The sequence below is a fragment of the Tauraco erythrolophus genome, chromosome 28 (assembly GCF_009769465.1).
Source record: "Tauraco erythrolophus isolate bTauEry1 chromosome 28, bTauEry1.pri, whole genome shotgun sequence".
Classification (NCBI taxonomy): Eukaryota; Metazoa; Chordata; class Aves; order Musophagiformes; family Musophagidae; genus Tauraco; species Tauraco erythrolophus.
In genome coordinates this window covers 5,861,611-5,995,046 of record NC_141492.1, presented here as the reverse complement: position 1 = coordinate 5,995,046, position 133,436 = coordinate 5,861,611, and the positions used below count along the sequence as shown (strand labels likewise).

Below are 133,436 nucleotides of genomic sequence, written 5' to 3'. Positions count from 1 at the left end.
CCGGGAGACGGACACAGAAGTTCACGGGGCTGGAGAAGGGCCCTGGGCTGCAGCAGCAGGAGCGGGGACAGGCAGAGACCCCGTGTCCCCAGCACTCTGCCCAGGGAGCGGGGTGACAGACCAGGGGCCCCAACTGAGCCCTGACCCCCCTTGCAGATGGGTGGGTGATCTCTGTGCGGTGGCACCGAGCAGGGAGTGAGGCCGGGCGATGCTGGGGAGCCAGACCTCGCCTTGCCCTGGGCTCCCCACAGCCCCCTGCCCGCCCTCGTCCTGCTGGGAACCCCCCAAAGCCAGCCTGGCAGCCTGGCACAGCCCCATCTGCCCAGCCCAGGCTGGGCCATGCAGGGTCCGGCACACATTTGGAAGCCGGGACAGGCAGCCCCAGCCGCCATGGGGACATGCAGGAGGACAGTGACAGTGTGTGCCATGGGGGTACATCCCCCCAGCTCTTCTCCCTCTCCGCACCTTGCAGGGCTCACCCAGCCAAGGGCTCACGCGGCTCGAGGCAGCAGGAGGACAGCGATGCCTCAGTTTCCCCACCGGCACAGCGTGGGTGATGCTGGGCTGCCGGCGGAGCTGCGCTGGTGTTTGGGGAGCAAAGATGAAAGGAGCCACATGACACAGACCTTCCCGTAACCGTGCTGCCAGACCGGGCTGCTGCGGGGAGGAGGAGGAGGGCGGGAGGAGGCAGACAGAGGGTTCATGCGAGGATGGGTGGGTGGGGAAGGAGCGGCGTGCGGGAGGGACAGGGTCGGGCCCGGGGGGGGCTGCTCTGGGCAGCACCCAGGCGCCCGCCGTCCCCTACGTCCCAGAGGCTCCCGGGACACGTCGCTGCTCCCTCTGCCCGGCGCTTCCTCCGCTGCTGAGCTCCGCCACCTCCGCCCCCGAGCACGGGGGTCACCCCCAAACCCTCCCCTCCCCAGCTCCATCCCGGCGCGGTCCGGCCGGGGGTGCTGGCCCCCTGCTCGGTCCGGAGAACACCCGGACACATCCCCGCCCCGACACCCCACCCTCGCCCACCGGGCACCCGCAGGCGGTGGCGCGCAGACCCTCGCTGCCACCCCACCCCCGCATCCCCCACTTGCACCCCAATTTCCACCCTCACCCCCTGCTCCCTCCACTTGCACCCCAACTCAGCCCCATCCCCTCGCCCCCCGCACTTACTCGCCCCCCCCCATCCTTGCCCCCCAACTTCCACCCCCGCCCCACTGCCCCCGCCCCCGCTGCGGCCCCCCCCGCCGCCGCCCCGCCCGGTGATTCACGCCGCCCCGCCGCTTTATAGCGCCGCCGGCCCCGCCGCCGCCGCACAGGCAACAGGTCGCCGGAGCGTCCCGGCCCCGTCCCGTCCCGGCCCGTCCCGCCGCCCCGGCCCGGCCCGGCCATGCCGCTGCGGCTGGCGCTCTGCCTGCTCGCGCTCTGCAGCCCCGCCGCCGCGCACGGTAAGTGCCGCCCCGGGGCGACGAGGGGTCCTGGCGGGGTGGGGGCGCGCCGGGGGCACCGGGGCAGCCGCTCCCGCCGGGGCCGCCCGCCGCCCCGGGCCGTCGGTGTCGCCGCGCCCCGTCCCGGCGCCGCCGGCAGGTGCTTAGGGAGGCCCGGCCCGGCCCCCCGGCGCCGTTACCGGGCTGCGCCCCCCCACCCCCCTTCCGGGCCCCGCTATCTCCCCCCGTCTCTCCCGGCAGCCGCCTCCCCGCCGGGTGGGTGCGGGCAGCGGGACTGGGCTCTCGGCGGCAGAAGCCCGTTTTACTGGGAGGCGCTCGGGTGCCCGACGGTGGCGGAGCGGTGCCCGGTGCCCGGCGGTGCTGCTCAGGTGGCCTCCGTCCCCCACGGTCCTTCCCCGGACAGGCTCGGTCTCGGGGCTGCTGCAGCCGGAGCGAGCGCCCGGGGTCCCACACGGCCCCGCTCCCGTGGCCGCGCTGGTGCCCAACCCTGGCATCCCGCACCCCCGTGTGCCCCGGGACGGGGGTGACGGGTGCAAGAGCGTGGCCGGCCCTGCCAGGCCCCTGCGGAGCTCCGGGATGGCTGCCCGGGCGGGGGTCCCTGTCCCCGGGCGGGGGGTGGGTGAGCCGTGCTCCGGGGCTTTGTGAGCCGGGTAGGAAGGACGGGAACGGCGGCCGGTCCGTGATCTGGGTGTGGAGTTGGAGCTCGAACCCCTCCCGGTTCAGCTGACCGTGCTGGCAGCTCTCACGGTGCTTGGGAGGTGTCTGGGCTCTTCAGTAGCTGTTTCCTCGCACGGGATCCGTGCCGGTGCCCGGGCGGTCCAGGACCCCGGGCCGGGGTTCCGGCAGCCCTTGCCCACACTGCAGAGCCATGGCTGCTGCTGCTGGTACCAGCTGTCCCACAGCCACGCTGGAGTTTCCATCTCCCCCCTACACGATGCCATACGTCTCCATCACTCCATGCCCGTGTGGGCAGGCACTGGGCTCTCTGGATAGCGGCAGGTCAGGATGCTCCGAAGGACGAGGGAGGCTCCCACGAGGCCTCTTGTGCTGCTGCGGCCCCTGGGATCCCGTTTGCTGTCTCTGCGCCGGATTTCCGCTTGCTGCTTCACAGGGTTGGGTGCACGTGCTGGAAGGCCCTGGGCACGTGCTGGAAGGACCCTGTCCGGGTCCTCCGGCCACACTGCGTCCCCCAGCCAGAGCCCAGGTCCTCTGGCCACGCTGAGTGCAGGAGCGTGGCACCCTCGCAACTGCAGTGCTGGGGAAACCCCAAGGATGGGGTGCCCCCAAGAGCCCCGCGTTGGCCTCTCTGGCCTGTGGCCACTGTTGCAGAATAGGCGAGCTCCATCCTCCCGTCTGGGACGTGTCCCTTGTTGACATCTCCGCATCCCAGCGCAGCTTGGGAGGTGGCGGGTGCCCCGCTACTACTGGCCTGGGGTGCGTCTCAGAGACCGGGCGCGTGGGCACGGGATGTGTGGATCCGTCTCGTTGTGAGTGGGATTGCTCTGCGTGTGGCTGTCCCTGTGGGCAGCAGTTGTGGGGGTGGCAAGCACGGTCCAAAGGCAGGACATGGCTCCCAGGGAGCTTGGTGCTGTGGGGGAACTGGGGCCACAGAGTGTTGTAAAGGAAAAATGAGCTTGAAAGAGCATTTAGACAAATCTGTGGAGGATAAACCCACCGGTGGCAGAGGTGTGTTGGCCCGGCTGATGCTTCCAGAGGTGTCTGGGCCACTGGTTCCCACAGCCCCAGGGTTTACTGCATCCATGGCTGTCACTGGCTGCAGCCGGGCTGACAGCCCCACGTGCTTTTGGCTGAACCAGAACGGGGGGCACGGGAGGGATGGGGGGCACACCCGGGGTCTGAGGCAGGTGCTGACTCCGCTTTGGGGCAGGGCGAATCCCTGCTTTGAAGGGGAGCGACTCCAGCCTGGTACCGGCAGGATCCGTCCCTTCCCCCATCCCTCCCTCCCATCTTCAGCCGTTTAACAAACCTCAAGCGCAGCTAACGAGAGCACGAACCCAAATACGCGTCAGAAGGGGCTGGTTTGCAGAGGCGGAAATTGCAAAGGAATCACTCACAAAAAAAAATACAACTGATTCGCTCGTGGGGTGAAGGAACAAACAGGCTTTTGACTCAGAGGGATCCGATGCCGCTGGGCTGGCCCGGTCCCAAGGGCTCCGTCAAGTGCCCCGTTCTCCAGCCAGTGGCTCGGCCGCTCCTCACAGAGGCTGTGGGTGTCGGGCCCCCGCGCCGCGGGGACGGTCCCCGTCCCTCCGTGGGGCCGCCGGCACGTACAGGGGGCTGCAGCCCTCGCAGCACGGGCGCCCACCGGCCCCGCTCTGCCTGAGCTCCCTGGGCTGGGACCCCTCACCCAGGCAGGAGTTGGGCAGCAATGCAGGCAGGGAGGGAGGGCGAGGGGGTGAGCTGCCAGCCTAGATGCTGGCCCGCTGGCTGGGCATCTCCTAGGACATCACCTGTGAGTGCAGAGATAACAGCAGTGTCCCTGCAGTCCAGGTGCTGGGTTTGGAGCCTGTTGGCCAGAGGAGCTGGGCTGCCAGCAGCCCAGGGCATTAGGGTGGCAGCATGGGCACAGAGCTACCATGCTGTGCCAGGGACATGTGCTCTGGGACAGTCCTTGAGCCACAGGAGAGGTGGGAGCCATCATGGAGCCTCTTGTGGTTCCCCAACTTGTCCTATGCTGACCCTCCCCAGGCACTGGCGCGGTCCCCGTGGCTCTGCCCCATGGGTGGCCCAGCTGGCATCTTGCTGAACTTCATGCGGTGGCCCGGCACAGCGGAGACCCCTCACCCTCTGCCCTCTCTGCAGGTGGGATCTGCTGGCTGCAGCAGGGCAAGGAGGCCAAGTGCACCATGATCCTGAAGACAGGCGTGACATGGGAGGAATGCTGTGCCAACGGCAACGTGGACGTGGCCTGGTCTAATTACACCTACCCTGGCAACAAGATCAGCCTGCTGGGCTTCCTGGGGCTGGTGACCTGCCACCCCTGCAAAGGTGAGCGCGGCCACGGGGCGAGCGGGCTGCGGCAGGGCCAAGCTCTGTGCGTGCAGGATGCTCGGAGCCCGCAGCTCCGGGCGAAGCGGCAGCGATGGGGCTGGGCTCTCCTCTCCCTCCTGGGCTCCGGGGCAGTGCCGAGACCCCGGGGACCGCTGACCCCGTGCTCCTGCGGCTGCGGGACGGGTACTGCCGTGGGCCAGGGCTCGTGGGACAGCCTCCATGCCCCGCAGCCCTCACTTTGTGTGTATTTTTGTTGTTCCCCTGCAGGGCGGGATGCACGACCTGGGTCTTGGCTGGGCAGCTTGAGTGCAGGGAGCAGAGCTGGGGGTCCCCATTCCTGGGTTAATGCTGCTGTGGCTGGGACCCCCCGCCCCTGCCCTCGCCAGGCTGCTCAGAGGGCAACTTCTTAAGGTTGGGTGTTTTTTAAAGGAAAAAAAGATCTGTTTCTTCCCCTCTGCTCCCCCTTCCCCCTCCCAGCGTGTGTGTGAAATGGCTTTATGTAACGGGCAGTTCCAGAAGTGGAAACTCTCCAGCTGTGAGTTCCAGCCCCGCCAGATGTTTTGGCGTGCGCCGGAGGCGCGGATCCCCCAGTTGCACTTGCGTGGCCTTGTGAGAACACGCTTGAGGACCTGCTGACCGCAGTAGGCAGGAGCAGGTCTTCGGAAGGTCACACTGTTATTTGCTTAAAGAGGGGAAAAAAGGTTCTTCCAGCCCCTCTGCCCCCCTGGCGCTGCTGCCCCGGCTGCTCCTCGACCCCGTCCTGGCACAGCTTGGAGTCACACCCCGCACCAGCCGAAGGCTGAGTGAGATCCCGGCCCTGGCACTCTGCCCCATCTCCCACCATGGGCTTGGCCCCACGGCAGCTGGGCAGACTGGCCCCACTCAGCGGGTGCCGGGAGCACTGGGACCCTCTCCAGGGGCTGGCCGGGGAGCACGGCTTCCCCAGTGCCCAGGGCAGAGCACGGTGGGGACGGGCAGCCCTCGTCCCAGGGGTCTGCCCCCCTTGTCCCAGGGGTCTGCCCTCTCCTCTGCGGGGAGGTGGGGGGACATGGGGGGCTGCCAGACCACAATGGGGGCTGCGGCTTCTGGGGATCATGGGGGTCTGGGAGCAGGACCTCTGCTGAAACTGCTGGAGAGCCCGGCCGGCACATACACCACAGCTCCCCACCTTTCAGAAAGCCCCTGCGTGCCCCATCTAGATGGAGCTGGTGCTGCTCCCCGCTGGGGTCCAGCGAGCCAGAGGCCTTGGAAAAGGGTGGACGAGCCGAGCGGCGCTACCGCTCCCCCGGCTCGTGGGGCCGGGAGAGATTACTCCCGGATAAAGTGGCTGTAGCCACCAGCCCTGCGCCAGCAGCCAGGGCGACCGAGCCCCATGGGAAGGTGCTGGCCAGACCCTGGGGGCTCCACAACGGGTCTCCGGTGGGGAGGTGAAATTCCTGGCTCTGGCTGCTGGGGACACGGCATCCCTCCCGGGGCTCGGTGCAGAGGGGAGAGCTGGGCTGTGGGGTTGGGACCGCGGGCGGATGGTCCCACCACCTCCCTGTCTTGCTGAGACAGTCCGGATGGCCAGACCCCGCCGTGCCGGCGGCAGTGTCCCAGAGCGGAGGGCAACAAAGGTCCCACTTGCCCTGGCAGCCCTGGGTGCGGGTCATGCCCCTCTGTCCCAGGGTCTCGTCCCTGCAGCTTTCCACAGGGATGGTGCCAGGGCTCAGCCGGCAGCTCTGCTCTTCCCTGGGACAGGCCCCAGCTGTGGAGATCAGGGAGCAAACTGGGAAACTGTCTCCCACTAGGGAATTTCCCCTGGGGAGAGCTGGGCCAAGCAGACAGGGAATTTCCCCTTCCTCCTCCCCCCTTCCCCAGTGACCCGTCTCCAGTGGGGAAATCCCCCTCCGTACCTCCCAGCAGCTCCGGGCACACCCTGTCTGTGGGGATCCCTCCTGCTCGGGGCTCAGTCCCTGTCTCGGGAAGTTTCTCGGTGCCATCCAGCCTTCCTCCCGGCCGGTGCCAACGGAGCCGTGTCCCTGCAAACAGAGGCAGCCCCACTCCCCCAGTTTCCGGCATCGCCCGCATCCCGGAGGGCAAAGGGTCCCTTTGGGGTGTGGGCTGTGTGTGTGCTTTGCGATGTGGCAAAGGGGGCTTCAAGTGGGGCAGGGGGCTTCCAGCCCTGCCGTGGTGCGGGGTGCTGACCCCTTCACCTCTCCCTGTGGAGGCACCGGCACCCGGGACGGGCTCCTGCTCGGAGCTGGCAGCCCCTCTCCATCTGCGCTGGCGTGGGCACAGCCCCAGGGCAGCGCCGGGCGCTGGTGGGACCCCCCGAATCCAGCCCCCGTGCTGGCCAGGGGCGACCCGGGGGACAAAGCGGCCGCCTGTCTGGGGATCGGCGCTCGCTGCCGCGTCCCGCTCTCGTGTGCAAGTCACGGAGGCCCGGAGCAAAACAGGGCTGGGCATTGTCTGCTGGGAGCGGCGTTCTTGATCGCCCAGACAACTCGCGGAGCCCAGTTCCTTCTGGAGGAGCGGGGGCCTTGCGGAGAGAGATTTTTCCATTGCACAAGAAAAAGAAACGTCTCCTTCCAAAAAATGAATACATAGAAACGAGCGAGCTGGTGCTGAGCGCGGGGCCGGGGCTCTGGCTGGATGATGGCGCGTGGCTCCGGCCAGCGGCTCGCTCCGCGGCGGAGCTGAGCAGATCCAGATGCCGCTCGGGGCGGCTCAGTGGCGGCACGTTGTGACCCCGGGAGGGGTTTGGGACCCCGAGGGCCGGTGCTCGCCGCGTCCCAGTGCCCGGCGTGGCCGTGGGGCTGGGGCGCTGGCCGGGACGGACCCTTCCCTCGCCAACAGTTCCTTCTGACGCGCGGCTCCCGCTCTGTCCCCAGAGAGCTGCGAGGGGGTGGTGTGCGGCCCCGACAAGGTCTGCAAGATGAAGCACGGGCGTCCCCAGTGCGCCTGTGCCCCCGACTGCTCCAGCCTGCCCCGCAAGCTGCAGGTCTGCGGCTCCGACGGCTACACCTACCGCGACGAGTGCGACCTGCTGACGGCCAAGTGCAGAGACCACCCCGACCTCGAAGTGATGTACCAGGGCAAATGCAAAAGTAGGTCTGGCCGTGCCCCCGCCCTGCTCCTGTCCCCGTCCTGTCCCCGGTGGCTCTCGTGTCCCAGCTCCGCGTGGGACCTGTCCGAGCTGTGCCCGCGCGGAGGGACAATGGGCACCGCAGGTCCCTAGGTGCTCCTGCTCGCTGGCTCTCCTGGCGCACCGTGAGCTGCTCTGGTGCAGGGAGGGAGGGTCACTGTGCCCTGCCGTGCTGGCACGTCCGGGCACATCCTCCCTTTTCCCACCCGGGTGTCCCCATTCATCCCTCTCTGTGGGCAGTGTGTCCTGGGGGGCCGTTCCCATTGCCCCTGGGGCTGGCAGCTCCACTGGCACCGCAGGGAGGGTTTGTAACCGGTACCTGGCCCTGGCCATGGCAGGGAGGGAAGGTCTGCCCAGGCACGGGGCTTCGGCTGCAGCACATGGGGCCTGTGTGCCTGGTGAGGGGCTGGTGCTCTGCGGCCAGCCCGGTGCTGACGGGCACGGCGGCTCCCGGCCCGTGGGGGAGTCACATCCCTTGGCGTCACCCTTGCGCTGCCCAGAGCTGGATGGAGCAGCTCTGAGCTGGCACCCACTGGCTGCCCGGGGTCCCAGCCCGGCCACCCTGGCAGGGACGTGGCAGCAGAGCCGCCCGTGACGCCGGTGCAGCCAGTCGGTGCGATGGGGCTTTGGCCTCGCCGCGGGCTGAGGAAGAGCAGTCCGTAAGATGTCGCTGACGAACATGGAGCCCCTTTTTTGTTGTTTTGCTGAAGGCAGCAGCGATCCGCCCGGCCCTGCCAAGAGCTGTCAGCGTTATTACGGTTATTTTGCCAGCCCTCCCCTCTGGGACGCTTTTGCCGGTCGAGCTCTGGACCGCGCAGGGAAACGTGGGGCACGAAACGCGAGTTGGGAGCTGGGAGCTGCGGATGCCAGATCTCCCAGTCGGGGGGAGGGTGTTGCGAAGTGTTTACGGCGTCGGGACGCGCTGCTGGTGCTGCCGCGGGGTCGTGCTGCGGGGGGAGGCTGCAGGGCTGGCGGGTCACACAGACCCCAGGGTTTTGCTGTGGGATGGGGATGCACATCCCAGGGGAGATGCTCCGCACCGAGGGGGGGGCTGATCCTGCCCACGCGGGCTCCTGCCACCCCCCGCACGTGCTCGCTCGCAGGGCTGGGCAGTGTCCAGGGTGACCCTGCCCTTCCCCTTGGCCGGGGCGCTTGGCGGCGGCTGCCAGCCGGGCCGGAGCGGCCGCCGCTCCCCGGCCAAGGCACCTGCGTGGGGCCGCTCGCCGCCTGCCCCAGCCAGGTCCCAGCGCGCCAAACCGGGCTCAGCGCCACGTGCTCGGGCTCTGCGGCTGGACATCAGCTCCCCCCGTGTGGCGAGGCTCCAGCCGGGGACGTCGGCCCCCGCCAGCTCCTGTCCTCAGGAGCGGCAGCCACGGTGGAGCTTGGGACCCTCCAGCCCCCTGCTCCGCTCTGTCCTCAGTAGCTAAAGGCGGAGGGGCCCGAGCTGCCCGGGTTTCCCTGGGACGATGCCCGCCTGGTTGGAGGAGCCGTGGGAGGAGGGCGGCTGTCCCTGGCTCACCTCGGCCAGGGAGGCTCAGCCGCGGCCGCGTGTGCTTCCCTGCAGAGTCCTGCTCCAGCGTGGTGTGCCCCGGCACCCACACCTGCGTGGTGGACCAGACGGGCAGTGCCCACTGCGTGATGTGCCGGACGGCCCCCTGCCCCGAGCCCACCAGCCTGGACCATGCCCTCTGCGGCAACAACAACGTCACCTACCCCTCGGCGTGCCACCTCCGGCGGGCCACCTGCCACCGCGGCCGCTCCATCGGCGTGCGCCACTATGGGAGCTGTGCGGGTGAGTGGGGGGCTCTGGGGTCGGGGGGTGTGGGGGGGAGCAGGCTCGGACCCCCTGCGCCCGGCCGCCCCTCATGCCCCCCTCACCGCTTCTCCCCCCCTCCCACTCCGTTTCCAGCTGCGGCCAAATTCTCCCCGGAGACAGACAACGCGGAGGAGAACTACGTGTGAACCCTCCCTCGGCGCGAGCCGGACCCGGGAGACAGGGGCATTATGTGTATATTGTACAAACCATATACCTGATATTTATTAAGATAAAAAGATCGTTATTTATACCCGTGTATGTTATGCAGTCGCGGGGGGCCCGGCTCTCGCTCCTGCTGCCCCGGGAGCCGGGGAGGGCATTCCCAGCCCACTCGGCCAGAGCGATGCCAAGCCACCCGGGGGATGCTCCGGTGCGCGCCCGGTGCCCGGCAGAGCTCTCCGGCACCCACTCCCGGCACTCGTGCAGCCCTTCTGTGCAGCCGGCGCGGCGCCGAGGGGCGTCTGTGCTGCCGCGTTGGGGCCCCCCCCGTGTCCTTGGCCGGCAGCCCCGCGCCTATTTATTTCTGGGATGGATTCTCGGTGCTCTGCTGACGTTTCTGGCCGGGACCTCAGTCTACAGGGAATCTGCGCTTTGGCCTTCCCCGGAGGGGCACGGCCCCGGCTGCCAGCGGCAGGGCAGGCAGCGTGGCGCTGCATCGGGTGGGAGGCAGAGATCTATATTTACATATAGATACAGATCTATATAAAAATATATGTCTGTTATTGTCTCCTGAAGTTTTAGCATGTGTATGTTAAAACAGTTTTTAGGTTTTCCCGGGCTCCCACCCATCTTCAGAGGCGATGCTGGTGCGATGGCGACAGGGCAGTGCTGCCCACCGTGGGCTGTGGCAGCCCTGACTGAGGGGCATGACCGGCCCCCCCAGCCCGCCGAGCCCACGGCTGCTGCAGGTGCCCCTGCCCGAAGCCCCCCGCCCAGGGGAGCCTGTCCAGAGCTCTCAGCATCCCTCCCTGCCAAAACTGCTTGGAAAGCGGCTCGGGCTGCCAGGGCAGAGGGGGGGTCCATGGTCCCTGGAGGCATTTCCAGGGCCGGTGCTGGGCGAAGCAGCTGCGCGGTGCCTGGGGACGGCGCTCAGCTCCTGGCCCCACTGCGGAGCTGCTGGGGGGCTGGGGCGGCCGCGGGGAGCATGGCGCGGTGGAGGGGGACAGGGAGGGCAATGGCCCTGCCCGCCCCCCCGGGGACCCCCAGCCCTGCGCAGCCCTGGCCCCACCGCCCACCCCCGGGCTCTGTCGACACCCTCTGTATTTATTTTAACTACTTCTCTCGTTTTGTGTGTTGTCACCTGTGTAAATACCATCTCGTCTCTGACACCGAGAAGCTACTGCCTTTATATAAATATCATATATATATTATATATATAAAAAAATACCCTATTTTCTATTTTTGTATGATTGCGTTCTGATTCCCGAGGCAGACGCTATGGGAACATACACATTTCCTATCCGATACCGTTAGGGGCATTTTACAGCTGTGTTACCATTTGGATTGTAATTAAAAAATAAAAGGAATAAACGGTGCTGCAGGTCCAGTTTTGTCCAGCAGGTTCTGGGGCTGCAGGAGGTGGGGGCAGCCCTGGGGGCTTTTCCCATGGGGCTGCACCACCCCGAGGGGTTGAGGCAGGTTTGGGCAGAGGGATGTGGGGGCACCAGGGGCAGGAACCCCCAGCAGCTGGTGAGGAGCCCGGCCCCGTTCCCGGGCGGCACCTGCTTCAGCTCGGTGGTTTCTCCAGCCTGGGGCACCGCAGTGGCATCTCAACCCAGGGCAGGTGCAGCGGGGGTCTCCTGCAGCCCCTCTGCCCAGCCAGCCCAGCGATGCCCCCCTGCCCTCCGCCCCGCTTTTGGGCATGGGGTATAAAGGATTTGCCAAAACGCTGCCCAGGACTTTCCCTGGCACCAGTGTGTGCTGCACATGGTGGTACGTGGCCTGCGTTTCTCTACACCTGCCCGCAGCGCCTTCCTCCCCGAGGCGGCTCACCATCCTCGCCTACCCAGGCCGGAGGGTTTGGCCCCCGCAGAGCCTGGCATGTCACCCTTGGCCGAGCCCACGGGCACGAGTTGTGGCAGCGACGTCAGCTCCTGCTGATGAGCGGGAGATTTCGGCTTCCAGAACGCAGCCGTGAGTCAGGCGCCTCCTTCCCGCTGGGTTTCGGGTGGTCTGGGACAAGCCGGGGCAGGCGCTGGCTCTCCAGGCTTCCTGGCAGCGCACGGAAGCCCCGGGGCTGGCAGCCCTTCCCCGGCATCCTGGGGGGGGTCTGCCCTTTGCCACCACTGCCAGGACCCCGTGGGGAGCTGGGGCTTCCTTGGAGGCTGGCAGCCTGGCAGGGATCTGTCCCCTGCCCGGTGTCCCCTGCTCTCCCCAAGGCCACCGACGGCTGCGGCTGTGTCCCGCTGACCCCACGCAGAGCACAACAGCGGTGAGCCAGTGACCAGAGGGGACGGGGCAGCCAGAGCCCCTGGGGTGCCCAGTGCGGGCACCACGGGAGCCGCAGAGGTGCCGTCCGGGCGCCGCTGGGCACGCTGGCAGAGCCCTGGCCTTCATCCTCCCTGGCAGAGCCCCCAAGGGCGGCGAGGTGGCCCATGCCGGATGCTGCGGTTGGTTCCAGCCTCCTGCGGGACCCCCGGGCAGGGAGGGCAGCTGCACCCCGTGGCCGCGGCGTGCCAGCGATTTCCAGATAAAACAAACAACCAGGAGCAGGGAACGTCTGGGTCTGTCCCCAGAGACAGCCTCGATGCCAGGCAAAGCCACATGCCATGTGTATGTCTCAGCTGAGACCCGGCAGCAGCTCAGCACACGTCCCCCTGACTGGCACGGGCAGCTCCCGGCCCCTGTGCCCGCGGCCACTGAGTTCCCTCCGGGACCAGCGCCCGTCTGCGCGCCCAAGCGCGCTGGGGAGGCGGGTGAGGCTCTCGACGATCCCTGCGGGCGCAGCCGGGCAGCTGGGAGCCCATCTGCCCCCGGGGGTGTCTGTGGTTCCCCCGTTTGGGGGGTCCCGCAGCGCGGTGGGGAGGGTGCGGTGCGGGACGGGATGGAACAAGACGAGCCGGGATGGGGTGAGACGGGTGGGACGGGGCAGGACGGGACGGGGAGCCGCACCCCGGCGCAAAGGCAGCTCCAGCTGCCAGGGATGCTCCGTGGGGTGGCAGCGCCTGGATGCAGATCCTGGCTCCTCTGGGGCACGGCCTGGGCCTGAGTGGGGGCTGGTGTTGACCCCCTTCCCCTGCACCCCCCCTGCTCCATCCACCCCAGGACGGGACGGGAGTGTGCAGCAGAGCAGTGGGCCCTGGAGAGGGGTCGTGGTGGGGCTGGGGAAGGGCAGGAGAGAGGCAGCTGGGAAAAAACAGCCCCCGTTGAGCCGGGCAGCAGAGGGGCAAGGACAGCTCCGGGCTCAGCTGCCCACCAAGAGATCAAAGGGGCCAAACCCCCACCCCGGCTCTGCTGCCTCCCAGGGCAGGCGGGTCTCGGTCTCGTTTTTGTCTCCCCATTGTGTCCTTGGGGCAGGATCAGGGTGGGCAGGGGCTGGTGGCAGGGTGAGGGTCCCTGGAGCTCCTGCCTGCCCCAGAGCCAGGGGCTGTGTCCCCCCCGGAAGGGGGGAGCAGGGTGGGTGGAGGGAAGGCGGATGGACAGAGGTCTGGGACGGAGGTTTTATTGAGGAAGACCAACGCTGTGGGTGCCAGAGGCTGAGCGAGGTGCTGGGGCTGCCCGGACAGCCTGGGGGGACGCAGCTCCCCTCGCCAATGGGCAGAGCCAGTCTCCTGCCCTGCCCTGGCTCGGGAAGCCCTGAGCATCGGCGCCCAGAACCCCTGGCGCTGGGAGGACCTGGGGGGACTCCTGGCCCTTTTCTCCCCTCCTGGGAGCTGCCAGGCAGCCAAGATGCCTCAGCCCCTCTCTCCCCACAGCCCCTCTGCCCCTCGGGACCCCCTCCCACCCCCCAGCCCTGCCTAGGGCTTCGGCTGCCCCTTCCGATGGCGGTGCCGTTGCACGGTGCGATGCACCCAGTCGATGTAGTTGGAGATCTTGGTGTAGATGTCGGGGTACCGGCGGTCCCCACATCTCTTCCCAGAGAAGGAGACGATGCCGTAAACCTTTTCCTTGAAGATCAGGGGTCCCCCGGAGTCACCCTGCAAAGCGAAGGGGTGGGAGGGAGAGTAGCGGGTCTCCTGGCGGGGATGGCCAGGGGGCACGGGGCCGGGAGCCCACTGACCGCGCAGACGCCCTGCAGCGTGGTGTTGCGGCTGGCCCCGCACAGCATGTTGGGCGAGACCTTGCCCCTCCACAGCGCTCGGCACAAGCTCCGCTTGACGATGGTGGTGCCAGTCTCCATCAGCTCGGTGGGCCGGTCGCCGTAGTTGGAGGTGTCCCCCCAGCCCACCACGTAGCAGACGGTGCCGGGTTTCAGGTCGATGCGTGGCGAGGGCAGGCGGATCCGCTTCACGTACTCGTTCAGCACGGCCGACCTGTTCAGCTGGCCGGGGAGCCAGGGGGTGTGGGTGGCTTTGCTGCTGGGGCGCAGCCCCCCAGCCGCTCCTGCCTGGGGACCCTGACTCCCCCCACCCCATCACGCCGACACCCCCCATCCCTGCCCTTCCCTCTTCAGAGGCTGAGCCCCCCCTGCAATGGTCCCACTGGCGACTGGATTGCCCAGGAGCAGATGGAGCTGCTGGGGTTGGTGCGTCCTCGGCCGCTTCATCGCACCCCACGGCACGATCCTGCTTCTCCGGAGAAGCACTGACATCTAGTGTCGGCTGAGCCCACGTGGGCATCTCCTGCGCCACGTGGGGCATGGGGCACCCCATCTCCCTCCTCCCATGTCTCATGAGCCACGGGGCAACCCCACTTCCCGGCACAGGACTCACCCTGAGCAAGCGGATGTCGTTGTTCATGGAGCTGGGGTCGTAGAGTGGGTGGGCAATGGACTCCACGACGCTGAAGACCTGCTGGGATTTCTCAGGCTCCTTCAGCCTGTGGGCCCCCAGCACCACGCGCACCAAGGGGTTGCGCCTGCGGCAGAGGGGCCATGAGTTGGCGCTGCCACGGATGGGGGCAAGGGGGGAGGGCAAGAAGGGGGCCAGCGAGACAGGTGGTTGCTCCAGGATTGTGTAACCCCCTGGGACAGGAGTATCTATTTGAAGGGGGCAGCGCTGTGTCCTGGGGTGCGTGTCCTGGGTGGGGGCATGGCTCACCTGGGAACAAGGCAGTGAGCTGCTGTCATCACCCACGTGGGCCACACCAGGAAGCCCCCGCAGACGTGCTCCTCATCCATCTGGATGGAGGCAATGAAGGGCCGGGAATGGGGTGCCACCGCCTTTCCCCCGATGATCCGGCTCCCTTGGGTGCCTGGTGAGTGGGTGCAGGTGATGACCGGCTGCCGGAGTGTCCGGGCACGGCTCTTGCTTGTGTCTGTCCTGCTCCTGGCTGCGTGTCCCGAGCACCGAAGCAGTATCCGCGGGTGCCGGGGAGCGGCTGAGGAGGACTGAGCATGGGCCGTGCAAAGCCTCCACTGCACTGCGCTGCTCCAGCCCCTGGGTCTCCATCTCCCGCCCTGCAGCCCCCCTCAGCCCCCGCTCTCCCGTTACCTGCTGGGGCCAGCGCCGGGAGCAGCACGGAGCCTCCCAGGCTGAGGATGAACAGCCCAGCTGTGACCATGCTGGCGCAGAGCGAGCCACTGCCACCTCTTCTGGGGCCGCTCGGAGTGGGGGTGCTTAAATAATCCTGGGGGCCGAGCCTTTGCCTGGGGGCCAGCAGGTCTCTCCCCCCTGCTTCCCTCTCTCGGGGTGTTGCTGCCTTGTGCAATTGCCACAGGGTGGGGGGCACTGGCAGCGCAATGCAGCGCTGGGGGAGCGGGTTGGGGAAGGAAGAGAGAAGGCAGAGCGGTTTCCCAACCTTGTCCCGACTCCTCTTGTGCCTCGAGCTAATCGGGATGAAGCCTCTCTCCCCTTGGCAGAGAGGTGGGAGCAGCTGGGCCCCCCTCGCACCCCAGGACACCTCCCCGGCCGCAGCAGTGTCCGGGGCTGGCCAGGGGCCTGGCTGCCATGGGTCACACAGGGACTGCACTGTGCTTGGATCCAACACGTCTTTCGGCCCCCCCAGAGCCCCCCGGCTCTGGGACAGTGCCGCGGGCAGAGGGGCACTTTGCTCCCCCTGCTCTGCATCCCTGGGGTGCGAGAAGGGCCGCAGGGCGTACAGGGTGTGGGTGCACCGAGGTGGCGGACGGGGCCCCACGGCCGAGGCGACGCTCGCTGCAGCGCCGGGCCGGCTCCGGGGCCGAGCGCGGAGCCCCGGCCGAGGCAGCGGGCAGGTTTCCCAACGGCGCCGGGGCCGGAGGTTTGGCCCGGGGCTTCCTGTGTCAGTTTGCCGGGGTTTGCCCAACGCGACCGCTGCGTTGGGAAACGGAGGAGCCGCGAGGGGGGATGCGCAGCCCCGGCTCCCCCCGGCTCCCCCCGGCTCCCCCCTCTCCCCGGCCGCCCTTGTGCCGTCAGGGCTGCGAGCGGGGCCCCGGGGGCTGTGGGGCTGCGGGAGCGGGGAGCAGAGCGGGGGCGAGGAGCGCGGCCTCTGCCCGCGGCAGTGCCCGGGCTGGCGGGGCCCGTCGTGCCCGGAGCACGGAGCCCGCAGCCCCTCCCGCCTGCCCCGCTCCGGGCGCCGCGCGGCCGGGACCCGCTTTGGGGCCACCCCTCCGCACCCCAGAAGCAGCCGCAGCCCCGGGGGCGCCGGCAGCGGCGGGCGGGGAGCGCCGCGCCCCGAGGCTGGGTGAGGGGCGGCGGCAGTGGCGGGCCGCGCCCGGCAGACGGAGCTGTGCGGGCGGCGCGGGAGGCGGGAGCACCGGCGCGGCCCCGACATCCCTGCGCATCCCGCAGCCCCGCCGGGGATGCCGTCGCCCGCCGGGCCCTGAGCGCCGGGACGCCGGCGGCCGCCGGCCCCGCTCTGCCGCGCCTCGCCCGGCCCGACCGCGCCGGAGCCGCCGCCGCCCGCTTGGAAAATGGAGTAAGTACCGGATCCGGCCGCGCCGCCGCCGCGGGGCGCGGGACCCCGGCACCGGGCCGCGGCCCCCCCCGCCGTGCCGCCGGCTGAGCACCGCAGTACCGGGGACGTGGCCCCCGGGGGCCGGGACTCGGGATCCCCGCGCCGGGGCTGTGGGAACCCCACACCGCGGGCTCACGGAGCCCGTGCTGGGGGCTCATATCTCCCCCCCGATGCCGGGGCTTGAGACCCCAAAACCGGGGAGTCGCATCCCCCGGATCCTGGGGACTCAGAACCGCAATACCGGGGGTTTGCATCCCCCCGATGCTGAAGCTTGGGGCCCCAAAACCGAGGGCTCGCTTCCCCCCGATGCCAGGGCTCGCGGCCCCAAAACCGGGGGCTCACATCCCCCCAGATGCTGGGACTCAGGACCCCAATACTGGGGGCTTGCATCACCTCAGTGCTGGGTCTCGGGACCCCCATACCGGGCCCTCACGTCCCCCTGATGCCGCTCAGCAGGTGCTGCCCCCCGGCTCCCTCCCCAGCTGCGGGTGCCGAGGCGCCAGCTCGGGGTGCAGCAGCGGCAGCCCCAGAGCGGGTGCGGGAGCTGCGGGGGGCGAGTCCCCACGGGCAGCGGTGCGGGAAGCGGGGCGGGGGGGTGGGAAGGGCGTTTATTTTTGTGTTTTGAACCTGTTGTTGCTGCTGCGTGTGGCTGGGCAAGTGGGTGGCTGCGAGCCACGGACCCCTCCCTGCACGCACTCCCAGGCCTCTGCCGAGGGGGATCCTCGTGCGCGGGGTCCGGCGGAGGGACACGCTCCGGCCCCGGCCTTATCCTTTGTGTGCCGCGGTGGGGCCCTGGCCCCTCGGTCGGTGCCCGCAGACTGGCTTGGAGCCGGGCGTGGGGCTTTGTGGGCGGATGGGGAAGGAGGGAGCAGGTGGAGGCCGGTGGCTGGGGACCATCCTGCCCATGCACTGGCTGTGCCCCTCGGGGACACTGGCTGCTCCTGCGTGCCGGTGCTGGGAGGGCACGGGGCTGCTCGGCTGCTCAACGAGCCGGATACCAGCGGTAGCGGCCGCCCGGGCTGGCCCTGTCTCACCCAGGCCTTCCCTTCCCTCCCATGGCTCCGGTCCCCACCGTGGCAAACGAGGGTCCCCCCAGCAACTCCTGGGTTTGGCACTGGGGGCTTCCTGGGGGCACCCAGCCAGCCCAGGGTCAGCTGCCCACCGCCCCTTGCAGGCACCTCGCCTCGCGCCAATTAACTGGCACCTGTGAGTGAGACGCTGGGTGCTCAACAGGTCCCGCTCACCGCCGTCTGCCTCCCACCTGGGGAGCCCCGTGGAGGTGTGGGGCTGGGGAGGGACGGGGTGGGCTCCCCCCGGCTTAGGGCTGAAAGCAGCGTGGGAGGCACCAGCGGGGGCCTGGGGATGTTTCGGAGGCTGGGCAGCTCCTCGGAGCATCGGTCCCTTCGGAAAAGTGCCTCTTGGGGGAGGAAAATGTGTGTGTGATTTGCCGAAAGGCAGCGAGGGAAAGGGCGAACTGAGGGGCACGATGTGCCCCGGGCGGAGGAGCTGCAGGGACGGGCGCGGGGTCCCCGGGGTGGAGGCGTCGAGGGCTGGGGCTGAAGTGGGAGATGGCGCTGGGCAGGATGGCGGCTCTTGCCCTGGGCTCCACGTGCCGCCTCTCACCCCGCTCCACTCTCCGCGAGCTCCTCCGGCAGCCGACGCTCCGGTTGGACCCTCCTGGCGAGGGCTGAGGAGCCCGCGGAGGGGCACGGGGGCTTCCTTCCCGCCAGCTCCGTACTTTGAGCCTGCCAATGGCTCTTCCTCGGGACTGAAATCCCAGGAGTGACCTGCGGCGGGGGCTCGCCCCACCGAGCTGTGGGAGCGGCGTCTGCCCTGTGGTCCTGTCTGCGGGCACGGGGCTCAGCCGAAATGCAAAACAGGGGCACGCGTGGCTTCTGCGTGGGCAGTGCCAGCGCAGCCCCTCCGGCCGCTCAGCCAGCTGCGGTTCTTTGGGAGGAGGCTCCTGAGCTTTCGGGCTGGAATAAACGTGCAAAAGTGATTGGTGGTTAAAATGCCCAAATGTGCTCCCCTGGGTGGGTCTGGGCTTACAGGGGGACCTGCAGCTCCAGCACCCCTGCTCCGGGGCTCACCGGGTCAGTCCTGCTCCCTCAAATCCAGAGCCTGGTTGTGGAGCCAGAGGTTTAGGAGAGTGCCGGGGCGGGTGGGGACACGGCGGGCACTGCCCTGCTGTCGGCCTGGCTCTGCGGCAGGGAACAGGCGCTGGGCCGTGCTTTGGCTCCCGTTCTGCCTTGGCCCTGGCAGTGGCTGGAGGAGGGTCCTGGCTGCCACGAGCTACTGGTGCCCGGGGAGGTCTGGCTGACTCTTCCAGCTCCTGTAAAGGCTGTGCCGGTCCCGCCGGCGCTGCTCGTCTGTCCCTGCTCCCGCTGCCATTGATGCTCTCGAGCAGCTGGAGGTTTTGCATCTCCGCGTCTGGCTGCTCTGGCGGTTTGTCTCAGCAGGTTGCTGCTCTCCTCTCCGAGTCCGGGGTCTCCTCCCGACCCTCCCGTCCCTGATCCGAAGCCGACAGCTGCACTCCGGGGAAGGAGGGAGATTTCTGCCTGAGAAATAACATGGGAGCCCTTTGGGAAGGGACTCGGGGCCCTGCTCTGCGCCGGCCTCTGGGGCGACGCCAAACGCAGCTGATGCTCCCCAGGCCGAACTGTCGCTGCCTCCCGGCCGCGGGGAGCCGGAGGGGGTCGGGTCCGTCCCTGTCCCTGTGCGCAGCCGAGGGGACGGCACCGCGTCCCTTCCCAGTTCTCCTGGAAGATGCCATAAAGCTCGGCCGTGGATGGCTGCACAGCGGCCCCCAGCCCCGCTCATCGCCGGCGGATCTCAAGGTTCAGAGTTTGGCCACCGCTGTGGGACGGGGTGTCCCGGCCGGACCCGCGCGGCTGGGCAGGAACCGAAGCAGGTTTCCTGGGAAGCTGCTGGTGTTGGCGTTCCCGCTTCCTGAGCAGAAGCAGCCCCTTTTCCCACGCAGGGTCGGTGGTTCACGTGGTCTGTGCCGTGCCGAGAGCCGTGCCGGGGCTCGGCTGGGCTGTGGCGTGGGCCATGCGCCGCGGCGGAGGTGGCGGCAGCGAGGAAGGGCCGGAGGGCAGTCGGGGGGGACGTGCGCCGGGGCAGGGTCGGGCGGAGGCACGGAGCTTGGGGCTGGAGGCAGAGGCGTGCGCCGGAGCCCGCGTCCCCGAGTCTGTCTTTACTCAGTTGGAGACGAGCGAGGCCCCGGGGCCCAGACAGGAGCCGCTCTCGGGGATGAGGATGAGCCCGGCAGCAGCCCTGGAGGAGAGAGAGGAGCCGGGGCGGATCCTGCCCCAGCCAGGTGTTTCCTGGTGGAGCACGGCTGGACGTGGGCTGAGCCCAGCCCCATGGCTCGGCGCAGAGGACGGAGCTCCCTGTGGGTGCCCGGGGCTCTTGGAGGTGCCTCTGCCGGGAGTCTGGGCAGGAATCGCGTTCTTGCCGGCTCGGAGCCTCACACCTGCCTGTGTTCATGGCGTTGGTGTGGGAGAGCCGCACTGCCCCGTGTGATCGGGAACCCGGGGTCCAAGTGACGTGGCCAGGGCCACCCCGCGGTGGTGGGGAGCCGGGCACCATGTCCGGCGCCAGCGCTGGAGCTGCCTGTCCCAGCCGGTCGGTGCTCCCAGGTGTGGGGAGAGGCCAGCTCCACTCTCATTCATAAATCGTGGGGGAGTTTCCTGGTGGAGCCTTGCTCCTCTAACTGGAAGGGAGCTGGAAACCCAAGTGTTTGGAGGGCACTCGAACCATTGTTTGAAAGATCTGTAATTTTCCAATCAAACTCCCTCCCCAAGCCTCCGTTCATCAAATATTCATGGGATCCATTTTCTCCTGGCACTCCCAGCCCACGTCTCAGCCCGAAGAATCAATCAGGCAGCTCTGCTTGCTCTAATGCATCCTGCGTTTTCGGGAGCCTGGGGCTGCCATCTCCTCCTCCTGCCTCCCCCCATCTCCCCCGTGTCCCCTCCCAGGGCAGCAGCGCTGGCCGGGGCCGCGCGGGCAGTGGAGCGTGGGGAAGGCACGGCTCACGGAGGGGGAAGGAGCAGGACTGGGCACTGGGGCTGCAGAGTGGGGGCACCAGCACTGTGGGACAGGGAGGGAGCAGCCCCTGTGTCACCAGGGCCGGAGCAGGGGGGTCAGAGCCAGTGCCCACTGCCCCGGCACTCGGCTCCTCGGCAGCACAGCTTTCTGGCCGCTCTTGCCCGAGCCGCTGGCCGATGATTTACGAGCCTTTGCGGTCGATGAGTGCTGGCCTCTGGGCTGCTGCGCCCCCTCCCCTCCGCGCCCGCCGCCAACAAGGGCGTTCGATAGCGGCCCCGCTGCTAATGGCTTCGTGACAGAGGCTGTGCCAGTGCTCCGCAGGCTCCCATGGCAGCGTCGCTCTGGGCCCGGCCAAGGGGCCCGGCTCTTGGCACGGGAGAGGAGGTGTAAATCAGTGCTGGTCCCTCGTTGCTGCCTGTGCTGCTTGACACAGGCTCTGGGCCCCGCGCCGGGGCGGTGGCTGGCCGGTGTCGGTGCGGGGGCCTGGGCAGTGGTGCCCCGGTGCAGGGCTCTCCCCCGCCATCCCCCGGCACGGGGCCGAGCGGGTGGAAAGGGAGCGGAGGTCAGGGGAGCGGAGGAGCAGCTTGAAATGGCTCTTCGCACATTTGGATGAGCTAATGGGAAAAAACAGAGGAAGGCAAATAAACATTATTGTTTCATGTCAGGCGGGGAGGAGACAAAAGGTCACGGGCTTCCCTTGTGATGGCAGGAAACGGCGGCATCAGCAGGGCTGGAAAGAGCCGGAGAGCCAAGGCAGAGCCGGGTGCGCGCACGGGGCACGTGCGTGCGCACACGTGTGTGTGGATCCGTCTGAGGGTCCGGGGCTGCTGCCTCTGGGGGTGAGAGCTCCCGGGTCATCACCTCCCAGTGCCACCTGCGTCCCTGGTCCCATCCACCGCATCTCCTGGGCTGCGGCCCGTGGCGCTCTCTGCCACGTGGCGCCTGTGGAAGTGGCTCGAGGACTGCCCTGTGCCTGGCAGGGCTGGGATACACACGGTGGGCACCGGGTGGAAAAGCACAAGCCCGTTGACCGGAGCTCATGAGACTGGGAGAAATGAGGGGGCACGAGGGGGTCCTTGCGGGTCTCTCTCCTGGGCCCCTGGCTCCTGAGGGGTCGGTGGCTCTGGGGTCCCCTCTCCAGGGGCGCCCGGATGCACCCGGAGCTCGTGCTGGCGCGGCCAAAACCTCCGGGGAGGCTCTGGCAACGCCGCGGCCTCGGCCCGCCGGGGGCACCGGCCCCGGGGGGGCCTCTGGATCCCCCCGCCCGCGCCGCGCATCCCTCCTCTCGGCGGCTCGCGCCGTTGCCATGGCGCCGTTGCCATGGCGCTGTTGCCAGGGAACAGCCTCCCGGCTCGGCGGAGCCATCGGTCACCGGGGCCGGGGGCCCCGCTCGGCACCGGCCCGGCCCGGGGCTGCCGGTCCCGCCGCGGTCCCGCCCCCGCGGTGAACGGCGGAGGGAGCGGAGCGGCCGCTCTGGTTTGAGCCGCGGCGCGGGGGGGTCCGGGGCATCCCGGGGCGGGGGCCTCCCGCACCCCGGATCCGGCCCCGGGGCTCTGCTTCCCCGCCGCCAGCCACGGGCTCCTGCGAAGCATGCTGACCCCCGGGACGGGCACGGTGGGACCTGGGGGCTGGTGGGGGGCATGGGACCCCCCACCCGCCCCTCCACCGCATCACCCTGTGCCAGGGCTCAGGGGGCACCGGGGCTGCCCCCGCTCTGCCCCCGCCTCACCAGGGTCTGGCGGCGATGGATGAGTCCCCCTGGGGCGGCAGCTTGGGCCGGGCCCCCCGGCAGGGCTGGGATGGGGGGTCCGGGGCCGGGAGGGCGCAGCGAGGGGCATCCAGCCTGTTTTGCGTCTCTCCCTGGGCCAGGAAGATTCCTGGCGTTCAACCCGGGAATGCGGAGAGTGTAGCAAATAATGGAAAATAAAGAGGATGGAGGAGGGAGGAGAAGCAGAACAGAACGTTTCAGGAATGCTGGAAAAGTTTGGATCCATCGAACGGGGCAAGATCCAGGAGAGAAACAGGCCCTGGCCCAAAGCCTCCGGAGCTTGGGGTGCCGAGGGCTGGTGCCCGCGGCCGCGGTGAGGCCGGGTGGGACCGGGCTTCTGGCACTCACTCCTTCCTAATGGCTTTTCCCGCTGTGCTGGGGACGCGGCGCTGCCGCCCGCCCCTGTCCTCCCACCAGCTGCTGGTGGCCCCGCGGCTGCTCCTCTGCCTCCCTCCAGACTGGCTCTCGTGCTCCGATAGCGCCCGGCCGGGCGAGCGGGAGGGAGCCAGGTGCAGGGGTGTCCCACCGGCCCCCCCACATCAGCCATCCCGCTCCACGCGCTCAGCTGGAGCAGGAGCTCCTGGGAGCTGCAAAAATGCACGTGGCACTTAAGCACCGGCGTGAATTAACTCCAAGAGCTCTCCCCTCCGCCGCCTCGGCCCTGGCAGGATGGGCTCGGCCGCAGCACCCGGAGCACAGCCCGTTGCCTCCGCACCGGTGTCTCCGCCAGAGCGGCTGCCCCCTTGCAGGCTCTGCCATCCCTCACCCTGGGAAGCGAGTGGCAATGATCCATCCATTGCTGGTACCTCTGCGCCTCCCACCCTAATTACTGTCACAGCTAAACACGTCGTTAGCATCGCCTGGCACGCAGCCAGCCGGCTCCCGCCAGTGCCAGAGCATCCCCAGTCACAGCCGGGCCCCGGGCAACCGCCCTTGGCCCCTCTCCGCGGCTCCCAGCTGCTGAACCTGCACCTGATGCTCCATGGCACGGCGGCTCTTGCCGGGCCCCGTGGGGCTGCGCTGCCAGTCGGGCTGGTCCTGGGCACTCACGCTGACAGGGCACAGGAAGGCGAGTGCGTGGCTGCGGGACGTCGGGGCACCCCCTTATCACAGCACCCCGGGGCCTGGCTGCACCCCGGAGAGCTGCGTCACAGCAAGTGAGGTGGCTGCCACCAGCGGCACCCCCGGGCACGGCTGCAGCGGTTCGTGTTGTGGAGGCGGGTGCAGAGCGGAGCCTGTTGCAGTGTGTGTGCCTGTGCACATGTGTCCGTGTGCCTGTGCACATGTGTCTGTGCACATGTGTCCGTGTGTCTGTGCACATGTGTCTGTGTGCCCGTGCACGTGTGTCCGTGTGCCTGTGCACATGGGTGTGTGCGTGCGTGTGCGCGCAGCCCGGAAAGGTCGCTGTCCGGGAAAGGTGTCAGCAGCCAAGAAACGGGCTCGGAATGGAAAGCTTGAGCCAAGCTGAGCCGCAGGGGTGGCCAGAGCTGCCCTGCGCCAGCACCTCCGTGGTCACCGTTTCCATCTGTGCCGCGGCAGGAGCGGGTCCAGCCACACCGGGTCACCTGCAGGTGCCGCTCCCGGGGACTGGGCTGGGCAGGGGGCCGAGGGGTGCCTGGAGGGGCTGTGCGGGTGGGGGGTACCTGGCACCAGGGGCGCAAGCGGAAGGGAAGAGCTCAGCCTTTGTCCATGTGTGGTGTCCAGTTCACTGGTGGCACAACGTCCCCATCCCCGTGCCACCCGCCCCTTCACCGCCCCTCTCCGCTCTCTTGCAGGGCCGTGGAGGCCAGTGCCCTTCAGCAGGAGCGTCTGCAGGCCATCGCGGTGAGTGCCCACGCGCCGCGAGCGGCCGCACCTTCGGCCAGTGTCACCACAGCCCTGCCCGCTGTGGGCACTGGGAGCAGGCGGGGGCCGCTGGGCAGCCCCTGCCTGGCGCAGAGCCGGGCTCTGGCACTGGGCTGGTTCTGGACCCCGGCGCTGTGCCATGGCACCTCCCCTGTGTGCCGCGGGCTGCTGGCTGCTGCGGCCCGGCCGCTATCGGCCGATCTCCGCTGCACAAAGGGCAAATTGTTCTGGGCCAGAGGAGAGGGAACGCGGGTGCCACTTCCCGGGCTGGGACTGACTGCCGAAACCGTCCGGACGTGCAGTGGGGGGGGCGGGGGAGAGGCCAGGGGCTGGTGTTTTGGCCGGGGGTGATGTTTCGAGATGGTGAGCGGAATCCAGGCTCTGCCCCGATTCCTCTGCACCCTCTGTGCCTCAGTTTCCCCCAGTGAGGACGGGGACGCGACGCAGGGCTGGGGAGCTGCTGGTCTCCAAGTCCGCCCTCACAGCCCCGGGCACGGCTTGGTCCCAGTGTCAGACCCCGTGGAGCCCCTCACCCCCTGCTCCCTGCTCCCCCCTCTCCGGGAACGCTGCCCGGCCGGGAGGGAGGTGCCCCCCCCCGGCAGTGCCCGGTGCCGACCCGCTCCCCGTGCTGAGCCCGGCTCTGCCGCTCCGGTCCCTCCAGGAGAAGCGGAAACGTCAGACAGAGATCGAGAACAAAAGGCGGCAGCTCGAGGACGACCGGCGGCAGCTGCAGCACCTCAAGGTGAGGATCCCCCGGGACCCCCGGGCTGCCTCTGCGCCACGGGCGCATCGGGGACCCCTGGCCGTGGGGGTGGCGGCACCATGACCCCCTTCTGCTCCCCAGTCCAAGGCCCTGCGGGAGAGATGGCTGCTGGAGGGGGCCCCCGCCTCGGGCTCCGAGGAGGACGAGGCCATGAAGAAGCAGATGCAGGAGGATGAGGTGAAGACGAAGGAGCTGGAGGAAGCCATCCAGAGGTAACGGGGGTGGCGTGGGGACGGGGTGTTGGGGTGCACTCGGATGGCACCCAAGTCCCTCCGGAGACCCCCCGACCTTCTCTCCCTCTGGGCAGATGGGAGGCTGAGACGCAGCTTGGTACCGTCTACGGGGCACTTGGCACAGGGCACTTGGTGTGGGGCATGGGGCACCTAGCATGGGGTGCAGGACACTTGGCACAGGGCATGGGGCACAAGGCGCAGCACATGGGGCACGAGGCACAGCGCACGGGGCACAGGGCACGCCGCTGTGCCACCACGCTCGCTCGGGTTCAGCTGCAGCCATGCTCGAGGAGGGCACCTGCTCTGGATCTCGGAGCTGCCAGGAGCGGAGGTGCCTCATGGTGCTGCCCGGCCTCCGCCGTGTGTGCCATGAACCTCCGGTTGGGTTCTTGCTGGCATTTGTCCGGGGTCTGCAGCAGGTCCTGGAGCCCACCCGGCCCCACGGCCCCTCTGAGCATGGGCACCCCCAGCCATGCTCCTGCCCGGGGCTGCCCCTCACCTGCCCCCATGGCTGGAGCTGGGTGGGGTGTCGGTGGGAGCTGCGGGGCTGGGGGCTCCAAGGGGCTGCCCAGTGCCCAGCACCCGTGGTGGCGGAGGCAGGGAAACGGGGGGCTGGTTCCCCACGGATGTCGGTCGCCGTTGCGGTGGTTCAGCCCCTGGGGAAGGGGTTGTGGGGGCAGAAGCCTCAGCCCCTCCCGGCTCCCTCATGCCAGGGCTGCTGAAGGCGGGGGGGGCCGGAGCCCTGGCACGGAGGTGTCCCGGCAGCCCGGCTGCGCTGCAAGAATGCCATCAGTCACGGCTCTGCCGCTAATTGCCCAGCACCGGTGCAGAGAGGGGTCAGGCACGAAGGGGCCTTTGTGTCCGTCTAATGGTGCGGTGCATTCCTGCGCCGGCGCCTCGCGGGGACACCGGAGTTACGGGGGGGCTCTGCCGGGGGGGTGCTGCCACCGCACCGACAGACGGGCCCAAATTTGTGGGGACGTGAATCCGTGGGGATTGCCCTGACCTCCGCCGCGTCCCGGTGGGGCCCCGCTGCCCGCGCGGCTCTTGGCCGGGCTCAGTGGCTGGAACGGCCATCGCCCTCGTGGGGTGCTCAGATGGGCTCCGGGTGACGTGTGGGAGCAGAGTGGTGACGGAGCGGCACTGCTCCGCGCCGCCGAGCGCGGGCACTAGCAAGCACGTGGCGGGCTCAGCTGTCGCTGTGCGGGGACGGCGAGAGCCGGGGGGTCACCTCGTGGGGTCTGCCCCGCAGAGCTCAGCGGCTGTGGGACCATGGCTGCCGTCCTGCGCACCGCTCGCCCGCGGAGACGGCGGGAGGAGCGCCAGCGGGCGCCCGCGTTAAGGGTGGTGCCCGCGCTGGGGCTGCCTGCCCCACGGCCGCCTGCCCCATGGCTCCCCATGGCCTCTCAGCCCTGGCTCTCCCCGCAGGCTGGAGAAGGAGCTGGAGACGCTGGAGAACAGCAGCTCGGCGGCTTCCACCAAGGAGAACCTGGCGGAGGCGGCGGCGCCAGCCAAGGAGGAGAAGGCTGAGGCCATCCCCAACGCGCAGAAGGTGGGCACAGCCACACTGTGTGGGCAGGGCTGCCTGCTGCGGGGGGGCGAGGGGAGCTGCTGCTGACCGGCTGCAGGGCTGCGCCGGGGCACTGGCGTGGTGGCAGTGGGCCCCGGGCCCGACCAAGCTGGGTGGATTGGCCACCCGACGTGTCCCTGCCACCCTCGGAGCCCCTGCCCTGCCAGTCCTGTGCCAGTGGGGCTGGGCCAGGGGTCCCTTGCCCCGGTGGGGATGGGTGCATGGGCGGTGGGTGCATGGGTGGCTCACGGCAGCTCCTGACCTCTCCCTTCTGTTTTGCAGAGTCCCCTGGGCACAGTCAAGGGTAGGTGATCCCCACCTCGGCCGCGGTTCCCACTCTCGGGAGGCAGCACCCGCCACCCCCTCGTGCCACCCCGGCACTGGGGCCAGATGAGTGGGGGGAGCCAGGGCAGCCCCATCCCCACGTCCCTGTCTCCTCCTGGGCAGCAGTGCCCTGCGGTGGGGGAGCCCATCCCAGGTGCCAGCCGTGGGGGACACGCTGCCCTCCCCGGGGCGCATGGACGACTGGGCAATGGGTTTGGCTCAGGCGGCCGCGTCTCTTTGTCTCCAGCTGAGAAGAAGGTCTCCAGCAGCCCCATGAAGGCGGTGGAGGGCACCGACATGATGAAGGCAGGTGGGTGCCCACTCCCCAGGGAGCAGCGCTCCTGCCCGCTCGCTTTCCCTGTCCCGTCCCGCACCACCTCGGCTCTGCCCGCCGCGCTGCCGCCGCTCGATCGCTCGGGGCAGGGAGCGCCGGTTGTTTGCAGTCAGAGCGTTTGATTTCACTTCCACCCGGCGGCTGGTTGGTGGTTCCGGGCCCCCCCTCACCCCCTGTTCTGCGTCTCTGCTCCAGTTTCATCCTTCGCCTCCCGCTCTGTTCGCGGCTCCTCGGAGCGCGGGAGGGAGCGGAGCGTCGGCTGCCACCACGGCTGACCCCGCGCCAGGGCTCACGGCTGCCGGCAGGGAGCTCGCAGGGGCGCGCGGGGTTGTTGCCGGTGCTGGGGGGCTGCAGCCAGCTCCGCTGCTGGGATGGCTCGGACCAGGCTGTGGCACCGGCACTGGGCAGAGCCCGTCTTGGGATCTGCGGAGCAAAGCGCCGCGAGGCCGAGGCGACCCCGGTGCTGGCAGGGACTGGCCAGGAGCCGATGGAGAGATGCAGAGGATCGCGTGTCCCATGGGGGCAGAGGGGCTGCCCCGACACCAGCACCCTCCACGGGGGATGCCAGGCTCCCAGCCCAGACCCCGCGGCTGGCACCGCTCACCGGCTGGACGGACAGACCTGGCACCGCCTGCCACGGTGCCGCAGCCTGAGGGACGCAGAAGCCGTGGAGGTAAGGTGATGCCGTCAGCGCCAGGACAGCGATGGCCCTGCAGACGGTAGGAGGCTTCGCCCGGGATGTCGCACCCGCCTCTGCCATTCACCGCTCCTCGCTAACGCCCGCTGCCTCGCTAATGCCGCTGAGCACCGCACCGCACCGCTGCCGCCACGCGCCTGCCCACCGCTGGTCGCTGAGCAGGGGCTGGGGAGGGCCGGGCCGCCGTAACGCGCTGTCCTTTGTGTCCCAGCCATGTACTCGGTGGAGATCACGGTGGAGAAGGACAGAGTGACTGGGGAGACCAAGGTCCTGTCCAGCACCACCCTGCTCCCCCAGAACCACTGTCTGCAGGGGGTCAAAGTGTACGAGGATGAGCTGAAAGGTACGGCACAGCACGGCCCGCGCCACTCGCCAGCATCAGGAGCAAAGCGCAGGGCACGAGGGAGCAGCTGCCCTGGCGTCGTGGCGAGTGCCAGCACTGGGAAGTGCTGGGCCGCTCCTGGCCAACCTCACCAGCTCTGCGGGGGAACCTGCCGAGGGCAGCCCTTCACCCGCCCCGGTCCTGCGACGCCGTGGCATGGCGTGGACAGTCCCGGCGGGCTGGCCCTGGTTTGCACATCGTGACCCTGCGCCACTGGAGAGCGGAGAAGAGGATCTGCTGTGCTTGGGGCTCAGGAGCCCGTCCCGCAGGCGGGATTGTGGCACTGGCACTGCGTTGGTGCAGTGCCACGGGGGAGCGTGGCTGCGGGCACAGGGGAGGTGCAGTGATGGGGATCGGTCCCTGCCTGCTGCCGCTGCTTTTGGGAACCTCTGGGAACCCCTTCGAAGGGCCTGGTGACACCCGAGGGGTGGCCGTGTCGATGGCAAGGACTGGCCACAGAGCTGCGGCGCGTTACTGGGGACTGTGGTGGTTGAGCGGAGACCACCTCTCCGAGGAAACCGCACTGCACCGGCAGCCGGTCCCGTTCAACACCGTCCCTGTGGCCGCAGCCATGCCGGGCCACGCTGGCTGTCACCTCCACCAGCTGCCTGCTCACCCCCTGGCTGCTCCAGGACCCCCGGCTCCAAGGATGGGCTGAGGAGCCACCTTGGCACCAGCTGGCACTGGGCGGCTGTGCATTGGTCCCGGCCAAGCTGGCCCTGCCCGGGCCGGTTGTGGTCCGTGGCTCCGTCGGCTGCCGCGGCTGCTGCTCTGATCGTTGCGTGACGCCCCATGTCAGGTGGAAAATGCGATGAGCCGGCGGCCGCTCTCGCTGTGACGCGTGTCTCCTGCCTCCGGCGTGGCAAGCAGCCCTGCGAAGTGACTGGCCACGGAAGAGCCCCGTCCCCTCCCAGCACGGCGGGACGTGGCGGGATACGGCCGGGATGCGGCGGGTCGCGGTGGGGCAGCACCTGTCGAGCACTCGCTGGGGTCTGGCAGGCGGCAGCAGCGATGTGCCGCAGAGCACCGCGCTGGCCCCGGGCGCCAGCCAGACACCATGTGCCACGGCGAGCGCGGGCAGCTTGGCAGCCTGTCGGCAGCCTGGCAGATAGCCGCGGTGCTCGCGGGGCTCGTCGGGGCTGAGGCTTCGGAGGTGCCGAACGCCAAGAGCGGCTCCTCGCGTTGTGCTTTTGTTGCCACGTCTCCATCTGCTGTCGGACGGGTCAGGCGCTGCGGGGGGCTCCGGCTGGGGGGGGTCGCGGTGCTGCCGGGGAGTCCCAGCCTCAGAGCCAGACCCTTCGGGGAGGGGAAGGTGCTCCCAGTGGCACGGGAGCCCGGTCCGAGTGGGTTGCGCGAGCAGGAGCTTTCCCGGGTCGCCTCGTGCCCCTGGGCCGAGCCCCCCACGCCGGCCAAGCTGCCTCACGCTCCCTCCTCTTGTCCCCGCAGTGGTGCACGCGGTGAGCGCCGAGGACGGGGCCCTGCAGAATGGGGCCCACCCGCTCAGCTCCTCCGAGGTGGACGAGCTCCTGCACAAGGCGGACGAGGCCACCCTGAGCGAAGGCGCCGGGCGGGAGACCCCGGCCAGGGCTGGCGAGGAGCCTGGTGGCACCGCGGCCAGCCAGAAGCCGACGCCGCGGCGGGAGATCACGGGGCTGCAAGCCAAGGTGCGGGAAAGCACCCCGGCACTGCTGCCGGGAGAGGGGACGGAGCCGAGCCAGGAGCAGCCCGTCACCATGATCTTCATGGGCTACCAGAACGTGGAGGACGAGGACGAGACCAAGAAGATGCTGGGGCTGGAGGGCACCATCAAGGCCGAGCTGGTGGTGATCGAGGACGCCGAGAGCAAGCCGGAGCCGGCGCGCAAGGACCACGCGCCACCCAACGGCACCGCACTGGAGCCGGCGGCTGCCCAGCCGCTGGCGGAGGAGGCCCCGGGCGGGCAGAAGCCGGGTGCCAACGCCACGGAGGCCACGGAGGCCGAGCAGGAGACGGACGCGAAGAAGCAGCGCTGCAAGTGCTGCACGGTGATGTGAGCCCCGCCGGCGCCGTGCCCCCGCCGAGCCCCCTCCGCCCCGGCCCCCGCTAGCCAGGCCCGCCGCCCCGGCACGCCGGGCTCCCCTCCCCGCCGGACACGGCCCCTCTTCCCGCAGAGCCGGGGTGACCCAACACGGCGCCCGCGAAGCCGCGGCGGGCGGTGGCGAACCGTGGCCGCAGCACCACTCGCCCCATCCACCCGACGCTCGCCCCGTGCCACCCCCCACCAGCGCTGCCCGTGGTATTTATTAGAGACCCCCTCTCCCTGCCCCACGCCGGCGCCCTCCTGCCGGAGCCTTCCCTCCTCTCACCAACAACTTCCCACCCGCCATCGGAGGACGGAGCCGGCCGGGCTGGGGGATCGGAGGACGATGCCGCATCCGTAGATGACTCCCGGGGAGCCGGTGGCAGTGGGACCCGCTCATGGCCCAGCCCGCGGCGGGCATGGAGCCAGCCCCATGCCAGCCCCATGCCAGCCCCTCTCTTCGTGCCTCCATCATCTGTTTCTCCGGCGGGGAAAGGCCCTGGGCCATCCCTCCTCACTGCCCACAGTTGTCCCCGCTCCATCCCACAGTCCCGGCCCTGCGTCACCGGCTCCCCGAGCCATGAGCCCCGCCGGGACGGAGCGTGTCCGGGCGAGGGAAGGGCGATGAGGGTGATGTCCCCTCCATGACGCTCAGCCGCGGAACACGCGCGGCTCCCGCTGGCATGTCCCAGGGCTGCGGGCGGGGGACCCCGCTCTGCTCGCCAGGGCTCGGCTCCCCGTGCCACAGCTCCTGCACGGCTGCCACCTGCCACGTGCTGATGCCGCAGGCTCCGGTGGGGCCATTCCTCCGTCTCAGCTGCCGCCGACGTCGCTGGGCTCTCCTCGCGGCGAGGGCTGAGCGGTGATGGGGCCAGTGCCCACATCCTCCTGGGGCACCATGGGTGGCAATGGCAGCGAGGGAGGAGGGCTGGGTGGGAGCTGCCGTGGCTCCTCGTGGCAGCAGGAGGGGGTCTGGCACCACAGCCCCTCCTGGCTCTGCTGCCTGGCGGCAGCTTCGCAGAGCCACTTTCCAGGGCACCGGGCGAATGGGGCAGCCCGGTTCACCCCAGGCACTGGGGCTGGGGGCTGCGGGGGTCCGGTGTCCTCCAGTAGGCATCCCCAGGGTGGCGCATCCGTGCCGGGACCGCAAGCAGCCTTCCACGCCCCCCCTGCTCTCCAGCCTGTCGGTGGGGATTTCACCACCAGCACCAGCGTTTCCTCCCCACTGAGACCCGCTGGGGCAGGCGGGGAGGGTGGGGGGCCCATGGCAGCCCCCGGGCTCGGAGCCCTGCCCAGGCCCTGGGCTCTCCTGCCACAGCAGCTGCTGTGTGTCGCGGGCGAGTGGCTCCCGATGACCTCATGGTGAGCCACCACGGCCCATCCTGCTCCGGCACCACGGCTGCCACCGAGGGGGTCCCACCTCCTGCCAGCCCTGTCCCAAACACGCTGGGGCTCGGCGCCCCATGTGCCAGCCCTGGCCTCGGGTTCCTTTCAGCGCCTGGTGCCCCACGACGGCTGCCGCTGAGCTGGGCTGGCAGTGCCGGGTCCCTGTGCCAAGGGGCACAGGCAGGGTGCAGCCGGTGGGAGCCGGCACCGGGGTCCTTGTCCGAGCGTGAGCGGGTCCCTGCTGCCGAGCGCAGCCGGGGGGGTCCCCAGGGATCCCCAAGCCCCTGACGAAGCTGCGCAGAGCCCTCACGCCACCGAGCCCACCATGACGTGGGTCAGCGGGCAGCCAGGGATGGGGCTCGGCTCCACAAGGTCTTCTCTCCCTCCCACCCCCTTGTGTGAGCGGTGACCCCCCCCCCCATAACATCCCAGTTGCCCCCCAGTTACCACCCAGGCTGCAGTTTTCCCCTCAGTGGAGTGACTGCAGGGACTGGGGGGGAGTCCAGGGCTGTGGGGGGTTCGCGGTGCCGTGCCGGTGCACCCATGAGGAACGCGGCCCTGCACCCCAGCCGGGCACCAAAAGCCTCTAGGAGAGGCAGAGGTGGGGAGGGGGCCGGGGCTGGCACCCCCTGGGGTGAGGGGGACCCTCTCCTGCCGACGGGCATCACTGGAGCCCCCCCATTGCTGGGGGGGGCCGGGGCCAGATGCACGGGGCATCTGCTCCACTGCTGTGGGGGTGGGTTTGGGGTAGGGACACATCACCTCCTGCCACCCCCTCACTGGGGGCTGGCGCCACGCGCCCCATCCCACCCCGGCTCCTGCAATCCCCCCGTGACCCCAACCCAGGGCCCCCTTCCGCCCTTGGCACCCTCCACCCCTCAGTTGGATCCAGGACCAGCACCGGCCCCATCCCCCCCGCGGCGGCAGGGAGCAGGATCGGGCCCCGCGGGCCAGGGCAGGGGGGGCCGAGCAGCAGCAGCGCAGGAGCCCGACCCCGCGCCCCCCACCCCGTCCGGCCCCCGCGCCCCCACCCCGCTCCGCTGAAGTGCACTTCCCGCGCCCCCGAGCTTCTCACCTGTGCCGAAGCCGTTTGAAGTTCCCCCCCCCCCCGACCCCCCCCCGTTGTTTGTAAAACACCCGAACTGAGCAAATAAACTGTGTGAACAGCCAGCCTGGCACCTGCGCCCCCCGCACCGCCACCGGCGGCACCCAACACGCGGCACCCGGCGGGTGGGAGGGGGTCGCAGTGGGCACGGGGCTGCTGAGGATGGGGGTGCTGGGGATGGGGGCGATGGGGGTGGTGGGGATGGGGATGCCCAGGATGGGCTCCGCTGCCCCTTCGCTGCCCAGGGCTCCTCTCGTCCCTGCCCAGAGGTTTCCCACAGCCTCTCCCCTCCGGCTGTTTCATGGGAGCCCTTCCTCTTCCCAGCAGCTTTCCGGTGCTGCCCAGTGCTCCCGCCTCAGCTCCATCACCCAGTCACCTGCAAGCCCCAGCAAAGCCGGTGCCAGCCCAGTGGCACAGCAGGTGGCACATGGGGGATCCTCACTGCCTCCCCGCACTGCCCGCACTCGTCCGTCGCTGCTGGCACAGAGCGACCATTCTCCCCAGCAGCACCAGAGCCACCGGCAAGGGGCAGAGGCAGGAGGTGCCCAGGAACCAGCCCCGGGAACGTCTCTCCCAGCAGAATAAATCCCGTCGGTTTCTCCCTCCTGCAGCTACCGGGGCCTGGCAACGGCGACAGCCAGCCGGGCAGGACACGGGCACGGCGCTCACACACCCCTGCGTGTCTCCAGTCCCCGGAGCTGCTCCAGAGGCGTCTGTCCCCAAACCGATGGTGACACCAGGGAAGGGAGATGTTCAGGTGCACCGCGCTGGGGCAGGTCCTCTGTGCCACCCTGGAGCCCAGGGCACAGGTGAGGGCAGCACGGTTGGGACGCTGTCCCAGCACCGCCGTGTTGCAGCCCCAGCGCAGGGGTGAGGGACACGTGGCGACGCCAGAGGAGTGGGGAGGGAGAGGCGGATGCAGGATGCTGGGAGGAAAGGGATACAGGTGAGATGCTGGTGGATGTGCCCGGGTGAAGAGGACGTGGCAGCAGGTTTCCTGCTTGTCCCAAGGGGCAGCGCTGAGATCAGGGCCCCCCAGGTCCCGTCACCACGTGGCCACGGGCCTCTGCCCACCCTGGGCTGGTGAAGGTCCTGATTCTGCCTGGGCCGAGATGCCAAGGCTCCATCACGGGGTGGCGGGGCCCTGGCTCTGCCCGGTGCCAGCCCAGGGAGCCGCGCACACACCCTGCCGCGGGCGTGGTGCTCCCCGGCCATTGCCCGTGGACTTTGTCTCAACCCCACGGTAAAACAGACTCGGCTCTGCCGCCCAGAACCGCAGAGCTGCCCGGCAGCTGCACCGGAGCCGCGTCCCAGGGCCAGCCAGGGCGGGAGCCGGCAACCCCGAGAGCGGGGCCGGGGGCACCAAGGGGCCGGGCAGGGGGTAAGTGGGACCCCCCGGGCACCCCGCAGCCAGGCAGAGGCCACCGGGGCGAGTGGGATGTGACCAGATCGCCCTGCTCGGGCCATGGCGGGCGGCAGCGGGGCCGGGAGGGGCTTCCCGGCAGGAGAAGGCGCCGGTGGGGAGCAGAGCTGGGTGGGGGCACAGAGAGGAAGAGGACGGGGACCTCCCGCCCCAGACGCAGGTGCAGCAGAGTGCCAAGCATCCTGGCACAGCATCGCCCGCTCGGCTGCGGGTGAGCGTAGGCAGCGCGCGGAGGCGGTGGGGATCCGCCATGTGCTGCCCGCCGTGCCGCGGTCCTGCCCCTGGCCTGGCAGGCACGGGGTGCCCCAGGTTTCCAGACTAAGCACGGGGGCTTGTCCCTGCTGGAGGGGGCTGCCCCGCTGCGAGGGGCCCGTGGGGAGTGGGGGGTCAGGGGGGTCAGTGCCAGGAGGGTGCCCACCGCTGCCGGGGTGGTGGGGCCGGCAGAGCCGGGGCTGCCATGGCAGCGAGGATGCCCGCCCCAGCCCTGCCTGCGCCAGCACAGGGTTATCGGGCGGCTGGGCTGGGAGCGGCCCTTCGGTGTAAACAGGAGAGCGCCGGCTCCCGGCACCGCTGCTGCCGGCACGGCGGCCGCCGCCATGTTCGCTCAGGGCCGCGGCTCCTCCGCACGCTCCCCGCCAGAGACCACTGTGGGGTGACGGGCCGGGGGGGCCAGGGCCCTGCCCTGCCCCGCGTGGGCACAGGGGAGACGCACCGGCACGTCGGTGTGCCGGTGCACGGGCACACCGGTGTATTGGCACACTGGCCCATTGCTGCGGTGGAACGCCAGCGTATGGGCGCGTGCTGCGGGCCGGGGGCCAAGGGCACCCCTCCAGGCGCGGGAGCCGGCCGCAGCGGGGGCGACGGTGGCGCGGGGGGGTCGGGAACGAGTCATTGAACCGCGGCCAGCGCTGAGCCCAGCGCGGTTCTTGGAATTCCCCGCGGGCTCGGGCTGAGCTTATCAGGGCACTGCAGCCCTTCGGCCCCCGCACCCCCGCACCGCCACCGCCCGCCCCTGCCGCTCCCTGGCAGACGCGGCTCAGCTGGGTGCCCTGCGCGGCCTCCCCGGGGCATGGGGACCCCCGCCCCGACCGCTGCCCCCGACCGTAAGTGCAGCACATTCGGGGTGGGGGCGAGCGCAGCGCCAGGGCGCTTGGGGTGTGCACGCGCCGGCTCTCCTGCGGCGGGCAGGCGGAGGGGCTGCTGGCGGGACACCAGCACGATGGTGCACGTCTTGCACGTCGGCATGTCTGGGAGCGCACGCGGCCGTTTGCTCGGGGCAGTGGGTGCGCTGCGGGTCCGCACCCCACTGCAGGACCCCCGGGGAGGGGGAGCCCTGGAGAACTCCCCAGATGCCCCTTTAGGGTGGGGGGCTCAGGCCAAGCTGGCGGGTGCTCCAACGCCGCCGGCTCTGCCCGGTGTCTCCCTGTGGCGCTTGGCTGGGCCAAGGCGAGCCTGGCACAGGGGGCACAAGGCTGGGATCCCCGCAGCACCACGCAGCCGGGACCGAGCCGAGGCAGCTGGATGGTTTTGGGAAGGGCTGAGCCGCTGGTGCCAGCTGGAGCCCCAATAACAGCCCTGCGCCAGCGCGCCCGGGTGCGAGTCCCCTCCCCGCAGGGACTGTGACCCCCACCCGTGATGAGGGTGTGGGCCGGGCGCGTTGCCCGCTCAGCTCATCAGGGCTGTAAAAAGGCAACGGTAAATTACAGGCAGGAACACGATGAGGTTCCGGGAATTCAGCTGGGCACAGCGCACCGGGAATGGCACTCAGCGGCCCCGGTCCCAGCCCCGGTCCTGCTGCAGGCTGAGCCGCCTGGTCCTGCCGCGGGACTGGGCAGCAGCGCAGCGGTGCCTGGGCATGGCCCTGGGGCTGCCCCGCTCGGACCCAGCCGCTCCCGCCCCAGGAAGGCAGCACCGGGGCCCCGGGCTGCCCCGTCACCACCGTAGCCACCACCGCAGCCCCGCTCCCAGCTTCCCCATGCCCGCGGGAGCCTGCGGGCACCTGGGGAGCGGAGCCGGCGCTGTCGCTGCGCCCTGATGTGCTCAGGCCCACGCGGGCCAGGCTGTGGCTCCACCTGGGCAAACAGTGGGCACGATGTGCCGCTCGCCCCCGGGCACACCCGGCTCGCCTGGGGTGATGAACCGCGGGTCCCGCCGGGGCCGGGGGCCCCACCTGTGCCACCCCTCCCTGTGCCATCCAGCTCCGGCATGGCGCAGCGGCATCGCCACCACGGTCACGGCGGTTTCCTCCCGCTTTGCATGACACGGGTTAAAGTCCCTCCTTTTTATGAGCCCCGAAACCATTTTTATGGTCCCCGCCGTTTCGATAGCGCGGCGGTGTGGAGCCTCCTTCGCGCACACACACGCGAGGAGAAATTCCAGGCTGAGGCGGATCCGGCGCCGCCGGCACCTCTCCCTGCTGCGAGCGGGTGCTCCCAGAGCCACCCGGGGCCGGTGGCCCTGCCTGCCCGGTGCGCACGGTGAGACCCGCGGGTGGCCGCGCCGGAGTCGCCAAGAGCTGCCGCAGCGGGGGCGCAGCCGGCACAGCTGAGCCGGGCACGGCGTCGCCCGAGGCCTCGTGGCCGTGGTCTCGCAGCACGTGGCACCGCCACCTCTCTGCCAGTCCGCCATCCGTGGCACGTTTGGCTTTGCTCACAGCTTGGCTCCGCTCGGGACGCGGCCGGGCTGCGGGACGGAGGCAGGAGGGGGATGGTTCCCGTGGGGAACGGTGCTTCGCGCTCAGTCTGTCCGAGACCCGGTGCCGGTGGGTAAACGGAGCAAATGGCTGGAGGGACGCGACGTTTCGCGCTGGTGGTGTCTGTGCCCCGGGCACACGTGTCGGCTGCGGCTGGGTGGGGAGGGAGCCGCGCGCCCCTGACCTCTGCTCCTTCTGCTCCTAACGGCCGCTCTCCCCTCCCGCTCGCAGGACGTGCCAGCTGTGCCCCTCGTCCTCGGCTGAGCCCGGAGCCCGAGCGTGACCTCGCAGCTGAGCAGTGTGCCCGGCCCGGGGCGAGGTTGGCAGCAGGCTGAACGCTGACTGTGCCCAGGAGATGGACAGAGTCACCAGGCACTTGGTCTTCCAGTTCCCGCAGACCTCGCCAAAGCTCGACGCTGACGATGCTCACCCGGGCGGCTCGTTTGCGGAGCAGAGGGCCAGCAGTGACGACGACGTGTTCGGCTCCGCTCGACACAGCAGCCAGAGGGTGGAAAACGGCTATGGCTGGAAAACGAGGTCAAATTTCCCAGATGGTGGAAAAGATGTCTGGACCCCGTCGCCAGACAGGGAGTCCAAGCTGGAGGTGGTGAGGTCGGGGAGCTTGTACGACCTCAGGGTTTACAGAGGCGAGAGGAAGCCCTCGAAGCTTTATGATGACGACGAGCAGGAACAGAACAGGGTCCGTCCACCGAGCATCTCGCCTGAGAAAGCCAGGGAGCTTGCAGACGAGAGGAGGGAGATCATCCAGAGCCAGGTGATGAGGAAGAGCTCTACCATGGCTGAGAGGTGGAGCTCCCTGGATGAGCTGAGCTCCATCAATGCTGGTGTGGACAACCAGGGCGAAGGTGGGCACGCGGGCAGCTTCACCACCAGCTTCGCTATTTCCTTTGACAAGCCTTCCTCGGGGAGGGCAGCAACGCCGGTCAACCCTGAAAATGTCAACACGGAGCAGATCAACTTCTCCGCAGCTCGGCAGCAGTTCCTGATGCTGGAGAAGACCAACCCGGGCTCCTTCTTCAGCCCAGGGCAACAGGCCATGTCTCCAAAGCCGGAGTCAATGACAAGAGTCTCTAGGCAAGAGTGGCCCAGTCCTGAGGTGGCCACGAACGCTGCGAGAGGTTACAGCAATGCCGGTGAACCCAGTCAGAGCAGGACGGACAAGACCATTTATCAGGTTTATAGTGTGTCCCACAAGACACCTGTGACGGAGGAGGATCATGCCTCCAGAAGGGCTGATACTGAAAGATCATATCCCACCAGGAAAATATCCAGCTTGGCTAAAGCATCTTCCAGAGAGGACCTGGACTCTGGCTTGGGTGAGCTGTATAACGCAGGCAACACAGGCTACGCCAACAACGGAAGCACGTCCAACTTTGTCTTCGACGGCCTTGTGGAACTGAGGACCAGCAGCAACAGCCAGGACAAGGAGACGAAGTTCAGTAACGAGACGCCCATTGAGCGGGAGATCCGCATGGCCATGGAGAGGGAGGAGAACCTCTGGAAGGAGAGAGGGATCCAGCGGCTGACCTCCAGCAGCGAGCTGGTGGAGATCCAGACCAAGCCTCTCCTCTCCATGCACACCTCTCCCGGTCCAGGCAGGAAAGGGAATGACAAAGGCCGTGCTTCCCTTTACGTCCAGAAGGAAATCGAGCAGGAAACCAAGCGCGAGGAAGATCTGAAGAGGCAAGGGAGGCTGCTGGGGACGTACGACCGGGGGCCGCAGCAGGAGCTGGAGGAGCGCAGGCGGGTGTTCGAGCAGGAGGAAGCCCCCCCGCAGAAGCCCACCGCCACCACAAGGGCAGACGAGCAGAGGAGCTCGGGTGATGAGTTTGCGGTGGAGCAGCCCACGAGCCACGGCCCCCGCCCCACAGAAGACACCAGGGGTGGGGGAAGCCTGCCCAGCTACGCGGTCAGCGTCACGCGCGTCCAGGCGCCCCAGCTGCGCTTCACCACCACCGCCAGCGAGAAGAGCTGGGACCAGCCCCTGGTGTCCCAGCATGTTTCCGCCAGCACCAGCAAATGGGGGAGCGAGGATTCCCAGGGAGGAAGGCTTCCCGGCTCCACCCCGAGCCCCGCCGGCACGGCTGTCCTGCCCAGAGAGTACTTCTCCTTCTCCTTCTGGAAGCCCAAGGGCTCCTTCGTGGACGACATGGGGACGCAGAGCCCGCTGCGGAGGGAGGACGGCCGCGAGGAGCAGTACAAGGTGAGGACCTGGAAGCCGCAGACGTCGGTGCTGATCGAGGAGGAGATCCGGAGCGACTTGCAGAGGGAAGAGGAGCTGCAGGAGCAGCGGCGGCGGCGGCGGCAGCTGGTAGACGGCTACTCCGTGGTCAGCGGCGATGGCTTTCCCCAGGAGGGCTCCCACTCCCGGCACAGCTCCGGTAAGGGCAGGAGAGGAATGGTGGGCTGGGACAGGGCAGGGGTCAGGCCTGGGGGCAGAGCTACCGTGGGCATCGCTCCCGCCTGCCCGTTCCTTGTGGCTCTGAGCGTCAGCAGGAGCTGTCAGAGGGGACAGGAGTGGCACCGCAGAGCCCCTGTCCCAGGGGCCCTGCCCGGCACGGGCAGCCGTTAGGCAGCAAATGCCAACGGTGTCGCGGTCTGGATGAGGTGCCCGTGGTGGGCGGCAGCCGGCGGTGACCGGAGCTCCCTGGGAGAGCAGGAGCGGCCACAGAGGGACGAAGGGGGACAGAGTTATGGGGGCAAAGCGTCACATCCCGGCCTGGGAGAGTCTGGCTGCAGGTGAGGGGTCCGAGTTCCCCCCCACAAGGATTTGCCGAAATGCCCGTAAGGACCCCTGTGTGTTGGCAGCAAGTTGTCCCAGGAGAAATAACTCTCCTTGCACAGGGATTCTGTGGGCAGGAGGCAGAAGTGCTCGATGTGACGTGCCTGGAGCCAGCTGGGCCAGCCCAGCCCAGCCTGCCCAGGGGAGCAGAAGTAGGGAACTGATGATGAGGATGAGGCATGGGGTCCGCGAGAGCAGCACAGCTTTTGATTCCAGAGCTGCTCAGATTTTGATGACTTTGTGTCATGTCACCGCAGAAAGCAGCGCTGGACGGGCCCAGCAGTGCCCAGTGCGTGTGTTTCCCTTCCCTTGCTCCTGACAATCCCCAGCTGGCACCCAGACATGGGGTCCCAGCCATGACCAAACCTGCTGGACCAGCTGAGGAGGTCGGTGTGGGGCAGGAGCTTTGCTCTCCTGTGGGCACCCCGGCCCCTGGCACCGTCCGCGTGTCCCTCACCCCCGGAACGGCTCTTTCTCTTGAAGCTGCCTCCGGTGTCAGCGACAGCTACGTGGTGTCCGGGTCTCCTGTCCCCTCTCCTGCCTCGCACCAGCCAGGGGTCCTGGGGCCGATATCGTCCTTCACCCCGCTGAGAGTGGCCAGACCCTCCCAGGGCAGCACGGAGACCCTCGGCCCCGACTCGGCTCGTTCCAGCCTCTTCGAGGAGTGGAGGAGGAGGGTGAAGGAGGACGGAAAGGTGAACGTGCCCACCCTGCCTGTGCCGGGCAGCACGTGCTTGGGGGGTCAGAGCCCGGGAGCCGGGGGTCAGCTGCTCGGCTCACTGGGAGACCCCTGTCTCCCCTCGCCTCCCCCTGCCCGGCAGCCCCCCCATGCCCCGCATCCGGCTGTCTCCGGATGTTTCCCCGCCGCGTGGCTGCTCTCTGACCCGTTTTCCCCCTTCCGCAGTACGCAGGCATCGAACCCGTTGACAGGATCAACACGGAGGTAAAGTCCTGCGCGTGCTCGAGGGCGCAGCTCCCGCTGCCCCCGCTTCGCTCCCCCCATCCCCACTGCCCCCCCGCGCTCCCCGGTCCTGCTGGGACGGACGGGGGGGCTCGGCTCCCGCAGGGCCACGGGCACCGCGCGGGTGGGCATCGCCTTGGGCAGAATGTGTGGTGGCCGCTGTCAGGCGTATTCAAGCCGGGGTGGGGGGGTGGGGGGCTTCTGGCTGGGAGGGCAAGCGGTGCAAAGATTGTTTGTAAAAACACCGTCTTTACAAAACGGTCCTGTGCCTCCCGATTTCCTCAGGTTGTGGAAAGCACCAAAGTGACCCGCCACCAGAGCGCCATGGCCCAGCGCTGGGAGGCAGGGCAGTACGTCAGGGACGACGACTGAGGCAGCCCCGGGCCGCGGCCGCCGGACGCGCCGGCTGCCCGCCCAGTTCGGGATCAGTCGACCCGCGAGCGAAATACCGGACCAGTTCAGCTCCTGGTTATCACGAGAATCAGAGACTTGTACCCTGCAGATCGCATCGTTTTCAATAGAGCAGATGATCCTTCCAGTGCATTAGTTGTGCTCACTCGTTCCCACCTTCCTTTGAGGTGAGGTAACACTTTTTTTGTTAAGAGGGGAAAAATCGGATTCTTTTAATCACTTCTGCAAGGAGACAGCCAGGTGAAATCATACGGTAATTTAACTTCTCTCTCCTTGGAAGCTGTGTCTCTGCCTTGCAGAAAAGCGATTTTATTTCTAAGTGGCTTTAGGTTTTTACATACAACATCGGGCATCACGTAGGAGGGAGCGCAGACGGACACGGGCCTTTGGAGCAGCATCAGCATCCAACTGGGAAATCGGTCCGCTTCGCTCGTGATCTGCCGAGACGCCGCGATACAACCGGCGAACGTACCGAAATTCTGTTTATTTCGCTAATTTATTAAAGAGTCGCCGTTCTCCCTCACCCGCCCCGCCTCCCTCCCTGCCCGCCCGTCGGTTTCCCGGCCGGAATGTCAAAGCAGCCCCCGCGCCTGGGGCGGCGGGCCGGGGCCGGGAGCACCGGGCCGGGCGCCGTGCGGGCCGCGCCGTCGCTAGGGGGCTCCCGGCGAGCGCGCGGCGGCGGCGGCGCGAGGGGCCGAGCGCGGGGCCGGTCGGGACCCCCGGCGGCGGGGCGGGGGGGGGGGGGGAGTCAGCGCCCTCCGCGCAGAAACGGCGGAAAGAATCGGGCCCCGCCGCCGCCCGCCCCCCGGCAGAGCGCAGCGCCGCCGCTCCCGCCCCTCCGGTAGCCCCGGGCCGCTCCCGCGGCTGCGGTGCGGCCCCGCCCCGGCGCTGAGCGGCTGCGGGAGCCCCCGGGGAGGAGACGGGCCCGGAGCCTCGGCCCCTCCGGCCGCCACCGAGTTCCTCGCGTTGTGTCCCGGCCCCCGCCCTCATCCATCATCTTCCTCTGGCGGGGCCGGGCCGGAGCTCGCGGGTCGCCCCCGGGCGGTCCCGGCGCTCCCCCCCCCCGGGCCCGGCAGCGCGGCAGCCTCACCTCCCCGGCAGCTCCGCCGGCCCCGAGGGCTGGGGGCGGCCCGGTGACCGCCGAGAGCAGCCGGTCCCGCTTCTTGCTGAGAAAGACGCTCGTGGAAATCCCTTTCTGCCAAATGCACGCGCGAAGGCTTTTCCGTAACAGAATAAACTTTCACCAGTGTTTTCATCCCGACCGCAGCCACAAACATTCCGTTCTCAGATGGCGCCTGGAACGGTTTTTGTAGGAGGTTAATGGGGCGTCTGCAGCTGAGCAGCGAGTCCGGTTTAACGGGACGCCGTTATTTAACGGGACGCCGTTATTTAACGGGACGCCGTTAACGCGCAGTGGAGTCGGAGGCTGAGCGCCCTTTTCCTCGCCACTCCAGGTTCCCGACCGGGATCTCTGAAAAGCCTTTTTTGCCGCAGAGGCAGCTCCTGGCAGCGCCTGCTACGGGCGATTTCCTAATTATTGGCAGGGAGGTTTGCGGTTTGAGCTGCTGCGACGCACCCTGGGACAGCCGCTCGGAATTCCCGACACCACGACGTCCGTGCTTTTACGACACGAAACTGTCCTCTGGCTGGTCTCTTTTGTGGGCAGCGCCGCAAGCCTCGGTGAGGGGCAGTTCAGCGTGTTCCACTCCCTTGTGTGCGGCACAATTAAGGAGAAATTTAGCTTAAAACTACCGTAAGACCCAAACCGACAGGATCCAGAGGAACCCCGTGCCCAAAGCGGCTTTCCCCGACACAGGGCCTTGGGCAGCGCAGGGTTTAGGGCCGGAGGGCGGCTCCCGCCCCTCGGGCTCTCTCCAGGGCCGCACGGATCTGTACACAGATCTTCCGCACACACGGTGCCACCGAATCCCGCTCTCGTTTGCCGTGCCGGCTCGGCAAAGCCTCCGAGCCCATCCCGGCCACCACGGCCCTGCTCGTGGCTCAGCCCCAGGTCTGGGCTGGGAAAGGCGCTGCTCCGGGCAGCCTGGGCCCAGGGGATCAGTGATCCTGGTGATGTGTTATTTCTGGGAGGTTTGCTCTCCAGTGCCGGCCACGGCAGGCTGGGGGCAGCTGCTTTCCTACCCCATGTTCAGGCTGTTCTTTCCTGGAGCCCCCCCAGAGAGGCAGGAGGTGCCCATGTGCTCATGGTGGGATGGAGCAAACACCGATGGCCAATTGTGCCACCTGGTTTGCACGGCAGCAGCCTTCCATGAAGGAGCTTTGGCGTGTGGACTAAGGAGATCAGTGCAGAGGAAAGAAAAGCCTGGCGTGATCTTTACCTGCAGGCGGGGTGGGGGAGGCCCTGCTCTGCTCTGGCTCCGGCTGCTGGGCACAGAGCTGTGTGCCCGGCTGGGCTCCACCTGGGCACTGCCGGGTCCTTCAGCTCCGGCCGTGGCAGCTGAAATGCCATCCATGTTTGATGGCATGAGGAAAGCTGGAAGATGGCCTTCAAGCATTTGATTGAGTTTGTCTTTGTTTTCTATGGCTCGTTAAGCATCTGTAAGTTATTTGGTGATATTAAATGTTGCTTGAACAGGACAGATTCTGGCAAAGGTCTGGCCACAAAGACCTCGTTAAGAAACCACGAGTGTGGGCTCTGTGGGACTTGAACAGCCCAAATCCTCGCTGGGGTCAGCGCTGCGACGCTGGGGAACAGCGGGCTCAGATCAGGAGCAATCTCAGCACGAGGTGAGAATGTGCTGGTGCTCCAGGAAACTGTGCCCTGCCAGCCTGCGGTCCGGGGCTTTGTCCGTGCCAGGCAGACAAACAGACCAGACAAACAGCACTGAATGAAACAGCCTTTTACTGGGTCACATCAACAGTTCAACCCAACAACTCGACTGGGCTGTAAGACAAGATATTGACTGAACGGGACTTGAACAGCTGAAAAACGCTGACGGCACCTACCGAAGTGTATTTCTGTATTCGGCACTCTGGGGAAGACACTTCCCATCAAACCTCCCAGTGCTGCCAGCCATTTCACATCACTTTTTGAAACACAGTCACAACTTCTTGAACCTACAAATAAATCTCTCGCTAAGAAAAACGACATAAACCTTGTTGAAAGCGTTCCCAAGAGCTATGGATTAGCAGTTGGCAAACATGGCATTTCATCGTCCTCCTTCCGGCTCAGAACCAACCGGTGTTACTTATCTCCTCACAACAGGCTTACGCTGTAGACTAAGCGCTGCTCACAAGAGCTCCCTAGTGCACTTGCCAAGGGGCTGGGCCACCGAGCCCCCTCCGTGTTAACATCTGCTGGTTTATCATGTCATTAATAATAGAGGAGAATATTAACGTGTTTTCCAAATGTGAAACCTAAGATTCTCACGTTTATTTAACTTACCGAACTATCCATCCCATTAACAGAAAGCACAATGGAAGTTTTTCACTTAACCTGAAAGCTGAGGAAATGCAAACGTGTAGATGTGGATGTCGTAAGGTGAAACTGCAGAGAAGGATGTTCTCCTCAACCTACGCTAAGTATCACCGCTTGAACCTTTCAAAGACTGCTTGGAAACACTCCCGTCAGAGAGTCGCCCAGTAGAAACTCAAGGGATACCTTTATTTCTTGGACTTTACAGATCCTCTGACTTGCTGGATAATGACTTTCAAGATCTTTTCCAGTTTGGCTTTTGCCAGAGACTTCCTGCAGTACCATATTTGGTCCCATATGGAGCACAGAGGCTTGGGAGCTAGATAAAGTGGATCGTAGTCATGAAGCATATCCAACGGCCTCCTCTTGGCGTAGTCCTTGTAATCCGCGACCGGACAGTGCTCTGGATTGTCAGGCTTGGCAAAGAGACGTGGACCCAACTCCTCTGTGTTTACCTCTGCGCTCAGATTGTCCTTCCACTCCAAGTACTCCAGCTCTCCCTCGCTCTTCTTTAGCACAAGCTGTCCCCAGTAGAGATTATGGCTCTGCCTGTGTGTACCCGCCCCAAACCCCCTGACGATGTTTGTCAACATGAGGTACAAGAAGGCCTGAGGGTGTGCCTTACTCAGAAGTCCACTCCTACGAAGACTTTCCACGTCTTCCTCTGTCAGGTTCTCCAAAATACTCCACTCTCCCTCCCTCTGTTTTTGGGATAGCTGCCGGTGCTTTAGTTTCAAGGCTTCCTGAGACGCTCTGAATTCCAACCCTTTAACCACACTGTACTCGTAGTTGTGATCCTTGAGGTATCTCTCTATGTTGCTCTGCAAGAAGTGCAAAGAACTGGCGGAAAAATCTGCGCCGTTCTGTCTCTTTGTAGAACTGTAGAACGAGGCTAAGTAATTGTCGAGGTCTTTGGGTGGCAGCTCATAGATCTCGCGCGTTTCAGAAGGGCAATGTAAAACCAGCCAGTCTTTGAAAATCTTTATATCAGCAGAGTTACGGCTTCTCTTTTTCTCCCACTTCTTCGACACATCTAAAAGACAAGAGCACAGCTTTGTGGGCAGTGAGAACTAACAAGGGGATCGGTGAAATACAAGGAGATGCAGAACAGTGTTCATTTGCCTTCTAAAAGTAATTCCGAGGTTACGGAACTTCCACAACCCCTTCCTTCAAAGCTTTGGTTTCGACCTGTGTTCCCAACCAGCCAGCCAGCACGCCCGGGCAGCGCCAGCCTGGAGAGGGGCAGGACGGCCTCCTGCTTGCTCCTTCTCACTGGGCTGTGAATCTGCACGCTACCATGCAGCTAAATTTAAGATGCCACTTTTTTGAGTTTAAATGAGAGAGAATGAGTTCCAACGAGGCTGACTCACTGACCGTGACTGTGGGGTGCACGTCTGGAAAGCACTGGTGCGATTCTACGGGCCTTCTCAGACAGTGACACAGGGCTGGAGACTGGGCCTGCCACTGGCGGCTCGGCGTGACGTTGGCCTTCACCCTGGCTGATTTTGGATTTGGCTCCGAGTGTGCTCATGGGATCACACTCGTGGGACCAGCCACGCCGGCCGTGGCCGCAGTCCTGAGCTGCAGTGCCGGCTCTGAAGCACAAGCAACCCCAAATGGACTTGATACACGTTCATCACTTTGCAATTACTCTGGCGTGTGTTTTACGGTGACTGCAGGTGCCAAACTCTGCTCTGTTAAAACAGATGAGAGTTGGCCTGTACGTGGATCTCGTGATCTGCCTCAGGACTGAGCAGCATCCCTTTCATATGCTCAAAGTGTTGTACAATATGATTTCCAGTATGCAAAATAGATTTCTTTACAAAAATCTCTTCAGGCAGGAGAACTCTCATTGTAAAATAAAAGCATTAACCAAAAGTTAGGGGTGGATAGTGAGGGAGAACAAAAAGGTAAGTAAAAGTATATACATATTTTTTAAAAAAATAAAAGGTTTGCCAGGATCTAGTTGGGTTCTCTCTCCAGTTGCTATGGCAATACCACATCTACCTAGTTCGATGTAGCATGAGAAATTAATTCTTTGGATTGCTGAAAAGCTCCATCTGCTCGCCTGTGGCTTTCCTAGCGCTGAAGAGGGGGATGTTGAAAAGGATTCTAGGGCCAACACCTAGAGATTCACCTTCTTGCACCGAGTCACTTCATACACGCTTGGTTGTTATCTTAAAACGCTGCGGCTGGACTGAGGTGGATTCTACTGATCCCTGTGCTGCTGTCTTGGGTTTTTTGCTTGTTTTGTTGCTGCCTGCTCTGTGTGAAGAGATGAATGGCTGTAAACCAATACGTGCAGTGGCCTTGCTTGAGCCATAAGCCATTTATCTTGGCAGAAACAGCCACTACACAGACATTCCCAGGTGAATTCCCAGTCCCTTCTGATGATATGTGTTGTCAGTTACAGAAATAGTCAAATAACATTCACAAAAAACCCAACTATGCCGGTTTGTGTGGTTGTGGTTCCGTAAGGAAAAGGAATGTCTGTGACCCTGAGCCCACTCAGGAATGCTAACGGTGCTTTAAGCGTACACCCACCGTGTTACAGCCAAACCTCAAAACACTATTGCAGTTCTCTCTCTTCTTCTGAAGGACACTGTCCAGTCCTCTGCCAGCAGAAACCTGCAGTCGGCTGTGGCTCTTCAGTGTTGCGGCTAGTTGCGAGATGTCACTATTTCAGCAGAGAAATAGGCACAAACGGTGCAGTGGGACGGGGGGCAGTGCGGTTACCGCCCTGCTCTGCAGCCAGGGAGGAGTTTGGGAGATGCGGTCGGTCGGGAAGCATCCTGCGAGGCCGCAGGGCAGTGCCGCAGCAGCTCTGCCAGGCTGGGTGCCCGATGTGCCACAGACAAGGCTGTGGGGCTCGACCACAACTGAGGGAAGAGAATTGGTTTTGGGGAATAAGAAATGGGATCCTCAACGGAGCGCGTGGACGTGAGACGCACGCTGTTGGGGGCTGCTCCGTGGTCAGACGGAGCCAAGGCGTCAAGCCACTGGATGGAAAGCAGATACTCTTACTCTTTGAATCAAGTTGTAAAAACTTGCCTCAATGTTTACAGCCAGACACCAGCAGACAAAAACACAGAACTGACTAGACAGCAGTTGGCTCGGAATTAATGTGCAACAGCACCTGCAGGCACTCAAATCATTACAAATGCAAATTTTGTGGCTTTGCTCTAACATCTTTAAAAACCTGGACATTTGCATTTTATGAGGTATTTAATCATTACAATAATTAATATATAAGTACCTGGCATTAAGGCTCCAGCGTATCAAACACATCTATCCTAAAATATCATCACTTATTAAATGAATTAAATGGCTTCCCCACTCCTTGCAAAGGACGCGCAGTCCTGACGGTGTCCACGCGTGGTACGTCGGCTGTTCCTCCTCGAGCAGAGGCTGTCTGCTCGGAGCAGGGTGGAACGGCCACAGCTGGGCTGCCAAAACCTCTGTCAAGAGCATATTCTTACGATGCAGCATCATTTAAAATATGCTCTGTGCATGGCTTAACCTTGGATTGAAAGTTCCCAGGTAAGCAGCGTATCTTGCAAGTTAATGTTCGGGTGATTACAACTCTCCTCACTCCAGCAGGATTCCAAGGATGGTGCGTATGAAAATCTTAAAATTCTTAAAGAGTTCAAAAGCAATTTGTTTAGCACATATAATTTAACATGCAGGATTGAAACTTTGCTCCCATTGCAATCTGGGATTTCTGCCACTGGCTTTGGTACGGCATGAGTTTCAGCCACAATTGCTCTGTTCCACTGCTTTAAAAGTTACTTCCTCTTGTCTTCCTCTCTCGAGACCCGAGCTCCCATCTCCGGCTCCAGTCTCTCACAGGGACTCTCTACAAGTACAGCCAACGCACTCTGTGGTGACAGTAGGTAAAATGCAAACCCCAGGCATTCAGACTGGGCCACAGCCACATTTGGGTGCCGCGGAGTTACCTGTCGGGGTGCTGACGGCTGAAGGCAGGAACCTTTTCAGGCCCGTTTAGCAGAAAGACAGTGCCCCAAATCAGAGGTGCTTACTTAGATGCTACAATAAAGATTTTGGCAGCTGTGTGAACTCACCCTCCTTTAATATTTTGGGAAAGTGCTTAAGAGAACACACCCACACACCCACAAACCCTTCCAGGAATAAAACTCCAGGCTCTCCTACCTGTGTTTGAAGACGCAGGCGGATGGTCTGTGTTCTTGCCCTCTGGACTCAGTGAGGCTGAAAGACGAGGCGCACGCCCAGATCCTGACGATTCACCCTCCTCAAAAGTGCTTCCAGTAACGTTCCCACTTAAGCCTATTCCTGGTGTGCCACGCTTGGGGAGGCTCTGTTGGAGGTGCTGCTGGACATCTACAGTGGCTTCAAACTCAAAGAACGTCATTGAGGTGGGTGACTCAAGTTGGGCCTTTGCTTCAGTGTTGGAAACAGGAACAGACTTTAAACATTCTTTTGGTACTGCTGGCCCAGAGGAATTTCTTACTCTAAAAGTTTCACTTATGGACTCTGCAGGATTAAGAGGACCTAAACTCGAGGAGCTGCTGTCCAGGCTCTCTTGATTGCTGACGGGGGATTTCAGAATGCAGGCAAGAGTTAGGGGTGGCATTCCTGGGGGGGTAAAGCCAGATGTTTGGGCAGCTGTTTGTTTTTTCAGTGCAGTCTTCTGACTGCGATGCATTTGCAAATCTACCTCGGCAGTTACACCTTGAACTGGTGCTTCTGACAGAACGTGCTGGTTGATTCTGTCTCCTTGGTCGTCTTCATCTGACACACGCTGGTCTTCATCAGAGAGGATTTGTAAATCATCATTGCTTTCTAGCTTCACCTTATGTCTGTCAGTTTTGACCTCACCACCAGACAGTGACAAGTACTGCTCTGCTCCAAAGCATGATTTCACGGATTTGCTATTTTTTATAATTTCTTCGGGTAATGGTTCATTATGTATTATGTAGACTATGTTGTCTCTCTGCTGAGTGACCCCTGGAGATCTGCTACATGACCCTGTGCTGGCAGCCTCTGCCTTTGCCCTCTTAAAAGATGGGGTCATCCTGAACCTCTTTTCATGTAAATTATCTTCCCTTGATGAAGCCTCAGAAGACGCTGACCTCTTTCTCATTTCTACAGTTTCATTCTCTTCTCTTCTTCTGACATACAGTTTTCCACATTGCCAGTGATACGCATGTCCAACTCCACATATCCACAGAACGGAATTGTCCTTGCTAGGATAACCCATGTTCTGTACAATTCCCAAGGCAGGGATTTGATTGCATATGGTCCCATGAGAGTGTGCCCAGGTCACAAGACTGGAAAGATCCACGTGAAGTGAACTGGCATCGCTGCACCTTCCATCACTGACCCTCTCATTCTGTAAAAATGCATTGGAGATAACTTACGTGACAGAGGATGTGCATAAAACAGCAGCCCTGGGGACTGTTTCTTGCCCCACCTCAATAGAGCAATAATTGTAGATCAGTGAATGCTCTAATGATTCTTTTTAAAAACCAATTTGTTCATTCTTTACAATAAATTTGTCCACTTTGAAGACCTGGAGGGTAGTTTGTGGGTGTGGTCCTGGAATGATGGCTTTATTCTAGATATAATTTATGTGTACCTGTGGGCTCTGAGTCCTGATCGAGTAGCTCAGCTTAAGAATTTATCACCCCTCAGCTGAGCAACAGCAGCTGTTCACGTGCGCGTCCTAAACCCGCACCCGAGCTGAGACTAAGACTCACTGAAGCACGCCAGCAGTGACCACCGCTCCGCTAACGGGGCGGTAACGTGCTGCAGTGCAGCTCTGTTTGCCAGGCTGAGCCCTGTGATCCAAGCGAGCTCGTACCCATGGACAATTCTGTACTCACGGAAAATAACAAGGGAAAGTGTCAGGAATCAGCTTCTCGGTCTCCCACCTCCCCACAGCCAACAGGGCTCACGCTTCTGTTACCTGTCAAATCCGCAGCACTACTTGCATCAAAGGGAAACGGGATATATGAAAAGTTGTTTGTGGGACGTTTTTCAGAAACGAAAAAATGGACCTTGCATCCATGTATCTAAAACTTGTTTTGAAAAAATCTCCAATTTTTAATGCTATAATTGATTCTGTTAGAAACAATCGTCTAGGGTATCATTGATGCCATAAAAGAATACTCACCATGCTGCTGTTTTCTATCTCACTGAGCCTTCTCTCAGGTGGAGATCAGTAAGTGACTGTTTGAATATTCTTTCTCTCTCAGAACCTAAAATAATCATCATACGTGTGTGTGTCTGTATGTATATGTGTGTGCACACATATACTGAAAAAAAATCTGGCTAGCAGATGCAACTAACATTTTCAATGCTCAGTCCAAAATAAATGCTACTGCAGAACATTTGCCTTCATTAAGGTGAGCTCCCATTGAGCTCCTATGAACTATATACAGAAAGCGTGACTTGTGTAAATATTTGCAGGATTAGCCTCTACAGCGTACCAATCAAAGTTGAAAATAAATATAAATATTGAACATGGAATTTTAAAAACCAGACTCTGTGGGATGCTCCTTTCAGCACTGGCACTCTGAACACAGGCTGTGGTTAGTGAACTTTACTTCTCCAAACAGCGAACTGCAGAAACAGAAGCACCAGAAACAGTGACGCTAGTTCAGATTCTGACATTATCTGACTTTTCAAATAGTAAAAAGAAGAGGTAGTTTCCCAACTAAAGAATTATTTGCATATGTAACTTATATTTACTAGAGGCTAAATCTGAAACTCTCCCCTCTGTTTTGAAACGTTCCCCGCAGTAGCCTAGACAGCCATCATGGCTTGTGCATGGCAGGCTGGAGGAGAACAACCGGTCACACGACTCACCGTCCGCACCCGTACCGCACGAGAGCCCAGCAGCCTGACGGCGCTACGGGCCACGCGCGCGCACGGACAGCTCGCAACGGCAGCCCTGCTCCAGGCAGCTCAGCCTATCCTTAACGAAAAGCTTTGCTTTGAGTGGTGGAGAAAGATGCCAGGCTGAAAACCCCGGGTGCAGGAATCTCATCTAAACTGGCTCTCTGCGCACCTCTGCCCAAACGCGCCGTGGTTTCCCAGTGCCCCTGGCAACTCTGATGGTGGGCATGTGCGTGTGGACAGACTCGGGGATCTGTTCCCCGAGCGCACCAGCGAAGCCGAGGGAAGCCTGTCAGTGCCCAGGCAGCAAACCGCCCTGCTGCAGGAGCCCTCCTGTGCACCAGCGGGCAGCGGCTGCGCCTCCGTGCGAGGCAGCGGGCACGGAGGGACCCGGGTGAGGCTGAGCCCCGCGTGGAGAAAGGGATGTCAGAGTGTGACCGGCTGGGCTGTCCAGGGGCAGGAAACAAACCAAAGTGAAGCATGCACCTCGGGAGACAGCTCAGGGAACCAAATGTCCCTGGCGAGGAGAAAAGCCCAGGTCAAACCTCTCGCAGCAGCTGTACTCCCCGCTGGGGAGTGACCAGTGGGCACTGGAACCGCTCCCGTGCGGGGTGAAACTGCTGTGTGGCAGCACGGCTCCGGAGGGCCCTTCGGCACGACGCTGGTATCCATCCATATGCTCCTTCTCACAGCTTCCTAATGATAGCACGGATAATTTTAGCCTAGAATGCTCTGCTGTTTGCACACGCCAGCCTGTGAAACACGCCGAGCGAGGGTTTCCAAAGAACTCCCTAACTGAAATCTGCTCCTTGCTTTAAACAAACAACGGGCCAAAAAACCCCGTTCCGAGGCAGCAAATGCGTTTTGGGCTCCTGACCTCTGTTAATCGAGGTGTTGTGTAGGATCCACTGTCCCTGTGATCTCACTCCGAACAACTCACCGAGACCAGGGCTGGAAGTCACCTCAAATCTAACCTGGCCGCAAGCCTCCTGAGGACGAGGACTTCACAGCCCGCTCCCGGGCCTCACTGTGCCTCAAAGCTGAACAGAATTTTATGGGAGAACTGGTTTTCCCCTTCTGAAGTCAAAGAAAGTTTTATTTTCAAGTTCAACCTGTGGAATTCCTCCCTAAAGGGCTGAGCTGCTCGGACAAACTAAAAGGAATTTTCATACCCATAACTTGGTGCTTACAGTTCGTGTGGGAAAAGGTACCAGCAAAGGAAGCTCTGCACGGTCATAAGGCCATGAAATTACTGACTTGGCAGATGAACATTTGATTGCTATCGCTGGCGTCTTGAAATGGAATGCTTTTATCCTTCCTTATCTCCAAGCACATGTCTTCCTTTTCCTGATCTCTTTGAAAGAAAGCCTTTTTTCTCTTGATAGTTCCAAATAAAGGCTCTAGTAATCAACTAAGGATACTTCTTCAGCCCATTCCAGCTCTCACATTCATATCAGATGAGAGTAGGTCCAAAGAAACTGCCAAGTGGACCGAGTCTGAATTTACAGTTACAACTGAGCAGAAAAAAAAAAAGAAACATGTATTTACCCACAAAGGCTGAACTGACACACTTCTCATCTCTTCGGTTAATAAAAATCCATCTTGATCATTGCCACATTTTTTACTTGCTTCCAACAAAACCAGGATGCTTGTGGGGGAGGGGTCTGGGGCTGGGGGTTGAGTTTTGTTTTCAAACCTTGTGTCTGGTTCAGTATCTGCCTGGCTGTGAGTGATGAAGCATTTTAATTATCTTTCCAGGAGAGACTCCCATCTGATAACAGACACCGTGCATGCGGGACCCACACCTTTGCGCAGAAAAACAGGACATTCCAAAGCTGTACGGTAAATGTTTTGATTTTTTTTTAACCCATAGGGAATTCAGTGCACTAACATAACCTATAGTTAAGTGATTTCATGTTTATTAGAGGGAAAAAGTTAAAAAAGAAAACCTGCCAGATTTTGCTTTTTCATGACTCTAATGCACACAGTAAGCTTTCAAGACGTCAGCACAGCATGTGCTTATTTTACCTCCGTATTCCAGAAAATGTGGCCAAGTAATTCCAAAGAAATCTACAGCATTTCAGTGGAGCCCTTGGAAGTCAAGGCTGACTAAAAGCATTGAAACGCTCACTCCCTTCTGAGACTTGTCTGTGTCTAGTTTCCGCCCTTGGGGGAAACAACACACTCAGCACTTTCTGAAAGCGATTCCCTCGGCAGGTCTGTGGGACACAGGTACCTGGGGTCACCGGGAAGGCAAAGATCTGAATCTTACTCTGCCCACAGTTCCGCCATTTCCGCAGACTCTGTGCAGCATCACGGTGTGCTGAGGGTTCTCCGAAACCCTCTGTGACACACACAGGCTTATCCAAGCAGGACAACTAAATAAAGAGACTAATTGTATAGGCAGTAAAAGTCCTTGAACCACTTTGCTCCTGTCCCTCCACCCTGTCGGAGCCCTACCCATGTCTCTCTTGTCTTCTCTTTCACAGATCAGAAACCTGAGGCACACACAAAACACGTACACATGAGAGCTTTGGCTTTTCAGCTCCAGATAAGACAGTGCAGGAAACTGGAACAATCTGCGTAGGAAAACAACAGGATACAGAACAGCAGTTCTTAAACTTGACTCCTGCCCCCTTCTCCCACCACGGACTGTGTGCTCCCGCTCACTTGAGAAACGCTTACTGGAGGTGGAGGGACACGGGACAGCCATAAAATAAATGCTCGTGTGGGAGGGGACGTATTGCCAGGGAGCTGCCAGGAACGCCGTGAAGGACACTGACGGGGGGACGTGGTGTCAGGGGCAGGAATGGGATGAAGCTGTACTTAAACACATCTGGTTGCAAGACGGGAGTTGAGAGCGGAGCAGAAGTAGCTCATGGCTGCCAAAAATCATTGAGCTTGTCCCACCACTTTTTAGCAAGGGCCTTTGGGGTGGATTAATCATTTCCCAGCACATCGTCTTTCCTGTTCCCTGCAATGTTTGTTCCTCTCCTCCCCCTCCCCTGTACAAGAGCCTTCTCAGCACCTCTTCAACTCTTTTCCTGCTTCACCACTCCTTCTACCAGTACCTCCGGCCCTGCTTGCAGAAATACAATCCCCAAGACATGTTCTGTACTTGCTACAGGGCGGCACTCCTCCATTTTGAGATGCTCCTAGAAAGTACTACCCAGTGTATCTGATGGAGGGCAGGGTCTAATTGCTCGCGCCAGCTCTGAGCAAGAGAAGGGAGACTGCTGTTAAATATTAGCCTATAGCACCACATTCCTTAAACAAGAGCAGTTTTGTTGAAAGAACTGAACACAATTTTTTTCATGAGTCCTAATTATCTCTTCTCTTGAGGGTCTGCGTTACAGAGCTGCTGTCCTTGTAACATAACTGTGAGCTCTAAATCAAGTCGTCTTAAAAGAGCTAATAAAAGCCACAGCCAGCTGGCAAAGGATTGCCTGGTCCAACAAACAGTAATCAACCACCAAGACCAGCTGTAGTAAAGGAAAAAATTAATTTAAAACCGTGAACATCTATAAATAGGTCCTAATATTCTATTTCCTCGGGAAGAAGCGGGAAGCTGAAATTAGTGAAGGGCAAATCTGTTATTTGGGCAGCAAATGCTACAACACCAGTAATAAAGTGTTAGTTACGCTGTTACCAGTGGTACTGGTGAGCAGCTTCACACGGGGGGGCAGTGCTGGCAGGGAGAGAGGGCCAGTGTTTTCTGTCAGTATTCTACATGCTGGCTGGTTTACTTTTCCTGGGATTTCTTTATTCTCAGCCCTGCGCTATGGATGAGTATCTAATTGTATCAGCACAGAACTGACTGTGGGAACTTACTTTGTTCCCCAGCAGCCGTTTGTACTAAAATGATTTTCCTTCACTTAATTAATGGCAGATTATGCCTGTTGGCAAGAAGGCACTTGTAGATGTGTTTGCAACTCTTCCAGTGGCTTCTCTCGCTATTTGCGGTGCTGTTCCTACAGCACAAGCTTCGCTGGTCACAGGATAACATCATCTCCTGCTGTAAAAACGATTTTTAATCTGCACAGTTTGTGGAGTTCGACTCCAACAGGCTCAAAAAGAAGACGGGAACGACGTAAAACTTGGGAGTCTTTTGTTCCCGTTTCCCACGGCCAGCCCCGGCGGCCGGAGCTCGCCGCCCCGGGAGCCGCAGCCCGGCCGCTCCCCGGCAGAGGGTGCTCGGCCGCCGGCAGCGCGGCCGTGGGAAACGGGAACAAAAAACTCCAAGTTCTACATCCCGCCGTGGGCCGGGACCCCGCAGCCCCATCGCCACCCCGCGCCAAAGCCCGGCCCCGACGGCGGCTGCGGAGCTGAACCGATCCCGCCGCTACCGCGGGGTCAGGGTCCTCCCGCAGCCATGCTGAGGCCGAAGGCCCCGTCCTTGTGCCGCCCAAGAGCCTTCGCGCCCGGAGCTGCGCGGAGCTGCGAAGCTCCGGGCATGGATGCGCTGGCCTCGCCACGTGCCAACTTCACGGGAAAAGCGTTATCGGAGCACGGAAAACACGGCATGAAACGGCGGGGCCGTAGCGCTGCCTTCCCCGCTCCGGCCCTGCCGCAGGATGAGGCTGTTCCTGCGCCTTCCGTTCTTTCCGGTTCTCTTCTGTTGACGGATTGTATTTATTTTTTTATACCAAATGGCAAAAATTAACATCCTGTTTAGCAGTTTGCTGAGGGAAGTTGCAAAACTTATTTGTTTAATGTTACCGTCAAAGCGTTTGCTGCACTTTTATGCGTTTCTGAGCAGCCTTTTAAAGTTTTAACGAAAATCATAGTGTGGCACACGCCGTTTTTTTCTACCGTCTGCTAAACTAACAGGAAATAACGAGAGCTGTAAGCCAAGTGTCAAACGTGGAGCTGCCGGTCGGGGCCTCTCATCCATCCCTGTGTCTGACCCGAGCCAAAACGCTCCTTCCCTCTGCCCCGCATCCCGCGTTACCCCTCCGCACACCGGAGGTGACGTGTCCCTTCCCAGCACGCTCTGCACGAAGCGCGGTGGAAATGTGTTCTGAAACAGTATTAGTGGTGACTCTGTGACTTGTAATTAGACGTTATTGTTCTCAGCGAGACAATGTAAAAACCCACGTTTTACACTGCAGAACAATTCTAAGGACTGACACCTCAACTCCTTCCCAGCTGGAGGATCTCCCCTTTTCAGCAGCGCTCCAAACCCGGCCGGCTCGGGCCGGGGTGCAGCACCGGCCACAGGAGCTCGCTCGCGTTTGTACAAATGTTTCGGAGGTTTGCTCAGGGTGTGATGTGAGTGGCTCCTGGAGGAGAAATAACTTTGTTGGTAAACGAGGAACTTTCAGAGGAGGGAATGTTCCCTCTGTGGGATCACTTTTTACACTTTTTGCTGGGGTCTCTCAGGCAGACACAGGCGCCCGCAGCTGGCACGGGGAGAGAAGAGGGAAACCCAGGGTGTGGTGCCCACAAAAAGGACAGATGCTGGTCCCTCACAAAACCCGTCTCACCAAGCAGCACCCAGGCTGTTTGGCCACAGGCAGATTGGCTAGTTCATGGGATCTGGCCATGCTGATAGGACATTTGGGAGCCCTGCAGGCTTCCCACCTTTGGAGCCTTTGCTCCTATTTCATTTTCTACTGTTGTCCTTGTTTTGAAGTGCCACTCACACCCTTACCTCCTCCAGGGTCACGCAAGACACTTCAGGAAGCCTCCCACGGCAGTCTGTAGGACAAGGATCTCACCAGCACCTGGGGGACAGCCTAGGAAAGGAGGGAGAGAGAAGGTATCAGTTTCTTAGAAAAGTGATCTTAAAGCAACCTGAAAATCCCCTGCGTGGGATGGAAGCAATAAGCAACAGGCTCTGCCCTGCGACCCGAGTCTGCAGTCAATTTTTACAGGTTCTGAATGGCAGCTGGAGGCCGGAGCTGGGATCTGGGATTGGCACTGTCTGTAGAGGCACCGGTGAGAGGCAGTGGCTCCCAGTTTGTCTCCCGCTTCTTGAGTGCTGCATTCAGCAGGAGCTGAGCACCTCACAGATGAAAAATACCACAGATGGATGGCATCTTGCCTCTTGGAGAGGCAGCAAAACCCAGCATTGGCACACCTAGCCACTAATTTGGAAAGGAAAAATACACTCTGGCGTAGCACACGTAAGAGGGTGCCAACCCTGGTCCTACAGCAGCGATAACATGCTTTCCAAAGCATGAGCAAGAGCAAACAATGAAGCCCACTCTAGAGACTGAAGCAAAACTGGAGCCAACAGTGGGTTTGGATCTGAAGTTCTCGGCTGAAACCGCCCTGAGCGCACAAAAGGCACTTCTGAAAATACCCTTCGGAAGCTCTCTCCAAGCCTGCACCACAAACCCAGCTGGCTCTCACTGCATCTGCCCGTGGATGCCCTCAGACAACCGAGGCATCAGTGAACGTGCCTTGGAAAATGCCCTGGGCCGCGGGCTGCCTGATGCCCGAACGGGCACCCCAGAATGGCCATGGGCGCATGGCCGAGCCCTCTGGAACACGTCCGCTGTCAGAGGACGGGGTCACAGCCACAGCCAGGCCGCTCTGTTCACTTAAAATCCTTTTTGTTCCTGTGGTGGCCACGTGTACTTCAGTCCTCATGACAAAACTTATGAGGGAAGAACCTTGCTAGATGACTTCTAGCTGTTGCAGAAGCAACTGGTCAACTTGCAGTATGAAGTTAAGTATTTTCTCAATAAATGAAGTATCAGTTGCATATTTTTTAAGCCCTGACCTTAAAGCAAGGAAATTTAGCTGAGGGTGCCACTCTGAAGTAAACTTAGCTCTGTAGGACAACTGTTTCAGTGCATGAAAATCGTCCTGTTGGCCGTGCGTGCTTGCAGCACATGAAGAGCAGGGAGTAACTCAGCGACAGACCTCCAGCATTTAAGAAGTGCCACTGGTTCTGTCCTTCCTAACGAGCCCGATCCAATCGTTAGGAGTCTCTTTTGTACAGTGTCAATGCTGTGTTTTTAACAAGAACATGTAGGAACTAAATGGTGTGTAGAAAATGAAGGGGGTGTGTGCAGACCAGGTAGCTGTGCACAAAACTGACGGTTCTGCAGACAAGGAGCCTTCTGTGTCTCGGCGTTCCGGCGCACCCATCCCGGCCCCGTGGCCAACACGAAGCGCCCCTCGCGCGGCACTCTCTGTCATCGCCCTGGGCATTCGCTGCCCTGGTATCTGAGCGTCTCACCAAATTAAATATTAAACATTCTAAAGGATATTGTATTTCTTTTGTTCCTTTGGCAACTGAGACCTTGAGTGCTCTCGGCTCTCCTGACTTCACGCTTTGCAGGTTCATGTCTTAATGTTCCTTTAACACTTAACGTCATACTCCCGAGTTCCTCCTACACACTCACGTCCGTTACACAGAAAACTTGGTGTACAATTGGCTAGACAAGTAGAGAGCTATTTAACGAGCCGTTTTCTCATCAGCACCCAGGCACCGACAAGGACGAGAAGTGCTGAGGGGAAGAGGGACGGGCGGCGCGGCAGGGCTGGCCCGACAGGAAGCCGCGTTTATTCTTAGCACCACGGGCCACCCCAAACCCTGCCACTGACCACCACGACAGCTCCTGCACTGGCCCAGGGTCACACGAGCTCAGGGGCCGCCTGTAGCTATATAAATAATATCTAAAAGTGGTCAGTCTCCATATTAAAACACCAGTTCTGGGATACTGGACGTAGGCCACTGTTTCTTTCCATACGCTTCCATCTAGTCTGATGAAACAAGAGCAGCTCTGGTTTTGAGTCTGAAATCGGAACGTGACATTTCTTAGCATTTTCACCATCTGAAGCATAAGCAAGTCCTCGCACCGCAGAAGCCCCGTAGCTTTGGGACAAGGCTTCCCTGCACTGCTTCCATTGCCTAACACCCTTCAGGAACATACGGGCCGGCAAACAGAAGACGTCCGCTGCGTAATTATGGCACTGACAAACCAATTGAACCGCAGCAGCTGCCGCTGGGGAGATTTCATTCATTCCCAGTATTGCCTTTTAAACTTAAGTGGGCACTGGAACAAACACATCTTTGATCCAAGTAGGAAATCATTTGGAGCTTTGTGTTTAATAGAGCTGGAGCCCTGGGAAAATGATGCCTTTCTTAGGCTGTATGACAACGCGGGCCTCATGGCAGGCACGCAGCGCTTCGATGTGTCAGTCCTCTTACTTTCTCACATGTATTTGGACACATTTGTTCTTGAATCAGTACGGAAACAAGGACTTAATTCAGCTGCGCTGCTGAAGCGCCAATGAACTGCGTGCATGACATCAAGAGAAGTATGTGGGAAGGGGAAGAGGGAGCTCGATTTTGGCAGTTCCAAACTAGAGCTGGTACGTCTCTGCATTTCTGTCCTTGTGCTACTTCGTGCCATTTTGGGGTCACTCGTTTCTCCCTATCTCCAGGGGAGGTACTGTGCTGATCAGGATGCTGCTTATGCAATTACAGAGGCATACACATGGCCAATATTGTGCTGTACACACACACCTGCTTACGTACATCTCTGTGTGTGCATTCACCTTCAGATCACAGGACATCTCTTCTAACAGTACCCAGCCGATGTAATTTAATGAAAAATACCTGTCAAAAAGCCATGTGAAGAATCCAGTGAGGATATGTGTCGGTGTGCTCCAGGCGTGCACATTATAACCTGCAAGATTAGAATAAATCCTGCTCTGGATGGAGGCCGTGAGGAGGGGGCAGTGGTGCGGTGCCAGCTGCTCAACGTGGGGTTTCTCTCTCCTGCTGCATGTGAGTTGTGGTGCTACTGTATGAGGTGATCCGCGCGAGGCCTGATTGTAATTCAGAACAATTACAGAACAGAGCAATACCTACTCAGACCTGAGCACATACCCAGGCACGGTATGGGGATATTCTTAAAGGACATCAGCCGTTCCTCGTGCATCACCGTAACGAAGACTGACGCCTTACACTGAGGCAAAAGTCGACATATCTTTGCAAACTTCGCAACAGTAAGCTTACTAAGAAAGCAGTAAGATCCATAAAATATTCAGTAATGATTAATGGAAAGTAATCACTGAAAACTCCTAATTCCTTCATCTGCAGGAGTTCACTGACTTTGGTTTGGCAATACAGTGGAAGAAGCTGTCTGTGTTTTCTTCCTAAAGAGACAGCGTTGGGAGTATATTCTAAAATATCATCGTGCTGTTATTTTTTAAAAACTGTTCCCCTAGCTCTTTCAGAAACTACTTAAATGCTTCGTTTCTTAGAAGGCTGCTTTAGAACAGCAAGTAAGAGAGCTCCCAACAAAACCACTTTATCTTATTCGCTGGTGGAGGTAATTGTAAACATTATCAATCTAAATATTACTCTTAGTTGCAAACAATTATATCAACTGAGAAATGGAAGCTGGCTCACACACAGCAAAAGCCAAGGTGCTTACAGTAAGAGAGCAAGCAGCTTGCAGACGTACGCATCTCATGGAGAACTTCTGGATGCTCTGCTTGTGTCTCTCTACCTCTTTTAGGGTCTCTTTTTTCATTTAAATGAACTGTGCTCAGACTGTGAGGTTCCCCTGTCTGGAGTCATCTGGCATCTGTGCAAAACCCATTTAAATGGCAGGTGCAACGGGAGACAACCTGAGGACGGGGGTGATGAGCTGGCGTTTCAGCGAACAGTACCTCCCCTGACAGGTGGGCGATGGAGAAGCGCAGAAATAATGCATGAGTCCAGGTCGGCCTCTTACGGCGCTGCTCACCTGGTTGCTGCCGTTTCCTCTACCATTGATCTCTCTTACCCTGTCAGCTGCACGGCTGGAAGGATTTACTGTGATGCAGCAGCCCGGTAACGGACTGGGGAAAACAGGTTACTGGTGTGCTTGCGGGAGAGATGGGCACAAGGGTGTTCCACTTCTGTGCGTCACCCAGAGCCCCCAAGGGTCCAGCGTGAGCCCCCTTTGAAACCCTGCCTGCTGAGCCATCAAGACCACTTAAGTGGTTTACCAGGAAACTGGCACCATCATTAGAGGGTAATAAAATAAAATCATTGTAAGCAAATGAAAGAGCATTCCGGCCCCTTTCTGAGCAGATTTGTAGCAGGGAAAGCGACTGAACTGCACTAATCTTTCATTGCAAAAAACACCCGGAATAACAAGAAAAGAAACGTAGAACTGCAGCTACGGAGAGAACAGAAATCGTGTTTATTTCTTTGCTCTGGGACAGCACGGGGAGATGTGCCTGTAAGGAGGGTTGTTTGTATAAATAAATGTTCATTCTTGGCAGTGGAATGCAAACTATGCTGAAGGGCTGGAAACAGACCACTTGGTAACGCTGAGGCCAGAGCAAGGGAGAGATGAAGCGAGGTTGTGGGGAGGAAATTCACATTCATTTTTAGCAACTTGGAGAGTTTCTCAAGCGTGTTTGACATTTTTAATTATGCTGATGTAGAGCCTATTCCAAGGACAAAAGAAGTCAGGATTACAGGATAAACAACTAGGAAATTTCATAGCAGCCGGCCAGGGGTGGTGCTGCCTGTGGCTCCGAGACTTTGCTGAAACACGGCATCATCTTTCATACTTTCTAGACAAACGGAATCTGAATGTCTTGCAAAACCTTCCCCTCGGTCAGGGGACGCAGGTCATGGCCTTACAAACTCTTACTGAAGGTGCATTTTTTGATGGCCCACATAGACAGGAAAGAGATCAGCCTGAACGGCTTTTCCTGCGAGGCTTCCTGAGAGGGCAGGAAACAATCGGCCTATGTTTGTACCAAGTGTCTCAGAATCCGTAACTTTACAATGCAGAGCAAAACCAAAATTTCTCACGGAGAATAATTCAGCTCTACGGCATCAAATCACAGAGCCATGGCCTGTTTGTTTGCCACGCTCAGAACATCCTGCATCGTGACCACGGCATCTCACCCTACGTGTGTACAGCTGGAAAAGAGCATGACCCGCTCGCTCACCCACCTTCCTTCCCAAAGAATCTGCAAACACCTGTACCTACGCTTTGGCTTCTGTGTCGAGGGTGACGGATATGGCATTGGAACGGCAAGAGCAGAGATGTTTCAGGAGGGTTTTGAACGCACACCTGCCCTGCTCGCCCAACACCCCGCGTCGGGTGCCAACCCCAGGGCTGCTACAGGCATCCTACCTCGAGCAGCCTTGAAGAGGAACTCGCATTCTCTTGGAGATAATGGAAAGTCACAGAGGAGGTATCCAGCTTTGGGGCATGAATAAATCATTATGGGTATGAATTATTCAGTGATCATCCCTGACATGGGTTACACTCAGACACAAGAGGCAGTATCCCTATTGTGGGGGTTTTCTTCCCAAACATTACAGGTGTGTGACAGGCTAATGAATCTCAATATTCAAATGAAATGATGGGAAATAAAACTAAAAGAATAATTTAAAAAATAGCAGTAGGAAGCTGCTTGAAAGAGTTGAGCTACCTCAGGCTGACATTACAATGGCCAGACAAGCCCTTAACTCGGTGGCGCTGCTGAAGCCAGCTGTCCACAACAGCGGGACTCATCCTGCGAAGGACGATAAATAGTGGCTCAGGAAACTGGAAACATAAGTTGGAGGAAAGAGCTGGAATTATGGGCACAGAATCAATACAGAGGGTGACCAAGTCTCCTAGTAACCCCTGTCTAACACAAAAGCCAACATGGGTATTACCTGCATTCCTCAAATGCCCATATGCAATCTCGGTAGCACCTGCTCAGGTAATTCAGAGTTTCTGGGCTTGCAGACGTGTTGCAAGATCAGCATCTTTGCCCTGTGGCGCTTTTTAAACATTCCATTTATTAAGAGCTGAAATGGGTTTAATTAAGTGAAGAATTGGGTTGCAGTGACAGGAAGGACGGCACTGTTAGATTTGTATCGCTGTAATTTTAATTCCACACCCCAAACTCACAGACCCTATGGCCAGGTAAGCAGGGGTGAGCCACGATCCCTGAGCAACACACGCTGACAGTTTATTATCCTAGAAGGCTGCAGCGAAGAGTTGCAGTTGTGGTGTAAGCTGCAGGGAGTATAATCAAACCATACATTAATCCACACCACTCCAACACAGACTGGGAGGAAAAGAAAAAAGTCCCGTCTTCAATAGGCAGGAAATGGCTGGTTCATCCTTCACAGGAAATGAGTCACCCGAAAGCACGGCAAGGAGCAAGGAGACAGGGAAGTTCTGAAATAACACGGATTGATAACAACAGAATTCATGTACGGATAGGTCTGTCATTTTGATTAGAAAGAAGGAAAGAAACATAAAATACGAGCTGTTGTGATTCTATTTAAAATTGCAAGTTGCTGTAACGACTTGCGGCACAACAGACACCTGCGGATAGAGCCTGGCGGTGCTGTGAAAGGTGAAATCAGAACGTGCAAGAGCAACTCCAGTAACAGTTCCAAGTGCTTTTCAACTTTGTCCCTGGAAGGGCGGCTCCGAATTGCCGCAGTGGCACAGCTGCCATAAAAATCCAGCCTAGGGAACTGGTAAGCTGGCTTGCAGCATTTACTTCTATTTAATACCGAAGGCCCATTAAGCTCAATTCCGAACCGATTTATCTATCAATTAACGACTGGTACACTTTTTGATAATACTTTGTGCTGTCAAACCCTTTGGAGCAGTGGAAAAAAGACTCGCCTTGCTCACGATGTATCCTGTTTGTAAAGCCACGGACCTGCAGTTACGGCATGAACTTTTCCCAAGCACTGGAGCTAACACAGCCGGCTCTCCAGCCATCCTCCACCTACCCACTCCTCTTCCTCCAGCAGCCCCAGCTGTGTAGCTTATGACTTCCACCCGTGATACGTCTGGTTGTTTTCCTTCCCCCTTCCCCGGGCACGCAGAGCAAGAGGATTCCGGTGCTCCCAGGAGCTCCGGGCTGCGTGTGAAGCCACTGCCCGATCAGGAGCCACACGCATCACTGCGTTGGACGGACAGACACAGCCGTGAGTCTGCTCCGTCCCTCCAGCTCTGGGCTAACCATCTCCAGAGCTGTGATGTGGCATCATGAGTGAGGCACGAAAGAATGTTCTGGCATCCTAAGATGTTGCTCGAGCTGCAAATACTCTTTCAGACAAAACAGCCGTGTTAACTGAAGGGGCTTTAAAAAAAAATAAAAGCAACAAGAAGAAGCAAAAGCATTTGAAACCCCCTGCCCCTCAGGTTTCTTTGGACGGTACTGATAGCACAAGTTCTGTACGGAGCAGTTTCCTGGTTTAGGATCTTGCAGGGCACTGTGAGTAGTGGGGGAGGCGGGGAAATGCAGGAAAACAATTGTCATTAAAACCAGTACCTAGGATATATGATCACGACAGTAGTGGGGGGGCCTGAACAGAGGCCGTACGTTAGGAGTGTTCTTGTTTCCAAGTCACTGATAGTAACATGGGGTGGGAGAGGAAGGAGAAGAACTGTGCTAGTTTGCAAAGCGACATAGTAATACAGGCTTCAGAGCTATTTTAAAAATACAAAGGAAAAAAGGCAGGAAAAGGGTCTTTTTTTGTTTCAGAGTCTTTCTTCCCTGCATGGTAAATTAAATTCAAAGAGATAACGTAGGCAGGAAGGGCTGAAAAAGAGAAAACCCGGGTGTGTCCCGCCAAGGCTGCTCTGGCGAGTGAGTAACCGGAGCCCGGGGCAGGGTGGGACCGTTTTGCTGGACTGCACAAAAGAAGCTGATTCATATTTTTTCCCTTTTCTCTCCTCTTTTTTTTTTTTTTTTTTCACACGGCCATTTTCATGTGGGTTTCTTTTTGAAAACAAACAAAAAGATATACAGAGGCAGGTCTTTCTCCCAGGAGTTTTTTTTGTATAAAGCGTTATTTTGTTCTTCAGTGCATTTTCCTGTTTGGCCCAGAGAAAGACTGTGCAATATCCAATAGTATTATCAGCCAGTTTGCTACCACAGTATCTGAAAAGATGCTGTCTACAAAATTTTGTTACTATTACAGGAAAACGTCTGATAAATGTTGCACAATCAGCATTTCTGCTGAAGTATGGAAAATCTGAGTGAGCTTGCACCAACCTTAAAAGAGACTTTTAAGTTAGACCACAAGTACACAGGAGAGGTCTTTGAAAAGTAATAATTCTTTGATGGCATCCACCTGTGTTTGCTTTTCCCAAGATACCTGAAAAGCAGCTGAGACATCTGCACATGCAATAAGCCAATGTCAATAGCCACTGGAAAAGCAGATACTGCTCTTACTGGTGATCTGCATCCAGCATTAATGGTTTTTTTTCAAAGTCTTTTTGTCACGTTCAGGGGTACCTTTCTTTAGGGTATGCTTCTTTACGATGGACTGAAATATCCCATATTTAAAAAAAGAAGAGTGATCCTGTCTCCATACCATCCTCTACTATGGAGGGATTTCTTACTTACAGGATAGAAACCAGATTATTCTGAAGGGAAGATAAATTGAAACACCTCCATGGAAATACAGCTTAAAACAGGCATAGCTCAAGAAAGTGCGTTGTGGCTTGTGAGATGGGAGTTAAATTCCTGCTCTGCTTTGACCAGTCACTCTCTCTCTCTGGCTGTCAGCTCAGCAACTCTGAAGTGGATCGCATAATCCCATCATTTGCCCATTCTTTGCCTTATCTCAGTTGTAAATCTCTTATCTGTGGCAAAAGCTGAGCCTTTCATATGCGGGGAGGTGAAAAAGTCATCACGAGGAAGACATACAGCCTTCATCGCTGAGACCCCTACTCATGACCACCAGGAGACACTGCGCACGCGCAACTGGGGGGGAGGGTTAGGGGTGGAGACTATGGAGATGACTTCTCTGAGCTCATTGTAATAAGACCACCTTTTCTCCGAAATAATTAAGAATATGTATTAGTAAAAGAAATATAAACCAGAAATAGGAACTATACGGTGTGCGTCTTGGTGGAGCAGAGACTCCCGGCGCACCCAGCGCTATTTGCTTGCTTTTAGTCGCCTAATAAATTGCACACTTTAATTGGAGTTGTTTGGGACTCACTCATTTATCACATGCAGTATCTAGTAAAATAACTGGTTTCAGAGGGGGCCTTTAGTCGCCTGCTGCAAAAGGCAAGAACATTTTCTCCATTTTAAACTTCACTGCTGGAACAAGGGCCCAACGGCTGAGGAGCCCAGCAGATACGGAAGACAGGAGCCCAACAGCCCAGAGAACAGACAGGAACCCAAACCAAAGATACGGAAATCAGAGCTACCAGTGAAAACTTTTGCATTTCCCAAATGGTGACAAGAGTGAGGCGTTAAGCCAATGCCTGGTCCTGGCCACCAAAATATCTGAGCACTGCCCCACTCTCTGAGGTAAGGTATGTGGCCGTAGGAACCAACACAGTCATACGTGTTTGGCAGAAACAGACGGTTTAACTTTTTTTTCCTTCCCCCATATTCATTTGTCTAGTGTACACTTCAGACAGAAACGAGAACACAAAATGCGTGTCTGTACCTGTCGAAGTTACCTGACGTTAAGCAGAAATGCTGCCCAAGGATAAGACTCTGAATTTCATTTGCATTACCTTTTTAAAATCTTTTTCTGAACCTTCACATGTGTACGCCTGACAGTGCTGTGTTACAGCTCAGGTGCCTCCATCAGTGGCACTGATCTGTATTAGCATTTTACTGTTTGCCACTGACAAAAGAGGTGGGTTGGCAGAATTGTACAAATGTTTTCACAAAAACGTCAGAAGTGGGTGTGCTGGTGAGGTACGAAGGATCCTTTCTACAGTAAGATCAGTATTACGTTGCCTAGAAACTCTCAAAACAGGGTTGCAGCTAATTAAGTTAAGATCAATGTGGACTGGACATTTGATACCTGATTCGATGCCACACCAGGGACTCGCGGCGAGGTCTGGGACAATTAATTCTTGTGCTGCAGTCAACAGACAGGGTTATGACAAGTGAGGCAAAGAAAATGAGTAATTGCTAGTAGAATTCCCAGTGAGCAAATATTGTCTGTATTTAAACAGAGTCACGCAGCACTTCATCTCTGGAAGCAAAGTGTTTTACAGAGCAATGTCAGTGGAGAGGAACCAGCGACGTGCTGGCGGGCAGGACAACCGTAAGACATGCTCGTCCATCGGGATCCCGGTGCTCACGTGCCCGTTCCTGCGCAGGAACAAAGCAAACACACCGGCACCAACTACAGCAGGAACCGGGCAGACACTCAGTTCTCCTGTGTATTTTTTAGGGGCCTTAATGTTGCGGCACATGAACGAGCTCAACAATCGTCTTGCAGGGAGCCACAGGAGATATTTAACACCAGTACATCTGCTTTAGTAGGGTTAAATTTACTACAGATGGCCCAGCACCTGAAAAGGAAATCTTTTAGAGGTTTGAAAATCCCGAAAGATAGGAAATCTGTGGATTTTACCAGAACCTCTGCAGAAATAAGGCCTACAGGCAACGACACACATTAAGAGTGAAACAAGCTTATCTAATCAACCACTGAGGTCCACCTGACTGGAAAAAGAGCTGTTTTGGTCAGCAAACGGTGTCAGGACTGTAACTTAGGCGAAATCTTACCCTGATGGCTGAGCAGAGCAGGTGGGGGTTAGTCTTACCTCACGGGTTCTCTCTCTCTCCCACCCACTGCGTAATCTTTATCCTTGAGACACTAACTGCAGTTAAACAGACTTTACCCTATATCTTAAATAAAACTTGCAAGTACTGTCCAGCGCCATTAAAAGCCCCCAGACTGGCAGGGCTAAATAATTAACCTGATTTCGGCGAGGCGCCCGCTCTCCCTTACTCGAGATGGCCACGGACAGGAGCGCGCGGCTTCCCTGCCCGTAGCCAACATGGCGGCGGCGGCTGGGCCGCTCCCGCAGGCCCCGGCGCGCGCGGCGGGTGACAACACAGCGCGCGCGGCGGGGGCCCTTGCCCGTATCCAAGATGGCGCCCAACGCGGTTATCCCATGCTCTGCCCCCAATCAAGATGGTGGATCTGTGTGGCATTTCGGCATCCTTCCCGCTCTCAAGATGGCTCCTCCCAGCCGCCTCCCTTCGCCTACCGAATGGCGCCGCGCACCGGCGCTTTGCACCGCCCCTCATCCCGCCTGCAGCCAATAGGCTTCGCGAGGGGCGCCAGGGAGCCAACCCTCGGAGGCGGGCGGTCCCCGCCCCTGCCATCAAGATGACATCTCCGATAGCCACTGGGGTGCTGGCGCGGGTGAGGCGGGCCGGGCGGCGCCGCCATTTTGTGAGTCTATAACACGGAGCGGTTGGGTTCGCTCCTGCTATTCCGGCGCCTCCACTCCGTTCCCGACGGGTCTCCTCCGTGTGCAATGGACGGGTGAGTTCCCCGCCGGCCCGGGCGGCACCGCGCCGGGGGCTGGGGAGCGGCGTTGCCGGACCCTTCCCGGGGTGCGGGGGACGGGGCGAAGGCGGCCGCGGTTGGGGACCCGCGCCGGGGGCCGGGGCGTTACCTGAGGGGGGGACGCCGAGGGTGCGGCCGGGCCGCCCGGCGGAGGCGAGGCGGGCAGGGGAGGGGGCGGTGGCCGGCGGTGCGGGAGGGGGGTCTCCCGCGCGGGCCGCCCTCCCGGAGCCCCTCGCCGCGCGGGGGGGGAGCGGGGGCGGCCCCTGCTCCGCAGCCGCCGCCCCAACGCGGCGCCGCGTGCGGACCGGCCCCCGCTCGCCTCGTGCTCGCGCCCCGCCGGGGGAGAGCCGCTCCGTGCCGGGGCGGGTGTCCGCCCGCGGGGGCTGCGCCGTCCCTACCGGGGCTGGGCGGGGGGGAGGGCGGCCCTCGGGAGGCGTCCGGCCGGCTGCGACCGCCGCGTGGGCGTGCGGAGGGGAGAGGGGCGATCCCGGCGCGGCTCCGTGGCGGGCCGGCCCGGCGGGGGGGGCGGAACGGAGCGCCGGGAGTGGGCGCACCTGGCGGGGGGGGCGCGGCCGGGCCCGCAGCTGATTCACGCCGGGGCCCCGCTCCCATTGTCTGGCGCTTTCGCAAGCGGGCGGGGGCGGGGGGGTTCGCGCTGGGTTTCCTTTTGTGAGCGCGTCTCCGATCAGCGCAGGTTTCGCACCGCTTTCCCGGGAGCCGCGGCGCCTGCGGGCGGCCCGCGGGGCTCCGTCGCGGCTACCGAGAGCCGCAGGTGAAGCGCCGCGGCGGAGCCGCGCTGCCCGCGAGCTCCCTCCTCCTCCTCCTCTTGCCCGCTCTGCACTCCGGCGGGATAAAACTTTCCTCCCAGCCTGACTCGGAGTTTTTCCAGAGCGCAGCTCTGTCTTGGGCAGAACTAGTTTCGCGTTAATCACCGCCTTTCCCAGCGCCTGGCTTCGGCAGCGTTCGCTTTGGAGCGGAGGCTCTAACGAGGCACCTCTGGCAGAAGCGAGGGCTCCATGTTGCTCCTGGCGCCTGTGCCACGGCTCCAGTGGGCCGGGTGTCGGTTTTTCTCCAGCGCAGTGGTTGCAAGGCTTCCGAAGGCCTCCGAGTAAGCGTTTGTTTTCCCAGTCTGAGGGACGGGACGCCCAAATTAGTGCCTCCTGCTCCGCCTCGGAGCGCTGCTGTGGGGGGAATTGGGCGTAGTCACATGTCGGGGCTCTTACACACGGAAAAAGTGGCGTCTTGGTGTTGTTTTCATCTAAAAAAAACCCCGTAAAAATCGTGTGTCTTATTAATTTTTACAGTCTAGGGTGCAGTTCAGGTTGCTCTGCTTTTCATAACACGTTGCGCATCATGTTGAATGATATTTAAAAAAACCCCACTTCAACATGTGATCATATATTCTAATGGCAGAAATAAGCTTTTCATCTGTCTTCACTGTAGTTCCTAGGAAAGCTGATTTACTGTAAGTGTTAAAAAAGTTGTTATTTTACTGTAGAAATTTTTGTGTAGCATATGAGTCTTAATGATCCATTATCTTTTGAAGATCTTGGTGTGTGATCTGTTTACCCTGTGAAAGCTGCCTGCTTTTGAAACTTGGAAAGCTGTTTGTGAAAATGGCTTTGCGTTTTTGCCTTGCTGGCAGCCAGTGGCCTCTCTGGCTACAGGCTGCTTGTGTCTGCTTCTCCCACCGAAACCCATACGTAACTGTGTTTCTCAAATGATCCCGTTTGAATAAGTTGCTTTGTTAAAGTGTGCCAGGAGTTCATATGGGAAATGCTGCTTTGGAAAACGACCCAGAGGTTTTACTGGAGCTGCTTATTTTTTCCCCTTATTGCGTAGGAAGTATCCCATTCCATGTAAAAAGTAATTCTTTTGAAAGGCTTTATTGCCTGTTCTTTCAGAAATGAGAAAAGTTTTAATCCCTTAAGGTTGACATAGAACAAGAGAATAAAACTTAAGATACGATAACTTATTGAGAGAGGGCAAGTGGGAACTGGAAGTATATTACATGTCTCTTGAATAAAAATTCTTAAATCTGTTGGTGCTTGTTTCGTGTGGTATTTGTTATTAAAAGAATTACAACAATATTCTAAGAATCAATAATTCTTGGCAAATAAAGCAGCTCTTCCTGGTGGATAATTTTAAATGCAATCCCCTGTTAAGGCTACTTTATGTAAAACATTTCCTGTGTGTGAGGCCCACAAGAGGAACAGGAAGTAAGAGAAATTGCTCTGGGGTAAGTTTAAGAGTTTTGGAAACTTGGGACATTCCCTGTTCTTACGCTTTGCTGGAAATAATTTTTTGAAGGTTATGAAAATCATGGGGTTAATGTGTGTATTTTAACTGAAGAAATGCGTGCTCGTGTTTAGTAATTCTGGTAGAATGATTATGACTGAACTGATATGTACAGATGGGTTTAATTATTTCATTACTGCTGGTCCTCAAAAGTGCAGCAAAACCCATCTGTCTTGGTTGGTGACCAGAGCCCAGGGATCGCAGAGCCCGGCGTTCTCATACAGAGCGTTCCTTAAGGACTTCACTTGAAAAAAGAAACTCTCGCGTGGCTTCCTGGCAGCAGCCGTTGGATCAGCCAACTCCAGCTGTACAGTGCTGGGTTGTGATGACATGGCAGGGTGGTTGTGAAGAGGAAGTACGAGGAGCTGAGCTGGCGTATGCTTGTGTTAGGGCTTGTTTGTGGAGCTGGTGAGACACAAATGGCTTAATAAGATCGAGCAGTACTTAATTCCGTGAAAAGTTACGAGTTGTTGCAGGAGGGCAGGGAAGGACAAACCAGTGAATGCGAGTTCTCTAGTGCTAAATCACTGTAGAATTGTTGTCGAGTAGTGCAGGTTTCACACTGCTGTTTGAGAACGACTGCCCTGCCTTCTGCTCTGCTGTGCTTCTGTAGAGTTGCTGCAGGTCTGTTGGGCAGCCACTTTTGGATCCTTTACTCTGAAATTACGGTCAGCTCTTTGAAAAACAGGATTTGAAACAGGCGGTGCTGCGTATATGTCAGTCTGAAATGATAATTTCTGCTCTGTTTTGTGTTGCTGCTTTGGAGTTTATAAAAAAAAATACAGTCATCAGTGCGAGGATATAACTGAAATGCTTAGACTGTCTTGAGCACTTGCACAGAAGAGAGTAACATACAGGTACTGTGATACTCTGGAAGATTACCCAGGTACAGTAAGCAGAGCCGTAGACAGGTCGTTCTGATTCCATCAGTGAAAGAAGTAGCTGTAAGTAGATGTATGTTGTGATATATAATGTCCCCGGCTAACAAGAGCTAGCACCAGTTGCTCGAGGTCCACCCAACACTATTTTTCGTGCTAATTAACCAGGAAGTCTTATTTTAGGAGGTTTAAGCATATATGGTAGAGTTGAATACCGTGTTTACTTCAGGTCCGTGCTAGGGAAAACTTTGTTTTCCTAAGTGGAAAAGAATTGATAGAGGAGTCTTGTGTTGAGGCATACCCAGTCTGGGAGCTGTCCTGTCGAATTGTGCCGGGTTCGCCTGGCGCTGATCCGGCCCCAGTGGTGTCGGGGGCTGGAGGCTGCTGCCAGCCTGGCGCGGGCTCCAGACTGGGCTGGGAGAGCAGCCCGGGCTCGGCGTGGTGTGTGCTGCCTGTCTCTGGTGCCACTGGAGCTCTGGCACTAGTAGTCTTCACTGTTGAGTCTTGTTTTGCTAGAGGTAGCCTCTTTCACAGCATAGCAGAGGTTACTTCTTTGGAAATGAGGCTGTTAAAAATTGCAGAAGTGAATACTGGTGGTGGAGTTGACTCTTGGCACTTCTGACTTAGAGGTGGTGTTCTGGTCTCATCTCTTTCTCGGGAAGAATGCTGGGCTGTGCTAACGGGGTTTTTTGCCGTAGTGCCCCGTGGTACCCTTGCAGAAAGAGCAAGCTCCACTGTAAGAAGTGGAAGAGCTGCAGTTTGCTGGCACTACTGGGTCCTGGGTCTCCACCATCACCATTTAATAATTTTTCTTTGTATAAACTGTCCTTGGCTCACTTGCAGAGACAACTGTGCACTTTGACTTGCTTTTCTCTTACTACTGTAAACTATGCTGGATATTTGTGGCAAACCTATCTAACTTTTTTAATCCTTTTCTTTCTTTTTTCTACAGCATTGTCCAAGATATAACAGTTGGTACAAAGGTAGGCACTTCTCACTTTTTCTCTCTTTTTACACTGCTCAGCATCTGACCTAGTTTTAGCCTCACCAAATGCAGATCTTCAGCTTTAAAGGGTTATTTCTGGTACCAGGTAAATTGGTTTTAACCAGAAGGTAATTTAGTTTCATGTGCATTTAAAGCTTTTATTATGGCTCAGCATTTAGCTCTTTGCATTTGGACATTGATTATCAACTGTTAGAGAAGAACTTTACTGCATTTAGAAACAGCCCTTTCCCCTAATAGAATGTCAAGCCATGCTTGTTGTTTGCGTGCTAGACAATGCTTCTCAGTGGAGAAATTGGTCCTTTCTTTTTTGAGAACTCCATTTCCTTTATTTATGTGAATTCCTGTTCAGTTACATGTCAAAAATCCTTCTGCCACAAAAATTTGAGTGTTCAGCTGTTGATTTTTGTCTCTTGTGAGTACAGTAAATACGACCTTTACCCTTCGAGTCTCAGGTTTTGAAAGTGCAGACTTAGCCCTGAAACCCAAAGTGCTGACAGGAGCCTCCTTATCTGCCGTGCGTGGTAATGGGCTGTTGTGTTGGCAGGGTGAAAGCTCATTCCTGTGAAGTGTTAAACTGGAATGTGTGGGATAGACCGGCACTCCTTCATGAATTAAAGGGTTTTTCATTTTACTTTGTGAACATTGTAGCTAACGCTCTGGGTTCGGGACTACAGTAAGCTCAGCCCTGCGAGTTGTTGGTATTAGGCAGTACGTGTGTCAGCGTTGGCCCTCAAAGTAGCCATCTGACCGCTTTTCCTAATGGCCCCAGTTGTACCTTGGGTCGGCGTCTGCGTTACTGGCTAAGAAATAGAAATAGTTGCATGTGGCAACTTGAATAGGCAGGTGAAGCGGTGCAGTGTGCGACAGAGCTAATTCGGAGTAGAGCTGAGCACGTGTGGTGTGCTACATAAGTGGGAGCATTAGAGTTTGCTCCTAGGCAGCAAATGGTTTTTTGTATTGGAAGTACAAAATTAGATGTGACCGTTAAGCACAGGCATGTTTATTAGTGCTTTAGAGTTTCTGAGAAGCATTTAACACATGAAGGAGTTCTAATGGCTGTAGGGGAAAGGTGATCCTGACTTTTCCTTGTGTGAGAATCTGAAGTTTGAATTAATCGTAGTGCCATGATAGCGTCTGGTTCTGGTTGAGAACGCTGTCTGCTGCAAGGAGTTCCGTTTGCATTGGAGGAGGAGGAAAGGCTTGAGCTTGGGCAGCAGGGTTGGTTAATAGTTCATAGCCATTATAAAAGCTGGACTAAGTCATCCCATGACTGCTGTAGAGCAATTCAATACAACATCTTCTAGTAAATGGATTAATGGAGGTAAAAGTCCCCTCAGTTGGTTCAAACAATGTCTAATTTGCAGCTTTAGGTTTCTGCAGCTTTAAGAAGTGGTTTTACATAACTAAACTTGACCAAGAATCTTCTGAAGCTGTAATTGTAGTCCTCAGTGAATCTTGAAAAGCTTCAGGATGTGGTATTGCATGCCTCATCCCTCCCATCTGGGGGAGGGATTTCAGTCCCCAGTGCAGTCAGATCTCTGAAATGAGGACTGGGAGAAATCCCACCTGAGTGCTTTTGCTCCCAGCACAGGACAGAACTGTCGCCATGGTTAGGCCAGTTGTGCAGTGGGTGGGCAGCAGGGAGACAAAAGTGTGCATCAAAAATGAGACTTCTTTTCAAGTCAGATGAGGCAGGTTTTGAGAAAGTTTAATCAAAATTGAGAGTGGCAGGAGCAAAAAGGAAAGTTGAATAATCTTGATGAAGGTAAGTTTTAAAATTATTTTCAGCATAGCCGTGTTATCTGATTGTGTTTAAGACATTGGATATGCCAGTGTAGATCATGTCATTACACCATAATATTAACGAATGTACTTCTACATGTTATACACGTCACGGACTTGCTTAGGTGAGGTAGAATCCCCTTTGCGCACAGCTCGGAACGCGACGAAGGCTGCTCTTACGCCCGCGTCCTCTGCGGGGCTGCGTGCAGGTCAGCTGTGTCCAGGCAGTTTCCCCGTGCTCTGCTGCTTCCGTGCTGGAGATCCTGTGACTGCAGGGCCTGTGCACGCAGGGAGGTGCAGGCACCTCTGTTTCAGAAAGCTGTGTAATCAAGTCGCGTATCAGTTCCTTCTTCAAAATCCTTAACCTCTGTGTAAGTGTAAAACCTCATTGCCTGCAGCTCTCCTGAAATTCTGCTGTTACTTTTGTGTGTTGCTTCCACTCGAGCCTCCCTTCCTTTGGTTTGCCCGTGAGCGGTTCGAAGGGACTGCGGAAGGTTTCTCTAACGTGACCGAAGCATTTCAGTGTTGTCTGTGCTGAAATAACTGCAGTGGTAAAGCTCTGTTCCTCATCAGCATTCGTTTGAGCCCTGGGGCATCACTGAATTCACTTCAGATGAACTGATTCCCTCCAGAAGCAGATGTTTTTTATGATTGCTTGATAAATTAAAATTATGCTATGGAACTGTAGTTTTGTGATGTACTGACTTTATAAAACATATTCATAGAAATGAGGTTCAGGTGGAGATAGAACTAGTTAGTGTCTGTTCTGAAAGCTGTGCTCACAAGAGATCTTGCTGACTGAGCTGCTGAGGTAGACATGAAAATTTGAGCTGGAAAACCATTTTTAATCTGATGTAAACTTACTTATTCTTGCTATGTATGTACAGGGAAGGCAGGAATGGTGCTCCATCATGTTTAAGGTATTAGTAGGTTACAGTCCCAAAAGCTGTCAGCTCTGGGCATACTTTAAGCGATCTGTTGCTGAGACACCAGTAGACCTTTTCAGTGTTCTGCTATTGACTGGGATGTCCCAAAGTTGGAGAATTCTCAGACAAGTGGGGAAAGTGCCTGCAACTTAAAACACTGCTGAGCAGATTGTCAAAGATGGCTGCCAGTGGCCTCTGGGTGTCTTCTGCTGTACGTGGTCCCGGTTGCTACATCTAGCTTTGAAATTGAGGACTTGGTGATAGTGTATCATGTTGCTCTACCTTATTGTTTTAAAAGGCGGGGTGCTGGCACCTTGTTTTAGGATTTTCTCACATCCTTAATTTGCATGTTAAGGGTACTCACACCCACTTCTATTAACCATTCTGAGGTTTTTGTTATATTCAGGTTCTGTAACTTGAGGAGTCCCCAGATGTTCTCATGGCTTACTGCTTGAGCACTGCACCATACTGCAGACGGTATGTTGTTCATCAGGGTGGTACTTGCAGTAGCCATTCCTGGGCTTCCCATCCAGCCTAGTCTGCAGGCTCCTCCGTTTCAAGTGTGTGAATTGGTTTAGGAAACTCATGACTGTTCTGGTATGGGGCTCTTGATGCACAACTTCTGGAATGTCCTGCAGATTAGAAACATGTGACTTAAGACTTACTTCTTCCCATAGTTTCATGGCTGTCTGAAAAGGAAGTATGGCCTTAAAATGGAGGCACTGTGAGCTCTAAGGTGCTGGGTCTGACCCCTGCAGTTGCCTCCAAGTAATTTGATCAAGATCACGCTCTCTCCTTTCCCTTTTTTTAATTTGCCCGGATACCACTATGTCTTTAGGCTGTAATGGGCTCCGAGCAGGACTGACTTACTGGAAAGAGTATGAACGACGGGATGTCATTAAAGTTGCATTTCAGTGATTGAAAAAGTCTCAGACTACTTTAGGTGCTTTAATAATCTTACAGTTTCTTGTTTAAGTTGGGTTCTTTTTGAAAGGTGATGCTTTTCCAGGGGGGGAAAAAAAAGCACACTTCTGTGGCATTTGAGTAGTTAATTTTTAAAACAGGGTTTGCTAGAGTGTGATAGGGGCTGACTGCATAGAAGTGATTTGTGATCAAGCCAGGAGCTTTGCCATGGGAACAGTAATTATGGCTTCAGGCAGCGGGCCAGGAATGCTGTGAGGAAATTCCAGTCCCCTCCTATGGCTTCGGTTGGAGGCTGCAACAAGCTGGCTCCTGTGGGCTCGACAGGCGTGATCACGCGTGGCAGCCGCATGTCAGCAGCCAGGGACATGGCTGTCTCCGTGAGCGTCGTGTCAGCTGGGCCTGCTGAGCACCTCGGTCTGATCTTAGTGCTACGCACGGGCTCTGTGCACCCGTGTCTCCAGTTGGGATGCCTGACCTGTGCACCCGTGTCTCCAGTTGGGATGCCTGACCTGTGCACCCGTGTCTCCAGTTGGGATGCCTGACCTGTGCACCCGTGTCTCCAGTTGGGATACCTGTCCTGTGCAGGGCGGCGGGTGAGCTCTCTGCTTGGGTTAGGAAAGCTGTGGAAATGCCGGGTGAAGCTGGATAGGAATTTAAGCTGTTGGCTGGAGCACAGGTGCTCAGGAAGGCCACTGCCACAGGCTTACCGGCTCTTAGGTCTGGTTAAAGCAGTTTATCACTTCTAAACCAATTTTTTATGTGGAAGCTAACTCAGATTACTTGCACTTGGAAAAGAGCTGTGACTCCTGTTGCAGATGAAAATGAAATTGTGTGAGACTTTCTAGAAAATGAGTGTAGAAAATATTCTATTTTAACTTCAGACCTACTTTACCCTCAATCTGTGATAGTTAAAAAAAACAGCAAAATATTTAACACAAATTTATTCAGCTTCGTCTTTTTAATCCCACAAGTATGGGGATAGACTCTGGTCTCCGAGTCACTGACATCTCTTTCAAGTATTGTCAAACCAGAGAACGTAGATGGGCTGGTGCCACACTTGTTACCTCACACCAGCCAGAAGAGTAAGTGTTTAATTTCGAATTCTGGGTGATTCTGGTGTGGCTGTCTTTCAAGCTTCATATGAAAACTCGTTGAATACCGTGCTTAGTTCAGCAAGTGTGTTCTGGTAATCCCGAGGCAGCGATTGCTCGGGGTTTGTCGAGATTGCAGTTATTGCACAAGTGCAATTTAGGTGAGATGGAGTTAGTGTGGAGTTCCTTCTCAACCTGTGTGTTCGATGGGCCATTTTACAGATTCGGTCACAAAATGTTCTTTCCTGGGTTGCGTTGTCCCAGAGTGACTCATCCGGCAGAATTTCTCTCTGGTAGTGCTTGTGAAGCTTCACCAAGGGCCCGTCTGCTCCACTGGAATGATGAAAGCGGCTCAAGGCTGACTGCTAGTTGAGTTTCCACTTGGGAGCAGTGGATCACAAAGGCTGGGCGTGTGCTGCCCTGCAGAGCCAGCAGGACTGCATTGCTGCAGTGCTCCGAGTTGGGGAATTTTGGGCTATTTAAAATGCCACACCTTTTATTTGCTCAAAGGGCAGGTTTGTTTCACAGGGTGTCTCCATAGTAGCAAAGACTGAGAAAGTCAGGGAGGGGCGGAGGAGATGAGTGGGTTGAGGATCCGGCTCCAAAGCTGGTGTGCACTTGAGCTCATGATGTGTCTTATTGCAAAATCTCACGTCGGGCGGTGTAAGCAATTGCTTTAATCCAACGCTTTGGTTTCCAGGGTCTTTTAGGAGCTCGAAAGTCTGTGTACTATAGAAATGGTACCAGCTATTGTGGCAGTGTGTGTGGTAGGAAGATAACTTTCTGGTGCGCTTAAATTTTTTTGCAGTGCTCTGACCAGCCAAGCTGGTTTCACAGATGCTGAAAACGTGCGTGTGTACCCAGTATGCTGTTGTAAATCTTACTGGGAGGTTTACCACGCTGGCTCTTCTGTAAAGGTATTAGTCTAAATCTCGTCCGGACAAGAGCGGGACTGTAACAGTTGAAAAAGCCGTAAGTGGTAGGCGACAGCGTCTGCTGCCCCGGCTGCACGGAGCGTGTTCTTTGCCTGCCAGGCTGATGCCTCTGCCGCAGACCCACCATGTCAGTGTGGTGTGCCCACTGCTGGCTGGGATTTAGTTTGATACACAATGCAGGGATGCAGTGAGCAGTTTGGTAACTAAAGTGACTTCTCCCTCACCTCGTGCTGTTGGTGCTGATCAGAGTGTGAATTGTGTGTCTGAAACAGGGTGCAGAGACGCGCTGAGCGTGTAGGTGCTGCCTACAGGCTGACGGGATGGTGGTCCACCCATGGCTCGGCGGCTGCAGTCTTCAGGATCTTCAATGTGAAGTTATTTCATGTTGATCTGAACTTTCCAACTGGGGCAGGATGGGAGGAGGATGCAGTTGTGTTGTGTGTTCTTCAGAGATGTTGTTATGAAAATGTTGACTCACGCTTTCTGTTTGTGACCCAAGTTGGAATGCTTTTCACCCTGCTCTAACTTTTAAGTGACTAAAGAGTGTTGGAGGCAGGAGTGGGGAAAAGAGGCCTGTGGGGCCTTGCTGGAAGTGAGGAAAACTAAGTAAACTAAAAAGGAAAACTGGCATCCTTCTTTTCTAGTCGTTTAAATTTAGTTCCATTCCTAGTTCTTGAATCTCTCAGAAAAAATGTTGGAAAGTAACAAGAGTATGAATGATGATGTCGTCAGACTGGATTTCTCGTATTAGTTTCTTCAGTGATTTGAGCCGTGAGCTGAAGTATCAAAGTACATTCTTCCATTCCTCTGGGATCGAACTTGTACAGAGCCCTTGAGGCGTATTTCAGAGATGCTCAATTCTTTCTGTGCTCCAAGAATTTTTTTTGCTGCTTTTATCAGAGCAAAGGTTTTGTGTGAGCTTCTCAATGACTTGTGTGTCATTTTGTGTGTGAAATACTATGTTGGTTTCTTACTGGGTCTAGAATCTCTTTTCAAGTGCAGGGAAACTGGAGTAGAACAGCGATGCTTGTGTGCTCTGGCCAGAGTTCCAAGATTTCTGACAGGCTTTTTACCTGACCTTAAGAAAAGCAGATGGAGGACTTGTAACAGTGCAGGTTTTTTGGGTTTACTTTAGAGGGAGATTTCCCATGTGCAGCTGTTACCTGCTTTGCTTTTTGTAAGTGCATGTTAGCTCATGCCCTGTGTGCCTCCTAAGTCTCACTTCCCTCCCAAGGAGGAGGAATACTGCTATCCTTTAGTCTGTTTAAAAACTTGGAGCAGTATAAGGTGCTCCGTATCCAAAGGCAGAGAACGTTGCTGCTGTGTAGGACTTCCTCAGTGAGCCAGGGAAAGAGTTTTTCGTAGCTCTTGGGTTTGGTTAGCCTCTAGTGTGCTGGCCTTTCTAGTTGTTGTCCTCTTCCGTAAAAATTAAAGCCAGTGCTTTAATTTTACTTTCTGCCTGTAGCCCTTGTTGCATTCTGAAAGCTGATTGCTACTGTGTAGTATCACCTGTTTGTCCTGAAATTCATATTTTTATAGTAATTTAGTTTGTGTTTGTTTCTAGCCTTTTGCAGAATGCAGTTGGTTTATTGTAATCTATTTACCTACTTAAGATCCAGTCACTTATTTTAAAGGATTAGATAGGGCAGCTGAGAATTTCTGTAGTACTTCTAGGTATGCTGGTAGAAGCTGAGACAAGCTCTGGCTTAGTTCCAAACTATGGTAATGTTCAGGTAAAATCCTAGTGAAAATGAGACAGTTTATAGTTTTCATATGGATTAGCAGTTGCTTTTTAAGCTATGAAAACCTAGACTAATTCAAAACTCTTAGAACTTGTTAAAACTTAAAAAAAAAAGCTTAGTTTGCGGGGTGGTCAAAAATAACTTAGAAAAATGTGAAATATTAGAGTTCTGCTTTGCATCAGAAAAGGGAAGTAAAGCAGTATCGATAGCAAGACAACACGGCGCGCGGGTGTTTTATTAAATGATGCAGCTTGAGCAGGGGACCCTTTGTAGGCAGGAGTGTCGCAGACAAAGGAGGCTGCTGTCATAGAAACGCTCCCGGGCAGCGTTTCACCTGGTAGCAGTATGTGTCTGACTGGTGATTCTGGTAGCAGAAACTGCCTTGTGCTGGTCTAGGTAGGATTTGGCAGCGTAACCTCGAGAGTAGTATTTGTTTTCTGTAAACAGGAAGAGGAGATTTGTTAGTTCAACTGAAGCATTTTCTGTAGAGCGGCGTTCCTGCCGGCACGCTGTTGCTTCTGGTAATCTTGTCATAAAAATACCAGCTGCAGAAGAGTTAGCTAAACAGAAATGTCAGCGTGAATTAATGCTTCGTGTGAGCAGGGATGGGGACTTCAGCATCCGAAGAACTGTGTCTCGAAGGAAGCACTGCACCGCTGGGCCTCCCGCCGTAGTGGGCAAGGAAAGAGGTGGAACCGTGGTGGTCGGGTTGATGCCGGCGAGCAGCCATTTGCTCACCTCCTCCCCTTCCCTGGGTTTGCATAGCTTTAAGCATAAATAAAATAGTACAGTGCTTCAGAATCAGTGGCTTATGATATAATTCAGAATACCCGACGGAGAACCTTTTCTGAACCTTTTAAAACAGCCAGGCTTGCTTGGGTTTCTCTGGCTCTGGTGAGTTGGGATGCTTGGTATGGAGCATCAGAATTTATAATGTGGTTTTAAAGCTCATTCGTAGCTTCTGACACATATAGGAAGAGACAACATAGGAGTCTGGAAGGAGACGAGGGCAATCTGCAGGCGCAAGGACAGGCGATCGGTACGGGCTGCTGCCGAAGTCACGATACGGAGGGCAGACCAGTGGAGTGCTTGTTTTCAGCTTGCCTCAGGTGAGGGCATTCCAAAAAGCAGCTGTCAGTAGAGATGTGTTGTGGTTTTATGTGGTCAGCTCCAGCAGTAATGGGGAAAGAACAAACGCTGATGGAAAGTTGTGGTCGATGCAGCTTCCTTCTGTTGGAGGCAGCGTTCCAGCGCGAGTCCACTGTGACTGCCCGGTGCAGTGGGTTTGTGCAGCTCCCCTGGGTTTGTGCTTTAAAAGGAGTCTGGAACAGCTCTGGTGTAACTGTGGATGTACTATGGATGTACTTTGCTGTCTGTAAATTCCTCGGGTAGAGAAGAGACTTCGGAATCACTGTAGTTTTCCAACTGCTGCAGTCTTCCCTCTTCGTTTGCATGTACTTCCAGCTGGGAAGCTTACAAATTGACTGCTGCTGCTTTTGATGTGGAACAATCATCCCCCTCTGCTTCCTGGCTCTGGTCACAGCGGGCAGCGTAGATGTCTCCAAGATAAGAGGGGAGTGGATTAGGAATTGCCCTTTTATTAAAAAGACATTGACTTGAGACCAGCAGCGGAGTGTTCCTTGTCCAAGTGCCCTGCAAGTAGATCTTCAAATATGCGAGAAAATGTTTAGTTTAAACAAGCCATTAGGGAAGCTAAATTCAGAGAATTTAAATTCTTTCCATAATAGTATAAATGTTTGGTTTTCCAGTTTATAGTTTCCCAGTGTTGCCTCCACGAGAGCCAAATATGTGGCTTGTTCTCCTGGCGTTTCCATGATGGATTGCAAGGGCTGCTGAGCACACTTCCACGGATGCGTTGATGCGTACGGGGGGTGCTGGAGTTCTTTGTGTTCAGAAATTAGCAAGTTGTTGTTTAAGAATGTTTTTTTTATAAGTTCAAGGCCAGTTTGGGCCTGGTGGAGGGGCTTCATGAGGCCAATAAACTCTCCTCTGCGTTGGTACGGCATTTGTTTACTGCTGGGTGGTTCTTGGAATCAGCTGCCAGTTGTATCAGCCCACGGAAAGTAGAGCTGTACCTGTAGTGTTGGCAGCAGCTCAGGCTCAACAGTGTTCTTATGGTAAACTGGTGGGGTTTTTTAGCCTCGAAATTACACATTAATTCAAGTCATCAAAAGGATGGGATCCCAGGCTAACAGCCACCCAGATGAGCCTGCCTCGCTCTACTCAGGAATCCAAGTGCTAATTGGAACAGCTGTAAAAGGCTGATTCCGAATTACTACACCCTGTGAGAAGGAGGAGACCTTGCTGGGAGCCCGGAGCCCTCGTGGAACCTGGTCAGCGCTTGCAGGTGACCAGCAGCAGCACATGAGCTGTGGTTTTGGAACTGGGCCCAATTCCTCGTATTCAGAACATCAAAGTCCTCAAGCCTGTCTTTGAAGAGCAAGCAGTGAGTAGTCAAACAAGAAATTCCAGATTTGAGGGGGAAAGAAAAAAACCACCAAAACCTGTGTCTAATTCAGTGTTCTGGGGCTTCTCGTGTGACCTACTTTTCCAGCCCGTGTGCTGGGGAAGGGAGCGGAGGGCTTTTGTTGTGGCACAGATCCTGTTTCTGCAGGTGCCACCGGATACAGGGCATGGTGGAAGATAGTGTCTGGTGGCCGCCGTGAGCAGCGGGTATGTTTCCAGCGAGGCGGGTGGGAGTCAGCCCAGGCAGGGATGAGCTCAGTTCTTTTTTTGCTGTTGATGAAAGCCTTTTAGCATGGCATTTCTGTGTAAGAGTAATGTAGAAAATTAACAGAAAGTGCTTTTATGTCAGACGTATTATCGTGTTTGCTCAGAGTTTACAATGGGAATTGAGGTCTTCTGTGTAACTTATTTGAAACTAAGCCATACTGGTATCGTGTATGCAAGTACAGATTGCGCTAAGAAGTGATTCGTAGGTGTGTTTGCTGTTGTCTTAGTAGCATTTTTTGTACCTCCTGCTTGGGTTGGGCTGGTCTTGGTCAGTTGGGGTAATGTGGGTGACTTTACCAGGATGCTGTAACGAGTTGAAGCGCGTGTTGCATGCAGTGATCGGCTCCACAGGTCACTCAGCTTTGTTTGCAGGGAATGGAGAAGCGCCAGGCTCCTGCAGTTCAGTAACTTTGTGCGAGTAGATGGAATTACACCTACAGCGGCTCAAAAGCCTGGAATAAATGCGTTTCTCTAATTCTGCAATACCAGTTTAAGTAGTCTAATTCTAGAAGGAGCAGTTTGTTCTAGATTTTTTTGTCAAGTGTTTTCTTCCTCCATAGAGTCGAAGCACACAGTGCTGCAGTAAGAAAACTCGAATAATCAAGATACTGGGATGTGCTGTGCTACTCCCAGCTTTGTTTTGCGAGTAGCTGTGTTGACTTTAATGTAGAACAACAAGTTGTCTGAAAGCAGTAGAGGGGATTGCAAAGATTTGTACCTGTGGTACTCAGGTTTCTCCACTCCGGAATGCTGGTCTGTCTTTTGGCTTAAATGTGCTTATGGAGACTCTATGGTGGGTGCTGCTGTGCCAGAAGCTGCTGCTGTTCTGGGGGTGGTGGATAGAAGACAACAAACCAGTGATCTGTTTGGTGCTAGAATCCAATGTATTGTATGTGAGCCTATTTCTCTTGTAAAATTTGAAAAGTAGTTTTTTGCTAGTAGCTTTGCTTTACTGATCGGCCCTTTTCTGGGGTAGGGAGGGGAAGAGATCGGTTTCTTTCAGGTCTCAGTGTCTCAAAGTTGCGTCTTCTGCTTGTAACTGGGATGTAATACACATCTTTGGGTCATAATTGCCAAGCCATGCCCTAACAGTTTTAGTCAGCTTCTGATGACTTGTCTTTTGCTTTAAGACTTCCTTACTCCTGCTAACCCACAGTAAAATAATCTCTCTGTCCCCTTGCTCAGTGCCAGGCAGCCTGTCTGTTTTGCTCTTCTGATCAACTACAGTATTGTTCTAGCGTAACCTAAAAGAATGAAAATCTTGTCTGATACGAGTAGTCAGAAAGCTGTTTTGTTTGATATCCACATTGTCCTACTGTATCTGTGCACAACGCTGCACTTAGCGGCTTCAGACAATTCAGCAATGCTTCAGCTCCTCAGAGTCCTTCTGCTTAGCTGAAAAGAGATACTGCATAGTGCTACTCAATTACTAAATTGGATCTTACTTATATTTAATTTATGGAGGTGAGGTTCACTGCCCACTGTCAGTATGTTTTCACTTCTGCTTCTGTTCAGCCTCTCTACAGCTTAATCTCAGTTGTTCTGCTTTAGGAGTACCTGAATAGACTTGAGTAAAAATGCTGTCAGTTTACCTTTCCTCTTTTCTTTTCCAGCGGGGATCTGACGAGCTTTTCTCTACTTGTGTTACTAACGGACCCTTTATCATGAGCAGCAACTCTTCTTCTGCAGGTAATATTGCCTATGAAAAAGAATAGCAATTTATAAGTATTGCAAATACTATGAGGTGGTCTGGTTTTTCCCATTTAGTCTTAATTTTGAAATCTCTTCATTTTGGTACTTGCTTGTCCTTTTGTAGGACAGTGCTGAATAATAATACACTTCTGCCCTGTACCCTTAAGAGATTAGTAGACTGAATAAAATTGTTGCAAGACAGTTGCTAAAATGATTTTACAGAATTAGAACATGCAGGCTTTGCTGTAAACTATTGTACCTAAAGCACAACTGAATTTCATCTAGGGTTATTTTGGCTGTGTGTAGTAGTTTGCTGCTATTTGGGAGTTGTGAACCATCTAGAGGTTAGTAATCCCAGCCAAGACAGTGTCCTTGGGTGCTCAGAGCAGCATTCTGCCCTCTGTGCTTGTCAATGCCTTGAAAGGAATAAGGCAGCAATCTAGAATTAGTGGCTCAGACCTACACAAAATAGAGAATTAGGTGGGTGTGCACTGTAAACAAGCTGTAAAATGACCACTGGAGAGTTGATTCCATTGCAGTGGCATTCAGCTATGTCACTCGCATCATGTAATCTGAAAAAAAAAGAGTAAAACCACGTGTCTTCAGACTCTAGTTAAATTAGACTATGAATTTCTCTGTAACAGAGTAATAACTGCATGGGGAAGCACAAACTGTCCAAAGTTGTGGGGCTGTGTTCTTTGTGTATTCTTTAAACCCACCCTAATAGCGCTCATTCTTGCTTTTTACAGCTAATGGAAATGACAGCAAAAAGTTCAAAGGCGATAGTCGAAGTGCTGGGGTCCCATCCCGAGTAATCCATGTCCGTAAACTCCCCAGTGACGTCACGGAGGCAGAGGTCATTTCTTTGGGCTTACCTTTTGGCAAGGTCACCAATCTTCTCATGCTGAAAGGAAAAAATCAGGTATTGTCTCCGTAATTGAAAGCAGGGATTATGTCAAAGGCTTGATGAGTTTGTCATCAGTAAACCAGGTCCAAGTTGTTTAAACAACTATCATGTATTAGGAGTCAATAACTTCTGCATGCTATTATTTTACTTTTCCATGATTGTCCCATGAGCTGTAAGAAAATGCTATTTTCAGACTGTACAAGGAGCTAAGTCCGTAATTACAGGTTGTCACTTACAATTAGCAGTTTGCCTGTTTTTTAAATTACAGACCAGCTAAATTATTTGGCCAGCAGTGACATGAGTTGGCCTTTTTCACTGCAGCCAGCGTGACAGTTGAGTAACCACCAGTGTAACGTGGCACGTTCAGGGCACCTTTGCAGAGCCAGTGAATTAGCTGGGTAGAGTTAAAGCACTCTTGGGTAATGCAGGAGGTGTGCGCTAATTTGGTAACTAAAATTGCCTTACAAATTAAGGAGTGAAAAAGCAAGCCAACTTTAATCATCGCTTAAAATACTGTCTTTAACCTTAATTATGAAAATGTGCCTCTGATGTATTGCATGGTGTGATTATGTGTGAGTGCTTGCTGTAACGACGTGCTACAGTCCCTTACGTTTCTGTTGGAAGTAGGCACGGAACAGCGAGTGGGCTTCCTGCGCTGTAGAGAAAAACAGAAAGCTGCTGAATGCGATAGGTGCCAAGAGTCTGGGTTATCACCGTGTTCTTGCGGGCACTCCTGTCACTGCCGGTTTCCGAAGAACACGTGGCATGGAGATCTCGGGATGAGACTGAAGTAGTGCGTACATGAAGTCAGTCTGGACAGTGAAGATCAGTCAGTTCTTCAAGAGTTTTGTGTTCAAAAACTCACACGTAAATGCAGTTGTGAAAATCAGTTACAACTCAACTGGAAGCTCCCCAAGGTTATCAGTCGCGTAGTGCTGTTGTCAGATGTTGATGCTGTCTCCTGGCACGAGCTGCTTTGACATGTTGGTGTTGGGTTTGACTTCTGCACAGGCTTTCATAGAAATGAACACAGAGGAGGCAGCCAACACCATGGTGAACTACTACACCACAGTCACTCCAGTCCTTCGCAGCCAGCCCATCTATATCCAGTTCTCCAACCACAAGGAGCTCAAGACGGACAACTCTCCAAACCAAGCAGTTAGTTTTTGTTCTTTACATTGTCATGCTGGTGGGAGGGACAGGTGGTTCTCTGCTGCTGTTTTGATTTGTGCTGCTGGTGTAGGCCTGGGAGTGTTTTGAGATTTGGTTTAACTGTCAAAAATGGACCGTGTGAGCTTCTATCCAAATAGCTTGTGTCCAAAGTCTTGGCAAGCTGTTAAACGAGCTGCTGAAGCTGCTGTAATGGCAGGGGAAGAAAAGGCATAGTGAATATGGGGTCATGAGGGTCGGTGGGTTAGAAACAGTAGCTGAATACCTGTCTAAAGGCTTGATTAGTGTCTAGTCCTTTAGGACGCTTGTTCCTAATATTTGAAAGATCTATAAAATGAAGCTCTGATGGGGCAAAAGGTGTCTGCAGTAGAGTACAGTCTCCTGCTAAGTGCTAGCTTTGAGGCAGGCAGCACTTGAACGGAGCAGTTCCTGAGGCTCTGAGCTGCCTGGAGTTTCTGTTCAAATACACTCTGCGTAGGGGGAAAAACTTCCCTTTTCAGCTCAACTGTTCTTGGCAATCTTTCAGGACAGGAACACTGGAAAGAAGTTCAAGTTACTTGTGCCTCCTTATCAGGGATGGCTGCTGAGTACATCCACTTTGCCTCCTCTCACTTTTCAGGCTGATTTTCATCAGGATCAGAGCATCTAAGGCTGTGCAGATGAGATGCTGCTACTCGGTGCAACTAACAAAGCCAGAATCTGATGCACAACAGCGAGCGCATCATAGTGTTGTGTGTGTGAGGGGGACTCTGCAGGAAAACTCCAAGTTGTTTTTTGCTTCCGGATCCCTACAGTGGATGTGCATTAATCTTTCAGTCTTGTCAGCTTCTGTAGTTTTCTGGAGATGGTGTTTCACCCCAGAGGAGCCTAGTTTTTCTTTTTTTTCTAAACAATGGAAGAATTTTACTACATCAGTAGATGCTGAGTGAGGTTCTAGCAGTAGCATAAGTACTTCATGTTTTTAGTTTCTATTTTTGCATTGCTTTTAACTGATTGAGGTTGTCTGTATTGTCCATGTGCTAAAGTCATTGCATCCCCAGCCTTAGGAGCAGTAAATAGCTTTCTGCTGTTCTGCTAACTGTTGAGTTCTGCTAGTAGTTTGCAGATAGGAAGCTCAAAGAAAGCTGAAGGTGTGTTGTGGCAAACAGAAGCGTTGGTCTAACAGAATGTTTGGTTCTGCAGCGTGCCCAAGCAGCTCTGCAAGCAGTCAACTCGGTTCAGTCCGGAAACTTGGCGCTGTCAGCCTCTGCTGCAGCCGTGGATGCAGGAATGGCGATGGCTGGCCAGAGCCCTGTCCTGAGGATCATTGTTGAGAACCTCTTCTACCCTGTCACTCTAGATGTTCTGCATCAGGTAAAACATGTCGCCACAGCTTCTTGAAGATCGTTCTGGAGGAAGGGGAAGCAACAAATAGTGAATATATTTGCAATGTCTGTGTTCTAACAGGTTGTGTTTATCTGTGTAATTCAAGTTCTGAACATAGCTGTCAAATTCCTCCTTTCTGGAGATCCTGACACCTACACAAGATCCTTCTATTTTTGGTCCCCATCTGGCCAAACTTGAGTTTCCAGAGATTTGATTGCTGGTCCATTTTAGTTGGATTAGTCTGGTGCAGTGCAAGAGACAAATAGTCATGTTTTCAAGACAGCTCTTCAAGTTCTGTGTAGGGTTTAGCAGAAGTAGCTGCTACATGTCCTTCTGTGAGGGTGGGGGGAAACAAATACAGTGTCCAGGAGTCATTTAGGCAGTAGCCTGTTTAAGTTGGAAAGCCAGCAAGGTACAAAGATAACTTGTATTGTTTCTGCTTCTAATAACTGAGATCAATATGAAATTAACTTATTGGAAATGAGATAACAAGATATGAAAATATTATCTTGCAGATTTTTTCCAAATTTGGTACAGTCTTGAAAATAATTACATTCACGAAGAACAACCAATTTCAGGCCCTGTTACAATATGCTGACCCAGTGAGTGCTCAGCATGCCAAACTGGTGAGTAGTGTGCTTGCAGTGCTGAACACCTGCATTGTTCTAACTTTGGGGCTTGCTTTCATTAATCTAGGGTTGATATTAGAAACAGCATTTTGAGTATTTGGTGGTCATAATGGGGTTATGTGAGCGTTGCCCTAATGGCAGATGGCACTGCAAGCGGGAGGGAACGTCCCTGCCCGGAGCAGGTGGGCTGACTGGAGCGGGTGCTGAAGGGGAGAAGAGGAGGTGGTGCTTTCTGCACAGAGCAGGATACCTGCTCCCTCTGAGGGGGCGCGCTGGTACCTGGGGTGGTGTAATGCCTCTTCCCTCCAGAGACTTGTTGCTGTGATCTGAGTGTAAATGCATCTTGGATGAAGGATGGTTTGTTTCCTTGCAGTCTTTGGATGGACAGAACATCTACAATGCCTGCTGTACGCTGCGCATAGATTTCTCAAAGCTCACGAGTCTCAATGTAAAATACAATAACGATAAGAGCAGAGACTATACACGACCAGACCTGCCTTCTGGGGATAACCAGCCCTCTCTCGATCAGACCATGGCAGCTGCTTTTGGTGAGAGTTCTTGAAGTGGGAGCAGGACAAATGTAACCAATGTGTGTGTCAGTTGGGGAAGGGGAAGGGATGTAATCCTGGTGTATTTAGAGTACAGTGTGACTAATGAGGGAAATCTGGGAACCGCTGAATCCAACTAGTGCACACTACTAGTAGGAGCATATGGCTGTGGGTGCACTACTGCTTTGAAAGCTCCTCTCTGTTTGGGTGAGGACTGTTGAAGGTTTTCAGGCTGTCTGGGCTCCGGGTGCCATCTGCTGTTGTGCCCGCAGCATGGACTCGGCCATAATTTGGGGTGTTGTGACCTGTGCTTGGAAAACTGTGCTGTGGTTAAACAGAGGACCTACTGGCTTGTGTTCTGGTGAACAGCTGTATCCCAAAAGCTGTTTCAGAACAGCAGGTTTGGAGGAGGAATAGTTTTTGTAGTTTCTTGAAGCTCAGTGTTACATTAGAGGCATTTTTCAATTACTGTTTATGTTGTAGGGTTTAGCTTTCAACTAAATGCTTATGTTGAAGGACAGAGCAAAGCATTCCAGCTAAGTCCAGCTTTCTTGCTGTTGAGTATCTTTGTATAATGTGTGTACCTTTCCCAGGTGCCCCAGGAATAATCTCCGCTTCTCCATATGCAGGAGCTGGCTTTCCTCCTGCCTTTGCAATTCCTCAGGCTGCAGGTACTGTATTTCGTAAGTTGAAATTTTCTGTAGGTTTTCTGTTGCTGAAGAATCTTGATGTTTTAAAGCTAAGTAGTGATATTTTTGTTGGGGTTAGTCATGTAAATTCTAAATGCTCACATTTAGGCACAGGAGGGAATGGTGTTTTGGTACATAACCTCAGCTGGGAACGTGAGTGTGCAGCTGTATCACCTCTGGCCAGGCAACATTGCAGTGACAAAAGAAAAATGAGTAGCAGGATGGGAGGGGCAGTAAAGGCAATATTTTAAATAACTGGGGGAGATGGGGAGAAGATCAAACTTTTTGTATTTCAAATTTCCTCATGTGGTCGCAGAGGTTGGGAACTCACTTTGGCAGCTATAAATGTGGTCAAAAGCAAGGAATCTTTGTCCATTTTGTCCTAAATCTTTTGAGTAAAGCTAGTATTTAGACTTGGGCACAGTTATGTGCACTGTTACAGTTGTGCTGTGAAGCTCATATTGCAGACAACAAATTATTGCTACTTACAGGAGCAGCCAAGTGTCTGAGATCAAAGACTTAGGGTTTAGTGCCACATATGCTCATTGCAGTGCCAGACTAAACAATTTTTGCTTTGTTTTTCATGGCACACCAAGCTCTGACTTTCTTGTACCTGGATGGAGTTTCCTTGCTTACGACAAACAAGCACAGATCAAACCCTTCAGCCATGGGTGTTCTGTTAATGTCCTGTCCTGTTGGGGAAATACAGTGCCACTTTGAGAAGTAATTTCATGTAATGGATTACTGGCCACTGTTTCTTGAACTTGGAAGCCCTTCCCCTCAGAGGGCTGATGCAGTGAGGTGCCAGCTGTTACTGGCAGCAACCTGGAGATGCCTGTAAATAAACCCATAATGTTTCTCCATTCAGGACGAGATTAGCTGATGGTGGCATACGATACCTGGTTGTTGCATGCGTGGTTAAAGAATGGAGCATTGCTGGCATGCACTGGTTGGAAAGACCCTTAGGAATGCGCTGTTTGCGATGCCTTTCCTGCACCAACAGAGCTGAGGCTTTGTGCTGATGCCGCTTCTTGTGAAACATGCAAAATTCTGTAGTCCACACGGTCGTGCTGAGAGGCACCCGTTAAGCACAGGCACTGCAAGAGCAAATGCTGTTGGGAATCGGAGCGTTTCCTGCAGCACCAGAACTGGAGGCTCCTGTTGCTCTTAGAACATGCGGGCGCTGTTTCGGATGGTTACGTGCGTGTCACAGGTGTGCTGCCCTCCCTTCTGGTGCAGCAGATACACTAGAGTATGTGCTGTTGACTTCTTCACTGGTTAATATTCTTTGATTTCCAGGCCTGTCAGTTCCACATGTCCATGGAGCACTAGCTCCTTTGGCTATCCCATCAGCAGCAGCTGCAGCGGCTGCGGCAGGACGGATTGCCATTCCCGGCCTCGCTGGGGCAGGGAACTCCGTTCTGCTGGTTAGCAATCTGAATCCTGAGGTTAGTGGAGTCCTAACTTTACTTTTTTTTTTCTCCTTCCTGTTACCCCTGCTGTCACTTTCTGAACACAGATTGTGCTGAAACTCATTGAAAGTGAAATCCTACTGTGTCCTAAAGGAAACAGCAAAACTAGAAAAACAGATGATGTGCTCTGCCAGCTCTGAAACTCAAAGCAGATCAGTACTCTCTAGTTGCTGAAGGGAAATGAGAAAGTCCATCTCAAGTTAAAATCTTGCTCTTTGGTTCAAAGCCAAGGATGCTGCCTGCCTGCTCTTGTCCCATAAAGACTACAATATCTATCCCTCACTCCCTCTTTATTTAGAGTCTCCCTGCCATTCCCATGGAATAGTGTCGTTTGGGTCACAGTAGTCATGTCCATTCTTTCTTTTCCTTAGCACGTTTGGTTTTTAATACATTAATTCAGAACTACAGAGAGAGTTCGTTCTGACCTTTGCTCTTTCTGTGCAGTGAGTGTCTGGACCCTGCCAGCTTGACCTTGTACCTGTGCAGTATTTCCTCTGCCATGTGCTTGCACATTTTCCCTTTCCAGGATTCCTGGAAGTTTTTCCTTAGCTAAACCCCTTAACAGCTCACAGTTTACATTTTCAATTCCACTCAACTTAGTGAATTGAACTATTTGGGTTTAAAGCAAATAAAAGCAAGTAATATTTGAACCGAAGTCGTCTTTTGTCAAAGACAGCATCATCAGAGGAATTTGATATGAGTAGCTTGGATTTTTCTGCAGTCAGCTTTTGGCTCTTTGTTGGATTGAAAGTGTAGAATCTTCCAGTGTGCACAGTGGAGTGCGATGAGTCTCTGCTGAAACACGTTAACTGGTGGGACTGCGCACACAAGTTAATACTTTGCGAAGCTATAAAACTTGCCAGTGATGTCAGAGTAACCACAAAACCTCTCGTGCATCAAAGGGGAAGCCTGGATGTGATGAATGAGCAGAACATTTAACTCTTGATGAGATGAATCAATTGAATCAGTCTTTCAGATGACACTTTTTATGTCGGTACTGTTTTCTCCAGGGCATGAAATAATGGCAGGGACTGTGATGCAGCTTTGGTTTGGAGGAGTTGTTCTTCCTGCCTAGGAACTCCTCTGCCATTCCAGGAACTGTCAGCTCTGGCTTGGTCCCAGTGACTTGCTGTCGAAACAGAAGTCTTTAAGAGCTGGCATCGTGTCTCTGGACCAGTATGATACTGTCAAGTGTATGTTTCTTGGGATGATTTTGCGTTATCTGATGGCAGTGACGGGACTGTGGGCTGTGCTGTACTTCTGTTTAATTTGCATGTGTCCGCAGCTCCGAGCAGTGTGCACAGTTCTGGTTTGAGTAGGAGCAAGCAGTTATTTCATGCCTTGTATTTTTTGATGAGCTCTTCACGATCCATCCAGCTTATCTTTGGGCTAGAGAGACTTTGATACTTGTACTGAAGCTGTGAACTAACAGACCTGAAACTTTTTCCATTGCCTGTGTAATCAGTGTTGTAGAAACTTACCTGTGCCACAACCAGTTAGTCAAGAGACAGTATTTCTCTAGAGTGACCGCTCTGCAGTAACGTGCAAGGCTTTATTCCGAAACGGGAATTACTCCATTTTTCCTTTCCATGATGAGTGGAGGAAGTCTGTGTCCCAGCTTGCACTGACTCTTACCCTGAATGCAGCCTCTGCGTGCAAAGCTGGCGTTGCTGGGAGCGGAGGTGCTTTTCCTGCCGTTCTGGAGAAGTAACGGCAGATTTGGGGTTCCGCGTTGTGCGGCCGACCCAGGCGGTGGAAGGGAAGGGGATCTCTGACAAACGAGGTTCCGAGTTCCTTCATAGCAAGCGCCTCTGGCAGACCCTGGGGGGTGGTGCTGGGGCAGCTGCTCCGCCAGGATAACGCTCCGCAGGCGTGATGGTTACCCGGACTCCGCTGCCCCTGGGTCGTCACAGCCGGGTACACGGTACGGCCTGCTGCTTGTGGTCGCTGGGCCTCAAGCAGCAACACAGCTGAGTGTTATTGTTCTGGGAAGTCCTTCCTTCTAAGGAATACCTGTAATCAGGGAAGATACTTTCAGTCGATTTTAGGGAATACCATTACGGTTTGAGTGGATATTAAAGCCTGTAGAAGTCACTCTGTTGTGATACTGTCTCTTACTTCTTTGTATATCTTAAGTAAAAATGCCTTTTCTTTATCATTGTGTTCCACTAGGTAAAACCTATTAACTGTTTCTGTAAACAAGTTGTTTTATGTAGAATTCTATAAATCTGACTGATGGAACACTACATATTTCCTTATGTATTTACTGACCTGTGTTTTTTGCTACTTTTTTCTTTTCTCCCCATCCCTGAATTTTTTTTCTTCCCCTGATCCGGAATTTCTTTGCCAACTGACTGCACGGTACTTCTGCTTCCTGTTGTTGCTTGAAACAAAAAATAAAAACATTCCCCTTCCAAAAAAAAAAAAAAAAAACCCTGCTCTTCGGAAACCAACCTGCCCTTCAATATTAACCATCTTGAAAACTTCATCATCCATCAACCAATTTCGCCATTTCCTGCGGGGACTCTGCCCTTCCTCGTTGTGGACGATTTGTGCAACCTCGCTCTCCCCTTCGATTCCTTACCTCTTCCCTGTCCCTCCGCTGCCTTGCTCTGCTGTTCTCTAAAGAGAGTTACACCCCAATGCCTCTTTATTCTTTTCGGTATGTTATTATTCACACTTTTTATTACCTTGTTTTTCATTTATTTGAGATTACTTTTTGATACTTCAAAAATGTACAGTTTGCAGTTTGCCATGTTTTGAATGCATAATTTCATTTTTACATTGTTGACTTAGTTTGCTATTTAATTTAGTTTGCCTTTATTTTATGTTCAGTTATGCATGATTTATTGCTTTGCATGTCTTTTATAAGAGTTTTAAATTGTGATAGCATGCTAAATTGTCCAGTCTTCTGGCAGTAAGATTTTTTGCTTTTTGCTGAAACCCAGTATCTTTTCTTTAATGTATTGTTCCATTATTATTCTGCTACATAAGAATTTTCCTTAATTAGAGCAGAATAAGTAACCATGGTTGGAATGAGATCAGTTCTGGTTGTGAATGTTTTTGCTGTTGGATTGATTAGCTAATATTAAGTTGAATGAGGCTTCATTTTTTCACCTGCCTAAGACTGTTTTTGTTTCCTCACTTTTTGAAGGAGTCTATGGTGATGTGCAGAGGGTGAAGATTTTATTTAATAAGAAGGAGAATGCCCTAGTTCAGATGGCTGATGGAAACCAGGCCCAGCTTGGTAAGCAAGCTTAAAAGTACCAGACTGTTAGCAGTAAGGGACCTAATGGTTAGTTAAAGCTTTAACATCAGTACCTTCAGATTTTTGGTCTTTTTTTGGAAGAGAAGAATGTGTCCATGCGCTCAGTTGCCTGCCTGCATACGTAGTGTGGATTTGGGGCAGCTCTGGGAAAGGTGTGGTTCCTTTGTGCGAGGTAGTCCAGAGGGAAAATAGACTAAGCCATACGAGAAGGCACAGTAACAGTGCCTGCCCTGCAGTTCCTGCAGGATGTCGTATCTGCATAGGGGAGAGCTAGAATGGAGTTGTAGCTGTGAGTTAAATGTCTGAACAAACCTGAGATGCCACTGTAGTCAGTGCTGTCTTTAACCATTGCAGCCATGAGCCATTTAAACGGTCAGAAGCTTCACGGGAAGCCAATCCGTATAACGCTGTCCAAGCACCAGACAGTACAACTTCCCCGCGAGGCACAGGAAGACAAGGGTCTGACTAAGGACTATGGAAATTCTCCTCTACATCGTTTCAAGAAACCAGGCTCCAAGAATTTCCAAAACATCTTTCCCCCTTCTGCCACTCTTCATCTGTCCAATATTGCGTAAGTATCCGCATGGAGAGTTCCTCTGTGGCTGAGTACAAAAATGTTTGCAAATTTAGCATGAGAGTAAATACAGTCAGCTTTTTGCTGGCAGCAGGAGGGCAGCTTGCCCATCTTCCTGTAGTTCCTCAAAGCCTTTCCAGTCCAAGAAGCTACTGGTAGAGAATTGGGTTTTTGGAGATTAATTTAATGTGTCAACATACATATGACTGGAAAAACTATTTGTTTCAGACCTTCAATAACTGAAGAAGACCTCAAGATGTTATTTTCAAGCAATGGTGGGATGGTCAAAGGATTCAAATTCTTCCAGTAAGTGTTCTCTCTTACGTCCTGTCCTTACACTGGGCTCTTCAGTATGAGAAGGGTAGAAGCACTTAGTTCCGATGGAATTCCAACTCGGACTGAGTGAATGGTGAGCACAATCATCACAAATGTAATATTTGACTCTGGAACAAAGAATTCCAGAGTAACCCTGGATGAAGTGCATGGTGAGTATGAGTTGATGAAGAGAACTGAGGCAGCTGAGTGAGAAGTTTGAGTGTGCATGTTTGTCATATAGACAGACTCCTCCATATATAGAGAAGGCTTATTGTGGTCACGTGGGCAGTCAGTTTCCTGCTGACCTTGCGGAGTGCTGGGTGAGGACTGGCATTGAGTTGGGCAAACTCTGCACGTGGTCCTACTGAATGTGACTTCAACTTCTGTCTTGGCAGGAAGGACCGTAAAATGGCTCTGATCCAGATGGGCTCTGTGGAAGAAGCCATTCAATCGCTCATTGACCTCCATAATCATGACCTGGGTGAGAATCATCACCTGCGTGTGTCCTTCTCGAAGTCCACCATTTAAAGCTTCGGAAGGCGTGAGACAAAATGGACTTGACTTTAAACCTCTTGGGTTCAGCCTTGACCTTAAAAGGCTGAGCACTAGGGTTTCAACTTCCATCATTCCAGAAAAAAAGCCACTTTAAAAATGCAGCTGAAGTGACCTTAAAAGACCAGAGATTTTATTTTTTTAAAGAGAAATCAGTTTACCGGTTTTTAAAAAAAAAAATTAAATCTAATTCATATTGCTAACCTTGCGGTGATGGGTAACAATCTTGACTGTTCAAATAAAAATCACAAGTTAAAGTTTACACTTTGGAACCTGCTCTGGGAAATTCCCCTCCCCTCCTGCTCCTCCTCCCCCAAAATGCAGATCCTAACAAGTTTTATCAGGTTTCACATTGATGCCTTTTTTATTTTCTTTACCCACCCATGCCTTGACAGACCTAAAACCACTGTGTAAATTCACTTTAGCGCCTTTGCGTCAGGATGTCGCAAAATGCACGGTGGATGATAGGAGCCCCCGGCTCACGCAGCACAAAAACACGTTGCATTGATCGTACCTGAACTGTGCATCTGCTGTCCTGTGCCTTAAACTTTTACTTCTTTGGGGAAAACATCTGACCTGTAGGGAGTGGAGTGGGGAGTTGAGGGGAATGAGTGAGCTCTGGCTTACCGGAGCGGCTCGTGGCGAAGGACAGGTGAAGCTGGCAAAGTGGATAAAGAAAATATTGGGCTTTGACTCTTGAGGCAGTCGTGTCCCACTGTCCATGAAATGTCTCAATCTGCATAGTATCATGTGTCTTCATGCCACTTTCCAATCTGCTTGTGGCTTATCGCCATCTGCAAACCTTCAAGTGGGAGTTATTTGAGATCCTTTGTCCGTAACGTTCGGACCAAGCAGAAAGGTCTGGGTGGGGAAGCGTTCCCGAGACCAAACCACATTCCGTTGTCGCTAGCGAGTCACCGGGATCAAGGTGCGAAATCAACCACTGGTGGACACTTGTGAAGACGAATCCTTGCGAGTTTGTCGAAATCGCGTGTGTACATATATATATCTAAATACTTGGCTAGGATTTGAAGAATTCTTGGGTATCCCACGTTTAGAAAGGTGTTCATGCGAGTCACCTTCGTGCCCCCGAGTCGAGATTAACCAGACCGATGTAGCTCTGCCATCACTCTTATAGCATGTCTTCAGCATTGAGCTTTTGTTTGAATTCTTGTATTATACTTTCTGATGCTGTCGCTGTCATCTGTGCCTAGCAATATTTCCAGTTGACCAAATATTCTAATCTCTTTATATGCAAAAGAAATAGTTTAAGTACCTTTTTATAGAATGATAAGATGGTATAAACGTAATCTAAATTTACTCCTTTGTGGTATTACCCTCGTATACTGTACTTTCTTTTTTTTTTTGTAATTGAAACTGTAGGGCAGGAATTTAGTTACCAGGCTGAGGTCATGACTGAGGATGAGTAACGTAACGAAGTCGATAAAACACGTTCAGCAAAGCAGATTTTCTTTTAAAGCGAAGTGTTTGAGGTAACAAGCACAAGTAGCTGGTGAATTCAAGTAAAAGGACCCAGGCTAAAGTTTTTACCTTTTAACCGATAAGCCCAGGTGTTTTAAGTTATAGGAAGGGAATTTATTAAAAGTAGAATGCAGCAGATCGTGTTTTCCCAATGATACGACCATTTGTTTGTTTTTCTGGCTTACAACTCTTTCCCGGGCCATTCTGCCTTCTATTTCGTGTAATCCGATGTTGCCTTACATTTCCCTCTAACCTGCAACCTGTTCGGATGCAAAATAACAAGAATCTTGTACTTTTTTTCAGGGTTTTTCTGCAAATTGTGGACCAAAGTTTGTTTTTTAATTGTCTTAGTGTTGCAAGTTACGATTTCCTTGCTTAGTGTGGGAGCTCTTGACTTGCCCAGCACTGAGCGTTTGGAAAAGTCTTAACTTCTTAGTTCCTCCCTGAACTCCTGAGGATGTGAATTACGCTGGAGAAGTGTGTGAAGTCTGAGTGGGGGTTCAGCTTGGGTTGTGAGGTTGGTGGTACTCGTCTGCTGTAGGCTTCGGGTGCTTCGGCGGAGCGTGGAGCCATCTCCGGCGGCAGCGTTGCCGTGGCTGAGCCGAGAACACCTTTGGCTGTGAGTAGGTGCTGGTTTTGGTTACCTCCAAGTCCGAGCAAGCCCGTTAGTGACCCGTGCTCTGCCTCTCCAGAAAGCTCAGTGTTTTCTTGCTGGCATCTTGCCTTCAGGAGGGCAAATTCAGGTGTCTTGGTAGCTGTTGTCGAGATAACTTGCTTGTGTCCCTTCCTCCTGAAGTGGAAAAGCCGTTCCTCCTGCAGCGGGGAGCACGGGCTGTTGGGCTGGTGCTGCCGAGTGCCGCGGGCCAACCCAAGTGGAACAGCTGTGGTTGAACCTTTAGATGTTTCAGTCGACCTCACCCAGGGTGCTGGGAAGAGGCTTGTTGGAATGAAACCTGTCTGGTGGCCTTGGAGGTCAGTTTGGTCAACCCACAGCCTGTGTGTGTTTTCAGAACGGAAGCGAATGGATTGAGGTGACCCCGGACGGGACCCAGGCAGTTGGGGTTTTTCCTTTGGATCCCTGTGTTTGCATGTAAAGAATGTGAGTAACAAAAGGGTGTACATATTTATAATTTTTTTATACCTGTTGTAAGACATGAGGGGCAGCAAAACCCGTTTTTTTACGGCGACCAGATGTATTGTATATTTTGATAACAGCTCTTACAGGTTCAGTATTGTGGAAGGTGGGTGGGGAGGGGAAGTGTACACAACACCAGAATTCCATTGCCTCTTTCAAAGAATGTTTGTAATGCAAAAAGAAATGAAATTAAAACTATTTTATAACAACCTTTGTACCTTTCTGTAGCTCCATTATTTACTGTTCAGATTGTAGAAAGCAGTTGTTGGCCAGTCTGTACTTGTGCTTTCAATAAATTTCTTCTGTATTCTTTGCTTCTGATTTTCCTATCTTTTTATTGTGCCTATTTTGCTTCTGATTTTTCCTTCTAATGTGATTTCAGCTGCCTCATTTTATGTGACTTTGACTCTTCGCATACCTCTGGGCTGGCAGAGCGCGTGTGCTGGGGGCACCCTGTGCGGAGGGGGGGGCTGAGCCCGGGAGGGGTGGGGGGCACACGGATCCGCTCCAGCGGGATCAGAGGTATGAGGTCACAGGGCCTTAACTGATGCTCTGCCTTTGTCACACTCCAACACTTTTTTTTTTTACTTCATGTTCCTAAACTTTCCGTGTATTCTGGCTAATACCCATGAAATAACCCACTTCCAAGTCCAACCCATAATACTCTCTGTAGTTTGTGCTGTAGATGTGCAGAAGCTCTCGGTGGTTGGGTGCAGTGCGGTTTCCTGTCGACTTTGAGCAGGTGGGATTCCTGTTGTAACTCCTGTGGAAGGATTATTCCAGTTACTGTGGGTTACTCCAAAGTGCGAAGGCCCCGGCTGCGCCGGGCACACCCAGCTGCGGATCAGCTCCCCGGGAGCCGGGCTGCTCCTCCACTGTGTCACAATTCTTCTCCAAAAGTGAACATTCTGATGTACCACGGAGGCAGAGCTGAGGTTCTGGGGGTGGGACTCAGTTTTGTGTTGAAGGGAGCAAGCGCTTACTGGGGAATGACAGAACTCCTGTGGGGAGGGGGCTGGATGGGTCCCTGGGTAGGGAGAGGTGGGGCACGGTCCCCCAGCCCATCCTGGCAGCTGGTGGCCTCGCTGCTGGGCTGGAGCACAAACAGGTGCTGCGGTGCCATGCCATCCCAGTGCTGTGCCCAGCAGCCATGAGCTGGAGGCACTGGTGCATGTGGGCGCCCATCATTTCGGATGGAACAATCACACTGAGCTGTTGCTGGTTTCCATCCTGCGGCCCAGTTCCCTCTGCTGAGCACATGGGTGCTGAACCCCGGCTCCTTTCACAGGCATCCGGGTGCAGACTCCGGCCTCTGGGTCCTGAGCGGCTCCCGGAGGAGCCTGGGGCTGCTCAAAGGGACCAGTGTTCCTTGAAAGCCTAACAGGATTTGTAACGGCTGCCTCTTCCCTCGCCCGGCTCTGCCCGGGTGAAAGCGGCACAGAGCCACACGGAGCTGCACGCCTCGCTGCCCCGCGGGAATGAGCGGGTTAATTGCTCCTGGTTTGGGTCAGCGCGTTCTCCGGTTATGATCCGCAGCCCCCTCCTCAATGTCAGCAGCTCCGGGTCCCGCGGCACCATCCGCTGCTCCCCTTTGATTTAACCTCGATGAAGTTGGTGGTCGCCAACGCCGGGAAGGTCGTTGCACCCTGATCTTCCGGGAAGGTGTCCTGAGCGGCACAGCACCACGGCGGCCGTGGCACCGGCACGGGGCTTGCTCCAGAGCCAGCTGCTGGCCTGGGCTGGGCAGCCCTCGGTGCTCCGGGAGCTTCATGGCGACGTGGCAAAGCTGCCAGCAGTGCCTTCTGCCTTCATTTCTCCTTCCAGTGCAGACCAGGCATGGTGGTGGGAGCACTGGGGAAGGCGTGAGGCCTCCAGCACCGTCCTCTGCGCAGCGAGGCGGGATCCCTGTGCCTGTCCCTCTGGACAAGTAATGAATTGCTAATTAGCTGCCTGGTGCAGTAATTAGGGCCTGTGGGCACAGCAAACATCAATTGTGGGGCAGGAGCGGGGTGGGTCGCCGTGGAGCTGCAGCAGCTGCCCGACGGGAGGATGGGTCCTGCCCTGCTCCGCTCTGCCATCCCTTCCCGGGGCCAAAACCCCCGTGGGGCCCAGCGTGGCCATGTTGCCGTCGTGCCGCCTCCAGCACTGCCAGGGCGAGGATGAGGATGGAGGAAGCTCCGGCTCCCTCCAGGGCCCCGCGGGTCCCCACAGCGGCTGCCGGGGGGCCGGGGGCTGCAGGAGCAGTGTGGGGCTGACGGTTGCTATGGAAACCGCTGGGTCAGAGGCAGCGCCAAGCGGTGTGTGACGCCATCGCTCACCGCAATGAGCCGTGAGAGCGGCGGCGGCGGTCGGGGGCTGGATGGGAGCCCCCCGCGTCTCCCCTTCCCCCAAGGGCCGCCGGAGTGGGGTGTCCGTCCGTCCATCCCTCCGTCCATCCCAGCCAGCCTCACCCGTCACCAACGGCTCCGTTTCATCGTCCCAGTTCACCCACACCGAGGCTGGGCACGGCAGCCCATGGCACCACGGCCCTCGTGCTGCTGCCGGGCGGTGTTGAACCCCCGGCTCGGACAGACACAACCCACCGGTGCCCCCCGCAGCCCCCCGCCCCTCGCGCGGCTGCCAGCAATCCTCCCGCTAAGCCCTGGGTGGCTTTTCCAGCACCCGGTGAGGGTTATGTGGATAATCCATATGTTTGCAAGGCGGAGGCTTTGGGATAGCCACTGTTAATCCAATTGGCAGCGGCAGTTTGGTGCCATGGCCACATCGCCCTGTTTCTGGGGGCACATGGCTGCCCCCGCCGCCGCCCCCCGGGGTGATTCACACACTGTGACAAACGGGAGCAGATGCTCCTCCGTGCTGGGTTTCACCACCACCATACGGGGATGGGTCTGAGGGAGGCAGCGGCACACCAGGACACCAAACGAGGTCTCTGAGGGTCTGCCCCATTGCTGCCACCGTCGCTGCCAGTCCCTGCCTGTGCCCTGGGGTTGGCATCCACCGTGCCGGGGCTCTGCCAGCCGCTCTCGCTGGAGGCCGGGGAACCGGCCATGGTTCATGCGGCCTCGTGGCGGTGACACACGGTGCTGGATCCCACGTTGCCACAGCAACGCGGTGGGAAACTGCAGCGGCGGCACTTTTCTGCCATGGCGGGAGGACACTGAGGAGGAATCTCGGTGCACTGGGCCCCTCCGTTCCAGGGCTTTGCAGGACGATTCACGTGGCAGCGATGCCCTTGGGCCACACAGCCCCCCCAGCTCCCAGGGAGCGATGGGGCGCCTGGCACAGCCCGCAGCCCCCTCCTCACCCGGGGGCAGCCGATGGGTGCTCACCATCACGCTGTGGGAACGGAACTGTTTGTGCTCTCCTGGTGGGTAATGGATCGGGGGGGGCAGCAGCCCCTGCAGATTCTCCTGAGCCCCACTCCTGCCCCCCAGCAGCTGTGGGACCAGCAGCCCCCCCATCGAAGGAGCCCAGCCGGAGAACATCCACACGTTTATTTGCTTTTCAAACCGCAGCAGTTCCAGCCATTGCCCGACAAGACACATTCACAGCCTGGAGACCCCCCCACCCCCCAAAACCTCAGTCCCCAACTCAGGGCTGCTGCCCCAGGGGCCACAGCTCAGCCCCAGCTGCCCCCATGCCCACCCTGTGCCCCCACCCCAACACCCCCCCACACTCCTTCAGTATTTACAGCCTCCGTGTGCCCAGAGCCCTGGCCCTGGGCAACCCCCCCGGCACCATCCCCCCTCATCCTCCCCCCCCCCACACCAGCCGCAGGATGGGGGTCTGCAACAGCCCCTCCCGCAGGACCCCCCAGCATCCACAAACCCCCGCACGAGCTGGGACCCATTGCCCCACGACAGCACCCCACCACCACCCCCGCCCCCCCCCAACAAGACCCCTCGATCCAGCCCCCCCCGAGCCCTTCAGCACCGTTTGCTCCCCCCCCGACAGACGAACACTTTCGGAGCCGGAATAAACGAACCCCTCAGAAATGTCAGCACCTGCGTTAGAGAGAAAAAGAAAGTCAAAAGTGCTTGGAGCTGCCCAGCCCAGGGGGGCAGAGCCCCCCAGCTGCCCCCGGCTGCCCAGGCAGGAGCGGGGTCCCACGTCAGCGGGTCCTGCACACATCTTGACCGGCTCAGGGTCCGGCGCAATCGTGCTCTGCCGTGTCCTCGTGCCGCTTGGTTGCCCCGACGCCGAAGGCAGCCCCACTGTGCTGCCCTCCCAGCAGAGAGGGACCCCGGCACTACGGACCCCCCTCCAGCCCCCCAGGGCAGCGGGCCCCGGGCGCAGGGACGGCGACGGCAGCTCAGTCTTTGAAGCTGCGGCTGGCTTGCATCTTCTTGTAGTAGTGGTCCACCTCGCTGTCCGCCGGCCCGTCCCGCTCGGCCGGCTTCCTCCGCAGCGTGGACTCGCGGCTGGTGGTGCTCAGCAGCCCCTCAGGGGGGGCGTCTCCCCGCTCCCCGCCGCCCCCCGCCGCCCCCGGGATGGTGGCCAGGCTGCCGTAGCGCGGCTCGTCCTGCTCCATGTCGCTGATGGAGGAGCCGGGGGAGACGCCGGCACTCTTGGCCGGGCGGAAGCCGCGGAAATCCTTCGCCATGTCGCCCAGCTCGTAGGCGTCCAGCCCCTCCGGCCCCTTCGGCCCCGACTTCCACTCCCAGGGCCCGTTGCCAGCGGAGAGGTGGACGACAGGGTGGTGGGGGGCGTGGGCATCGATGGTGATGATGCTGGAGCTGTCGCGCTCCGAGGGCGAGCGGTACTGGGAGGAGTCGGAGCTGGTGGAGGATGAGGACGTCTCCGAGTGCTTGGGGGTGACAGAGACGACGCTCTGCTGCTTGGACATGGCGATGACCTGCATCAGGCGCGGGGGGTTGGCCACCCGCTGCGCCCCCCCTTTCTCTGCCACCATCACCCACTTGGCCCGCACGGCCGCCCCGCTGCCGGCCGGGACACCGGTGCCCGCCTGGCTCTCCTCGGGGATGTGCACCAGTTGCGAGGCGCCCGGCCGGGGCTGGATGAGGACGCGGGGCCCCATGGCTGCCCGCTCGGCCGAGCGCGCTTGCACCGTGGGGTACAGTGAGGGGGGGACGTCCTCACCGGCGTCCCCGGCGCCCCGGCCGTGCGCCGCCTCCTCCGCCAGCGTCATGCTCCGGCCCTCCAGCGACTTCTGCTTCCACTCAGTGATGAGCTGCTTGGAGCGGGAGGCGTCCACGGGGACGTGGATGGTCATGTGGCGCCGCGCGGGGTCATCCATGGAGGGGGTGTTGACGCGGGGCAGGGTGTTGCTGAAGGTCACCATGTTCTCCTTGCCCATGGGGCTGCGGGGGGCCAGCAGGTCCACGTCCACGCTGGCCCGCTTCAGGCTCCCCAGGGAGTTCTTCTCCCGCGGCACCGGCCGCGCCGCCTCCTCCAGCCGCGTCTGCGGGTTCAGCTCGTCGGTGCTCACCGACTTGTTCTGGTGGTAGACGGAGTCGTGGCCCCGCTGCGTCAGTGCCCGCAGCGCGTCCTTGGCCGGCGCCGGCACCGGGGCCCTCTCTGTCGGGGCACGGAAGTTGCCGACGGCGTGGTAAGCCTGCGGGAGGGGGAGCGCGGGGTCAGCACAACCCCAGGGACTGTGGCTGGCACCGAGCATCCTTCCCCTGCCAAGCCACCGCGGCCGCCCCAAGGGCAGGGACCAGCACCCACCAGGTAGGCGGCGATGCCAGAGCCGATCAGGAAGCCCACGTAGACATCGGCGGGGTGGCTGCGGTACTGGGTGATCTGCGTCAGGCCGCAAATCCCGGCGGCGATGGCAAAGGCAAAGACCAGGATGGGCTTGAGAAGTTTGGTGCTGTCCGAGATGATGGAATTGAAATACATCTGGTGGCGGGGCAGGAACGGGCTGTGAGTCGCAGCTCAGGGCACCGGCACCCGCTGCTGTCATGGCACCGCAGCCTCCCCGGTCCCCAGCCGTGCAGAGAGCCCCAGGGTACACGGGGTTTGCAAGTGCCAGGGGGTGTGTGGGTGAGGGATGGGCACAGTATGCACACCCATGTCCCAGCACGGCACACACGTGTCAGGCTGAGCTCGTCTGTGCATGGGAGGGCGTGTGCCAACAGGAGGGGGGTGCTGCTGCCTGGTGGCACGGAGCTCGCGCTGCCCCTGATCTGGCACACGCAGGGCCAAGAGCCGGGCAGCGCCGGGAACTCACCGACACGTAGACGGCCGCGAAAGCCGAGAGCGTCGCGTGCTGGGACGGGAAAGTTTTCCTGTGGGGGAGACAGGAGGGCACAGTTGGGATGGGGCAGGAGGAGCAGCACACGTGGCAGAGGGTCTCCTGCCCAGCACGTACCTGGCGGAGAGGATGGCGTGCTTGTCTGTGCCCGAGCAGATGTCCTGGGTGATGTAGGGGTTGGCATCACAGGGGGTGCCCAGCAGAGTGTAGTTGGGCTTGCAGACAGTCAGGAAGAAGGGCGCGTGGTAGCCAGTGGCCAGTTGGATAACATCCGTCACCAGAGCCGTGGCACAGAGCCCGAACACGTGGACACCTGGGGGAGGCAGGAGCAGGACAGCGGGTCACCCCTGTCCTACGCAGGGTGGCCAGGGCTCACCCAGCCCCGGGGCACCCCCAGGTGCTGGAAAGGGTCCAGAGCAGCATCCGGGGTCTGGATGGGGCCATGCATTCCTGCCATCACACCCAGGGTGCCCCCTTGGACCAGCCCCTGCGGCGGGCAGGGCTGCGGCACAACGTACCCACAAACCTTACGGTCCGGCGCAGGAAGGAGTTGAAGTTGCAGCCGCCGGCGTTAATGCTGCCCTCGGCACCGGCGCGTCCCTTCAGCCGGGACTGCAGGCAGTACACGATGCCCTCCCCGACCATGATCTGCAGGGGAACCGGCGGCTCAGGGCATGCTGACCCATGGGGATTGCAGGGTCCGGGCTGCCAGCGGTGTCATGGCACTGCCAGGCTCCCTGCACCAGTGCCCTGGTGCTGCTGGCACTGGGCACCCGAACCCCGGCCCCGAGCCCCGGTTCTGCCACTGGGCAGGGTCCATCCTCACCCCCCCGCAGTGGGACAAGCCCCGGGACGCACCGAGGCGGCGGGCGCGGCGAAGGCCAGGCTGAGCAGCATGAGCAGCGGGATGAGCTCCTCGTTGGTCTCCACGTAGGGCATGGAGAGCGCCCGGTCGTGGCACTGGAAGCCCACCTTGGCCGGCTTGAAGAGGTCGGTCAGCTCCAGAAAGTAGAGCGTCACGATGGAGGAGGCCACGATGGGCAGCTGGGGGGTGAGAGTGTCGGGACCACCGGCACGGCTCAGCCCCGCTGCCAAGGGGCACACCGGCGCAGGAGCCCAGGGCACAGCTCACCCCCTCCGCCCCCCGCACCCACCTCCACGAAGTAGAAGCAGGGCAGGAGCGTCATGCTGTCCTTGGGTGCCCTGGCCTTCTCCTTGGGGGGGATCATGGTCCCGGGGCAGGCACCGCGGTCCTGCCAGGCTGCGCCTCCGCCCTGCCAGGGGGCACCAGCGTCACCCCCGGCCCTGCAGGGGGGCCGGGCAGCCCCCGGGCTCACCCTGCTGCCCCCCGGAGCTGCCCACCGGGGAGAAGTCGTCGGTACCCGGGAGCTGCCCCCGCCGGGAGCCCCCCGGCATCACCGCGGAGCAGGGGCTGTTCCCGCTCCCCCCAGGGGATCCCCAGCACCCCGGAGGGGGTCCGGCCGAGACGGGGGGCCGTGACAACAGGTGGGGCGGAGGCTCGGCTGTCGCGACAGGAGGCTACTACCGCGACAGGCGGCGACGCTGCTGTGGAGGGCGTGGGGAGGGGGGGTGTGCCGCCCGCAGAGCCGAGCCGAGGATGGGGTCTCCGGGCACCCCCCGGGCCCACCCCCCCGAAACTGCCACCGAGCCCTGGCTGCAAAAAACGGGGTGGGGGGAAACAACAGGGATGGAGCAACGGGTGGCGATAGCGGGAGGGGGTAATAACGGGAGGCAATAACGGGGGGGTATTAACGGGGGAGTATTAACGGGAGGGGAGCAAGGGGGGGCTGCAAGGGGCTCGCCCCGCGGCAGGGGCCGGAGGGATGGGCGCTCCCGGCCGTGCCGCAGCCGCGGGCGGGGGTCGGGGCCGGGGGGGGGGGGGCGGGGAGCGGCCCTTTGTGCAGCCCGCGGCCGCCCGCCCCCCACTCACCTCTGCTGCGGCCGCCCCGGGGCGAAGCGGGGCCGGGGGGCGGCGGGGGCGGCGGCCGCGGGGCTCCCCGGGAGCCGGGATGCTCCTGCCTCGGCGGAGCGCGGGGAGCGGCGGCTTCCTCCGCCCCCGCCGCCACCACCTCCTCCTCCTCCTCCTCCTTCGCCGCTGCCTCCTCCCCGCCGCCCCCCGCCCCGCCCCGCCGCTCCCGGCCCCTCCTGGCCCCCCCCGGGGCGCTGAGCCCCCGCGGCGCCGGGGATGGGGGTCCGGGGCGAGACAAAGGGCCGGGCGGGGCCGGGGGCAGCGAGCAGGACCGACCTCCCCCGCGCCGCTCCGCACCCCCGAAAGCTGCTCTGCACCCCGCACTGGGGGGGTCCCAGGGCCCAGCCCCAAGCCCCCACCGGGGCTCCTTCCTCCCCCGGCCTCGCCCGGATCAGCCCTTTCCCGCCATGTGCTGCAAGGAGTGGGGGTCGCACCCCAGCCCGAGGGCCCCCCCCTGCCCTGCAGAGCCCCCTCCCTCGCCGAGCTCCCCCACTCCGGGGCTGAGGTGACCCCAGGGCTGCCAAGTGGGGCTCCCGCAGCACGGGGGTCCGTGACTCCCAAACCCAGCCCCTGGCACCCACCCAGGCTCTGCCAGCTGGGGGGCACCCACCCTCCCCGTGGGCACCGCTGCGTCCTGGGGGTCTCAGAGGCGACTCGGGGGCAAACCCCTTCTCCACGCTAGGCAAGGCCGATGCTGGCAGAGGAGCACCGGGGACGGTGCCCGAGGCCAACCGCAGCTGGAGCCTTGAGTCTCCCCAAACTCCGGGCTGGGGAAGGGGGTGCAACTCCCTTTGCTCCCCCAGGGACTTCCAGCACCTCTGGGAGGAGGACGAGGCACCCCGGCCCGTCCTCCCCTGCCCCAGCCCTGCCCTGCACCCCACGGCCTCCCCCTGCCACCCACTCACGCGCGGTCCCGTCCAGTCTCGGCACAGCCAAGCATGGCAGCACCGGCCACCACGCGTTGCCCTTGTTCCATTTTCAGCCCTAAGTGGGCAGAAATCTCCCGGCGTATTTAACGCCTAAATCCCGAATCCCTGGAAGCCGCGATTAAGCCGCTCTCCCTGCGGAAAATCCCCGGGTTGAGCCAGACTCGGCCACCTCCGGCGCCGGCCGTGCCATGCGCTGCCCTCCTGCCCGCGTGGGCCGACGCCATCCCGCCACGTGCTGCCCAGCACATGGGGAGAGAGCGGGAAGGCGAAGCCGCCCCCACAGAGGGACCCCCATCACCCCCGGGGCACCCCGGCCCCCGCGTCCCGACGCCCTCCCCGAGGGCTCGGGGCGGTGGGGTGTCTGCGCAGCCAGACAAAGGGAACCGGCAATTTCCAGCTGTAAAGGAGAAGGAGGAGGAGGAGGAGGGTGGGCTCCAGCCCCTTGCCCGTTTCGCCGGGGGCCCCGCTCGCCCCCGGTGCTGTCGGGGGCCCGGCAGAGCTCACGGGCCGGGACGCGGCCGGATCGGGCCGTGGGCGACCGCCGCCACCGCGGCGCGGGCAGCGGGCGGCTCCGAAGCGCCGGGAGCGGCCGGGAGCCGCGGCGGTGGCTCCGCTTAGTGGCACCGGGGAGAAAGGCAGAGGGGACCGGGGCTGCCGCCGCCATCCCTGCCACCCCCCGCCATCCTTGCCGGCCGCATCCCTGCCACCGCCCCCGGCACCCAGCCCTCGCAGGGGCTCCCCTCGGGGCAGAGGTCTCCCATGGGGCCCCCTGCCAGGTCCTGGGGACCCCGACCCCACAGTCCTCGTCCTTGCCAGCCCAAGGGCAAACCCACGGGGGACACCCACCGAGCCGCCACCCAGCACCCATCGGGCAGCTGGGTGGGGGTCCCCGGTCCGGGGGAAGGGGGGCTGGGGCCAGGCCCGGGTGCTGCCGCATGTGCCGGAGCCTTCACGTGCCAAGCGCCGGATTCGGTTTGGGCTTTGAAAACAACGGCAGAAATCCCCGGGGCGCAGCGGGTGCCAGGGCCGGCAGCTGGGCCGGGCTGTTTCCTCCTCCCGCGCTGTTTGTGCCGGGAACTCTTGACCCCTTTCATAAGCTGAATATTTAAAACATTCAGCCCACGCTACGGAAACCCCCCCGCTCCCCCTTCCTGCCCCCCCGCCGCCCCAAACCTGGACATAAAAGCGAGTCCCAGCTCCGGCCGCGGCCGAGCAGCGTCTGCCCCGCAGAGCCCTGCGACCCCGCGGCCAGGCCGGGCACCACTGGGCTCCCGCGCTGCCATGGGGCCGAGTCTCGCTCCCATCCTCGTCCTCGCTCTGCTGCTGCTGCCGGGGGCCATGGTGGATGGTGAGTGCACCCCCTGCCCACGGCACCCCGAGACAGGGACAGGCTGGGGCAGCAACGTCCCCATCACGGGGGTTCCTGTCCAGCCCCCCCAGTTTCTGTCTCCATCTGCAGCCAGGCGCTGCTGTGGCCCACGGGGGGACCCCAGCAGGGGACTGGTGGGGTGACCCTGCCCCTGGGGCGATGCTTGGCTAATCTGGCCTCTCTCCTGCCTCGACAGGGCAGCCCCGGGGACGGATCCTGGGGGGCTACGAGGCCGAACCCCACCTGAGGCCGTACATGGCCTCACTGCAGCTGGATGGGCAGCACGTCTGCGGGGGCTTCCTCATCGCCGAGCAGTGGGTGCTGAGCGCTGCCCACTGCGCCGAGGAGACGTGAGTGCTGGCGGGAGCCACCGCAGGGGCTGCTCTGTGCTGGGGGGGGCTGCTGGCCTCAGGCCAAACCTGCTCCATAGCCCCGGCATCGGGGCACTGGGGCTCTGCTCCGGTCTGCAGTGAGGGTTGGGCAGGGGCTGCAGGACCCCCAGGAGCTCCTGGTACCCCGTGGAGGGAGTTCTGGCACCCCATTTCCATGGGCAGATCCCATGGGGTGGGCAGAGCCCCCACATCCCACCTCTCTTCCAGGGATGGCAAAGTCTTCCAGGTCCTCCTGGGCGCCCACATCGCTCACGGAGCCAGAGCCCCAACAAACGCCTGTACCGGTGTGCGCGCCCAGATCCCCCACCCCGGCAGCAACATCCACAACAACAAGGACGACCTCCTCCTTCTCCAGGTGGGCTTGGAACCACCGGGACCCTGGCCGGGACCCTCCTCCCCTCTGCCAGGCACAGCCCCGCTCCTGCAAATCCCTCTGCCCCTTCGGAGCCGTGGGGTCACCAGCCACGGTGGGAGGAAACCCTCGAGGTCGGGCTGGGGCTGCTCGGTGCCCCCGTCCCTCCTTCCCCATCCCACCGCACCGTCCCTGCTTCCCCCAACAAAGACCTTTGGGCTGTGTCCAAATGCTGCAGTTCTCGTGGCTGCAGCTCCCGCCTCCGGCTGCATCCCGGGGCCGCGGGCGGAAGACGAAGGCCTGAGCGCGATCGAGGCTGCGGCAGTCCTGGCATCGGGGCTGGGCTCGCCGTGCCCCGCTGGGTCCCAGGCCACAGCCGGCCCCGCTGACCCGGGATCTCTCCTGCTTTGCGGCAGCTGGAGGAGAAAGCGGAGCTGAACGCGCACGTGCAGGTGCTGCCGATCCAGCGGGAGGACCGGGACGTGGCGGCCGACACGGTGTGCGCGGTGGCGGGCTGGGGCACCATCAGCCACAGCGGCCGCCGGCCGGACAAGCTCCAGCAGGTGGAGCGGCCGGTGATCAGCCGCGACGTCTGCAACCACCGCACCCGCCACGACCACACCATCACCGAGAAGATGATGTGCACCGACTCCCGCAGGAAGGACACCTGCAAGGTACCGCTCGCCCCGGCCCCCCGCCCCCTCCTTTCCCGGACACGGAACCACGGGCTGGGGCTGCCGACCCCCTCGGGGGTCTGGGAGGGGGTGGGTGAGGATAACTGTGTCCCGGAAGAGGGTGTGGGGCTGCACTCCCAGGGCGATGGGGCTCCATGCCCTGTGCCCGCCACGGCAAAGTGGCTCTTGTGAGCCTGCAGAGAGGGACGAGGCCACGGGCATGACCCAGCGCTCCCTGAGGGCACCCACTGATGGGTTTGCCAGGACACCAGGGGCCACGCTGAAACCGCCCCCCACCTGCCCCACCACATCCTGGCAGAGCCGGGGGTCTGGGCTGGCAGCAGAGAGAGGGAGGACAGGACTGACCCCAACCCACAGGTGATCCCGTGGCTGAGAGCACCCGGGGGCTGAAGCTCTGTCTCCCGTGGAGCCTTGGGTCGGGTGGGGACCCCCGGCACCGGGGTGCTGCCCGGGGTCCCTGGTCAGTGCCAATGAGCCTTGGTTCTGCAGGGAGACTCCGGCGGCCCCCTGGTCTGCAGCGGGGTGGCCGAGGGGGTGGTCACGGCCGGCTCCCGCGTCTGCGGCAACTACAAGAAACCCGCCATCTACACCCGCATCGCCCCGTACGCGGCCTGGATCGACAGTGTCATGGCCTCCGCGGCTGGGGAGGGGGACCCCCGCTGAGCCGCCCCCCAGCTCGCTGCCGCCAGCACCGCCTGAGCGCCCACGCTGCCACTCGGGGAAAGCTGCTTCGCCGGGGGCCAGGGGCTCCCACCGCTGCCCCAACCCGCTTGCGGGGCATCCCCCCGCGCCAGGAGGAGGGCTGGGCCAGGGAACTGGACGGATACTGGGGGAAGGGGGTCCCCAGCCATGGCACCGTCTTGGCAAAGCACAGGGCCCAGCCGGGGCAGAGCAGGGGGGCACAGCCCCCCACGCTGGCACAAACCATGGGCTTTGCTGAACGCGCCTGTAACGCTGACCACGACGCTGCAATAAAGCCACGACGATTCCTGCAGAGCTGCCAGGGCCGTGGGGGGGGGGGTCTGTGTGGGAACCCCCTGCCCGGGGGTGTGGGCAGTGCTGGGAGGAGCTGGGCACGAGGTGAGGGGATGCTGAGCCCATGGGGACGGCGTGGCCAGGGCCCCCCCATGCTCCCCACCGCCACTATCACCCCTGTCCCCCCCTCCATGACCGCAGGAGGGAGGCGAAGCAGGGAAGTGGGCATCCATCCCCTGGCAGAGCGGCCGCTTGCTCGACTACAGTTTTACTTACAGGGGAAGAGCTTTAACAAGAATTTGTAGTTTCCTAATTAGCCATTTGATTTTCCTTAATTACCAGGGGAAGAGTGAGGCAGAGACCAGCTCCATACAGCAAAGCATTAAGCAGAGCTGAGAGACAAGCTCTTTGCCTCAGCTCCATTTTTCACTAATAAATGAAAATGCAGTTCCAGAGGGGAAGGAATCTGTAAAAACGGTCTCTGGGGATGCCCAGAAGTTTCCCGGCTGGGCAGGAATTTGGCCGAGCCCCAGATCAGCTCCGGGCATCTCCACTGTGCTTTGTCCAAGCGCACACGTTTCGGTCCGATTCCCTAAAGGTGCTGAGCACCCTCAGCCTGGGTCCATCGTGGCAGAAGCGTGGGGCAGCTCTTCCTTGGCAGCTCCCCCGCGAGCTCCAGCCCAGAGCCAAGTGGCCGTGTGCCCCCCCAGCACCCCAGCACCGGTGGGCAGGTCCTTCCCTGCGGTGGCTCCCAGCAGCCACGCGCCCAGGGAAAGCCGGAGCCCTCTGGAAGTCCCGACGCTGTGCTGTAAGTCGGCTCCATCCCGAGGGCTCTCCGCGTACGGCTAAAATCCCACCCGGAGACCCGAAGGGCCCTAGAGCGCAGTGAGCACACCCCAACACCCCCCGTCGCCCACCTGGAGGAAGGGCCAGGGCTGCCGCGCTCAGCAGACGCGACGTGAGCACCGTTAGTTTGCCAGATTTCGGGCAAACAGGAGCACCCGGTGAGGCAGCAGCTGAGCATCGTCGAAAGGTCGATGGGATTTTCACCCACCCTCGGGAGCGCAGAGCTGTACCAGGGGTGCTCCTCCTCAAACACACCGAAGGGTCTGGCTTTGTCCAAAGCTGGAGACCTAACAACAATCCTACTGAGTTGGTGTTTCCTCCTCTCATGTCCATAATAACCTGAAAACATTAATTTCCCCTTCCCATTCAGCGCCTTTCCCGCTTTTCTGTTCGTACATGAACCATCCCGGCCACGCGCTAGACGACCAAAGATACATGGAAGACCGCTGAAGTTCTGAAAACAAACCAAACATTCTGTACAAAATTAAGAGAACTTTTATTTACAAAAGAGCTGCTGGTTGAGAGAGCCAAACAGAGGGGTTTGCTCCAGGCAGCAGCGCCCTCCTGTCCCTGCCCCTATGGAGGGGGAAGAAATGGCTCCGTTAGAACACAGATCCCTACAATGGTGAATCCCGTCAGAGGGAGAAGTTCAAAGGATGGAGAAGTTCAGGCGTAACGGAGTGACCAGCCCGTGCTGCACCTCCCCAGCAGCGCGGAGCACAAGATGAGCACGCGATACCGGTGTCTGCTCACCCCCAGCTGCCACCACCTGCCACCGGCTTACGCCAGGGCCCAGCCGCTCCGCCTGCTCAGCCCAGACGAAGGCAGCAGGGATCCCTCTTCCCAGCTGGTGTCAAGAGGGAACCGTCGGGCATTCCCTCCCAGCTCTTCCCTGTAACAGAGGGAGAGCTGCCTCCCCTCTTTTTTTTTATGGTAGAAAGATCAATGCAAGAAGCCAGCAGCACCATAGTCAGCCACTCAGCCTGGCAGCACTGGGTGATGCTTCCAGCGGGCTCAGAGAGGAGCTGCCCTTCCTTTGTCCCGGGCACCTCTCAGGGAGGTGCAGCTGCCCGGCTCGGTGCCCGCTGTGCCCCGCGGAAGGTGTGCTCAGGAGTAGCTGAGGGGCATCCTCCTCCACAGCCCCCCGCACAGGCAGTTTTTGATCCAGCGCTGCTCCCACTGCTTCACCGCAGTGACTTTGTTTGGTGACTTCAGCATGGTGACACAGCCACACCTGGGGAGAGAGGGAGACGTGCAGCCAGGCCCAGGAGACACAGAAACCCAGGAGACAAGCCAGTGCCACCGGGCATCTGCACGGATCAGGCAGGGAGCACAGAATCCGAGGCGGAAACCAGCTTTTGTCATTTGCAGGTGATGTTTGTGAGCACCAAAAACCAGCTGAAAGCAGGCGAGCAATGATGTGAAACCAGAGGTTGCCCTGGAACAGAGGCTGGCTGCAAGACAACAGCCCCAGCTGCTATTTACACATAAACCAGCAGCCAGCCGGCCTGTAACACCGAGCTGCTACAGAGACTTTCCATTAAAACCAATAATTCAAGCTAATTCAATCACATGATTAGATGGATGTTTGCTCCCTGCACCATTATTTTGAAATCCAGGCTCTTTCGTGAGGGTGGATGAAGAGGACAGCACAAAGGGACTTAAACCACAAACCCAGCTTGAGAGATGACCCAAAAATGGCACCACAGACACTGGGGTTATTCCCTCTCCAAGAACGCAGGTGGTTTGATTTAAAGACCAGACCTGCAAAACACGCTGGGGATCCCTCATCACCCAACGACTGCTGCGGGCCAAATCCTGGTCTCCGTTTACCCGTGCAGCCTGGCGCTGTCGGATTTTGCCGTTGGAGCAGCACCGTATTTATTCCGTGACACACGACTCAGCCCTGAAATGAAACGCGGTTCAACCGCCGGCGATGCTGAACGCAGCCAGTTCTCCCAGAGCCAGGGTGCCTTTGCACCGGGCAAAGTAACGGGATTTTGACTCTCACGGCCTTAGACACAACCACAACTGTTTTCTGCCGAGGCAAGGGGCAGTGCCACCCCCCGAAAGCCTTGCTATACAAGCAGTATTTCCTCCTGCAGACACAATCAACGTCAAACGTTACTGGGATACCAGCGAGGATGGCAAACGGAGATCGAAAGAGCTTTTGAATGACAAAAAGAACCGTTTGAGTTGCTGCCAAGACCTCCTGCGCACCGAAGGGAGGCCGCTCCGCCGCTCACCTGGTGCACGACTTGCATTCCTCTGTTGGGTACGCTCCCAAGTGCAGCCGCCGCAGATGATCGATTTTGGGCTGTCCGGGCGCCCTGGGCAGGAAGGAGGAAGGGAACTTTTCTGGAACGTCACTTTCTGAAAGCTGTTTCCAGGACAGTGAGCTGCATTTCAGTGGCCAGCATGACACAGGCTTTGACTACCGAGTGCCACGGGATTCAAGGCCACGCTGACACGAATCTAATCACAGCGTTCCCTTCCCTTTGCCACCTTTCCAATACTTTCAATTCCCAGCCCGCTGCAAGTTAAGAAATGAATTCCAGCAGAGAGGGCAAACTGCTCTCGGGTCACACCACCAAGTGGACGAGCCAAAAGACACAGATGTCCCAAACCCACGGGCCTCTTGCAGCAGAAGCGTCCCGACCCCCCTCGTCTCACCACCCCACCTGTTTGGTTCAGGTCTCTGTACCTGACAAAGGCATCAAATTGGGAAGAGACAGTGTGTCCGACGAGCCCAGGAGCCTTCCCAAACTGCAGCCGGACGAGCTGCTTGTTCTGCAGCTTGCTGATAATGCCATCGTTGATGGGCAACCAGTCGATATTGGGAATGAGCAACTGGCTGGGCAGGAGGCAGCATTCGTCTATCAGGGTATCATCTGGCTCCGTGATGTGATTTTCCTCACGACCTGCATGGAAAACGAAGCAAAGAGAGAGAACCAGCGTGATCTTGAAATCTTATTTAGAGATCAAGAGAACAGTTTCCTCCTCCACCCGCCAACACAGCACAGAAAACAATAAACCAGCAGCGGTACGTGCCCTTTCTGAGCACCACAGCCCCCCCGGAGATCGCTCCCCGCAATTCTTCCTTTCACACACCATCCCCACTAAGGAAGGATTCTTTTGTTCAGGGAAACTGCTGAACACCTACAGCACAGCCAGAGTTTGGTCAGGAGCCTGAAGAGGAGGGACATGCTGTCCTGGGTGTCGGAGGTCGCGGTGTAGACGGGGAGGCAGCTCGGCTTCAACAGCCCCCAGATACGGATCACCACCATCAGCTCCCTGAACATGCCCAGGGACGCTCCGTCGCGCAGGAAGCTGTGTCCCGGCCGCACCAGTGAGCCCTGCCGAGGGAAAGGCCGGCTGAGATGGGGGCTGAGCTCCTTTTGCAGACAGCTCTCCTGTTTTCCAGCGCTACACAGCCTGCGGCACGCGCTGCCAGAGGGTGCCGTGGTGCCAGAGGCACGCAGAGGTCCATCAAACAAGTCATGCAGCTGCTGAGCCCACTGCTCTGAACACGGCTGCCAGTTGGCACAGCACCGACACCCAGACGGGCCCAGCACCGACACCCAGACGGGCACAGAAAGGACCATTTTTTGTTTCTGCTGTTTCTTACGCTCCTCTCCCAAGCGCCTGTTTTGACAGGAACACCGGGGTGGTGCGTGACTTCGCTGAAGCTGCTCGAGCACTGCACACACGTCTCTCGGCTCCTCGCGGTCTGTCTCAGGAGCCCGGGCTCTCACCTGGTTAGGAAGGCTGGCCAGCAGATACAGCACAAAGTCTCCCACCCACTGGATGAGCTGCTGCAGGGACTGCAACGTCGTCATCTCCAGGACAAACTCTTCTGTCTTCAGGTTAATCATCACCTTGTCAATGTCTGAAACAGAAGCAAGACATCTCCTGGCTCAGGAAGAAGACGGATCCAAACCTCACCCCCTGCCCCTGACCAAGAGAGGTCACCTTCCTCTTCCTCAAACCCAGGGGGTTACTACGAGACCATGACACTTGATATCAAAGCTAGAAGGGGGACGATCTAATCCAAACCAGTCAGTGCCAGCTGTTACGAGCCATCAGTACCTATGTCTGTGATCTTGGAGCAGATCTCGGTGAGTCGGTCCCCGGGGCTCTTGTCCGGGGTGTTCAGGAAGTGCGGGCGCAGCAGTGACTTCAAGGTGCAGCTGATGGCGATGAGGAACAGCTTCGCGTGGTAGTCGCACACACGGGCGATGGTGCTGGAGGACAGCTTGCAGAGAGATGCCTTCATGGCAACGATGCGCGTGGAGAGGACCTGATCGACCAGGAACAATGCAGCAGGAACGGCAGAACTGGAATAAGCTCGTTAAAGCACGCTGCTTTATTCTCTGCTCTCCCATTGTGCCACAGGAGTGACGGGAATAGCGAATACCGTTCCGTGCAGGTACAAACAGTGCTACTGTTCCCACAATCTCGGCTAAAAATAGACTTTACCATCTCGCCAGAAGTTTCCAACAGGTGGAGAACCATTAATGTTAGTGCCTAAGTGGAGGTTCTCCACACCTCAGGTACTGCTCGAGCAGAGCATGCAGAGACAGCATGGCCAGGCAGAGCTGTCTGCCGAGCACTGGTAATGACTGCTCCCTCCTCCCAGTAAGCCAGAGAGCGCCCGCTCCCACTGACCTGCTGCAGGGCCGCGTTCTGGCGCATATACTCTTCGTGCAGCTTCTCCACCAGGTTCTGGACCATGTTGGGCTGGACATGGAGCAGGATGTCCCACCAGTCGTAGCCAGTCACCATGCAATACTCCAACAGGAACAGCAAGTGACGGAGGGACATGTTCATGTCCAGCACGTGGCCCATGGAGGGGGAGATGCGAAGCATGCTCAGCTGAAGCGAGGAAGCAAAGGAAAAATCCCTGTCAAGAGCCGGGTTGAAAACATTCCGCAAAGCTGCAGAACAACACGGGGCCAACTGCACCTCCTTCCTGACCCAAAGATACAATTTCTGCAGTAACAGGATACATCCCTCCGTGTTTAACATGGATCACACAGCTGGAAGTAACACTCCCAGCGTTTTTCTGAGCAATCCATCGCCTCTTAGAGAGGCAAAGAGAGAGCCTGGCCCAGAAGAGCTCACACGCACTCCCCGTGCCAAAGGACAATACCTTCCCGTGACTGTCAATGCCAGCCAAGGCCAGAGACGTCCAGGAGAGCTGCATGGCTTTGAAGTGCACCAGAGGACCAGCGCTTCGCTGCCTTTTGATGGTCTGCTCGTCCACGGGGCGCTGGGAGGAAGAGCCGTAGAAGACGGCCATCATTTGCAAGGACAGGCGATGAACAATGTGCACGCTGCCGTCGTGAAAGGCCAGAGCCAGACCTGGGGAGAGAGGGCAACGGAGGCTGAGCCAGAGGCTCCCCCGGGATAACCCAGACCTCGCCCAGGGAAGCCGCCACCACTGCGAGCCCATGTGGCAACAACACAGCACCCAACGGGCTGTGGGCTCACGGGCACGTTCATATCTTGAGGCCACATCATCGTTTCGCAGAGATATGCCTCTTTCCATGGAAATGAAATGGGATGACCAGGAAAATACTATGTCTTTGGAAGATTTCCTATCAGCATTTTACACGGTTTGTTCTGATTTCTTACTTCAACTACAGTCCAAAAGACAAAGGAGGTAAAGTTTCAGGCAAAATATTTAGGAGAAAGACAAGAGACACTCCTTACCCAGCCCAGGGAAGAATTTGGTATCATTTGCCACCTTCAGATCAGTGTTGGTCAGGGAGATCGGCAACTTCGGCAGAGCCACAGCCGAAACCCGATCCAAGTCGTTGGTGGCAGAAAGAATCCGCCACTTCAGTATCATGGGCTGCTTGTCTCCAACTTGGAAAAACGAGCAAATGAGTGAGTGAGACAGCTCTCTCCGAGATCAGAAAATACACCCCCCTCCCAATTTCAGCCCACACTCCCCAACTCGGTGGGATTACAGATCAAGCACTGACTGTTCATCCTACCAGACCAGTATATTTCCCTCGTATTTCTCGGATTTTTTTTCTCCTGATCTCAGTAATGGTACAAACTACGACTTGTTTTGCTGAATCCCTTTTGATGGAAAGCTCTGCTGGTGGTGACTGAAAAAATCCTCATGTACAACAATCCTTTATGTTTCCCTGGAACAAACTGTATAGATTTGATTTTGTTACATGTGAAATCAGGTGGAAAAACCAGGCGGACTGGGGAGCGGGATTAAGCCAGCTTTGCCACACGATCCTTCTCCTTGCCAGGGCTTGGCGCGCTCGGTTCTCAGCGGGAAGAGCAGTTGCACGGCACAACAGAGAAAATATCTTTTATTGAGCGAAAGCAACAATCAAACCACTTCCTGGAAACCAGCAATTTGTTGCCTAAGACGCAAACAGATGGAACAGAGCACATGACTGAGAACGCCTGAAAAATAAAGATGGGATTCTGGATAATCCCATATAGGCGATAACGGATTTGAGAACCTGTCTTGCCCTTTCACTTAGACCTTGCTCCTATTTTTAGGAGTATCTGGTGCAGAAACTCACCCACGGGGGAGATTTGCTGGAAGATGTTATTGACTGGCAAGCCCTCTTTCCGCAGAGACCAGCACTCCACGATGCTGCTGTTCTGGTTGGAAGCACAAAGCAACACCTGCAAAACAGAAACCCACACTGCAGCCACAGGCACAAACTCTACCACAGGGAAAGGCGCTATCCCGTCGCGTTTTTCCTAGGATTCTATGATTTCCCCCCTTCCCTCTCTCCTCCATTTTGAGGCTCCTTCTTCTAATTAGTTTACGTTCCTCTAGCGACAGGGAGAGGACTGCATCAGCAGCATGCCAACGGCGAAGTCCCCAGCTCCAGCAGAAGGACAGAGGCAGAACTCTGCCATGTGCTGTCACGGCCTGTGCCCCTGCACGTCACACACAATCTCGCCTCTCGCGAGCCTGCGACCCGCCGGTGCCACTCACACAAACCACAAACTAAGCGTAAAGGAAAGGGCAGGAGCTGAAGGGACTCTGAAGCCAGAGCAGATGCTGTGCTCTCCACCAAGGCACTCTGTGCTGACCAGAGGACAGAGGAGAGGCAAGGCTCCGCCGAACCACTGAGCTTTCCAGAGCGGCATTATCAATCCCCTGGCAAATGGAGTTAAGCACCTAAATTAAGTCACGCAGATCAAGAGCTCTAAGTGTTCTGGAGAAGGGCTGCTTTGAAGCTGAGACCTAGAGATGAAAGACTTCACGTCCCAGAACCTCCTGGACAGCCTGGCACACTGCCAGGTCCGGAGAACACACAAAGCATGGCGTAACAGGGCTAACGAAGGACGAGGATGGGGCTTTTCAGGCTGCTTCTCCAACTGGAGGGCTCAGCCATTATGCCCCCAGACCTCTCAAGTGCAGAGTGCACCAAGCTAAACTGCAGCACTTCCAAAAACAGCAATCAGAAACACAAAGGGCATCGCAGGACACAGTGTTCACCTCCAGAGCCATGTGGGGTGGAGCAAACAGCTACTTCCTTGCTATTCACTAACTCCTACTTGCTTTAACAGCAGATGCTCACCTGCTCCGACATGTCCCGAGCAAGGAATTTCAGGTGAGTGATTGCGGGGTACTTGTCCTTGCGGGCAGGGTCCGTGGTGCAGCGCATGAAGAGGGAAGGCAGGATCTCGGTGTCTATTTTGCACTTCTCGTTCACCACGCTGACGCAGACTTTGTAGAACTGGACAGGGGAGGTGCTGCTGCCATCCGATGTGGCCACCACGATGTTCCCCCCACCAGTGAAGGCAACATCTGCCAGGGCAACGCGGCAGCGCAGGCGGCACAGGCTCTCTGTGGACGTCAGCACCTGCCCGTTGGGCTTGAGCAGAGAGACCGTCACCAGCCCACTGATGGTCACAGCAATCCAGCCCTCCATGGGCTTCCCACCAAACAGCGTCAGCGACGGAGAGAACTTGACTCTGGAAAACTTCTCGCCAAAGTTCGACGCTCCAGACTGCGAACAAAGACCAACACCACAATATTTGCCCCCGATGCCCGCAGTGCGCTCACGACGGCGCCACTCTCCTCGTTACGCCACTGCCGAATGGGGTCAGACGAGGGCACTGAGCCCACCCCCCCGACCCTGCCACATGATCCCGCAGAGGCCCCTTTGCCCCCGCGCCAGGGTGGTTCCGGCTGCGCAGGTGGCGGCAGGAACACATCAGCCCCTCGGCAAAGCCCTCGGAGCACCCGGACACAGAGCTCCAGCCTCACTCGTGTGGACTGAACCGACATCCCCTCTCCCTTCCTGTGGGCAAAGCCAGCTCCAACATCATCCCGCTGCACAACCCTCTACGTCCCTGTGCCTCGGGATCTCCAGCACTAAAGAGAGGGAAAGGCTCCTCTCTGTAGGGCACCGTAAGAGTTAATGTTTTAAAAAAATCTAAGCAGGTAACTTCTACTTGGCAGACTTGCTCTTTTTGAGTCTGACAGAATTAGACATGTTTCTAAATGAGCAGCTTATCTCCACACACATATGGGTCCCATTCCCAAATCCCTGGATCAAACCCCAGGACCTCGGATGCATTTCTTCTGAATTCCTACTGGGAGGCAAAGAAACGCATTTATCTCTGTTTTGCAGCCAAGGAAATCAAAGCAGGCAGACTAGGGAGATGTGTTTAAAGCACCAAGAGGAACGAGGCATCCGGCCCCCACGGAAATTCAGCAGGAACTAGGAACCTGATTTTTCTTTTCGACTGGAAAATTCCCCTGCTCGACTTGGCCGAGGCCATGGAGGACGCTGTGAGCAGAAACATGGACGGGTGTTTCCCAAGTCCTCTGTCAGCTATCCCGGCCAGATCGCCTGCAGAGCTGGACGAACCTTCTCCACGTGCAGAGCCAGCTTCACGCCGTTGTGCAGCCAGGACAGGGCCACGACCGGGTCCCCTTCCACTGTGCTGCCCACGGTGTTCTCCCAGCTGTTGGCCAGGTGGTCGGTCATGCTCCAGCACTTGATGTGGCCATCCGCGTCTGCCGAGAGCAGCCTGGAGCCTACGACAACAGTGCCTCGTGAGAGCCAGGGGGCACAGCCAAAAAAAAACAGCTGAGAAATCAAACCACCCCAGGGAAGTTCGAATGGAGACAGCCAATTCACGGCTGTGAAGCGACGGACAAACTCCCTCTCCGTGATGAATCGTGTACCATCACTTGGGAAACACACGCACAGCAGGACGGAGGGGTAAGGAGAAAGGATCCAAGCTCACCTGACTGATCCCACTCCAAACAAGTGATGACTTCAGCATGGCCGGAGTTAACAGAATAGACGTCCCACGGATGCTCCGTGTCGATGATATGGACCATATGGGTGAGATCTACATGAAGAGAGAAGAGAGTCACTGCCCCTTGTCACCAGCCCCCCAGCGGGTGTTTCTACACCCACAGAGCCTCAGCTGGCGCAGGGGAAGACATTCGAGCAATTTTGGGCAGGATAACAACTGTGCTTGGCAACTCAGGTGAGCTACCAGATGCCAACGCAGGGCCCAGGACCATCCCCCAGCAAACAAAACACCCGTGAAGCCTAAGGAACGGAAGGAAAAGGCAGAGGACAAGTTCCTAGTGCAGCTGAGAGCCTTTGGGGTGAAAGCCGAGCACGGGCCGCCCGGCCCAGCAGCTCCCCAGGGCAGGACGTGCCCAAACACCCTGGGAGCTCCCGGGAGGGGGCACCCGGCCTCCCGCGGGCTCCCCTACCTTTCTCCTCCTCGTTTCTGAGGTCCGTGGTGAAGGCGATGAGGTTGCGGCAGGACCAGGCGCACACCAAGGCAATGGACGGGCAGTGGTTGCTCTTCGGCTTCTTCTCCCACTCGCAGACGTACGCCAGGTCCATCGTGCCGCCGGGAGGGAAAAGGCGCTCGCTCCGCCCTGGAAGCAAGAAACGGCCGATTCCACAGTCACGGGCCGCGGGCACAGGCCCGGTTACACCGTGACTCCCCGCCGCCACCACACCCGCCCCGGCCCCGCCGCGCCGCACCCCCGGCACCCGGGCGGGGAAACGGCCTCAGCCCCCAGTCCCGGGGGCAAGCGGGGACCCCGGTGCCCCGGGGGGGTGTGGGGGGAGCAGGGGGGGGCTGCCCGCCCCGTACCGGCCTGTCCCGCGCTGCGCGTCACGCCGCGGCGGGACCGGCCCCGCTCACCGGCCCGAGGACCCCGCCGCTGCAGGCTGCCCGCCGCGCGCCTGCGCTGCGCCCCGCGCGCTCAGGCACCGCTGCGGACAGCCCGGGCAGGAGGCCCTCAGCGCTGAGGGCGGGAGAGAGAGCATCCTTCGGTGGCTCTGATTTGCATGGACGGCTACCCAGAATCCACCGGGGCAGAGGCAGCGAATCCAACCGGTGGCTTTGGTGGATTTTGGTGAAGCCAAAGCCGGGAGGATGCTCGAGTCGGGGGAAAGGTGGGGAGGAGAGGGAGGTTCACAGCGGATTCATTTGCGTCCTACAAACTAGTCACTCTGTTCTTACGGTGTTTAAGGTGTGGAACCTTAAATAGCGAGTGGGTGGAAACCGGACTCGTGCTCGCTTCGGCAGCACATATACTAAAATTGGAACGATACAGAGAAGATTAGCATGGCCCCTGCGCAAGGATGACACGCAAATTCGTGAAGCGTTCCATATTTTTGGGGTACCTTTGGGACCCGCAGCAGCTTTTTGCGGGCAGGGCAGGAAGGGCACCCCCCATGACCCCCCAGACCCCTCCCGAGGGGCCCCCCCAGACCCCCTCCCCACGCAGACACAGAGCCGCAGGGTGGGAGCACCGCACTTTATTGTCCCGGAACACCGCCCACGGCAGCGCACAGCGAACAGGGCGCGAGGACAGGCTGGGGGCTCCCCCCGTGCCGCAGGGACAGCCGGGGGGGGGTCCCCAAACCCCACAAGGACAGCCAGGGGGTCCCCACAGTTCAGGGCAGTCAGTGTCCCCATTGCTGTCAGGGAGCCCAGAGCAGAGACCCCAGCAGAGACCTCCAGCAGGTGCCCGGGGTAGGGGGTACAGGACGGCACCCGGGCTCAGCTGTGACAGACCTCAGCGCGCGCGCACACACACACACACACACACACAGAGTTAAAAACAGCCTATATTACATTTAAAAACAGCCCATCTGTCGCGGTGCCCGCGGGCTCGCGTGCCACCGGCTGGTGTGCGAGGTAGGGAACGGGGCGCTGCCGGAACACCAGCCAGGGGAGAGCACCCGGGAGCTCCCCACGCCCCACTCTGCCCGAGGGGGCTGGCAGGGGCTGAGCCCCCTCAAACATCCCGTCGTGGCACGGGGCTGTGGGTGCCGGACACACGCTGGGACGCGGCAGCCCCGCGGCCCTTCCGCTCGCTCAGCGTTTGCTCAGCGGCCGCCAGGAGCTGTTTCACCGCAGAAAAATCTGGACCAAAATCACCCCACGAGCGTCAGTGCCGGAGGCGGGTTTGGCCCAGCCCGATTATTTTTAAAAGCACCTGGGCTATAAATAGACACACAAACAGTTCCGGGGAGAGCAGCTCCGGCCAGGAAGCAGCACCGCAGCCCGGGGAACAGGGCGAGCACGACAGATAGGCACCTGCTTCGCCCACGCCTCACGCCTGGAGCGCGGCGATAGCTGGCAGGGCCATGCCAAGCGCCGGCACCCCGAGGGGAGCGCGGTGCTGCCCTGCGAGCCGGCTGGCACAGCCGTGAGCCCCCGGCTCTGCGGCATCAAGCACCTGCTCTTGGAAAAGGGGAAGGGACGAGCTCCTCGGGGAGGGTGGTCCACACCGTGCCCCGCTCAGGCCAGGGGAGAGGCAGGCGGCGGGCTGGGGCGAGGAGACGGTGGGGCCGGCAGAGCCCGGAGCAGATGAAGCCTTCAGTGCACTGAGCGAGGGGCCGGGCGGCCATCGGGGCATCAGCTCATCTGCCCCAGGTAGTCCGAGAGCAGGAGCTCGGGGCGCAGGAAGACGCGGTGTTTGTTGCTCACTTTCATTTGGCGCTTCCCTTCGATGTCGGAACCTGGGGGCGAGAGGGAGCAGTCAGCACAGCCCTGTCCCCTGTCCCGGCCGCGGGTCCCAGCACGGCCTCCCCAGCCCAGCTGCCTCCTCTCCTCCCTGCAGCTCACAGCCAGCACAAGCTCCTCCGCACTCTGCAAAGGCAGCGACCGTCCCCCCCCCAGCCCCCTCCGTGCGTCCCTGCCGGCACCGCGGGCTCCACTTCACATCATTAGTGCACTCGGGCTGTTTTCCACAAGCAGCTGCTAATGAAACACTCGGCAGCGAAGACTCCTCCGCAGGGACAGAGCCCGGTGCCTCTCCTCTCCTCCCCTGCCTTGGCAACAAGAACTTCCAGGGAAACCCACGGGCAAGGTGCTAGAACAGCTGTTCTCCATGGGAGGAGAGGGAGTCCCACGAGCAGCCTCGTGCTTTGGGCCACCCAAACACAGAACCAAGAGGGAAAACGGCAGCACTGCTGCAAACGAGACACCCCCAGGCAGAGCTGGGCCTGGCCATCACCCTGGCTGCTGGGCTTCAGCCCCCAGCAGCGGCTGATGTTGCCCACCCATCACCAGCACTGGTGAAGCGGCGTGACCACGGCCGAGGCTCCCGAGGGAGCTTCGGGCAGCAGAGGCAGGAAAGCAGAGTTATCTGTGAGCCGCAGCGCAAGGTGGGGCCGGGAGGAGGAAGGGAGGAAGAGACTGCACTGGGGAGGAGAGATAGCGATGAAGAGAAGGGAAAAACAAAAACAAAAACAAACAAACACGAGGCTCTTACTGGCAGAGACGAGGTCCATGTACTGGCAGAGCGCGTGGAGCAGGAGTCGCTCGAAGCTGGGGGAGATGAGGGACAGGGTTAGAGCCGGCGTGTCTCAGACCACCGTCTCCTAGTGCTGCCCCCCCTCAATTCCATCTTGTGAGCTCATGGATCAGAAGTGGGGAGCACAAAGTGCCATAAATTCCTGTGCAGGGACCCCCCAGAGCATCCCTCCCTTGGGGGCTCCGCAGGAGCCGGGCCAGGCAAACGTCCCCAGCTGGAGACTCACAAGACCTGGGTCTCCTCCGCCCCCAGAGCCCCTCTGCAGTCCGGGGCAGCTGCGGGGCACCAGAACGCTGGGCAGAGCAGCCTGTGCATGGCAGTCTGCTCAGCCCCTGGCACGTGGGGCGCGCACAGCCCAGGACTGCAGCCCCTGCTCCGTGGGGAGCAGTGACACCTGCAGAGCCCCAGCTGGAGAAATACCTGTTGTCCATCAGCGCCGTGTAGACGGAGTGAGGGGTGACGGAGAAGAAGGCCAGCAGCTCCTCCTCCAGACCCTCCAGTGTCCCCTGTAAGGAGAGGCAGGGGCTGTCAGCGGTGGCCGGACCCTGCTCAGACCCTGCGGCAACAGGCGAGAGGCAGGAGCCAGGCAAAGGGAGCCGGCGCTCGCCGCGTGTGCCGCAAGGCGGGCACAGCCACCTGCCCCACGCAGCTCCGCGCCCCTCGCAGCCCCCGCGTCTTCCCTTCGAGGAGCTGCTGCCCCAGCCAGCGCCAGGCAGAGCCACGGCACGGTGTGACCATCACCGCCTTCCCCTGCCACGTCCGCACAGCCCTGGCACGACGGGGCCTCCGACTCCGGAGAAGCTGCCGCCAGCAGCTCCCAGGCAAGTCATCTGGATGCAAGACGGCAGGAAGGCACACGGAAAGGAGACATCTCCCCTTTCCAGCCCCTGAGGCAAGGAAGAATCCGTCCCCTGCCAACTTGGTACTTTGTGTGCCAAGGGCTGGCATCATCCCTCATGTTCAGAGCGGCGCAGCCAGGAAAGCCTCGTGCCCTGCATCTCCTTTTCTCCCGACAGGCAAAGACCAGCTCAATGCAGCTCCGGAGCGCCGTGACCCCGGAGACGAGCAGCAGCAGTGCGTCTCATTTGGGAACAAATTGAGCAGAAGCCAGCGGGCAGGAGGAGCCGAGGCTGCTTTTAGACACTAATTAGAGCCAGGAAAACAAACAGAGCAGGAAAACAGCACCGCTGAGGAGAGAGCAGGGAGCCAGGCGCCCCGGGGCCCAGGAGAGCAAGTGTCCGGGCAGGCAGCACGGCACAGGGGCCCGGCACGGCGGCTCGGCTCCCGCGACCAGGCGGCATGAGGCCACGCTTGCCTCTCTGTTCAGGCCTGATCGCCTGCTCAGCAGTTTATGCAGTCTGACCCCTTTCAAAATGCCCTTGAGGTTTTCCTAGTCGCCTTGAGCAGACCACTCTGACGACCCCAAAGGCTCCACCGCTGCCCCTGCGGGGAAACGCGCTGGGTTTCCCCTGTCACCTGCTGACCGAGAAACGACCACATAAAAGGGTCCTGTGACTACCAGAAAAATCCGAACTGAGCCAGGAAAACCCATCTGCACGGGGAGCTGGATGTCTGTTTGCAATCGGCCACCACTGCAGAGGCCACACGAGAGCCGGAGCACATTCCCCAGGAGCTCATCTGAAACTCGGCACTTGTCTGGCTCGGTGACCATGCACGAGGTCAGGGGACAGCCCTGGGGACGCGGCTCAGGGTGAAGCTGCACGCAGGGTGCTGGCGGCCGGAGCTCTGCCTGCCCCGGCCCCACCGCCCCCCAGCAGACCCCAGCTCACCATGGGGATCCGGCCCCGCTTCAGGGTGGAGCGCAGGCGGCGGCTGATGCGCTGGAAGCACTCCTTGGGCGTGTAGGCAGGGTGCTCTGGAGCCGGCGGAGAGAAGACAGAAGGAACTCGGACATGGCCCACATCCCCAGTGCCCACGGGACAGCTTCAGCCACAGGGCATCAGCCCTTGGAAGAAGCCCAACGTCCCCCTAAACATCTGAAAAGACCCCAGCCGGGCACCACCTCCGCTCCTGGATCTGCACAAAGTCCCCCCCCCTGCAGCAAAGGAGCGTTTGGAGGGTGCGGAGATTTGGGGGTCTGCAACTGGGGATGGCTGCCGTGCCCGTCACCCCACCACTCCCAGGAACTCGCTGGGGTCCATGGGGGTCTGCTGGGCATAAGCAACCACCCCCCTGCAGCACCCACGGGATCGGCTCGGTCATCCCTAGACCCTGTGGCGACTGGATGGTGCAGGGAACAGGATGCAGCCCTCGGGGAAGAGCACCCTTCCCAAAATGCATGCAAGGGAGAGGCTCTCCCCACCCAGTGTCCCCTCCCGGCACCTTTCCACTTGTCTTCATTCTTGACGGGCAGCTTCCTCCTGTGCTTCTGCCCGGCCTCCTCCTCCAGGTAGAGCAGGACTCGCTCTTGCTCTTCTCCGGACCGGTTCATGAAGTCGTTCCAGATCTGACAACACAAGCACCGGGCCCCACTGCAGAGGTCTCCAGGAAGCACCCAGCGGTGCACAGCCACCCTCAGAGCCCCATCCAGCACCCTGTGAGCCTCCTCCTCACCCACCCGTCCCCAGGGTGGGCAGGAACAGTCGCTGGGAGAGGGGAAGGAACGGAGCCAGGCGCTGCCCTGCAGCTGCGACGCTGCCCCAGCCAGCACAGACCATGGCGGACACCAGCCGCAGCGACGACGACCTTCCTCCCTGTCTCCAGCTCCTGGCCGTCCGTCACCGCTCTGGGAGGGCACACGGATTTAACGCTCGGAGCCAACAGACAAAGGTGGTTTTTCAACAGTCACTGGGAGTCCGAGTGCTGACACGACAGCCCATCCGTGCGACCCAGCCTCAAGCCCAGGTCTGCTCAGGCTTCCTAAGCCTGGCTCGAACCTCTGCCGAGCCGAGCGCCACACACCGACGGCGCGGGTCGCTCCGCAGCCGAAGCCCCGTGCCAAACAGTTTCAGAACACCCGCTCACAGAGCTGGTATGGCAACACCAGCTGGGCAGCGTGATGCAACTGGGCGTTTGGCAAAGGGCTCGTTTCAGAGGAAGTGCTGCAGCTCACCCAGCGTCAGGTGCAACACTGTAGGTTGGGGCACTCGGGGCACTGCCAGGGGTGGCAGAAGCCTCCACTAAGCTGTTCTGGCCAGGCTCTGAGCAGGACCTGGCCTTACACTGCACGTTTGTGCAGATCCCCCACCCCACAGGCTGCAAGACCAGGGGCCCTGGGACCTATCTCCCCCTGGCACACGCAGCAGCAGCAGCTGGGCACTGGGCACACAGGTGCCAGCCCTGACTCCGACACTGGGCAGGAGCTAGGGCACAGCAGCTGAGGCCAGGGAGGCAGAGGGCTCCTCGGGCTGAAGGAACAATGTACGGACACCATGTACTGCCAAAACTGCACGTGCCATGCCAGGGCCTCCCCGGCGAGCCCCAAGCAGGCAGGGGGGCTGCACCTACCTCCACGTAGGTCTCGTTGTTACAGGCCTCGGTGAAGATGCTCGGGGCGGCGGAGTGGGCGAGCTCTCCCTCATCACTCCCGCATTCATCTCGCTCCAGGAGTGTCATCAGGTAGCGAGCTAGGAAGAAAGAGCAAAGCCCCTGAGAGGGGAGGCAGTGCCCTCAGAGAGGCCCTGTGCCCCTGGCACCTCCCCGCTTGCCATGCAGCGGAAGGTTTAGGGGCAGCAGCCGCCCGTCCTGGGGAAGAGACCCAGCCCGGGAAGAGTCAGCACTCAGACCCTGCCCCGGATCCTTACTGTTCTCCAGCCTCTGCAGGCTCTTGCGCCCCTTGGCCCTGGGGATGAGGTCCGAGTTGCGGATGGCCTTGTTGATGTAATACTGCTTTCGCTTGGAGGGGGAGAACCTCTTGGACGGGGAGTCCTCCAGCGGGGGCAGGCAGTCCTCGATCCTCCTGCAGGGACACACGGCAGGAGGGGCTGAGCCCACCTGAGACCTCCAGGGCCTGGGGCAGCTGCAGCAGCGCGAGGACACAGCTTGCTGCGTGGGGAGAGCGTGTGGCAGGGATGGTGGGGGAGGCAGAGCATCAGCATTAGTGCAACGGGCACCGCATCCCCCTCCCCGGGGCCCTGCACCCCCCGGTCCCACCTAACAGCCTCGCGGCACGCTACGCCGCTGAACCGCGCTGCTCCAGGATCTGGTCTGTTTAAAGCAGCTGTGCATTAGCAGCCAGACGTTCTGGGTAATTAACTCCACCAGCACGCACGGCAAAACGAAGGGATTCATTTCCATGGAGGCAGAGGCACGTCTTGGCCGGCCCCGCAGGCAGCCGGGGCTGGGGAGGGACCCCAGCGTGCCCCTGCAGCCGGGCACCCACAGCACCACGGCCCCAGTGTGCCACTGGAGCGACCAGCACCATCCTGCCACGTGGCCTCGGCAGCGACTGGCAACAGGCCCTGTCGTCTGGTTATCGAAGGCGGCGGTACCACCCGCCCTGGCCACACAATTACTGGCTGGGCTGGCCCGTCCCTCCAGACCGTTACGCTGCTGCGGCTGCTCCACACCACCACCCCGGAGCTGGGAGCTCCCCTGCCCCAGCAAGGGCTGGTTTTGCTAGTTCTCCATCTTCCAGGTATGCAGCCAGTGCATGGTACCACCAGCTGCGGCACGCCACGAGCCGGCAGGGCCCGGAGCAGACTCCAGCTGCCCCAGTACCACCCTGAGTGGGCAGCGGGCAGTTCCTGAGCACGGCCAAAGGCATTTGGCATTGATTAATAACAATTCTACAGTCAGGGCATTACTCAGACACATGCACGGTTTAGGAATGACCATAAAACTCAGACGATTTCATGCAAAGATTAAACCAAGCGATGCGCGAGAAGCTCACCGGGAGCTTAACGCAACCACTCTGGTTTCAAAGTTCACCAGAACTCCGCCAAGGCAGGAAGTTTCACTATTTTTTCGCTTGTTCTTTGCCCACTCGCTCAGGTCTCTGCGTTGCAGCTTCCCCTCCGGGTTGTGCGGGTTTCCTTCAGCACGGCAGCAGGGGGGCGAGAAAACCAACATCGCCAAAGCAAAGTGCCCCCCGACCGCTCGGGCAGGGCTGCCAGCGGAGCTGCCCCGCTGCAGCACGGCTGACCGCTGGCCTCCCGGCTGCGGCAGCACCGTGGTCTCGCCCCTCCCGCGGAGCCGTGCCCGTGCCAGGCACGGCTGTCCCCACCGTGTCCCCTCCTTTCCAGCACCGTGGGGCTCGGGGCAGTCCCGGCACCGCAATCGGGCGCTGGCACAGTCGTCCTCAGCAGCCGGGGCAGAGCGGGCTGTGCCGTCTGATTACAGCCCCCCAGCCCGGGACGGCAGCCAGCTGCTCACCCATGCCAAAGCCTTGATTTTTTTTTTTTTTTAATTTTTTCGCCTTTCCCTGGACAGGAGCAATGAGGGGGTCTCTGTTGCTGGGAGGGGGGGAAACCACCTCTCCCCCTTCCAGCTGGAGAGAACGCAGCAGCAGAGGCGGCCTTGGAAGGAATAAAAGGAAGGTGCGTATCCCCGGCGATGACTAACCACGGGTGGGGAGCTGTAACCTCAGCTGCAAACAGAGAGCGAGCAGCGCTCGCAGATCAAGTTTAGATATAAAGGTGGTTAGAAAAAAAAAATAAACAGAGGGAGTCACCTTACTGCCGGCCCCAGCGGGGAGGTTTGAGTACACAGAGCTCGGCAGCTGCGAGCCTGGCACTGCCAGGAGCCGGCACGGCTCACCAGCGCGGCCCCGGGATGGTGCGGAGCTGAAAAGCCCTTCCAAGACAAGGAGCCCACGGCGACGCACAGTAAATATTGAGCCTGTGCTCACGGACGGGGAGCCCCACCTCGGGGCAGTGGGACAACGGGAGGGCTCATCCTCCAGCCTCCGCTGGAGGGGGGAGAAGAGATGTTAAAAACAGCCGTGCAAGTGTCAGCAGGGTGGGAGCACCCCCATGCCACCGGGAGCCCCCGGCCCAGCCCTCTCCTCGGGCCCCAGGACAGACACAGTCCCAGCTCCTCGGCAGCGGAACGGGCTCTGAGCCACACATGCCTCTCGCTGCCCGGAGCCTCCAGGGCCGTCTGCGGTGGTGCCGAGGCTGCCTGGCACGTGCTCGCGGGTCTGGCACCCTGCCTCAGCGCCCTGGTTGCCACGTCTGCCATTTGGCACTGCCGCCTCCACCCACCGTCGCTCGGCAGAGCTGCTGGATTCACTTCCAACCCGTGAGGCTCGCAGGGGAGGGTGACCTCAGGCCTGGCCCGGCAGAGTGGGGCTTTACAGCACCAGGAGCGAGTGGCCGGGCTCGGACCAGCCCCACTTCCAGCCCCTTATCGGGAACTTCGGCACCAGGATCCCTTCCCGTGCAAGCTGCAGCTCCGCCGGGCTGCCACGGCCACCGGCACCCCGAGGGAGCGGGGTCCCAGCAGAGCCATTCCTGGGGGACCAGAGCAAACACTGACCCTCAGGGATGGTCCCAGCAGAGCCATTCCCAGGGGACCAGAACAAACACCGACCCCCAGGGATGGTCCCAGCAGAGCCATTCCGGGGGACCAGAGCCATTCCCGGGGGACCAGAGCAAACACTGACCCCCAGAGATGGTCCCAGCAGAGCCATTCCCGGGGACCAGAGCAATTCCCAGCGACCAGAGCAAACACCGACCCCCAGGGATGGTCCCAGCAGAGCCATTCCCAGGGGACCAGAGCAAACACCGACCCCCAGGGATGGGTCCGGCAGCCCCGGGGCCGCCGCACAGAGTTTAGCGGCTTCTCCTCCACTTCCCATCTCCAGGCAAGAAACAAGAGGCCCCTCGTTCCCCGTCGGAAGATTTTTAACCAGTTCCCGTTATTTATCGTTTAGCCAGCGGGACACGGCACCGCCGCTCGCGGCGAAGCCTCTGCTGCGCCGGTGAAGGGAGCACGGCGGGCGCTCTCCGCCGCTCCCCGGCCCGACCCGGGCCCTCCGCTACCCCCGGCCGGGAGCCGTGGGCTCGGGCTCCGCTCGCAGAGCCGCAGCCCCCGCCCGCCCCGGCACGCAGCCCACCGGGACCGGATCTCCGAGGGACCGGGACGCGGCTGCCCAGCGGCACATCGCTCCTCCGCTGCCGGTGCCCCCGGGAGCACCCGTGGCCTCTGACGGGGCACACGCTAATCAGCCCGTTACCCCCATCGCGGCCGCCGGCCTGACAGCGTCCCCGGTCCCGGCGCTCTCCCGCTCCAGGGCGACGGGGCAAAAGCTGTCCCGGCGCGGCACCGCCCGGGATCCCCTCGGCAGAAGCAGAGCCCCGTCCCAGCACGGGGATCGCGGGGGCCCGGCGGGGCAGCACGGACGGGCCGCGGCCGCGCCGACAGCCCCCCCCGAACCCCCGGCAGGGCCCGCCCGGCCCCCGCCCGCCCGCGCCGGGCCCCGCACTCACGGGTAGGGCTCCTCGGGGCCCGCGCCGCCGCGCAGCACCACCATGGCGCGCTCGGCTCTGCCCGGCCCGGCCCGGCCCGGCGCGGCGGCGGCACCGGACCCTCCGCGCTCCGCGCAGGAAGTGGCGTCAGAGGGGCGGGGCTTCCTGTGACCCCGCCCCTCTACCGGGGCGGGGTGGGGTGGCGGGGAGAGTGCAGTGGGTACGCGGCGGGGGGGGCAGCCCCGGCACTCAGCGGCTGCCGTATCCCCGGTGCCGCGGCCCCGTTAAACCCCCCCGCGCCGCCGCCGCGGAGCTCTTAAAGGGGCCGCGCCCCGCATGGCGGCGCTCCCGCCCCCGGCCGCGGGGCGGCGCTGCGGCTGCGCTCCCAGCCGGCCCCGCGGCCCCGCCGCGCGCGATATTTGCATGCGGCGGCGGCGACGGGCCAATGGGGAGGCGGGGCGGGGCGCGGCGGGCGCGGCGGGCTAATGGGGGCGCGGGGCGGGGCAGCGCGGGGCGGGGCGGGCGCGGAGAGCCAATGGG

The 133,436-nt window shown here is 58.6% G+C and overlaps 10 protein-coding genes and 1 non-coding gene across 19 annotated transcripts; 6 read left to right on the top strand and 5 right to left on the bottom strand.

Moving 5' to 3' along the window:
- Positions 1 to 1,381: 1,381 nt before the first annotated feature.
- Positions 1,382 to 9,540, top strand: FSTL3 (follistatin like 3). The gene is made up of 5 exons (XM_086627634.1): positions 1,382 to 1,439; positions 4,263 to 4,448; positions 7,325 to 7,540; positions 9,143 to 9,370; positions 9,488 to 9,540. The coding sequence occupies exons 1-5, from the start codon at positions 1,382 to 1,384 to the stop codon at positions 9,538 to 9,540; spliced, it is 741 nt and encodes a 246-aa protein (XP_086483760.1).
- A 3,810-nt stretch (positions 9,541 to 13,350) lies between these two features.
- Positions 13,351 to 15,055, bottom strand: PRSS57 (serine protease 57). The gene is made up of 5 exons (XM_086627632.1): positions 14,986 to 15,055; positions 14,593 to 14,746; positions 14,266 to 14,410; positions 13,614 to 13,874; positions 13,351 to 13,530 (listed from the first exon to the last, which is right to left on the bottom strand). Exons 1-5 carry the CDS (start codon positions 15,053 to 15,055, stop codon positions 13,351 to 13,353), a joined length of 810 nt encoding a protein of 269 aa, XP_086483758.1.
- Positions 15,056 to 17,997: 2,942 nt separating this feature from the next.
- Positions 17,998 to 30,431, top strand: PALM (paralemmin). The gene is made up of 9 exons (XM_086627544.1): positions 17,998 to 18,095; positions 24,026 to 24,074; positions 24,757 to 24,837; positions 24,940 to 25,070; positions 26,520 to 26,643; positions 26,944 to 26,965; positions 27,233 to 27,295; positions 28,228 to 28,359; positions 29,845 to 30,431. The coding sequence occupies exons 1-9, from the start codon at positions 17,998 to 18,000 to the stop codon at positions 30,429 to 30,431; spliced, it is 1,287 nt and encodes a 428-aa protein (XP_086483670.1).
- A 5,002-nt stretch (positions 30,432 to 35,433) lies between these two features.
- On the top strand, positions 35,434 to 41,761 carry MISP (mitotic spindle positioning). Its single transcript, XM_086627620.1, has 5 exons — positions 35,434 to 35,474; positions 37,295 to 39,465; positions 40,350 to 40,561; positions 40,771 to 40,809; positions 41,113 to 41,761. The coding sequence occupies exons 2-5, from the start codon at positions 37,419 to 37,421 to the stop codon at positions 41,197 to 41,199; spliced, it is 2,385 nt and encodes a 794-aa protein (XP_086483746.1). The 5' UTR covers positions 35,434 to 35,474; positions 37,295 to 37,418; the 3' UTR covers positions 41,200 to 41,761.
- A 2,323-nt stretch (positions 41,762 to 44,084) lies between these two features.
- LOC104375419 (uncharacterized protein KIAA1958-like) lies at positions 44,085 to 60,456 on the bottom strand. Its single transcript, XM_086627543.1, has 4 exons — positions 60,405 to 60,456; positions 57,207 to 57,268; positions 48,845 to 50,045; positions 44,085 to 45,707 (listed from the first exon to the last, which is right to left on the bottom strand). The coding sequence occupies exons 1-4, from the start codon at positions 60,454 to 60,456 to the stop codon at positions 44,863 to 44,865; spliced, it is 2,160 nt and encodes a 719-aa protein (XP_086483669.1). The 3' UTR covers positions 44,085 to 44,862.
- An 8,273-nt stretch (positions 60,457 to 68,729) lies between these two features.
- On the top strand, positions 68,730 to 96,604 carry PTBP1 (polypyrimidine tract binding protein 1). 6 transcript variants are annotated; one of them, XM_086627625.1, is made up of 15 exons: positions 68,768 to 68,801; positions 72,954 to 72,984; positions 84,775 to 84,850; positions 85,603 to 85,775; positions 86,772 to 86,918; positions 88,113 to 88,283; positions 88,811 to 88,921; positions 89,298 to 89,472; positions 90,066 to 90,143; positions 91,461 to 91,609; positions 94,262 to 94,295; positions 94,788 to 94,880; positions 95,256 to 95,472; positions 95,704 to 95,781; positions 96,186 to 96,604. In XM_086627625.1, the coding sequence occupies exons 1-15, from the start codon at positions 68,794 to 68,796 to the stop codon at positions 96,316 to 96,318; spliced, it is 1,674 nt and encodes a 557-aa protein (XP_086483751.1). In that variant the 5' UTR covers positions 68,768 to 68,793; the 3' UTR covers positions 96,319 to 96,604. The 6 variants fall into 6 exon arrangements, with proteins under 6 accessions (XP_086483754.1, XP_086483751.1, XP_086483750.1 ...); XM_086627624.1 differs by having other exon boundaries at positions 90,066 to 90,155; XM_086627628.1 differs by lacking the exon at positions 72,954 to 72,984 and having other exon boundaries at positions 68,730 to 68,801; positions 90,066 to 90,155.
- A 6,667-nt stretch (positions 96,605 to 103,271) lies between these two features.
- Positions 103,272 to 106,420, bottom strand: PLPPR3 (phospholipid phosphatase related 3). Of its 2 annotated transcripts, none has more exons than XM_086627623.1 (7): positions 106,331 to 106,420; positions 106,035 to 106,220; positions 105,695 to 105,824; positions 105,294 to 105,489; positions 105,153 to 105,210; positions 104,648 to 104,821; positions 103,272 to 104,534 (listed from the first exon to the last, which is right to left on the bottom strand). In XM_086627623.1, the coding sequence occupies exons 1-7, from the start codon at positions 106,403 to 106,405 to the stop codon at positions 103,272 to 103,274; spliced, it is 2,082 nt and encodes a 693-aa protein (XP_086483749.1). In that variant the 5' UTR covers positions 106,406 to 106,420. The 2 variants fall into 2 exon arrangements, with proteins under 2 accessions (XP_086483749.1, XP_086483747.1); XM_086627621.1 differs by having other exon boundaries at positions 104,648 to 104,843; positions 105,088 to 105,210; positions 106,331 to 106,405.
- Positions 106,421 to 109,376: 2,956 nt separating this feature from the next.
- On the top strand, positions 109,377 to 111,566 carry LOC147526798 (complement factor D-like). The gene is made up of 5 exons (XM_086627633.1): positions 109,377 to 109,443; positions 109,661 to 109,814; positions 110,064 to 110,211; positions 110,625 to 110,882; positions 111,393 to 111,566. The coding sequence occupies exons 1-5, from the start codon at positions 109,377 to 109,379 to the stop codon at positions 111,564 to 111,566; spliced, it is 801 nt and encodes a 266-aa protein (XP_086483759.1).
- A 1,630-nt stretch (positions 111,567 to 113,196) lies between these two features.
- Positions 113,197 to 122,874, bottom strand: MED16 (mediator complex subunit 16). Of its 2 annotated transcripts, XM_086627688.1 has the most exons (15): positions 122,850 to 122,874; positions 122,458 to 122,628; positions 121,974 to 122,081; positions 121,592 to 121,761; positions 120,293 to 120,724; positions 119,279 to 119,384; positions 118,440 to 118,595; positions 117,877 to 118,088; positions 117,393 to 117,599; positions 116,814 to 117,024; positions 116,480 to 116,613; positions 115,888 to 116,080; positions 115,429 to 115,645; positions 114,971 to 115,054; positions 113,197 to 113,958 (listed from the first exon to the last, which is right to left on the bottom strand). In XM_086627688.1, the coding sequence occupies exons 2-15, from the start codon at positions 122,591 to 122,593 to the stop codon at positions 113,832 to 113,834; spliced, it is 2,493 nt and encodes an 830-aa protein (XP_086483814.1). In that variant the 5' UTR covers positions 122,594 to 122,628; positions 122,850 to 122,874; the 3' UTR covers positions 113,197 to 113,831. The 2 variants fall into 2 exon arrangements, with proteins under 2 accessions (XP_086483814.1, XP_086483813.1); XM_086627687.1 differs by lacking the exons at positions 121,592 to 121,761; positions 122,458 to 122,628; positions 122,850 to 122,874 and having other exon boundaries at positions 121,974 to 122,053.
- Positions 122,875 to 123,271: 397 nt separating this feature from the next.
- On the top strand, positions 123,272 to 123,378 carry LOC147526797 (U6 spliceosomal RNA). Its single transcript, XR_015222910.1, has one exon. It is a non-coding gene; the product is annotated as a U6 spliceosomal RNA (small nuclear RNA).
- A 1,208-nt stretch (positions 123,379 to 124,586) lies between these two features.
- Positions 124,587 to 132,965, bottom strand: R3HDM4 (R3H domain containing 4). Of its 2 annotated transcripts, XM_086627726.1 has the most exons (9): positions 132,918 to 132,965; positions 129,291 to 129,445; positions 128,995 to 129,113; positions 127,870 to 127,993; positions 127,550 to 127,557; positions 127,317 to 127,400; positions 125,947 to 126,032; positions 125,485 to 125,540; positions 124,587 to 124,729 (listed from the first exon to the last, which is right to left on the bottom strand). In XM_086627726.1, the coding sequence occupies exons 1-9, from the start codon at positions 132,959 to 132,961 to the stop codon at positions 124,626 to 124,628; spliced, it is 780 nt and encodes a 259-aa protein (XP_086483852.1). In that variant the 5' UTR covers positions 132,962 to 132,965; the 3' UTR covers positions 124,587 to 124,625. The 2 variants fall into 2 exon arrangements, with proteins under 2 accessions (XP_086483852.1, XP_086483851.1); XM_086627725.1 differs by lacking the exon at positions 127,550 to 127,557 and having other exon boundaries at positions 127,317 to 127,402.
- Positions 132,966 to 133,436: the final 471 nt, after the last annotated feature.

Excerpts from the sequence above, each read along its gene's own strand:
- FSTL3 (XM_086627634.1), top strand. The coding sequence starts at position 1,382 with ATGCCGCTGCGGCTGGCGCTCTGCCTGCTCGCGCTCTGCAGCCCCGCC. Across the intron at positions 4,449-7,324 it reads GACCTGCCACCCCTGCAAAG|AGAGCTGCGAGGGGGTGGTG; the intron begins GTGAGCGCGGCC and ends CTCTGTCCCCAG. Across the intron at positions 9,371-9,487 it reads CCACTATGGGAGCTGTGCGG|CTGCGGCCAAATTCTCCCCG; the intron begins GTGAGTGGGGGG and ends CTCCGTTTCCAG.
- PRSS57 (XM_086627632.1), bottom strand. The coding sequence starts at position 15,055 with ATGGTCACAGCTGGGCTGTTCATCCTCAGCCTGGGAGGCTCCGTGCTG. Across the intron at positions 13,875-14,265 it reads ACGACATCCGCTTGCTCAGG|CTGAACAGGTCGGCCGTGCT; the intron begins GTGAGTCCTGTG and ends CTCCCCGGCCAG. Across the intron at positions 13,531-13,613 it reads CGCTGCAGGGCGTCTGCGCG|GGTGACTCCGGGGGACCCCT; the intron begins GTCAGTGGGCTC and ends TTCGCTTTGCAG.
- PALM (XM_086627544.1), top strand. The coding sequence starts at position 17,998 with ATGGCGCTGGGCAGGATGGCGGCTCTTGCCCTGGGCTCCACGTGCCGC. Across the intron at positions 26,644-26,943 it reads CCATCCCCAACGCGCAGAAG|AGTCCCCTGGGCACAGTCAA; the intron begins GTGGGCACAGCC and ends TCTGTTTTGCAG. Across the intron at positions 26,966-27,232 it reads TCCCCTGGGCACAGTCAAGG|CTGAGAAGAAGGTCTCCAGC; the intron begins GTAGGTGATCCC and ends CTTTGTCTCCAG.
- MISP (XM_086627620.1), top strand. The coding sequence starts at position 37,419 with ATGGACAGAGTCACCAGGCACTTGGTCTTCCAGTTCCCGCAGACCTCG. Across the intron at positions 39,466-40,349 it reads CCACTCCCGGCACAGCTCCG|CTGCCTCCGGTGTCAGCGAC; the intron begins GTAAGGGCAGGA and ends TTTCTCTTGAAG. Across the intron at positions 40,810-41,112 it reads TTGACAGGATCAACACGGAG|GTTGTGGAAAGCACCAAAGT; the intron begins GTAAAGTCCTGC and ends CGATTTCCTCAG.
- LOC104375419 (XM_086627543.1), bottom strand. The coding sequence starts at position 60,456 with ATGCACGAGGAACGGCTGATGTCCTTTAAGAATATCCCCATACCGTGC. Across the intron at positions 57,269-60,404 it reads TATCCCCATACCGTGCCTGG|ATCCTTGTCCTACAGACTGC; the intron begins GTATGTGCTCAG and ends GGTGCTGGTGAG. Across the intron at positions 45,708-48,844 it reads GCCTGCGTCTTCAAACACAG|ATGTGTCGAAGAAGTGGGAG; the intron begins GTAGGAGAGCCT and ends CTTGTCTTTTAG.
- PTBP1 (XM_086627624.1), top strand. Across the intron at positions 72,985-84,774 it reads ATATAACAGTTGGTACAAAG|CGGGGATCTGACGAGCTTTT; the intron begins GTAGGCACTTCT and ends TTTCTTTTCCAG. Across the intron at positions 88,922-89,297 it reads GTGCTCAGCATGCCAAACTG|TCTTTGGATGGACAGAACAT; the intron begins GTGAGTAGTGTG and ends GTTTCCTTGCAG.
- PLPPR3 (XM_086627621.1), bottom strand. The coding sequence starts at position 106,405 with ATGATCCCCCCCAAGGAGAAGGCCAGGGCACCCAAGGACAGCATGACG. Across the intron at positions 105,825-106,034 it reads TCGCCGCGCCCGCCGCCTCG|ATCATGGTCGGGGAGGGCAT; the intron begins GTGCGTCCCGGG and ends GTTCCCCTGCAG. Across the intron at positions 104,844-105,087 it reads TCAGGGGCAGCGCGAGCTCC|CCCGTTCCTGCCCCGCCACC; the intron begins GTGCCACCAGGC and ends TGCGACTCACAG.
- LOC147526798 (XM_086627633.1), top strand. The coding sequence starts at position 109,377 with ATGGGGCCGAGTCTCGCTCCCATCCTCGTCCTCGCTCTGCTGCTGCTG. Across the intron at positions 109,444-109,660 it reads GCCGGGGGCCATGGTGGATG|GGCAGCCCCGGGGACGGATC; the intron begins GTGAGTGCACCC and ends CTGCCTCGACAG. Across the intron at positions 110,212-110,624 it reads ACGACCTCCTCCTTCTCCAG|CTGGAGGAGAAAGCGGAGCT; the intron begins GTGGGCTTGGAA and ends GCTTTGCGGCAG.
- MED16 (XM_086627688.1), bottom strand. The coding sequence starts at position 122,593 with ATGGACCTGGCGTACGTCTGCGAGTGGGAGAAGAAGCCGAAGAGCAAC. Across the intron at positions 116,614-116,813 it reads CTCCAAGATCACAGACATAG|ACATTGACAAGGTGATGATT; the intron begins GTACTGATGGCT and ends CTTCTGTTTCAG. Across the intron at positions 115,055-115,428 it reads CAATTTGATGCCTTTGTCAG|GGCGCCCGGACAGCCCAAAA; the intron begins GTACAGAGACCT and ends CTTCCTGCCCAG.
- R3HDM4 (XM_086627726.1), bottom strand. The coding sequence starts at position 132,961 with ATGGTGGTGCTGCGCGGCGGCGCGGGCCCCGAGGAGCCCTACCC. Across the intron at positions 129,114-129,290 it reads CCTGCAGAGGCTGGAGAACA|CTCGCTACCTGATGACACTC; the intron begins GTAAGGATCCGG and ends CTTTCTTCCTAG. Across the intron at positions 126,033-127,316 it reads AGCGGGGCCGGATCCCCATG|GGGACACTGGAGGGTCTGGA; the intron begins GTGAGCTGGGGT and ends CTCTCCTTACAG.